Source organism: Jaculus jaculus, chromosome 13, assembly GCF_020740685.1.
Source record: "Jaculus jaculus isolate mJacJac1 chromosome 13, mJacJac1.mat.Y.cur, whole genome shotgun sequence".
Lineage (NCBI taxonomy): Eukaryota > Metazoa > Chordata > Mammalia > Rodentia > Dipodidae > Jaculus > Jaculus jaculus.
The window spans coordinates 66,508,526-66,652,704 of record NC_059114.1 but is presented as its reverse complement, the minus strand read 5'-3'; the positions used below and the strand labels follow the sequence as shown (position 1 = coordinate 66,652,704).

The following is a 144,179-nucleotide window of genomic DNA, read 5'->3' as shown; positions in this document are numbered from 1 at the left end:
GCTAGATAAGGATTTTCTTACACTCTTCTTCCTTCTATAGTCCCAACATGAAACCTTCCTTCCTTCCCCCACTGGAAGCACCAGCTAGTGATCTGAAAGGAGGGATTGGAGACCTCCAGGGCCTGAATGCAAGATAACACCAGTGTGGCCTGGGAGTAAGGGAGGTATGTGTGCTCCACACCCTAATTCAATGAATAAGCTTCTACTAATGTTCCTTGATTAAAAATCCTCAAGAGATATTAACCATGAGTTACTAATCTGAAACATGTGCAAACAGCACTTACATCTCCATGTGTCATTAGCATATACATTTTAAAATTAAGGACATGGTTTTTAAAGGTATCCCTTTAGGAATTCAGAAACAGCTTCAGAATTTAATCTCTAGGATTTGCAGCTGATTTTTCCAGAGGTCTCACTCTCAAGTGATAGATCAATCAAACCCAGATGGATGAAAACAAAATTTACTAGCAAAGTCATTTCTCAGAGCCTCTCAAAGTAGGCATATCTTTGTTACTGACAGGTCTGGAGAGAAGAACCCAGTCTGTCTTGCAATTTGAATTAACAGTGAGGTCTGAGGTCTGTGTGGCCTTTACCTCAAGAGTGGCCTGGCCTCATAGTAATTGGCTTATTGCTTCTTATGAGGGTCACTTGAACCAGACCAGAGCATTACCAGACTAAGTTTTTATTTTTTTGTTTACTTTTATTTATTTATTTAAGAGTGACAGACAGAAAGAGAAAGAGGGAGAGAGAGAGAGACAGAGAGAGAGAGAGAGAGAATGGGTGTGCCAGGGCCTCCAGCTACTGCAAATGAACTCCAGAGGCATGCGTCCCCTTGTACATCTGGCTAACGTGGGTCATGGGGAATCTTTCGAGCCTCAAACTGGGATCCTTAGGCTTCACAGGCAAGCGCTTAACCACTAAGCCATCTCTCCAGCCCAAGTTTTTATTTTTTCTGTCTTTGATATTTTCAATCATGTATATAATTTTTTTGATCTTATTCCCCATAATTGCCATCTTTTCCCCCTCCTCCTTCCACCAATAACACCCTTTTTCTTCCCTGTTAATCTCTATCTTACCTTCATGCTTCTTTTTTGAACCCACTGCTGTCACTCAGGCTTGCTTGCTTGATCACGGGTAGAAGGCTGTTTACTGTGGAGTAGGCAGCTTACCAGTGGCTCCCCCACTGATGAATGTGACTGTCCCTTTCTCAGCAACTGTTAGCTGCCATTAGCTACTCTGGGAGATGTGAGGGGGGGGGGGTCTCATGGGCCCTTCCCCCTTTGACTGTGCAGGAAAACACAGCTGCTGTGAATCACAAGTGCACAGGCCACATCCTATCCAGAAGAAATGGACTGGTTTACTTCATTTATCTCTTGACCTCGCAGGTCATGCTGGTGTGAAATGAAACATCTTTCGATTGGAGAGCTTATTCACTCTGCCATTACCCTCTCTTCCTTCTATTTCCACTGTTACTTCTTCCCAACTAATTCCCTTCCTACTTTCATGCCCCCCTTTTTTTTTCTCCTGGTGATCCATTGAATTAAATTAGGGTTGCTTGTATGAGCATGGGTGGGAGGTTATTTATTGGAATATGTGCAAATTACCAGTGGCTACACCACTGAAATTCATGGACCCCTCTCCCAGCTACTATTAGCTGCCAATAGCTACTCTGAAGGGAATGTGATTTTTGGGAGCCCTTCCCCCATCATGATGAACTATTGGCAGGTTTAGTTTTATGCAGGAAGTCACAGCTCCAGTGAGTTCATGAGTGTCATGACTATGTTTTATGCAGAAAACAGCTGCCTGCAGAACTTGTCCCCTTCCTCTGGCTCTCATATTCTGTCAACTCTACTATGAGGTTCCCCGAGTCTTGGAGAAGAAGCTCAGATGTCTCATTTAGGGATGAGCACACAATGTCACTTATTCTCAGCAATTTTGCCAGCTGTGCATCTCTGCATCCACCTGTGCCCATTGCAGAAAGAAACGTCTGTGATTGGGGCTCAGGGCCCCACTAATCAATGTATACACACAAATACTGAGCAGGTAGCTTCACAACCTGTCCACTTAGCAGACCAACAGTAGTAGGTTCCCCCAAAGGACCCGTGTCTCCAGTCATGAGCTTTTGGCCAGGTTTATAGTACAAGACATGAATTAACTCCTGTGTAGTGGGCCTGGAATCCAGTTAGAAACTAGTTGGTCATTTCTATAACAGTCATGCCACTATGACTATATTTCATCAGCGGGACACATTAAAGGACAATTACACTGCCTTTCAGTGATTATCTTACATTTATAAAGAAACATCTTAGCCGGGCGTGGTGGCACACGCCTTTAATTCTAGCACTAGGGAGGCAGAGGTAGGAGGATCGCTGAGAGTTCGAGGCCACCCTGAGACTCCATAGTGAATTCCAGGTTAGCCTGAGCCAGAGTGAGACCCTACCTTGAAAAACAAAACAAAAACAAAACAAAACAAAAAAAAAAACAAAAAAAGAAAGAAAGAAAGAAAGAAACATCTCTCTCTCTTTTTTTTAAATTTAATTTATTAGTTTTCTTTTCAGTGAATACAGGCAGTTTGGTACCATTATTTAGGCTCATCTGTGATCTACCCCCTCCCATTAGACCCTCCTTGTTAATGAAAATGGGTCGTGCATTGTGGAGTTAGCCCCCAGTTATTAGTATGATAAATGTCTCTGCAAATCATGACCCAACATGTAACTCTGACATTCTTTCCGCCCCCTCTTCCGCAAGATTGCCCTGAGCCATGTTAGGTTCATTTTTGGTCTGCTTCAGTGCTGAGGTGTTTGGGGCCTCTGAGGCTTTGGCTCTCTGATTTCCACTCTACAATATCAAGCTACCATCAATCACGGGGTATAAGAGGGCCTACACCTATCAAACTGTCTATCAAAAAAGTAAGTGTTATCTCAATTTTCCGGGTGCTAACTTACTCTCCGTTGGAGAATCTGCTTCTCTTTTCCAGATAGATGCAGATCCTAAGAAGAGAGCTGCCCCAACATACCTCAAGAGGGGCCCAACTGAAACTAAGGACAACTGGCAAAATAAGTAAGGGTGATGTTTTCCTGTGAACCGGATACCAGCACAAAGGGGAAGGAGATCAACGCAGAGAAAAATCAACTCCTACCAAATCTCTCTCTTTTTTTTGGTAAGATAAAAACATGTCTGTTTTGTCTTTTGATTAGTTTTATATGACTGAAAATACTCTTGCCCTAGAATTGAAAGCAGCATGGTGCTGGCATAAGAACAGACACATAAAACAATGGAATACAGAAAATATTTATTGATCTTGTATCTTGAACCCTTGGCAAATTCATCCACATTTTGTTATTGTTGTTGTTGTTATTCATTGCAGTACAAGGATCCTATATGTAGCTTAGGCTGACCAGGAATTTGAGGCCCAAGCTGGCCTTAAACTCAAGATCCTAATATCTCACACTTCTGAGTTCTAGGATTATAGGTGTATGCTACCATATCTAGCTTTGCTAATAATTTTATATAAAAATAAACATTTTCTACCTTTTTACTTTTAAAACTGGGGTTTTTTTTTCTTTTACTTAACTTTTCCACTAGGTAGAATTTGAGTACAATGTTGAATAGAAATGCCAACAGGTGGGCTGGAGAGAGGGCTTAGAGGTTAAGAAATGCCAACAGGTATTTTGTGTTAATCAATTCTCAGTACTGAGGTAAAAATCAAGAGAGAATTAACAAATAAAAGGTTTATTTATTTTATGGTTTCAGAGCTATAAGCCCATAGCATTATACAATTTCATCATGAATATCTTAGAACCTTTCTAAAAGTTAAGGGTTCGGGGCAGAAGAGATAGCTTAGCAGTTAATGTGCTTGCCTGCAAAGCCTAAGGACCCAGGTTTGATTCCTCAGTACCTACATAAGCCAGATGCACAAAGTGGAGCACAAGACTGGAGTTTGTTTATGGTGACTAGAGGCCCTGGCATGCCCATTTGCTCTATCTGCCTCTTTCTCTCTAGCTCATAAATCAACAATAACAAATATATATATATATATATGCATTTTTTTAAAGTTAAGGCTTCAAAGGCCCTTTGTGTAGAGCAAGCAAGTATAATGCCATTATTATACTTTTAAGCAATAATAATTTTTGCCATTATACAATATTACTTCCACAATCATTGAAGGGCATCTTCTAGAACAGCAACTTTGTAATTATTTTCAAGTATAGACTTAAGAAATCTGGTGTGAGGATATTGCTCTGTGGTTAAAGGCATTTTCTAGCAAAGACTGCTATCCTGGGTTTGATTCCCAGTGCCCATATAAAGCCCAACATATAAAGTGGCACATGCATCTGGAATTTCCTTGCAGTGGCAAGGGGCCCTAGTACCCATTCTGTCTCTCACTCACCTTTCCCCAACTCTCTCTCTGCTTGAAAATAAATAAAATGCTTTTTTTAAAAAAAAGTCTGATTATAATGACTCAGAAAAATGGTGTCACTGCTATTGACATCGGTAGAAAAGGTCTCTGACCAGGTGGTACTAACATCAGGGAAACTTCCAAAATCAGTTGCTGCTTGCCACTGGTGAAAGATTCTATATTTGCAGGGGATGCCAGCATGGGTGCACTCATAATTAGTATGTTTTGCAACAATTCAACAAGGAACAAGGTAGTTCATATATACAGAAAATATGATTTGTGAATCATAATTCATAGGCTGTTCTCCATGTTGCAGCATTATTTGATCATATGTAAACTTCACAAAAGCATCATATTTTTCTGCTACTTTTATTTTCAGTATTTACTCATATTCTTCTCAAACATCTTCTTCATGCTTTTATTTTAAGTAAATTAATTATTTGTTTTTGTTTTTTTAAATTTTTTTTGTTATTTTTATTTATTTATTTGAAAGCGACAGACAGAGAGAGAAAGAGGCAGATAGAGAGAGGGAGAGAGGGATTGGGCGCACCCGGGCCTCCAGCCACTGCAAACGAATTCCAGACGCTTGTGCCCCCTTGTGCATCTGGCTAACGTGGGTCCTGGGGAGTTGAGCCTCAAACCGGGGTCCTTAGGCTTCACAGGCAAGTGCTTAAATGCTAAGCCATCTCTCCATCCCTGTTTTTGTTTTTGAGGCAAGGTATTATTTTAGCTCAGGCTGACCTGGAACTCACTCTATAGTCCAGACTGGCCTTGTACTCATTATGATTCTCTTACTTCTGCCTCCCAAGTGCTGAGATTAAAGGCATGAGTTGCCATACCCACCACTTCACGGTTTGTGACACATGTTCACAAACCAAGCTACTGAAGAGTAAATAAGGATTGTTCTTTCTGTAATGGCGAGGATGTTGCAGATCCAATCCCTGATGATTCTGGTCCACTGAGAAGAAACATATGTGACTCTGTATCAGAACCACAACCTGGATCTATCTAAGTATCTTCTAATTTCTAAGTGTCTTCTCTTCTACATGCATTGATACTCTTATGCCATACAGAATTCGTTCATAATTGTGTGGTGGCGTCACCTCCTTCCTATACTTGGTGACATCTGCTGAGGTCACCTCACCTTCTTTCCCCTCCCCATTCCTATTTGTTGGAGGGAAGAAGGGAACGACAGAGAGAAGTCCAGAAACATGTGCCTCCTGTGCATCCCACTTACATTGGTATTGAGGACTCGATCCTCAGTCCTTAGGATTCACAGACAAACACCATAGCTGTTAAGATATCTCTCTAGCCCTCCCATAGTATTCTTAATTCCATTAAATACCAAGTCCAAACTCAACATTCTCATTGTATCATTATACTTTTCAGAGGTTGAATAAGACCCAGTTATGCTTCCCCTGTTGAAATTGGTTGATATAGCCATTAAATCTATAGTGTTAGAGATTTTAATTTGATTTTTCTGTAATGAATGGAGGGAATCTACTACTAAGCAGTCGAAATTTAAGGAATTTATTTGTGCCATTTGAAGCATAGTAGAACATTTTAGTGTAATGAAACAATGCAGAAGGAAAAAGCAGTGTTAAGGCAAGTAATAGAAAATAAAGGTGAAGACATCAGCACTGTACAATTCACATCTTCCTTAGAAAAAGTTAAACGCATAAATTCTAAGAGAAAAGGCTTTAAAAAGTATGTCTGTACACCAGATTTGCAATATAAATTGGCAAAGTCTCTCATTCATAAGTTATAATATTTAGACAGATTTTTGGTGAAATTGACACTTAAACATTTTCCTTGCCACTTTTAAACTGCATTAAGACGAATGCCATATGCACAGCTAAACATAGAGAGTTTTGCTTAAACCATGGTACTAACAATTCTCATGAGGGCCACTTTGCTCCACTGTGCACTGTGTTGCTGGGTGAAGTTTTCTCCACCTATATGGGAAGATCATCAGGCTTGACTTTCTTTTCTCTTCTCTTCTTTTTTTCTCTTCTCTTTTTTCCTGTCCCCTTTTTCTCTTCCCTTCTCTTCTCCTTCCTTCATCTGTCTCTATTTTTTATTTCTTTCTTTGTTTTTCCTGTGTGTGTGTGTGTGTGTGTGTGTATTAGTGTGTGTGTACACATGCGTGTGCATGTAGAGAGAGAATGCGTGGTATGGTGTATGCAGATGTGTGTACTGTGTATGCCTGTGGGGACCACAGGAGAACTTCAAGTGCTCTCTTGATGGTTCATCTGCATTCTTTGAGATGGGGGTCTCTCACTCAGAGGTGTCGTTTTCAGCTGATGAGACCCAGAAATTTTCCATCCCCTCCATGCAACAGCAGACTGGGGCTACAGTGTATGGCCATACTTAGATTTTTACATGGGTTCTTAGGGAGTTAAGCTTGGATAGTCTCAGGCCCTGCAATATGCTTGTGTTTAAGCAGAAGCACTCTTAACCATTGGTTGGATCTTTCTAATGACTTGGGAAGATTTTGACAGGATCCAGGGGTACAGAGAGGCAGTGGCAGCCATGGAGTTGGATAAGCTACTGTACAGTAAGTCCAAGCACCTTGCGGCATCATCTGGGAACAAAGTTAGTTGCCAGTCAGAGTTGTGTGCAAGCGAGAGCATTGCTCTCAATGGCAGGACCATTGTCATCAACCAGCTATATCATCTAGGAAATCTGGTAAATGTAAGAGTTGAGCACCATTGTGTTGTGAAGAGTCGTAATGTCATAAGGCCACATTCAAGAAATTCAGCAAAGATGTTGCAATTTTTCTTTTATGTATTGTGGACCAAGTCATTATTGATGAAGGCTTGTGGTCAGTACAGCTCAAATTTGTCCTTACATTCATGTTGGTAATAACTGCGTGATAGGGTGCCGGTATGTATTGAAAGACTGCTGCAGAATTCTTGACAACACAGTATGACCTCCAGAAACTGATCCCGCCACTTCCTGTCTTCTTAGTCTGCCCAGGACTCTTCTCAAACGAGCTCCCCAAATGACACCAGAGCTGAAGGTCGGTGTCAACAACAGCTGCTACCAGAAGTGTTCTCTCCTGACCTAAGTCTAGTATCTCTGCCTCACATCTTGACTTGTCTTGAGCTGAGATGAACGTGGGGACAAAGCAAGCAGCCAGTGCATAGAAGAGCAGCTATGTCTTCATACAGCCCATCATGGCCTAGAAGGCGTGTCAGTAGGGGTGTGAGGAGGCTGGTCACATTTTGTGCATGGTCAGGAAGTAGAGAGAAAAGAATGCTGATGCTCACGTGGCTGCTGCCTTCTTTCTCATTTTATTCAGTCTGGGAACCTGCTCCTTTGGATGATGCCACTTACCTTCAGGGTCAGTCTTCCCTCCTCAGTTAATCCTCTCTGAAAAATGTCCTCACAAACATGCCCAAAGGTGTGTCTCTTAAGTGATTCTAGATCTAGTCAAGTAGGTCATGAAGATTATCCATCACAAGTTCACATGTTAACATGACATCCAAATACTACTTTAAAACCATACCATTGCACTCCTTGCCCTTAAAGACTTATGTTCATTTCATTATGAAAAATGCATTTATTTGATCCCTACAAGTCCTCAAAGTCCAACACTGTTCAAAAGTTCAAGTTCAGAGTCTATATTGAGACTTAGACATTCTTTTAACTGTGAGTACCTATAAGACCAAAAACAAATTAAATATTTTGTCTGTACAGTGACTGAGAGCCATTTGCCCATCTCAAGGTAGTCATCTTAATTTTGCTAATAATGTAGCATTGTTAGCTCTTGAGGAATCTGCATTGAGTGTCCAGTTCAGCTTTGATCAAGGTGGTAATGGGATATCAGTATATCCACTGGTTTGGACTGGACACACATGAGTCTAAGAGGGGTCTTCCTGGTGTGTGCAGCCTTCAAGAAATTCTGGGTAAGACCTTGAGAGACCTGGCAACCAAGCAGGGTCCTTCTCTCCCAGAGCTACTCGCTGCCTGGGCCTTGGTGATGGGATTGGCTATAGCTGCTGGAGGCCGGCACACCAGGAAGGGAGATCCATCCATCGGAGCTGGACCTTAATCGGCATAGTGGCTGTGGGACCCACCCATCACGTGATTGTTGGGGCCGCCTGAAGGCACTGTGGGTAGTCGATCTGTGGCTGCTTTGAGCATAGATTGTGGGATTGACCTGGGCACTCTGCAGCAGGGAGACCACCTCTTGTGGGCCCACCCCACCATACCAGTTGTGGAAGGGATGCAGGTGCTTTGCCTGCAGAGATCCCCGCTTGTGGGCCTGAACCACCATGCGCACTGTGGGGATGGCCTGAGTGTTCTGCCAGCAGGAAGACTGTGGACTCGCTGTCACTGTCCAGTGACTGTGCAGCTGGCCGCATGCATGGAGGGGAGCTCACTTGGGCCTGGAGGCTGCAAGCTCTTGCTACTCACTACCTGGAGCTTTGAATTAGGATCTGCTCCAGGATCCTCCTCTGGGCTGTGGCAGTGCCTCTACTTTGCGTTGAGCTCCATTCCTGGTTCCACCTGGAGGCTAGAGCCATTTCCTCCTTCCTTCTGATTTGTGCCGTCGTTTTGATTTAACACTTTGTAAGCCTGCTGTGGTGGGAGAATACCTTCCTGGTCATAACACGTCCCCGCTGCGGGTGCCAACAGTAGCTGAACCTTGCTGGTTGTGATTGCTGGAAGCTCTTGCTTCATACAGCGTCCCTTTTGCAAAGCTCCTTGGTTGATAACTCCTTGCACACTTTCATTTTCTTGATAGAAGAGTGCGTGTGTGATCTTGCCTCCTTCTCCTCCAGGTTTCTTTGGTATGGTTCCTATTCCACCATTTAACTGGAGGGCTGTTTGCTTATTTAAAGAAAAAAACAAAACAAAACAGGGTCTCACTCTGTAGCTCAGGCTGCCTTTCTCATACACCAGCGTCCTTAGTGTTGAGATTTTTAGACTTGAGCAACTATGCCCAGCTTCATCCCATTTTATTATGTCTGACATTTCAATGTTTCAAGAACTTTCTGTGAACATTTTTAGGATTGTCTAAAAATTTCTCCTTCATGAGATTATATATATGTATATATGGAGAGATAATATATATATATGTGTGTATATATATATATATATATATATCATGATATATAATGTATATAGATACAGACATATATATCATGATATATATACATATACACATATATATATATAGAGAGAGAGAGAGAATATATGTAGAGAATATACTTTTTCTCTGTTTCATAGGTCTTAAAATACAGAAGACTAAAAATAAAAACATGCTCTGGAGTCTAATTCCACATTGGGAATGGTATGAATATGTTAGTCATCTATTGTTGGGAAATTGTTATTTTTTTTTTTTTTTATATAGCAAAGACTCTCAACACTTGGTGGCTTAAAATAGTAGCATTTATTTTTGCAGATCTGTGGGACAGGGATGGCCAAATGATAGCTGCATGGTACTGGCTCTCTTGCCTACATTTCCTTATTCCTTGTTGGGCTCACCAGATCCAGGCTGGTGGGTTTATTTCATGGGTTTCTCATTCTTCCCTGTGGTTCAGTTAATCTTTGTGATAGCTGGTGAAAGTGCAGAAGGTCAAGCCTGCTCCTGTGAGTGCTGTTCAAGTGTCTGCTCACACTATACATACTAATATTCCATTGGCCACATTGGCCTAGGCTAGAGTGGAGATATTACTATTACTCTGTTCTCCAGTAGAAGGCCTTGTAACATTATGTGGTAAAGGGTGTGGGTATGAGAGGAAGTAAAGACTTGGTAACATCAATGCAATCTACCACTAAGAGCTCAATCACACCCTTATTTAGCACTATAGCACATAAGGGCTGAAAGTTAATTGTTTAGGGGATTAAATAATCTATGTGTCACACATAATTTGTTTATTTTTATCAACTCTGAAATGGTATAGTAATGATAACTACTCTTTTGATCACAGAAGTGCTTGGAACCTGGGAAGAACTTAATGTATGCATGCTCTGTTCCTCTGTAAATGTTTTCTTTCACATATCTTTTCATCCTGCTTTGTAGGGCTGTTGTTTATATTTCATACCCATAATTTCTGTTTCCAAAGAACTACTCATCTGCTATTGTTTGGTGACATAAATCAAATGCCTACAAGGATCCTTTTAATTTTACAAGATATACAGATGAACATATTCTATTGCTGTCATCCCTTCCCAGGAATAGTTCTGTCAATTATTTTCAAAATATGCTCATTGAAATTCTCCTGGCAAGAATATTTTTTGACAGAACAGAAACCTAAACTAGGTTAAGATAGATTTGTGATTACTAATGAAAGTCATATAACTCTAAAAATAAACATGAATTACAGACACACCACTGTGATTTCTGAGCTTCCAGCCAGCTGCTTTCTAAAATAACAGGGATACTTCACGCTGGCAATGCACGAGGTGATGTGTTTGAAGCCAAATTGACATAATAGAGCTGCACGGAAACAAATTTGTTGTCATGGCAGAATTGCCAAATTAAAAACATTAGTTTTTTAAAAAGAGTATTTTTAATGTTAAAGAATATAGACATCGATTATATTGAAAGGATGCCAATTTGTGCCATGATCCAGAATGGTAGGATGAGACCAAATACAAATTACACCTGAAGTGAAAAAAAGCAAATTTAGGAGATATATTGCATGTATATTCTGTCTACTGCAATAATTAGAACAGGTTATCATGTTTCTTTCACAGAACACCTCAATTCTTGTTTATTTTCTGTAAGCTTAGTAGAAGTGACAAAATGACTCTTATTGTTATGGAAATGAAAATGATCTGACATTCTGTCATTAGCAATTAATGTGTATTTGTGCACATGGAATGGAGGTCACCTAACTTTGAGTGTAATATGGCCGTAAAATTAGGGCTAGCTGTCAGTGCTAAGCATAAGAATGAGAATAAGCTTTCAAAACATTCTGTTGAACAGGGTCAGATGTGATCCATGTGCCCATGCACCTTCTATGAAATCAAAGGTTCTGGCATACAGAGAAAGCATGTGGGTCCACTTGCTCACTGTAGTAATGGACATTCTTAATTGATTAGTTTTGGCAAGCTACTAATAATATTTGTCTTACCACTTCTACAGAATTCTATTGCATATAAGATGAAGTCAAACGTAGTGGGAAAATTCTTTTTAAAGCATTATAGTAAACTGTGCATGATGGCCCATGCTTTTAATCCCAGCACTCAGGAGGCAGAGGTAGGAGGATTGCCATGAGTTTGAGGCCACCTGAGACTCCATAGTGAATTTCAGGTCAGCCTGAGCTAGAGTGAGACCCTATCTCGAAAAACCAAATATATGTACATATTTCCTTTAGCTGTCATGAAAACTTTCATCTAGAGGATTCAAATTTTCATGCCTTCTTGTGCTGGAAGATGCTTTGTTTTACAGGGTTTTATTCAGTCAAATGTCATATTGATTTTTTATGTATGTGTGTGGGTGTGAGTAATGTGGTGTGCACAGTGCTTGCACATACATGTGCTCACGTGGCATCCCATGCACTCATCTGCCTCAGGGCATGCTCACCATTTGTTGCCAGACAAGAGCATTGGCTGTCTGCTTTCAGTCTCTTACTGGTCTGGGGGCTTGATGATTTCTTTTCTTCTGCTCCCCTGTGATGCTACAGACATGAGTGGCCATGCCCAGTTATTTATGTGGGTCCTGGGGATTCAACTTGAGCGGTCTCTCGGGACCCCTCAAGCTCTCATGCTTGCTTAGGAAGTGCTCTCACTGAGGAATCTTTCCATCCCCAAATGCCATATTTTGAAGCAATATGAAAATTTGTAAAGATTCTATGAAGGCAATAAATCCCAAGTTATTTTTAAGCAAGTCTTTTTGACTTAGTAATGATTTTGGAAATAAGCAATGAAGCAAGAGACTCATGTAAGTGATATTTTGAAAATAAAAGTATCTTTTAAATAAGAAATGAATAATTGAATAAATCATGGCATAGCCACTACAGGGCCATCATGATCATTTAAAATAGCTTACATTAGCATAGAGGAAATATTTAGTAACTTGCATAGCATAGGTACTAATTTGTCAGATTGGATGCTGGCCATTTTCTTGAAGCGGAGCTCTGAAATTCTCTGATGGTACCAGACACAATCACCTAGTTGCCAAAACATGAGAAAGTCCAGGGATTAAAGCCAAGGCAAGTTTGCTAGGGGCAAATGGGAAGACTTGGCATAGCAGTCATTTCCAAACACTGCGGAAATATTTCAATATGTTATTAATTGAAATGGGTTATTGTGTCTTTTGGTTGAACATCAGCTTGCAAGTGAGCTGAATGACAAGATATGAAACTATATGTAATGTTATCGCATTAACTTATATTTGTGCATAGGAAAAATATTGAGGTTGCCATTATGTTTTCTTTTCTTTGGCAGAGTGTATGCTTGGTTCTTTCAGTATGAAAGTATTCATCCTATTTATTTCCAAAGAAATTACAATTATTATTTTATCATTATTATTTATATAATTTATTTAATTAGTATTATTTCCTAGATATCTCCTCACTAAGTTCCTTGCTTCTGAAAATTCTGTTGCCATCTTCTGTTATCCAGATATCAACACTGATAATTCTATGTTTCATATCTGTTCATCTTTCTTTTTATTGTTTTGTTTCTTATTTTCCATTTGATCAGGAAAATTTCTAGAATTCACATTTTTGTGCAAATGTATTTATCTTTTTGTGCATTTTGAAATTTAGATTATTTTTTAACATAATAGTTCAAATGTTATTTTAATTATAAATTTTAAACATTTTTTGTTAATTTTTATTGATTTATTTGAGAGTGATAGAGAGAGAGGGAGAGGGAGAGAGAGAGAGGCAGATAGAGAATGGGTGTGCCAGGGCTTCCAGCCACTGCAAAGGAACTCCAGACATGTGCGCCCCCTTGTGCATCTGGCTAACATGGGTCCTGGGGAATCGAGCCTCCAACCAGGGTCCTTAGGCTTCACAGGCAAGCACTTAACCGCTAAGCCATCTCTCCAGCCCTACAATTATAAATTTTAAATGATAATTTTTTTTTTTTAGTTTTGCTTGTACTAATTGTTTCCTTTACTTCCTTATATGTTTATCGTTCTTATTGCAGATGTTGGGCTCTTTGATCTAATGATTTATTTTCAGTAGCATTTGTTATCCATTTTTATGGGAGGTGATAGCCCTAAATCTCTCATTATATTGGGGTGTAAGTAAAGAATCCTCTAGGGTTTAGTGACTTTTTGACAATGTGGATTTTTAAAAATTTTTTTTTGTTTATTATTTTTATTTATTTATTTGAGAGTGACAGGCAGAGAAAGAGGCAGGTAGAGAGAGAGAGAGACAATGGGCATCTCAGGGCCTCCAGCCACTGCAGACAAACTCCAGATGTGTCCGCCCCCTTATGCATCTGGCTAACGTGGGTCCTGGGGAGTTGAGCCTTGAACCGGGGTCCTTAGGCTTCACAGGCAAGCGCTTAACCACTAAGCCATCTCTCCAGTCCAACAACGTGGATTTTTGACAATGTGGCTTTGTGTAGGGAAAAGTAGGGGAGGGAATTAACGTGATTTATTGAGTTTAATATAGAAGCTATCAATAAGAATAAAATAAAATATAAAAAAGAAAGAGAGTGGTGAAGCACAGGCTATAATTTGGACACGCCTTTGCCTCTTACTTGGGAATCCTTTTGCCTTTCTGTTTTTGTAAGATTATGATTTGTTTTGAGAACATTTTACATACTTTTTAATACAAGGTGTCACTGTCTTCATAATTTCATTAATTTTCTGCTTATGAAGGACTTGTCACCCTTAGGTAATTCCCAATATCTTCTATAACTGAAATGTAAAACATTTTTAATTATTTCATTCTCCTGGAGTTTGTGGACAGTGTTTGCTATTGCCAGCGTGAGTTAGCTTTGGTACAGGCAGTGATTGAGGTTCCTCCTCACTGTTGCTTTTCCCAGCAGAATCAGTTACATGTATTGCTCTCTTATAACACACAATTAGAAAGAGGAAAGTTAACATGTAACCAGACTATGAACATTAGAGGTTCTTATGAAAAAAGAATATAGACAGTCAATGGCTTTTAGCACTTCATGGCTTTGTGCTTCGAAAATGACAAAGATGAGAAAAGTTTAGCTCAAACTATTGTGTGCAAGAGTATACTGGACATTCATAAACTCTCATTTGGCTATAAATTAAAACTATTTATTAAATAAAAAATACTGGAAGTATCAATAAAAAAACAGCATATATATTTCTCTTCAAAAGGTTATTTAAGAAAAGTTTTATATGTACATATGAGTTACAGAGTTCTCTTGTGTCCATTCTCTCCTTCTAATTTCCAGCATTATGATCTTCTTGATGAAGGTGGCAGCTTTTCCACGTGAGGAGAGCAAATGATGGTATGCTTTTGTCAGCTAAAGTACAAAGTTCACATTAGGGCTCACTTTTTGTGTTGTGCCATTGCCGGAGACAGCAAGCATGCCATTTCAGGATCACAAGGAATCGAGTGCTGAAGAGCTGCATGACACGGTTCCAGCCCAGCTGTCTCTTCCTTGAAGTCCAATGTGGCCCCTTTATAGAAACATCTTTGGCTCTCTACGCTACAGATATGTATGGCTTTCTGTATGTTTGTCTTTCTCTGTCTTTCACTTGGTGTCTCAATCTTTAAGTTTACTTTTCCAGTAAAAATTGGTGTTAGTGAAGTATTGGTCAATGTATCTGAAAGAGGCTGTGGCATAGAATTAGAAAAACAAGAAAATGAGTCAGTGATAATTGTTTTCCTTAAAGGCCTTAATTAAAGTCAGGCATGGAGTACAGGACACTTAGGAGGAAACAATGAACCTTCTGAAACAATGTAAAAATTGTTCTATCACTAATTTTTCTAAATGGTGGCAATTTGCAGCAAACTATAATTCTTTACCAAGAATCCTTACAGAAAAACAACCAAAGTCAGAAAGAGTTAATCGGGGGACCAAAGTCTAAGTATTAGAGGGACATGAAAAGGAAAATTCAAAATAAATGATTGAAGGATAAATGGATCTACTGGGTCAGTGATTAATGATGTGAAGCTCCATTTGTGGTTGCTTTGCCTCTCACCTTTAATATAAAAATTGAAAGTAGAAGTTCAGGAAATCACAAGTGCTTGACTGCACATACATGGGGAAAATGTGAAAACAGTTAATCATTATAGGGGCCTGATGACTTTATTTGAGGTGCATAATTATGGGATTGTTTGATGATAAGGAATAACAAAAAGTTTCTATGAATCCTGTGAAATTGTACCTTTCTTGAAGTTTGTTCTTGCATGACGTGATCAGAAAATAAAAGACTGAGGCTAAGAGCTGTGGCAACAGAAAGAGAAAGACGGAAAAACTCAGCTGCTTTCAGCATGAGCCTGTCAGCTTGCACCAGAACTTGACTTCGAGTCGTTATTGTGCCCCTCCCTTTCACATCTCTCTTTGGGGACTCTTCTTCAAGCCAGGGCTGGACCCCAGCATGCCATACTATGTGCTTTGGCAAATGTTAAAGATCTGCCATTATAACAGTACAGAGTGGATTTATTGCTGTCAAGTTCCCCTATATTACATTTACTGATTCATCCCTTCCTTTTGTCTCTCAATATCTAGCAACCTCTTTTTATTTTCTCTATCTCTTTCCCACAATGCCATGTAAGTGCATTCCTACACTGTATCACCCTTCCAGATTGGTTTATATCATTTAGTAAAATAAATTTAAGAACATTCCATGCTTCTTCACGGTCTGACCTTATTGCTCTCTCTCTCTCTCTCTCTCTCTCTCTCTCTCTCTCTCTCTCTCTCTCTTTCTCTCTCTCTCTCTGTGTGTGTGTGTGTGTGTGTGTGTAGTGTGGTGTTCATACTTCTCTGTACAGATAGATGCCAATGCATGTAAAGGTCAGAGAAGAGTTGGTTCCTTGTTTTATCCCTCATGTGCATATTTTCTTGAGATGTGTTCTCTCTGTCAATGTTGAGCTTCTGTCAATCAGATAACCCCTCACCACACACCCACTGGTGTTTCAGAAGTCCATGGTCACGCCTACCATTTTTGAATTGAGAGCTTTAATATGTGAAGACACAGTGATCTGATCAGATTCCCATCCCATTATCCTCTTTTCTCCTCTCTCCTTCACCTCTATTTCACCTAGGACCCCTCCTCCATCTAGGTAGTCATTCCTGTGCTTTGCTGTCTCATTCCTTTTGCCCTCCTCCATCCTTCATGGCAAAACGTTGATGGACCGAGAACAGCGCAGGTTTTGTGGGGTAATGACAACCACTGTTGCTAATGAATGCCCCAGTTAGTTCATGTCAGGAGGACAGTGCCCCAAAGTACTCCTTCCTGTCCTGTGGCTCTTGAATTCTTTCCATCCTTTGTTCCACAGTGTTCCTCAGTTTTTAAATATGGGTTCTGGGGAGTTTCAATTGGCAGTCTCCAGCCTCAGAGGCCTATATGCTTAAACATCAAGCACTCTTTTTCCAACTTATTTTATTTATGAGAGAGAGAGAGAGAGAGAGAGAGAGAGAGGGAGGGAGGGAGAGGCAGATAGAGAGAGAATGGGAGCGCCGGGGCTTCAGCCATTGCAAATGAACACTTGATGCATGTACTACCTTGTACATAAGGCTTATGTGGGTCCTGGGGAATTGAACTTTGCTTTGGTTTTGCAGGCAGATGACTTAACTGCTAAGCCATCTCTTCAGCCCTCAAACACTCTTAACCACTAAATCATTTCCCTAGCTCAGCTGATTTGTTCTGTTTGGTGACTAATAATCAATATACGGACATATTAGTTTGCTAAACCATTTACCTATTGAAGGGCATCTTCAATGCTTACAAATTTTGGCAAAAATAAGTAAAAATCCCATAGCAATTTGTTTAAAAGTTTTTGTGTAGACATAAGCTTTTACCTCTTTCGGGTAAAATACCAAGGAACATGATTCCTGGGTGATATGATGATATTAGCACTATATTGCCTTGTGTTTATAAGCAACTGCTAATTTGTCTCCCCAAGTGGCTGGGTCATTTTGCCTCCCATAAGCTATGAGGGAGAGTTCTTATTGCTTTATGTTTTTGTCAATATTTGGTGTTTCCATGCTTTGGTTTTTTCACTGCCCTCATGGGTGTTTAGTGGCATCTTTGTTTCTAGTTGCAAATCCCTAATGACACACCACATTGAACATCTTTTTATAGGGTTTTTGCCAGCTGTATCGCATTGTACTTTTAACCATCAAGCCCCAGCTCAAGGAACCTAATGGTTAAATATACTTTTACATGTGGGTAAGAGTCTATGTTCAATAGTTTACAAAACTGCATTGTGTATGTGCTTTATGCTCCTTTACTTTAAAAAGTATTTTTTATTTTATTAACATACAATTAGGTTTCACTACATTGTCTTTCATCAAAATTCATTTTGGTTTCCCTTCCCCTTTTCTTCTCTCCCATCCCTCTTCTCTCTATATGCCCTCCCCATAGCATAGCCTCTTTTCTGCATTCATGTCACATGACCATTTTTGCCCCTCCTTTCTTCAGTAGCTTTTCTTCCCATCTTATGGTGTCTTAGCTAGCTAACATTGAATGATTTGTAAGAACTAAAGATTGAGTCTTAACCTCTAATAATGTGGCAACTTATATAGAGTAAAAATATGGATACTCTGAATATTCCATTATGAAAGCTAGAAAACTCATTAATTAAAAATATAAAGTTGAAGGACATTGGCCAATGTGTATTCAAAAGTATATCAATTAAAATGAAAATATCCATGCCAAACATTATGACAAAATAACATATCTGTGCCAAACAGCAAAATAAAATAATTTAGATATCTGTAGTCTATAAGGATGAGTTCCTTTAAAAATGATCGAATGTTATTCAGGTTTGACATTTAGTCCTGTATGATTCTTATGCGGTTTCTGAAGGATCAGTTAAGAGACCAACCAGGAACTTAACACAGCTATTTCATGACAATGGGAATATTACTCCTTATCTGCCATTGTTATTTTGGTAGGGAAAATAAAAAGCATGCATTTTTTTCTACAATTTTACATGAAGCCCACCTGAGTCCGAAGACATTGTTGAAATATTTTAGAATTGTTAATTTAATTTGGATCATGAGCTAAAGAGAAGCATCTACTGGGCATATAGATCATATTCAAGCGAAAATCTAGAAAGAATATCCGGCTAGTTTCCAATGGCTGACATAGCAAAGTCCTAGAAAATGGGTTGCTTGAAACAATACAAATTCTTTCCTTCATGGTTCTGGATTCAATGTCTGGAGTCTAGGTCTGGGAGAGCCATGCTGCCACTGAAACCTTTGCAGAAGCTGTCCTTGCCTGAGACTCTGGCACTTGGCAATTGCTGGTTGGTCTTGGCTTGCAGTTGCAGAGCTTGGGTGTCTGCCTATTGTATCAGAGAGTGATCTCTCCTCTGTGTCTGCATGCCCGTGACTGGTATCTATCACAGTACCATCAGTTACACTCACCTGTCCAATTGTAAGACATAATCTTAATCTTGTTGTATCTTTAAAGACTCTATGTCCAAATATGTCATATTTACCAGGAACACAGCTTAGAAATTAACATGTCTTCTGGAGGCAGATTAAGCCAGTGACATTCATATTGTAGAAAATGGCAAAGTACTGCTACATGCCCTGATAGGACAGGACTCTTAAGATCTAGTGCTGATGGTAGATGGGGAGTGCCAACTAACACATAAGCTATGATTCCATGTATGTCAATAACTATCTGCTTTTATTATCAACATCTATATACATACCTCATTTTAATCTGTACATCTTTTTATATCTGCACATATATCACTTCTCTGTGATACAAATTACCTAAGGAGAAAAGTATGGGTATATGGAAGATGAATGAAGATAAATTCTTTCATAATTTTCAAAATCAAATCTTTTATATGATGAATGATGATGAATGAATGCTATAGTTTTTCAACCATTAAGGACAGTGAAAAAGTTCACTAAAGAAGCACCAAGACATAATTAAAACAACAACAAAAGTACCAAGGGACAATAAAAGGCCAAGAAAAACTTTTCTTGTGTATTTGCTTTAGATCAGCTTCATATTAGCTGAGCAATGCAGACAAATTATTTGTCACTTCTGACACTTCCATTCTTTTTTTTTTTTTTTAGTAACTATCTTTATTCTCAAGTTGATAAAAGCATTTAACATATACTTTACAGTATAAACAAATTAAGTGCTATGCATCTTGTTATAAAGTGACTTTAAGGTATTCAAGCATTATATAATTCATTTTGTACAAAAGTAAATTTTTAAATAAAGCTTTGGTTAGCAGAATTGATTACTGTCAAATCCATTTCCAACGTTGCTCACAAATGAAGGAAAATCCTCAACAATGATCCATTCTTTTTTAAAAATCTTTTTAAAATTTTTATTTATTTATTTGAGGAAGAGCAAGAAAGAGGCAGATAGACTGGCCACTCCAGAGTCTCCAGCCACTGCAAACAAACTCCAGACACATGTGCCACCTTATGCATCTTGGCTTATGAGGGTCCTGGGGAATTGAACCTGGGTCCTTTGGCTTTGCAGGCAAATACCTCAACTGCTAAGCCATCTCTCCAGCCCTTCCATTCCTTTTTAACCTTATGAAAGTTATTTGGTACATTTTCCCTCTCAGTCATATTACTCAGTCTATCTAGATAATAATTAGAAGAAATGCCTAAAGTATCTCAAAGGATGATGTGAATATAATGCTGACAGCACTTGAGTTTTGTGTGTGGAAATGGTGCATGTGGGTAGACAGGCAGGAAATGTCTGACAGGTGGCATTTAAGCTCCATTTAATCATGGGTCTCTGCCATTTTCCCTTATTCTCAAGGCTTCTTTCCTCTGCCTTGGCTTTCTCCTTCTCTTTCATATTTTTGAACTTCATTAAATTTGATTGTTAGTTCATATCTACTATTAAAAAATAAAAATTTTTCCCCTTTAATATCATTTTATTTTTTATATTACAACATTTTCAAATGTCTAGACAAACCAGAAAATATACAATAATGACGAACTACTTCCATGTGCTTTTCGTCAGCATCAACCCAGTAACATTTTGGAATTTTAACTTTATCTAGCAGCCTTTGTGCACACATATCTTGTTTACTTTTTTTGTTAATACAGATTTTTAAAAATGGATTTATTTAAAAGTATTTAAAGAAAATCACAGATGTGTACTTTAGTTGCAAGTAGTAGTTTGCATATAAACCTTTTTATTTATTTTAGAGAAGGGGTTGGTGAGAAATGGGTGCACCAGGGCCTTCAGCCACTGCAAACTAACTCCAGATCCATGTGCCACCTTGTGCATCTGGCTTATGTGGGTCCTGGGGAATAGAGCCTGGGTCCTTTGGCATTGCAGGCAAGTGCCTTAACCACTTAGCAAGCTCTCCAGCCCCTCTAAATCTTTTTATAAGTTCTTAAATGTTTCCCCTTAGGGTATTTAATCTAGATGGGTGGAATATAAGAAAGCATAAACAAGAATTCAGGGACTGTTGCAGTCAGGTTTGCATTGCTGGTAGAAATCATCCAATAAAGAGCATCTTGTGGGAAATAGAGGTTTGTTTTGGCCAACAGGCTCGAGGGGAAGCTCCAGGATGGCAGAGGGAAATGATGGCATGAGCAGAGGGTGTACATCACCCCCTGGCCCACATAAGGTGGACAATAGGGACAAGAGAATGTGCCAAATGTCGGCTTGGGGAAACTGGTTATAACACCCATAAGCCCACCCCCAACAATACACTCCCTCCAGGAGGCATTAATTCCTAAACCTCCATTAGCTGGGAACCTAGCATTCAGAACACCTAAGTTGATGGGGTCACCTGAATCAAACCACCACAGGGACTTTGTTGCTCTTTCTCAAGTATGCAATTTAACACCTTGGCTGGGATCTCAGGGTGATGTGAAAAGGTAACTGCCAGGATGGCTCCTGGAAGCCTGTAGAGAGCAATATCCTTTGATAAGGGCTTTGAAAGTGCCTGAGTGGCTGAGGCAGATTGTGAGGGAAGCAAACTTGTTGAGGGATGTGAGCATGCTGGCACACATATATTGTGAAGTCAGGAGACTCACCAAGGAAATGCTTTACATGAGATTACTTATAAGACACTTACTTCAATCATGATGGCCAACTGGCATGGCTCACAAGACCAGTGAATGGGGAGTAGTCACAGAAAGTGCTGTTTGCATTTACAACAGAAGAAGGGGCTGGGGCAGTTGCCTAGGGAAATGTCATGAGGTAATTGTTGGCTAATTTTCTCCAAAGGGACCTATGGGCATTTGCTTGGATGATGTTACACTATAAGCTGGAGAAATGAGAATGTTCAAGGAGACTATTGGACACAAGTTCTGGTTTGAGTCATAAATGTTAAGACCTGGAGGCTTAAAGCATCATGGTGGCTTCCCTGGTGGAGATACATGGGAACCAGGTATTCAGGTGGTCCTGGCTAAAGACTGCCTTTCAGTGGACACATTCCTTGCCACTGAGGGTGACATATCGATATTCACATACTTGGAAGTTGGAATAATATGATAGGAATAGGACAAAAAATAAGATTATGAAACTATCTCACATCCCAGGTCATAAATTAAGTATAAAATAACCCTTGGGAAGCTATAGAAATTAATGTCAAACCTAGAAAATGTATGAGGTGGATTTTATCAGCTCACCAATCTAGCCCCTATAAAATTAGATAGCTACTAAAAATCACAGAAAATTACTTCACTTTGGTCTGAGTTGTAGGTTTAATTGCAGCTGCCATGCCAGACATGATACGATTGATGGAGCTAAGCAGTCATATCTCAACTCCACAGACAATGTGGCTCTTTATTCAGCAAATGTGTTCTTTTCTATTTTCCCTAGAATAGAAATAGCATCCACCCATGTGAACACCAATTCATTTTACAGTTTTGCCTCTGGTCTTTGTGAATTCTACCTTGTTCTGTTGTAACACTGGACCATCTGGATATTCTGGGCAAAATGCTCATCTATCACACCAGTGGTGAAGTACTGCTGGGTATGAAAAGAAGAGGTAACTGGTACATGGTAGCTCATGGATCTGTAGACGCTGAGGCACAATATTTCATGGAAATTTGGAGTCTTGATACTTCCCTAAAGTTTTTAGTGCTTGTCAATAGATCTGTGTCAGTATAACCCCTTGAAGTTCAAGACAAGCTGCTGTACCATGAGTACTGACATACACATTAGGTTCTGTAAGCAACACAGTGTACATCTAAGATTTGAGCTCTTGCCCATACACAGTAACACAAAGGCTTCCAGTTCCAACATAGGCAATTTTGCCCCTTGTACCATATGTACTTTCTAAAACTGTGCTGTTGGACAAGCCTGCAGCAAATAAAAGTTTAATTATGGCGTTAAAGGAAAACTCCAGTGACAGAAATTTTAATAGTGTCTGGTGTTATCTACAGTAGAGAATTATTTACCATCTTAGAAATAGACCCTACAGTGTTATTGAGCTCTGTTAGAATAACTTGATCAGAGGTAGTAAGAGGCAAATATATCAAGTGACCATGCATCAATAATTTTCTTATAATCTGTGTTCAGTAAAACCTGCTGAATTATAATATAGCAGCAGTCTAATAAGATGAAAGTATTACATCCAGAATTAAACTATAGAGATAAAGCTGATATAATGGCCTAGATATCCATGATTTCACAGTTCCTGACACTACCTATGCACACAAGACCATCATAATAGGAGGAAAAGATGATGACATCAAAATGAAAGAGAGATTGATTGAGAGGGGGACTTGTGAAGGGGAAAGTGTGTTGGGAGAGGGAATTACCATGGTTTATTGTCTGCAATTATCAAAGTTATAAAAAAAAAACACCCAAAACTGATATATCCAGGATCAAGCCTACAGGGCTATCATTACACAGGGAAGAGGGAGATTCCAAGTGATCCAACTGTGTTCATTTTGTTACTCCCTAACCCATATCATTTAATAAAGAATAGATCATTTAATAAAGCTAGGATAGATAATTCAATATAAACATTTATGGCATTAAACATCTAGTCACCTCTGGGTTTATGTTACAAAACTGGCCCTCCTTGGTTATCTAAAGAGTGTGACATTATAATTTCTAACTAACCACCTAGAAATTGATCACCTAGAAAGTTGTGATTCATCTTAATTTGTTTTAAGGTCATAATGATCTCCTTTATACTACTTTAAAGCACAAATAAAACCTTAAAACTATTTATGCAAGCAATGTACTTATAATAAATCATGGGAAGCCTTACAGTTCTACTTTGGCTAGATTAGCATTACTGCTATTATCAGTGGCAAGAGTAGTGTCAGTAGGAGTAATGATGGGAATGATTACAGTATAGGTTCACTCTAAGCTTATGATCATATAAAAGAGTGCCCTGCCCCAGGAAATGTTGTGAAACCACTACTTGATTTTCAACATATGCAGCAATATTTTTCTTTTTGAAATTTAATTTATTAGTTTTCTTTTCAGTGAATACAGGCAGTTTGGTACCATTATTTAGGCTCATCTGTGATCTACCCCCTCCCATTAGACCCTCCTTCTTAATGAAAATGGGTCGTGCATTGTGGAGTTAGCCCCCAGTTATTGGTGTGATAAATGTCTCTGCAAATCATGACCCAACATGTAACTCTGACATTCTTTCCGCCCCCTCTTCCGCAAGATTTCCCTGAGCCATGTTGGGTTCATTTTTGGTCTGCTTCAGTGCTGAGGTGTTGGGGGCCTCTGAGGCTTTGGCTCTCTGATTTGGTAGGAGTTGATTTTTCTCTGCGTCGATCTCCTTCCCCTTTGTGAGGGTATCCGGTTCACAGGAAAACATCACCCTTGCTTATTTCGCCAGTTGTCCTTAGTTTCAGTTGGGCCCCTTTTGAGGTATGTTGGGGCAGCTCTCTTCTTAGGATCTGCATCTGTCTGGAAAAGAGAAGCAGATTCTCCAACGGAGAGTAAGTTAGCACCCGGAAAATTGAGATAACACTTACTTTTTTGATAGACAGTTTGATAGGTGTAGGCCCTCTTATACCCCGAGATTGATGGTAGCTTGATATTGTAGAGTGGGCTTGTGTTTGGATATGGTTCTGACTTGTTTCCCAGCTCCAGCTAAGGGTCTAGTACCACTGAGTGGATCAGTTAGCCAAATCAAGAGCAATTGATTCCTCACCATGGCTGTGTACCACTATTGCACTTGTGTGGGCATCACATCCGGTTATTTGTTGCTAATTAGGTTAAACAATGTGTTGCTTGGACAGATCTTGGTCATTTCCCCCAGTCGCCTATGTAGCGCCTTCTGGCACTAGACACGCCGACTGTCCGGGGACTGACTCTCTCCTGGCTTCCAGCCATGTCATTCCATTTTCGCGTCAGCTGCTATGGAGTCTTCAGCAATAGGGTCTTACCACTGGCCTTTGGTGGGTCATCAAGTACTCTGACAGAAGTCTGTCATTGTTTTGGGAAACCCTGTAGGTTTCTCTGATCAAAAGCTCATTGTGGATGGTAGGCCCAAGCTAGAAGTGGGGGTTACAGGTCAGTGTCCACTAAGAAATTGAGGAAAAAGATAACTAATATACAAGAGTTAGAGAGGAGAGAGATAGAGGGGAGAGGGGGAGAGGGAGGGAGGGAGGATGTAGGAGATTTAGGTCAGTCTTGATCCTACCCTCTCCAGTGTCTTGTGGTTCAGGTGTTTCCTGTAAGGGTCTAGTGAAGGTTCAGCCATTTGGTCTGTCTTTTAGGAAGTAGAATTTTATGGTACCATTGCCGTTTGGGTCCGGATTACTGTTTTCCACCCTTTGATTCCCTCCCCGCCCTCCCATCCATCTTATTGTCTAGTCCATGAGGTGCTTGATGGGTATGTAAGGCATCTTGGGCAGATTCAGGTTAGGTGTAGCAGATGAGTGAGACTATGTGTCGATTTTTTTTCTGTGACTGGGTAAGTTTGCTGAGAATGATCTGTTCCAGGTTCAACCATTTTTCCTCAAATTTCTTTATGTCGTTTTTTCTTACTGCTGTATAGAATTCCATTGTGTAGATATACCACATCTTTGTTATCCATTCTTCTAATGATGGACATCTGGGTTGATTCCAGCTTTTAGCTATTACGAATTGAGCTGCTACAAACATGGTTGAGCAAATCTCTCTGGCTTTTGGTTTGAAGGTTTTAGGGTACATGCCCAGTAATGGTATAACTGGGTCTGTTGGTATTTCTATAGTCAGCTTTTTCAGGAGTCTCCATATTGCTTTCCAAAGTGGTTGTACCATCCTGCATTTCCCACCAACAGTGAATGAGTGTCCCTGCTTCTCCACATCCTCGCCAGCATTTATTTTCATTTGACCTTTTGATGTTGGCTATCCTTATTGGGGTAAGGTGGAATCTCATAGTTGTTTTAATTTGCATTTCTCTGATGATTAGGGATGATGAACATTTTCTTAGGTGTGTGTTTGCCATTTGTATCTCTTCCTCTGTGAATTGCCTGCTTAACTCTGTGCCCCATTTTGTGAGTGGGGTATTTGTCTTCTTATTGTTTAGACTTTTGAGTTGTTTGTAAATTCTAGAGATAAGGCCTCGATCAGTTGGATAACCTGCAAATATTTTCTCCCACTCTGCGGGTATTCTATTGGCTTTGCTTATTATATGCTTGTCTGTAAAGAAACTCTTCAGCTTCATATGATCCCAATGGTTGAGTGACTGTTTTAGAACTTGAGCCACTGGGGTTTTATTCAGGAAGTCTTTTTCCATTCCTATATCATGGAAAGTACTTCCTAAATTTTCTTCCAGTAGTTTTCGAGTTTCTGGTCTTATGTTGAGGTCTTTGATCAATTTGGATTTGAGTGTTGTGCATGGTGAAATGTGTGGATCAAGTTTTAGTTTCCTGCATGTGGTTATCCAGTTTGTCCAGCACCATTTGTTGAAGATGCTATCTTTTTTTCCAGTCTATATTGTTTGGGCCTTTGTCGAATATCAAGTAGCTATAGTTGCTTGGCCCAAAATCCGGGTCCTCAAGTCTATTCCATTGGTCTATACTCCTGTTTTTATGCCAGTACCATGCTGTTTTTATTACTATGGCTTTGTAGTATAACTTTATATCGGGTATGGTGATGCCACCAGAGGTATTTCTTTTGCTGAGGATATGTTTGGATATGCGAGGCCTTCTGCCTTTCCATATGAAATTTGAGATCATTTTTTCTATGTCTGTGAAGAACATTGTAGGGATTTTAATTGGAATTGCGTTAAATCTATATATTGCCTTTGGTAGGATTGTCATCTTCACAATGTTAATTCTGCCTATCCAGGAGCATGGGAGGTCTTTCCATCGTTTCAAGTCCTCCTCAATTTCTTTTTTGAGAGTTTTTATATTTTCGTTTTATAGATCTTTTACTTCCTTGGTTAACGTTATTCCAAGGTATTTTATTTTATTTTTTGCTATTGAAAATGTGACTATGTCCTTTATTTCTTTTTCTGTGTCTTTGTCATTTGCATATAGAAATGCTTCCGATTTTGTATTGATTTTGTATCCTGCTACTTTGCTATAGGAGTTAATCACCTTCAGGAGTTTTGGGATGGAGTCTCTCGGGTCTCTTACATATACAATCATGTCATCAGCGAATAGAGCTAACTTAACTTCTTCCTTTCCAAATTGTATCCCTTTTATTTCCTTCTCCTGCCTTATTGCTTGGGCTAGGACTTCCAGAACTATATTGAAAAGCAGAGGTGAGAGAGGACATCCCTGTCTTGTTCCTGATCTCAATGGGAATTCCTCCAGTCTCTCTCCATTAAGAATTATTTGGGCCTTTGGAGCTTTGTATATTGCCTTTATTATATTAAGATGTGAACCGGCCATGCCGATTCTCTCCAATGTTTTGATCATGAAGTGATGTTGTATCTTGTCAAAGGCCTTCTCTGCATCTATTGAAATGATCATGTGATTTTTATGTTTAAGCTTGTTTATGTGGTGTATTACATTGACAGATTTTCATATGTTGAACCACCCTTGTGTTCCTGGGATAAATCCCACTTGGTCAAGGTGGATAATGCTTTTGATGTGTTGTTGGATTCGGTTTGCGAGAATTTTGTTGAGGATCTTTGCGTCTATGTTCATTAGGGAAATAGGCCGATAGTTTTCTTTTCTTGTGGCGTCTCTGCCTGGTTTTGGGATTAGGGTGATACTAGCTTCATAGAAGGAGTTGGGTAGTTTTCCCTGTTCTTCAATTGTGTGGCACAGTTTTAGGAAGATTGGTTTGAGTTCTTCCATGAAGGTTTGATAAAATTCGGCTGGGAATCCATCTGGTCCTGGACTCTTCTTTTTTGGGAGGTTTTTATTACTTTTTCAATCTCCATGAGTGTGATGGGTTCATTGAAGTGGTTGATCTGCTCTGAGTTTAGCTTTGGTAGATGATATGCATCCAGGAATTTATCCATCTCCTCCACATTTTCCAGTTTTGTGGAGTAGAGGTTTTTGAAATAAGTCCTGATGATTCTGCCGATTTCACTGATGTCTGTTGTAATCTCTTCTTTTTCATTTTGAATTTTGTTAATTTGGAGTCTCTCCTTTTTTTGCTTGATCAAATTGGCCAGAGGTTTGTCAATCTTGTTTATTTTTTCAAAGAACCAGCTCTTTGTTTTGTCAATTGCCTTAATTGTTTCCTTGGTTTCCAATTCATTAATTTCTGCTCTGATTTTAATTATTTCCTTCCTTCTGGAGCTCTTTGGGTTGGAGTTTTCTTGTTTTTCCAATGCCTTTAGGTGGATGGTTAAGCTATTGATTTGGGATTTTTCTGTCGTTTTTATGAAGGCATTGAGTGCTATGAATTTTCCCCTGAGGACTGCCTTCATTGTGTCCCACAAGTTTTGGTATGATGTGTTCTCATTGTCATTCAATTCCAGGAATTTTGCAATTTCATTTTTTATTTCATCCATTATCCATTTATTGTTTAAGAGTGTGCTATTCAGTTTCCAGTTGCCGTTGGGGCTCTTGTTGGTTTTTTTGTTGTTGATTTCTAGGACTATAGCATTATGATCTGATATCATGCAGGGAATTATGTCGATTTTCCTAAATATGTGGAGGCTATCTTTGTGACTCAGTATATGGTCTATTTTAGAGAATGTTCCATGGGCTTCTGAGAAGAATGTGTAGTCTGTGGATTTGGGATGGAAAGTTCTGTAGATATCTGTTATCTCTAAATGCTCTATGGTTTTGTTGAGCTCTCTTACTTCCCTGTTGAGCTTCTGTTTGGATGATCTGTCTATTACTGATAATGGTGTGTTAAAGTCCCCAGCTATGATGGTGTTGGTGGTTATTTCTGTTTTATTGTCAAGTAGGTTTTGTTTTATGAACTGCAGTGCCCCTGTGTTTGGTGCATACAGATTTATGATTGTAATATCCTCTTGATGGATTGTTCCCTTTACAAGTAGGAAGTAGCCTTCTTTGTCTTTTTTGATTGTTTTTGGTTTGAAGTCAACTTTATCTGATATTAATATAGCTACACCTGCTTGTTTCTTATTCCCATTCACTTGGAATATTGTTTTCCATCCTTTCACCCTGAGGAGGTTTCTGTCTTTAGTGGTAAGGTGGGTTTCTTGAAGGCAGCAGATTGAGGGGTATAATTTTTTGATCCACCCTGTTAACCTGTGTCTCTTGATGGGTGAATTAAGGCCATTAATGTTTAGGGTGATGACTGTGAGATTTGATTTGATCCCTGTCATGTTGTGGTGGTAGAGGTGTGTTGGCATTTTCATGGAATTTAATTTTTTTTTTTTTTCTATCTACTCTGGGTTTGGTTGCTGTGATCTACTTCTTGTAGGCATTTGTGTTTGGTTATTTGTTTCTTCTCTGTGGAGAATTTCCTGGAGTACTTTCTGTAGGTTTGGTTTTGTGTTCATATAATTGTAAAGCTGAGTTTTGTCATGGAAAGTTTTCCTTTTGCCATCTATTATAAGGGAGACTTTTGCTGGGTACAGTAGTTTGGGTTGGAAGCCATAGTTTCTTAGAGTTTGGAGAGTATCATTCCAGGTGTAAGGGGATAGCCCGGGGAGTCCTAACCCAATCCTTAGGGCCATGGAGAAGACCCGTTGCCTACCTATCAAAGAAACTTGACCCCGTGGCTAGTGGATGGCCTATATGTCTAAAAGCCATAGTGGTGGTGTCCACGTTGATCAAAGATGCCGATAAACTAACTCTAGGGCAGAGGATAACTGTCATTGCCCCCCATGCCCTGGAGAGCATTATCCGGCAGCCCCCAGACCGATGGATGACTAACGCCCATATGACTCACTACCTGAGCCTGCTCCTCACCGACAGGATAACGTTTGCCCCTCCTGCCACCCTCAACCCCGATACTCTTCTGCCTGAAGAAACTGATGAGACAGTGATTCATGACTGTCATCAGCTGCTGGTTGAGGAAACTGGGATCTGAAAGGATCTCACAGATGTCCCACTGACTGGAGGAACGTTAACCTGGTTCACAGATGGAAGCAGTTACATTGTAGAAGGTAAGAGGATGGCTGGGGCAGCAATAGTAGATGGAACACGAACAGTCTGGGCCAGCAGTCTGCCAGAAGGAACTTCAGCACAAAAGGCTGAACTCATAGCCCTCACACAAGCCTTACGACTAGCTGAAGGAAAGTCTGTGAATATTTACACGGACAGCAGGTACGCTTTTGCTACTGCACATGTACACGGGGCCATCTACAAACAGAGAGGGCTACTTACCTAAGCAGGGAAAGAAATTAAAAACGAAGAAATTCTAAGTTTGCTAGAAGCCCTACATCTACCCAAAAGACTGGCCATTATGCATTGCCCTGGCCACCAAAAAGCCAAAGATTTTACCTCAAAAGGACACCAGATGGCTGACCAAGTGGCCAAGCAGGCTGCCCAGGGGGTCAGCCTTCTGCCCATAATTGAGGAGCCAAAGAACCAAAAAAGTGAGCAACGGTATACCCCAAGTGACTGGCAAGAAGTTAGAAAGTTAGGCCAGTTCTCTGAAACTCCAGAAGGGGCCTGTTTTACCTCAGAGGGAAAAGAGATTCTACCTCAAGCAAAGGGACTACAGTATGTTCAACAAATACACCGCCTAACCCATCTGGGAGCCAAACATCTACAAAAACTGCTGCAGACGTCTCCTTACCATATTCTGAGGTTGCCAGAGATAGCTGGCTTAGTAGTCAAGCATTGTGTACCTTGCCAGATGGTCAATGCTAATCCCTCAAGAATGCCTCCTGGGAAGAGGCTAAGGGGAGACAGCCCACGTGCTCACTGGGAAGTGGACTTCACCGAGGTAAAACCGGCTAAGTATGGTAATAAGTATTTACTAGTTTTTGTAGACACTTTTTCAGGATGAGTAGAGGCTTATCCTACCAAGAAAGAAACCTCAACCATGGTGGCTAAGAAAATACTGGAAGAAATTTTCCCAAGATTTGGGATACCCAAGGTAATAGGATCAGACAATGGTCCAGCCTTTGTTGCCCAGGTAAGTCAGGGACTGGCCAAAGTATTGGGGATTGATTGAAAATTACATTGTGCATACAGACCCCAAAGCTCAGGACAGATAGAAAGGATGAATAGAACCATTAAAGAGACCCTCACCAAATTGACCGCAGAGACTGGCGCTAATGATTGGATAGCTCTCCTACCCTTTGTGCTCTTTAGGGTCAGAAACACACCTGGACAATTTGGACTGACCCCCTATGAATTGCTATACAGGGGGCCTCCTCCACTGGTAGAAATAACCTCTATACATAGTACTGATGTGCCGCTTTCCCAGCCTCTGTTCTCTAGGCTCAAGGCGCTCGAGTGGGTGAGACAACGAGCGTGGAAGCGACTCCGGGAGGCTTACGCAGGAGAAGGAGACTTACAGGTCCCACATTGCTTCCAGGTGGGAGATTCGGTCTATGTCAGACACCACCGCGCAGGAAACCTTGAGACTCGGTGGAAGGGCCCCTACCTCGTCCTACTGACCACTCCAACGGCCATGAAAGTTGAAGAAATACCCGCCTGGATCCATGCATCTCACGTCAAGCCTGCTCCGCAACCGGGCCCCGAATGGCAAGCCGAGAGGACAGACAATCCCCTTAAACTCAGGCTTCGCCGTATGGCTTCTCCTTCTCCAGCTAGGTGATGCCTCCAATCCCCATGCCCCCCAAAAGTTGACTTGGCAAGTGCTTTCTCAAACGGGGGATATAATATGGACTACAACTAGGGAAGCGCCCCCCTGGACTTGGTGGCCTGTCCTGACCCCAGACATCTGTGCCCTGGTAGCCGGGATAGAATTTTGGGATATCCCAGAGCTCACCCCAGAGGAAGTCTCTAGAGAAGTCCACTCTCATGTGGCAAAGCGGGCTCTCACACAAGGGGTCATCTCCCAAGGCCAATACATGGCAGACAACCCGGGGTGCAGCTCTGGGCCAGCCCAACGTAAGATGCAGCATACCCCATTTTATGTCTGCCCCTGAACTTCTAAACGAAGTTGTGGAGGGACAAAAGAGTTCTACTGTAAACACTGGGGTTGTGAAACTACAGGTAATACCTACTGGCACCCAGCTTCCTCCTGGGACCTGATTACTGTGCAGGAAGGATTAGATGGAAAAAAAGCAGTTCCTCTCAGCATCTCTTTCACCCCCCAAGGTCGAGAGTCCCAAGACTGGATAAAAGGAAAAACTTGGGACTCAGGTTTTATATGACAGGATGGGATAAGGGCCTAACCTTTACTATATGACTTAAGATAGAGCCTCCCACCCCAAGACCAGTGGGACCTAATAAAGTTCTAGTAGAACAGGGACCCCCTAAAGTGGCATTACCCAAGCTCCCACCCACTGTGGTAGCCAAGATCCATCACATAATGACTGCTAGAACCCCTCTGACTAGCCCACTCTCAGAAGCCCCACATGGGACAGGACAGAGGCTCTTTAACCTAATCCAAGGGGCCTTCCTTGCCATAAATGCCACCAACCCCAACATTACCTCTGCCTACTGGCTTTGTTTATCCTCAGAACCACCCTACTATGAGGGGATGGCAACTATGGGAGAGTTTCATATGACTAAAGAACATAATAGCCAGTGTTCATGGGGGACCAAAAACAAGTTGACTATCCCTGAGGTCTCAGGAAGGGGGGCATGTATAGCAAAGGCCCCCCCATCCCACCAACATCTTTGTATGTAATGTTACTCTGACCTATAGTCAGATTTCAGACAACCAATATCTAGTGCCAGGGTATAACAGGTGGTGGGCATGTGATACTGGGCTGACTCCCTGTGTTTCTACTTCAGTTTTTAACCCATCCAAAAATTTCTGTATTATGGTCCAGCTTGTCCCCCGGGTTTACTACCATCCCGAGGAAGTAGTCATCGATGAATATGACTATCATCCCACCCGATCCAAAAGGGAGCCTATAACCCTTACCCTAGCAGTTATACTTGGCTTAGGGATAGCCGCTGGTGTGGGGACGGGGACCACAGCCCTGGTCACGGGACCGCAACAATTAGAAAGAGGGCTTGGTGAACTACATGCTGTCATAAATGAGGATCTCCAAGCTTTAGAAAAATCTGTTAGTAATCTAGAGGAGTCCCTGACCTCCTTATCTGAAGTGGTCTTACAAAACCGGAGGGGTTAGACTTACTGTTCCTAAAAGAAGGCGGATTATGTGCAGCCTTAAAGGAAGAATGTTGCTTTTATGTAGATCACTCAGGAGCTATCAGAGACTCCATGAGCAAACTCAGGGAAAGACTAGAAAAGCGTCAAAGGGAGAGGGAAGCTAACCAAGGGTGGTTTGAGGGATGGTTTAACAAGTCCTCCTGGATGACTACTCTGCTTTCCACCCTGATGGGACCCCTATTGGTTTTGCTCCTGATGCTTTCAGTTGGGCCTTGCATACTTAATAAGATTTTTACTTTTGTTAGAGAACGAGTGAGTGCGGTCCAGATCATGATGCTTAGACAACAATATAAGGGCCTTCAGGGCAGAGAGGAAGATTGCATTTAGTCCTTCCAAGTTCTAGGATTAGAACTATTAACAAGAGAAAAAGTGGGAAATGAAAGGCCCAAGAATTCAGAAGTTAAGAAATACTATCATGCTCCAAGGGGAGCTTAAGTGGGCTCCCTGCATACTTCAAACTCCAGGCTTTATTCTCTGTTGAAAGCAAGTGAAGAATCCCTCTTCTCACTATAACAGAGCCCACTCCTAATATAAAACTAGGTAAAAGGGCATGAGATAGCCCTCAAGGATGGGAAATGAGTAATGAAGTGAACCGCTTATTTGGTTTCTGTTAATAGCCTGCACTATAAGCCTTACACTATAAGCCTTAATAGCCCACACTGTAAGCCTTAGTAGCTCGCACCATAAGCTGTAACAGCCTGCCTCAGACCACCAAGGTCATAGGAGGCTGATACCATACTCTGCTACCCCCACCTAAGGAACTGCGCAAAGGCTGACCTCCAAGGTCATAGGAGACTGGTACCACACTCTGCTACTCCCACCCAAGGACCTGCGCAAATGCCGACCACCAAGGTCATAAGAAAATGATTGGCCCACGAGGGGCTTGAACAAATTAAACTAATTGGCTTAGAAATTATGGGGTGGCACAAACTGACTGGCCAACACCTTGAGGGCCTCATTAGAAAATGATTGGTCTAATGCACAGGCTTTGTTAGAAACCCTATAAAAACTGTTCTGTTCCTGCATTCGGGGCTCTGCAGTCCTCTACCCCTGTGAGGTGTACGACTGTGGGCCCCAGCGCACTTGGAATAAAATCCTCTTGCAGTTTGCATCAAGACCGCTTCTCGTGAGTGATTTGGGGTGTCGCCTTATCCGGGCAGAGCGTGGAGGGCCCCCTGCGGGGGTTTTTTCCCACACAATATTTTGATATACAATTAGTATATTTTCTAAGCAGGAGAAAATGAGGCAAATTTATACAGTCACACAAAATATACTAATTATAATAGCTAGTAAAATTTATCAAATTATCTACTTTTTCTATGCCACAAGGAAGGAAATAAATTAATGAAGTCACAATAGGTATCTTGAGAGCAAGTAAAAACCCCTCCATAGTTTTGAAAACACAGATGTTAAAGTATAATAAAACTAAAATGTCAGCTTTCGTTATGACACTTAGGTCATATGCTTTCAAAATATTTTATTTTCAATTATTTGGTTTTGTTAGTTAATTAATTCCATTGAATATAATTTAAACACCTAAACATATATAAGGCATTTAGGTATTTTGTCAAAGGTATAATCTATTATACTCTCCTAAATTTGATTCTATATTAACCCGATATTAATTATAAAACTGGAAAGAAATACAAAGCCAAATGGCATCCCATTGGAAACACACAAATTTCCTTTAAGCACTAAGCAATTTCACAAACTAGGTGTCAACTAGTGTCATATTACAATAGTTTCTTCCTGTCGGTTTCGTGGTGCACGCTCGCCTGCCACCTCTTATAGTCAGCTTCGTGTTGCTGGGCTGAACATCCAAATCAAACACCCTTTATGGAAGGAGAGGATTATTTCAGGCTTACAGATCCAGGGAAAATGTCCACCAGTGGTGGAAGATGCTAATTCCGTAATCCAAACAAACAGCCCATGAACAAGAAAAGAAACAACCACAAATCTGGCAGCAAACAGCAGGGACTCCACCATTGTGCAGACTTCTTTGTGCACCTTTGGGCTGGAATTTAGGTCTGCCCCCAAACACAACTTTGGGCTAGACCCCAGGATCTATACCTCAGTGACATCTCCTCCAGCCATACAGCTGGAGACCCAAGTTATAAACAGGCTTTAATACAACACCTGAGTATGTATATAAGGGAACATACATTCAAAGTTTCACACTACTGCATCACTGGCAGGTTCTAGGCCTGGTCACCGTTTTCTTCCTCTTCTGATGTATTTTCCTAGGTGATGAGGTTGAGGCTTCAACTGCAAGGGAGCAAGTGATGGATCATGCAAAGTAACCCAATCAATTTTTTTGAATTTTAGTTGTGGAAGATTTTATTAATCATTATTTTTGGGTCACAGTACATTCTGATTATTAGTTTAGTGACTACCTTCTGATGTTAGCTTTTTTAATGGGATCAAATCTGGACTCCTAAGTTGAATACAAATATTCAAATATTCATGCAATTTGAATTATACTGTGAGTTTTAATAAATAAACAAGAGGAGAGTTCTTAGAGAGGACTCAGTTATCTTTTGCTTATGTTCAAAGTAAATAATATGTTAAGAAAAATAGTTGTATCTAATTAACAGATGATTCATAAATACATATGTATATATAAACCTGGCAATCAATGAGGAAAGTGATTAAAATATTTTACTTTAGTTTTTATTTTTATTTTTTCTCAATTTTTATTAACATCTTCCATGATTATAAAAGATATACCATGGTAATACCCTCCCTCCCCCCACTTTCCCCTTTGAAATTCCATTCTCCATCATATCCCCTCCCCATCTCAACCAGTTTCTCTTTTATTTTGATATCATGTTCTTTCCCTCCTCTTATGATGGTGTTGTGTAGGTAGTGTCAGGCACTGTGAGGTCATAGATATCCAGGCCATTTTATGTCTGGAAGGAGCACGTTGTAAGGAGTCCTACCCTTCCTTTGGCTCTTACATTCTTTCTGCCACCTCTTCTGCATTAGACCCTGAGCCTTGTATGGTGTGATTGAGATGTTATTTAGTACTCCAGTCACTTCTTTCCATCACTATGATACCTTCTGAGTTGTCCCAAGGTTACTGCCATCTGAAAAGAGAAGATTGTCTACACCCAAAGTGAGAGTAGCATTAATATAAGAAGGGCGTGAATATTAAGAGAAGTGTTTACTGGACAGTTTGATAAGCATAGTATATACATTTATCCAGACATCAGAAGATGTTACATCCCTAGGGCTCATGACTACCCCTGTTATAAGTTTTCAGTATCAGGGATGTATTCCATCCCATGGAGTGGGCCTCCTGTCCAATTAGAGGGCAGTTGGTTTCCACCATGATAGACATGCCACTATTGCAACCATTGGCTCATTTGGCCTGGCTGGCCAATTATAAGGTTTGCAGTGTTCACTGTTGAGTATCTTCACTAGTGGTATCTCTTTCTCCCATTGAACTGCATGTAGAATGGCTTCTTCCAGCTTTCTGTCCACTGGTCTACATGGAGGAGGTTATTAGCTCGGTTCCAGCAGGAGTTCTCAGTGGCCTTGCAGCCCAGGTATGTGGAGTCTTCAGCAATAGTGTCTTACCATTGATTCCTGGTGGGAAACCAAGGGCCTCTGCAATGGTCTATAATGTTTTGGGGGCATCAGGGACTTCCCTGGCCAACAACACATTGGAAGGTATCCCATCCCTGGCACTGAAAATTTTCTAGCAACAATCTACAGCTCCTGAGTGTTCCATTTTCCAAAACTGGAGGATTCCATATGATTTATTTATATCCTCTTAGATTTTGATTAGCCCTCCTTCCACCTTTCCTTTTCTCAATCTCTTCCCCTGACCTCATTTTGGGCCTTTTCACCCCTGTTAACCTATTCTTCTACTTACATATATACAATACCAACCTAGTAAGTGCCCTCCCCTCCTCCGTTCCTTTCTCTTCCCTTTATATTTCTTTTTTAGCTCACTGGCCTCTGTTACCGAGTTTTTTCCTTCTCACACAGAAGCCCAATCATCTGTAGCTAGGATCCTCATATGAGAGAGAACATGTGGCATTTGGCTTTCTGGGCCTGGGTTACCTCACTTAGTATGATCCTTCCCAGATCCATCCATTTTCCTGCAAATTTTGCAACTTCATATTTCTTTACTGCTGAGTAGAACTCCATTGTATAAATGTTCATTATCCACTCATCAGTTGAGGAACATCTAGGCTGGTTCCATTTCCCAGCTATTATGAATTGAGTGACAATAAACATGGTTGAATCTGCATAACAAGATCCCTGTGGGTCCTCTGTCTCCTAGCTGTAACACTGCCTGTGCTTAGCACCTTATTGGTAGCTTCAAGCCCATGTCCAGACTTTTCATGTGGCCAAGGTCAATGAAAAAACTTCAACTCCTTTCTCAAAAGTTCTTTTTTTTTTCTCTTTCAGTTCTTAATGCTTTTCAAGCCTTCTTATATCATAAATACAAGTATTTTTAAATATGTCTGGATTTTTTGTTTCCAGCACCACATTGGTCTCTCACCTATGTGACAACAGAAGCCAAATTAGCATCAATTCTTGGAAGGATCTCAGAATTTTTCTCACCCTATGTTCTTACATGTGCTCTCTCATACTGTTTGCCTCCCTGACTTCTGGCATCTGGCTTCTTCCAGATCTTTGCTTCTCAGCTTAAGTGTCTCCTTCTCCAAGCTATTTCCTGACTACTACTTAAATTAGGGTTCCTCTTAGCATTCCCCATCATTATTTTCTATCATGGCCTTCTGTTTTCTTTCATAAAATGCTTTGTTGTTGCAATGCCTTGTTAATAATCAATAATTTATTTTTCACCTTCTGCAATAAAGATGATCTTATGCTTTATGAGGAGAATGAAAATTATGTGTTATCAATGTTATTTTAGTAAACTTTTATTATTATCATTATTATTTTTGTTTGTTTTTTTTTGAGGTAGGGTCTCACCCTAGCCCAGGTTGACCTGTAACACATTCTGTATTCCCAGGCTGGCTTTGAACTCACAGGGATACTCCTATCTCTGTCTCCCGACTGCTGCAATCAAAAGCGTGCACCACGCCACCATGCCATTTAGTGAAAAATCAATTGACCAAATGTAAGGATTGCAGTATCCACTATAGAGTATCTTCACTGGTGATTTCTCTCTCCCATTGAGCTGCATGGAGCATGGCTTTTTCCACCTTTCTGTCAGCTGGTCTACATGGAGGAGGTTTTCAACTCAGTTCCAGTAGGCTTTCTCAGTGACCTTGCAAGTCATGGATATCCTGGCTATTTTGTGTCTGGAGGAGCACATTGTAAGGATTACTACCCTTCCTTTGGTTCTTACATACTTTCCACCACCTCTTCCGCAATGGACCTTGAACCCTGGAAGCTGTGATAGAGATATTTCAGTGCTGAGCATGCCTCTGTCACTTCTTCTCAGCACTGTGATGCCCTCGGAGTCATTCCGAGGTCCCCGCCATCTGAAAAAAGAAAGTTCTCTAACAAAAAAGTGAAAGTAGCATTAATATATGGGTATGGATATTAAGAGAAGTGCTTACTGGGCAATTTGATGAACATAGTATATATATTTAGTGAGACACCAGCAGAAGTTACAACCTAGGGCTCATGACTACTCTTGTTGTAGGATTTCAGTTTCAGGGATGTATTCCCTCCCATGGAGTGGGCCTCTAGTCAAATTAGAGGGCAGTTCATTTCCCCCATAACAGATGTGCCACTATTGCCTGACACTACCTACACAAGACCATCACAATGGGAGGAAAAGATGATGACATCAAAAATAAAAGAGAGACTTACTGAGAGGGGGAGGGGATATGATAGAGTGGAGGTTCAAAGGGGAAAGTGGGGGGAGGGAAGGAATCACCATAGGATATTGTTTACAATCATGAAAGTTGTTAATTATAACAAATTAAAAAAATTAATTGATCATAGATTTGATTTTCTTCTGTGTATGTACTCAAAACTTCGTCATTGTCATAGATACTGAATTAAGACACTGCAATACCATTCTCAGCTCTTCTCACTCTTAATGTATAAAAGAACTACTTTATTGCTTATTTCTAGTTTAATTTTGAGCATTCATTATATGCAATCATTTTACTGTGATGTATAGAGAGTTTCCTAAAGTATATGCGGTCCATTGAGCATGTGTCAGAAAACCCTCAGTTTTCTCTTTTCCTCTCTTTCCTCCCCTCTCCTTAGTCTCCTTTGTTCTCCTATGCAATGTTGCGTCTACTTTCATGTCACATGTGCATAAATGGCTTTATGCATCTATATTCAGTCTAGAAACTACAAGTGAGAGAGAACATGATTTTTGTCTGTGAGACTAGCTTCTTTCACTTCATATGATTATTTCCACTTGTATCCATTTTCCTGCAAGTGACATAGCTTCACTTTTTATGTACCTTATGGCTAGAAACTATTCCATTGTATACATATATCACATTGTGTATCCATTCCTCTATTGTTGGATCTGTAACTGAGCTATAGGCACAGTGCTGCAGTCTACAGAGATGCACAAGTATCTCTGTGATATGTTGATCTGGCATCCTTTGGGTAAGTTTCCAGTAGTGCTATAGTGTCTGTGGCAGATCAGCTATTTTTGGTGTTGTTGTTTTTGAGAAACTTCCACATTGATTTTAGTCGTGGCCAGACTTTTAAATTTCCCATCAGTGTATAAGGGTTCTCTTTTGTCTACTTGCTCACTAGAATTTATTTATTTTATTTTATTTTTTAAAAAAATATATCTTATTTATTTATTTGAGAGAGAGAGAGAGAGAGAGAGAGAGAGAGAGAGAGAGAGAGAGAGAGAGAATGGGCATGCCAGGGCCTCCAGCCACTGCCAACGTAATCCAGGTGCATGTGTCCCCTTGAGCATCTACATGGGTCCTGGAGAATCTAACCGGGATCCTTTGGCTTTGCAGGCAAGCGCCTTAACTGCTAAGACATCTCTCCAGCCCCCTTTATTTATTTTCTTAATGACTTCCATTTTCCCTGGGATTAGATAGAATTTTAATGTAGTTTAAGTTCCATTTCTCTGATGACTAGTGAAGTTGACTTTTTTTCGTATTTGTATTGACCATTTGTATTTCATCTTTTAAAATATATATTTCTTATTGACAACTTCTATACTTACAGACAACAAACCATGGTATTTTTCCCCCCTCCCCTGATTTCCCCTTAATAACTCTGCTCTCTGTCATATCCCCTCCCTCTCTCCATTAGTCTTTCTTTTAATTTGATGTCATCATCTTTTTCTCCTATTATGAGGGACTTGTGTAGGTATTGCTAGGCACTGTGATGTCATGGATATCAAGGACAATTTCTGTCTGGACAGTTGTATGTAAGGAGTGGTACACTTCCTTTAGCTCTCCTATTTGGCCTGTTCTAAAGACAAATGGATTCTGAAGAACGACAATGCATTATTGGAAACTTAATCAGGTGATGACTCCAATTGCAGCTGCTGTACCAGATGTGGTTTCTTTGCTTGAGCAGATTAACACATCTCCTGGTTTTCATGGGTTATGGGGTCCATGCCAGAGTGTGTATAAACTTTATCACTAATTATACTTTTTTGTTTGTCTGCCATTTTTGTTATTGCAGAAAGACTTTGTGGATAATTGTGGCAGTTTATTGGTTTACATTGTGGAGCTAGCTCTTAATTTGTTGGTGATCAAAGAGAATTAAGTATAGAGTTTATTTGGAGGAGGACTACTTAAGGTTATTTTGGTATAGATGATCTTGGTTCTGTCTATGGTGAGGTATTGACCTGCATTATAAGTTTCATACCTTTAGCCTAATTCTTCTGTGTATCATCACATTCTCATTCTCTTCACTATCATTTTATTATTTTATATGTTTTTAAATTAATTATGTACACAGTGTTCATACAGCCAGGTTGATAACATCCTGTCCTCCCCCTCCAAAGGGACCCTCCTCGTTGGGGAATGTGGGTCACGCTTTGTGGGGTTAGCCATCAGTTATGGATAAGAGGCAATGTCTTTGTGCATAATGTCCCAACTTGTGGCTCTAACAATTTTTCCATCCCATCTTCCACAAATTTCCCTGAGCCATGTTAGGTCTACTTCAGTGATGAGGTCTTGGGAGCCTCTGTGTCCCTGGATATCTGGTTTGGTAGGAGTTGAGTGTTCTTTGTGTCTGTCCCCTTCACCCTTGTGCTTGTACCAGGTTCACCAAGAAAGAGCACTCTTGCTTATTTCCCCAATTATTCTTGGTTTCAGCTGAGGATCTGGTGAGGTGCTATGTTCACTGTCATTTTCTATTCTCATTTTCTTTCTATTTTTCAGTTTTATTTTTAAACAATCAACAATGTAGAGATATTGAATAGGAATGAAACAGGTCGCTTAACGTGTGTATATGAATTTCTGAGTTTGAGTCTAAAGTTAGAGTTGGCCATACTAGGAAAAGTGGACATAAAATTTAAAGGCTGATTTTTTTTAGAAAAAAAATATCATTAGTCATATCTCATTATCCTAACTTGGGAAGAGGTTAGAGGCTGTAAAGTGGACCAATGTTTAAGGATTCAGAGTAGGCAGACAGAATGATTCCTAGCACAAATTACCTGCCTCAGTTTTCTTAATTTGGATTTTAGCAAGTATATGTCTTACTGAGTTCTAGTGACTCTGTTTTAGCAGGTCTGTGGTAGAACTTGGGAAGCAATATACTTTAAAATCTTTCCAAATGATTTTGATGAACAGCAAGTTTGGCAATTACAATAGCTTGTATAAATGTCCTCCAGAGATCCATATATTAAAGATTTGGTCCCAAGGTTTTGGTGTGATTGGGGAGTGGCAGAATCTTTAAGAGATGTGTTTAGTGGTATCTCTTTAGGTCTTTGGGAACATCCTCTAAAGTATATTTCAGCCTGGTACTTTTCTTTTTGCTCTTGCAGTTTGTGGTTGTGAAGTAAGTAATTTTGCTCCACCATGTGATTAGGTCTTGATAGATTACCTACTATAGGCTCAAAAGCAATGAGCCAACAGATCATAGACTGAAATCTTCAAGAAATCCAACATAAACCTTTTCTCCCTTTTCTCTTTTTACATTGATCACCTCTGCTATTTGCTTTAATGATGGGAAGCCTTTTTTAACATAGGAACTATTACTGTTATAATAAAGTCTCATTTTTCTAAAGCATCATTATACAAATTCAAAACCTTTCATTTTCTGATAGGTTAGTGGAAAATTTAAAGCTTGGCTGTGGCACTGCACTATAGCACTCAGTCTCACAGGAGCTAAATACTGTTCTATCCCATGTTACCCACACGCATACTTCTGGAGTTAGAAGGTGGAGCTACTTGGCTCTTACATGGACTTTCCCTTTGATCACAGTTGATTGGTCTAGGGAATAAATATCTCTCTGAAGATGAACTAAGAAAATATTTCCTGAGATTTTAACTTGAGATTCAGAGAACCAAGGTTCATTTTTAATCTCCCCCCAACATCTGGCTACTCTTTTTTTAGTATGAATTAAAGAGTAAAGAAAATGTGTAAGAATATTGACATATTAAAGAGGAAGGTGGTTTGTATTCATTTTGGAGAAGTATTGCAGCTCTTATCTCACCTGATGGGATCAGAAACCAAGAGAATGGTAACTCTTAGTTGAAAAATGTAGGGGTGGTTTTGGTCTTCTAATTCTGAAACAATGTACAATTAATTTACAAAATTCCAAGTTCATGGAGATCCTAAATCTATCATGACTGATATTTGAATTATACTAAGTGTAGTAGACAAAATCATGGTTTTCAAAAGACATCCTAATATCCAGAATTTTTGACTATATTAACTTTCATGCCAGGGGCTTTGCAGAGGTAACTGCTTAAGGACTTGAAATAAGGAGATTATTTTGGGTTTTCTAGGTGGGCCCAATATAACCACAGAGGTCATTATGATGCAAAGTAAGAAAAGAGCATTAAAGGAGAGAGATTCAACTGAAGCAGAGGTTAGAGCAATGTGCCAAGAGGCAAGAATGCAGGTAGTGTTTAAATGTGCCAGGGAAAGAGATTGTCTTCTGGAGAATTCAAAAGGAATGCAATCTTCCTGACAGATTGCTTGTAGCCCAAGAAAATCCATTTCTGACTCATGAGCTACCTGAAACCTAAAAATAACAAATATGCATTGTGTTTTGACCAAGTTGCTATAGCAACAACAGAAAGCTAGTGTACCAGGTAAAAACAGAAGTATAATTATAAATTTCTTTATTGTTCTTTTTTTATTAAGTGAAATCTTTGTATGGACATATCATATGTGGGTATTATCATTTCCCTCCTCCCTTCCCCCTAATTATAAATTTCTTAGTACTAGTTAGTGGTCTCTCTTATGCTAAATGTATGCTGTCCAGGAGGTAAAACCCCAGAAGCCACTCTCCTTAGTTAATTCTGCTCAGTCACCCATAGTTGCATGACAGCATATCTTATGGTCATTGATTCTGGTGGCCTTGAGTTGACAAAAGTCCTCCAGTTCAGACTCAGCTTTAAAAAAATACTTTTATTGACCATTTTCATACATGCACAAAAGTTATTTTAGTCACAGTCCCCTTCCATTGCCATCTTTCCCACTTTTCCCCTTCCTTCTTCCACTGAACCCTCTCCCTCCTCCTCCTTCTTCTGCCCTTCTTCATTATCCATGACAAAATGTTGTGAGGTTATCTCTCTCTCTCTCTCTCTCTCTCTCTCTCTCTCTCACACACACACACACACACACACACACACACACACATACACGTGATCCCTGACTTACTTAAAACAGTTAGGGATTCAGTTTTTGCATTTAAAGTGGATATTAAGTCTGGCCGCTCTTTAAACACTGACTTTTCAGAAGGAGATGGGCAGAATTTTTGGAAGGACAGGGAACTAAATACTCATTGCTACTATAAGTGGATTATATTTTAAGCTATACCAAAGCATTAGAAATGGGAATAAAGACTCCATTTTTGCATGATTAATAAATGAGTTCTGGAGTTCTCTAGAGTACAGTTTTAACAAGCAATTGGCATGAAATATACTTAGGGAATGATTTGGTGATAAACTATATAAAACAGGTTCAATTAATTTTGAGATGCTTTTAAAACAAAAACATCACTAAGATTCAATAAAATTGAAAATAAAAAATAATAGAATTTCACAAGAATGTCTCCAACATTTTTGTATTTATGTTTCTTTTTAGTCCTATGAGGCCAATTCTATATAAAAAGATTTATTTCATCATTGCACCTTCCGTTTCCCCTAATCAGTTTCTCTGTGAAGTAATGGGTGCAGAATGTATTTGTAAACTAAATACAATTATTCATGTATTCTAATTTAAATTTGTCTCTCCAGTTTACCCCAAGAATGGTAGAGATTGTAGCCTACATTCAAAATTCTTTTAAAAAATATTTTTATTTATTTACAAGTAGAGAGATACAGGAAGAAGAGAGAGAGAGAATATGCATGCCAGGGCCTCTAATCACTGTGTACAAAATACCGATGCCTGCACCACTTTGTGCATCTGGCATTTACATGGGAACTAGGGAATTGAATTCGGGTCATTAGGCTTTGTAGGCAAGCACCTTAAGTGCTAGGCCATCTCTCAGCCCAGAAATAACAATTCTTATGCCCAAAGAAAAGTAAAGGTGTTCTGAAAAGTAATTTAGTGAAGTAAAAGATATCATCTTATGTCATCATGCCATTTTTTATATTCATTGTTAATGTCAGACAGGTAGGCTCAGTAATGGTGTAACACATAAAATCACTGTAACTAAAATCAGATCAGCATCTTAAAACAAGAAAGGGCTATTTTTCACTCATTTCACACACCCATAGAATCCAAATGGAGTGTTGAGGGTTCCGCCCACGTTACTGACCTAAGGAATCATTCCGATGGAACCCTGGGTGAACCTTCATGCCAATTCTATCCAGAGACATCAATATTTCATCTTTCATTGATCCAAATCAATGGTAAGGCATAATGAGCTATGGAAGCCAAGAAATATGAGGACCTGGAGAGTCGCCAGCACTGGTGATGAATGTCTTTGATAACTGCAGAGTGCCAGGGGCCACCACAGCATTGCAACAGAGCAGGGAACGTGCTTTGCCAAGCAGTCAGATTTTACTCATGATAAACACAATGGAAGCTGTGAGGTTTGATTCCGGTGTCCCCCATAAACTTAGGTGTTCTCAATGCTAGGTCTCCAGCTGATGGCAATTTGGGAATTAATACCTCCTGGAGGCAGTGTATTGTTGGGGGCGGGCTTATGGGTATTATAGCCAGTTTGCCCTTGCCTATGTTTGGCTCACACTCTCCGGTTGCTGTTATCCATCTGATGCTTGCCAGGAGGAGATGTCCACCCTTTGCTCAGGATATTATTTTCCCCTGCCATCATGGAGTTAGCCCTTGATTCTGTTAGCCAAAATAAACCTTTTTTCCAACAAGCTACTCTTGGTCAGTTATTTTCTGCCAGCAACGTGAACCTGGCTGCAACAGACATATTCCATTTATAATGCTGATCTTCTGGTACTTTTATAATTTTACTTTCTTAGTTTTATGGCTTTAAAGTGTGGTGTGGCTTTACTATTGTGACAAGGGTTATAGTTTAGTAAAACATAGCCTTTCCTGAATCTACTCGGTCCCTGGCAGCAGAGTCTGGGTTGATGTTAATATCAAGCAAGCAGTCCTTGGGGAAGGGGCGTTACTGACAACTCTACCTAACTTCCTCCTTACTTTCTACTAGTGGGTCTTATGTCCTTGTTGACATCTTAAATTGCCTTTTTTCCTAAACTCTTTAATTGACATCTTCCATAATTATAGACAATAATTTGTGATAATTCCTCCTTCCCTCACTTTGTCCCTTCACAAATCCAGTCTATATCATATCCCCTTTTCCTCTCAATTAGTCTCTCTTTTATTTTGATGCCATCACTTTTCCTCCTTTTCTGAGGGTCTTGATAGATTGCTTTGTAAAAATTCCATTCCAAGCATCTGGTTTCCTTTACATTTGCATGACTGAGGTCTTTGTTTGAAGAGAAGATAAGGTCATGACTGCTGTTGGTCACAGTGGTGCTGTCTTCATGCGCATGTTGAGCAAGTGTACATCTTCACTTAGTTTTACATGGATGCTGAATCTTCCAGTGATTTCTCTCTTCTGAACACTCTAAGTGAGGGCATAGGCTCCTTAACAAACCAGGCTTCAAGGGCAAGGTTAATAATAGTATACTGTGTGATAGAAAATATATGAAGTCTAGTCCCTTTCATTGATTTTAAAAGCAATACCACTGTAGACTCTCTAATCATAGTAAAAATATATTTGTTTTAGTAGACTTGTATTTTTATGTAAACATACATGTTATGTATATTTACTGCAGCCAAATTTCAGATCAAATAGAGTGAGCTAGCACTTTATTCCTCTTTCTTACCTAAGGAAATTTGATTTTAAAGAGGTTTATCTATTTTTAAACATCTCCAACTTTTGTCAGACTGAGGATTTAGGCTTATTTTTTGTATTCATATTTATATTTATTTATTTATTCGTTATGTACACAGTGTATACAGTCATGTTTGTACCATCGTTAGCCTCCTCCCTGCCCTCCCCACTCTGCTGGGACCCTCCTTTTTGGGCAATATGCATGGTGCATCATGGGGTTAGTCATCAGTTATGGGTAAGAGGCAATGTCTCTGTGCATAATGACCCAATGTGTGGCTCTAACATTCTTTCTGCCCCCCTCTTCTGCAAATTTCCCTGAGCCATGTTGGGTTCATTTTAGGCCTGATAATTTTTTTTTAAATTATTTTTGGTTTATTTTTATTTATTTATTTGAGAGTGACAGACAGAGAAAGAGGGAGAGAGCGAGAGCGAGAGCGAGAGCGAGAGAGAGAGAGAGAGAGAGAGAGAGGGAGGGAGAGAATGGATGCGCCAGGGCTTCCAGACACTGCAGATGAATTCCAGATGCGTGCACCCCCTTGTACATCTGGCTAACGTGGGTCCTGGGGAATCGAGCCTCGAACTGGAGTTCTTAGGCGTCACAGGCAAGCACTTAACTGCTAAGCCATCTCTCCAGCCCAAGGCCTGCTAATTTTTTAAGTTAACTGTCTAGTTTTAAAAGTGTGTTCCTTTGGGATATTATCTACTATTCACTCAACACTTTCTACTTTAAGTAATACTGGTTAAGATCAATTGATAAAATCTCTCAATTATAATCTAAACCCATCCCTAATACCCACCAACACCTACCAACAACCTATCAGTGACTTAACAGCTATTTAGTAAGTGCATGTGAATTAATGAATGAATCATGTATACAAGTCTCACAAATTTGGTTGCAAACAGACAGACCTCCCTTGTGTGGGCAAATCTGTACCAGGGAGGGCGGTGTACATAGATCTGTTTAACCAAGCAGAATTAGCTCTCTGTTCTCACATGCATACAAGATGCACATGTTAAAATGACTTTTCATGTCCAATTTTCAAAAATATTGTATGACAATTAGATATAATGTAGAATGCACTGAAAAAACTAAGAAGAATAGTTACTGCGAATTATAGCAATACCTAGATCACCCAATCATTATTTGAAAAGCTTTGGGTGTCTTCCCCATCTTGTGTTTTTTGATATGGTCTAACATTAAACCTAAAGCTAGCCAATTTGGCTAGACTAGCTAGGCAGCCAGCCTGGAGTCTCTTCCTGTCTCTGCTTCACAAGCACTAGGAAGGTGCATGAGAGCTGAGGATGTGAACTCAAGGCCTCATGCTTTTGTGTTGCATACTGACCCTCATATGACATTTCACCATAACCAACTGTTTGGCTATTTGAGACAGGGTCTCACATAGCCTGAGCTGTCCTGAAACTTGTTAGATTGCTGACGATGACCCTGACCCCTGATCTTCCAGTTCTTGTCTGCCAAATGCTCAGATCACAGGTCTACCTCACCATGCCTGTTATAAAGGCACTTTTATACACACATACTTTTCGTAGCTGTAACCATGTATAGTTTCACAGCTTGATTTGAAACTTTTTATTATGTTCCTTAAAATATTTTAAACTGATGTTTATTGATAATCTCATACTTTGCCACCATATGGAGGGTCCCTAATTTATTATTGGATATCTAAGGTCTGTCATTGTTTGCTATGATAAATGATATTGCGACAAATACCTTTCTATATAAATCTTGGTATGATTCTCAGTACACCATCTGTCCCCTGGAGTCCCCCGATTGGTTTACACACACCTCCACTCACTGGTTTTGGACATGTGGAGCTGAAACTGTGCAGCCAGAATCTGTCAAGAAGACAAATAGGATAGCAGTGGCCTGTCTCACATTCATAAAACAGGCTGGATGCAACTATAATTTTGCAGGTCATTTGTTTGATTAGAAGTAGGATGCCTCATTGATTCTACCTGTGCTGTATTCTAAAAGAATGAAGGTCACCTTAGAGAAAGCCAGCCATTTGGAATCCAATTAATCAAACTTCAGGGCAGTCTGGCACCCAACACTAACCAGAAACACCTCAACCCATCAGATTCTTGTCATTGAGAATTAGGACAGAGGAAGGGAAGTAGATGAGGCATTTCTCGTGGAAACAATAGAAGAAGTCCAACATTAAGAAACATATTTTATTTATTTATTTGAGAGAGAGAAAGAGGGAGAGAAAGTGTGCCGGGGCCTCTAGCCTCTGCAAACGAACTCCAGATACATGTGCCCCCCCCCCCCCCCCCCCCCCCCGCGCATCTGGATTATGTGGCTTCTGGAGAATCAAACTGGGATCCTTTGGCTTTGCAGGCAAACAGTCCACAAGCCCAATTTTTTATACCAATCAGTGCTGATTGCGGCAATTGAAGGCTTTTGATAGAAGAGTAAATCAAAAATTTGCCTAAGAGGGGAATCCTTTAGTTAAGCTTGAATGCCACTTCACTAGAGTACTGAGCTTTTAAGATCTAGTTCTGGAATCATACTATGTCTCTGCTTTAAGGATGTCTGAAACATGTAACATGTGTATTCATAAATTTACTTAAACTAAATGATTCACTTATTTTGTCAGTATATTGAATAATCAACACAAATTAATATCTATATTTTAAAAAATGACCTGAATTGATTTTCAACTCATTATTCAAGAAGCACGAAGGTTCAACAGTCATCTCTATTAGTCTAGGAGGGTAAAGCTTTTATCTTTATCTAGAATTTATTTAATCTTCCAGGGCAGAGTTGGTGATCTTATGTACAAATTCTAGGATTTAAGGTGTTCCAGTTTTGTTCTCTGCTACATGATGATAATTTTATTACTAGCTTTTAACACCTTTTATACTAAATTGATGTATTAATATTAATATGAGTGTGAAAAATTCAACTGATAAATGTTATGCAAATTAGACTAATGCAAACTTTAATGGATTGGCATACTCAAAATTTTTTTTGAGAAAATAATAATTGAGGTAATAAAAGTCCAAATAATTACCATTAAAAGGGAAGATTGCTAGGCGTGGTGGTGCACACTTTTAATCCCAGAACTCGGGCGGCAGAGGTAGGAGGATTGCCGTGAGTTCGAGGCCATCCTGAGAGTCCATAGTGAATTCCAGGTCAGCCTGGGCTACAGTGAGACCCTACCTCAATAAACCAAAAAAAAAAAAAAAAAAAAAAGGGAAGATTGCTACAAGTATAAGAAAATAATAATTCACAGCAAGTGTGACTGATTTCAATCAAACAAAAGAATGTAATTGCTGGTATAACCCTTTGATTATGCTTTGGACTAAAAACAGCAAATACATTTTTGTCCAATCATAGTTTTGTGGCCTGAATTACATCTGCCAAAAAAGATATGTTGAAGTGCTAACCCTTGGTACTTGCAAATGTTATTTTGCATTAAATATTTTCAAGATGTAATTGTTATATAAAGTTTACTATGGTTTGCTTAATTGAACACAATCAATGTCCCTAGATCACAATGGAATTTGGTGGGACTACTGTGGAAAAAAGGAGGTGCATACAAAAACCTAATAATGTCAAGAATTGCTTGCAATTACTGGGACCTAGAAGAGTAAAGGAGGGATTGCCTAACAGTTTGGGAGGGAATTGGTGTTGATGAAATCTTCATTTCAGATGTCTAGCTTCCAGAACTAAAAGAGAACATGTCTCTGCCTTTCTTTTTAAAAGCCAACCAGTTTGTGATATTTTGTTATGCTAGCTCCAGCTTTCATTGTGCTCTATCAAATTGATTTTCTTCTCCCATTAATTACTTCTGACAATAGAACATATAGATTTCTGGTCAGTTTCTATTTCTTTGCTCCTTTTTTAAAAAAATTGTTTTTTTTAATTAATATGGGCATATTTAGTATGTAAACAGCACATGCTGGTATCATCCTTTCCCTCTTCCCTGCCTGTTTTCTGAAGAGGCCTTCCTCCTTGGGGATGCAGAGCAACCCCTTAGGGATTATGGGTCATGTATTACTGGGGCAGCATTCAGTTACTGGGGAGAGGCAACCTCTCTGTGCAAAATGTCCCAACTTGTGGCTCTAACAATCTTTCCACACTCTCTTCCACAAAATTCCCTGAGCCATGTTGGGTGCATTTTAAGTCTACTTTAGTGGTGAGCACTTAAGAGCCCCTGGATCTCTGGTTTGGTAGGTGTTCAGTGTTCTCAGTGTCTATCTCCTTTACCCTTGGGCTAATATCAGATCCACTGAGAAAGCATCACTCTTGCTCATTTCCCCAGTTCCTCTGTGGTTTCAGCTGATGCTGGGGTAGCGTGCACTGGTTTTCTTATCTCCTCTGGCCCAGCTTCCCTCTGAAAAACAGAAGCAGATTCTCCAACAGAGAGTGAACACTAGTTATATGGGATAACCATTGTTAATTAGAGAGAATTTAAAGGGTGTAGACCCTCTTATAGTGGGAGCTTGACAATGGAAAGCAGAATCATTACCTGGACATTATTCTGACTTGTTTCCCAGTTCCAGATATGGTTACCTTTCCACTGAATGGACCTCTTAGACAATCCAAGAGCAGTTGGTTACACACCATGGTTGTGTGCCACTATCACACTTGTGTGAGCATCATCTCAGGTGGTTTTCCTCTGAGTCACTTAGGCTTTGAGTTGCTTGGACAGATCTTGGCTATTTTCCCCTGGTAGTTCATGTAACATCTTCCAGAACTAGATAGGCTGTGTGTAGACTGGCTGTCTTATGGATTCCAACAAGGACTCTCTCCATGGTCTGGGCCAACAGCATATGATGTCTTCAACAGTAGGGTTTTGCCACAATTTGATTTTTTTAATGTTTGCTATCCTTACTGGGGTAAGGTGAAATCTCATAGTTGTTTCAGTTTGCATTATGGTTAGGGATGTTGAACATTTTCTTAAGTGTGTGTTAGCCATTTGTAATTCTTCCTCTGAGAGCTCCCTATTTAGTTCTCTGCCCCACTTTTAGAGTGGGTTGTTTGATTTTTTATTTTTATTTATTTATTTATTTTAGTTCTTTGTACATTCTAGATATTAGGCTTCTTCCTGTGGTATAGCTGGTGAAGATTTTCTCCCACACAGTGGGTAATCTATTGGCTCTGCCTATGGTGTGTTTGTGCAAAAGCTTTTTAGCTTCATGAGATCCCGTTGGTTGAGTGCTTGTTTAATTTCCTGGGCTACTGGAGTTCAGGAAGTCTTTCCAAACTCCTGTATCATGGAGAGTGCCTCCTATATTTTCTTCCAGTAGGAGAATAATTTCAGGCCTTATATTGAAGGCTTTAACCCATTTTGATTTGTGTTTTGTGTATGGAGAAATGAATGGGTCTAATTTCATTTTTCTACATATGGTCATCTAATTTGTCCAACATCATTTGTTGAAGATGCTCTCTTCTCTCCAGTCTACATTATTGGCACCTTTGTCAAAGAGGAAGCAGCTGTAGTTACTTGACCTAAGGTCTGGGTCTTCAATTCTGGTCCATTGGTCTATGTTTCTGTTTTTATTCTAGTACCATGCTGTTTTTGTCACCATGGCTTTGTAATATAGCTTTAGATCGGGTATAATGATACCACCAGATGTTCTTTTTTCTGAGGATATGCTTGGTTATCTGAGGCCTTCTGTCATTCCATGTGAATTTTGAGATCAGTTTTTCAAACTCTGTGAATAATGATGCTGGAATTTTTATTGGTATTGCATTAAATCTGTATATTGCTTTTGGCAGAATTGCCATTTTCACAATATCAATTCTACCTATCTAAGAGCTTGATGAGTAAGAAGTGGTCTTCTTTGTTCTTTTTGATTACTTTTTGTTTGAAGTGTATATTGTCAGGTACTAATATTGCAACACCTGCTTATTTTTTAACTCTATTTGCTTAGAATATTGTTTTCCAACCTTTCACCCTGAAGCAATATCTATCTTTAGTGGTGAGGAGGGTTTCTTGAAGACAACATATAGAAGGGTCTAGTGTTTTGATCCACCCTGATTTCCTATGCCTTTTGATATGTGAGTTAAGTCCAGTAATAGTTAAGGTTATTACTGTGAAGTTTGAATTAATCCCTGCCATGATATGGTGTTTTATGGAGTTTGGAGCTTTTTTGTGTTTTGTACTATTTTAAGCCTGGTCTGTTTTCATTAGTATGATCTTCTTGTTGGCTCTTGAGATTGGTTGTTTGACTGTTCTGTGTGGAATATTCCAAGTATTCTCTGTAGGTTTGACTTTGTGTTCACGTAATCATAGATTTGACTCTTTTCATGGAAAGTTTTTCTTTCACCATCTATTCTGAGGGATACTTATACTGGGAAGAACAGCTTGGTTTGGAAGCCATAGTTTTTTAGACTTTCTAGTGTTCCATTCCAGGTCCTTCTGTCTTTCAGAGTTTCCATTGAGAAATCTAAATAATTCTCATGGGATTGCCTTTGTATGTTGTGAGTTATTTCTTTCTTCCTGCTTTTAATACTCTCTCTTCATTTTTGTTGTTGACAGTTTTAATTATGATGCACCTTGGAGAGTTTCTCCTTGTTTGGTGTTCTGTGGGCTTCTTGTATCTGGATGGGCCTTTCTTTTGAGAGATTCAGAAAAGATTTTTTTTTTCAATAATTTGTTGAATATGTTCTCTATGCCTCTGGCCTGGATTTTATCTCCTGGTATACTCATGATCCAGATATTTGGTCATTTTAGGCTATCTTACAGTTCCCTTGTATTCTGTTCACTTGTTCTTTTGAACTTAGCAAAGGTTTTTGCCTCCCAGTTCAGAGGTTCTCTTCCAATGAATAGCTCTCTTGGTGAGTGGTTCTAGAAAGGTTTTTATAATTTCTATTTTACTTTTCTTTTTTGTTGTGTTATTTCGCATCATGTCCATTTCTTTTTTGAGGTACAAATTCAGTCTGAGTTCTGATTTTCTTGATGCTTCCTGCTTCATTTCTTGCATTTGATCAAGTCTTCATTAAGTTTAATCAACTGGTTGTTGTGATCTTCCATTTCATGACTCACTTTCAGTTTATTCATATCTCTTTGGAGGGTTCTAATGTTTTCTTCCATCAAGTTAAGCCTATTATCAACAGATGAAAACTCTAGGAGACAATTCTGTTCAATTTCATTGATACCATAATTGGTTCTTTGATGGTTTGCTTCCAGTTCAGCGATTCTTTTGAATCTCATTGTGTTTTCATTTTGGGAATGAATTTCTGTTCATTTCTCTGTGATTTCATTGGAGGCGTCCATTGTAGGACTAGGCATTCTCAGTGGATTACCCCTAGTTTTCTGACTTTCATTGGCTTAAATCTCTTTATTTTATTGAGGAGGAAACAGGTTTTTCTTCTTTGACCCATGCACCCCCTGACTCGGGTGAACAGGAATGTTGGTACCTAGTGGCAAGTCAGGACACCAGAGCAAAAAGCCTGATTCCACAGCTCACTTAGGCCTCCCAAAGCAAAGCACAGTGGGACCTACAAGGAACAGGGGACTGGGAGGAGCTGGGAGGCCCTGAGAAGAGCTGGGAGACAGGGGCCTGGCCTACTCACTCCACACTGTTATGCCTGACCACACACTGTCTGCACTGGGAAACTAGACCTGGGAGCTCTGAGGAGCCATGAGACAGGTGTCTGGCCTACTTACTTTCCACTGCCCCATCCACCCGCACCCTGTGCTTTCTGTTTTTTTTTTTTTTTTTAATTAGCTATGTATGTAGTGTGTATACAGCCATGATGGTACCATCATTAGCCTTCTCCCTATCATCACCCCTGCAGATTGTAGGAGTTTCATTGTGGGGGTGGCCATCAGTTATGGGGGAGGCAATATCTCTGCATAATGACCCAACTTATGGCTCTAGCAATATTTCTGCTCCCCTCTTCCACAAGGTTGCCTGAGCCTAAAGTTGGTTCAGTTTCAGTTTTTAGCGACACAACTGTTGGTCATCTCACTTCCTTCCTTCACCTGCCACCGGTGTCAGCCTTTCCCCCTATTTGTGTCTCTTTATTCAGAACTATGGTAGGCACCTACTTCTCCACTCCTTCCCTGTGCCTTGGATCTTACTCCCAGTGCTGGCTCTCCCCTCTGGTTCTGAGTGGTGGAAGCCACTGTTGTAAGCACCTTGCTTCCAGCAATCAGCAGGAAGTGGTCTTAGCTTTTGGGAGGGAGAACTGCTTTTGTATTGATTAGCACTTCCAGGACCCTTTCAAAAACCTCTTTGCCATCATTCATCATCAGAACTTCACTATCGGAGCTTGCATTCCACAGCAGGCATCCAGGCACGCAGCACCTATGTATCCTTTCTATGGCTGCTCCACCACACAAATGACTCCTTTAAGGCTTTCATCATCTAGTTTCAGGGGATACTTTTAGTGTCCCCTTCCTTTTCACCCAGGAGGGAAAAGGGATATGGAATGGGACAACCACTATGAGCACTGCATGCACATGATCCCCCCAGCTTATTCCCTTCCCTCCCTGACATCTGTGTTTTAGAGTTGGTAGGGCTGGCAAGAAAACTGGGTAGAGCAGGCCATGTCAGTTTTGAGGATAGTCCCTTTAGCCAGCTATTAGTGGCTCTCTTTAGGGTGTGTGAGTGTTTCGCATCTCCTATCCCTTAATTGTCTTGGGCATACTAAAGGCATGAAGCTTGCAAGGGTAGCTGTTACCACTGTCATACTGAGAAAGGGGTGGATGGCATGATCGGGTAAAAAAGATGGGTTATTGAATGTAAAGGATAAGTGTCCTGCTCAACTCTTCCTACAGTAGGAAAATATGCCCCCCTAGTTTTTCCCCTTCCTCATTATTTTTCTTTGATAGTACACGATTTTTACACATTGCCAGTATTTTATGGTTGATGAAAGGAGAAGCTCCACTTACCATGCTAAGCCTCCTGACAGTGCTGCCAAGTGGCTGTGGCAGAAACCCACTCACCTGCTTGGAGTTAGGTGGGTTGGCTAAGGTTTGAAGTTCAACCCCAAAGTGAAGGTCAGCTGTGTGATATCTCTAAACTAGGCATTCTCAGAATATGACCCTCTGATGGGTACACAGAGAAATTCTCAGGACATGACACTCTACTTGGTACACCATAGACATTCAGAACTTGTCTATTGAATGAATATATGAAGGTTGGTATCTGAAATGGATTTTATGGATTCTGTAAATTTGCATATTTGATCCACTGAAGAATATTGTAGATTTTGTTATTTTTAACTTCCAGGATGATGCTTATCATAAGTTTCATTCAGAAGGTTCTATAAGCACCATTGCTTTCATGCAGTGTGAGCAAGAGAACTTCCCAGATTGGGGTGTAGAGTGTAACTTAGAAGTACCACAAAGCCACACTGGGATGGAACTGGATAGGAGAAGTTACAGTGGGAGAGCTGGGAGAAGAATGAGAGAGTGCAATCAATACAATAATTCTGGCTATGCTACTCTGCTTTTCATATAGCTAGCTTTTTACATTAAAATTTCAGGTTAGCAAATAAAGAAATGGGTTTTACCGTGGCATTTAAAATTTGAAGTTTTTTAGATCTTTGAAAATTTCACACACACATATTGCATTTTGATCATGTACACTTCATATGATCTGTCTATATTCCTTTCCCAGTCTTGCTGAATTCCTTCTCACTGCTTGCCAGTGGATATACCACAGAAGAAAATGACTCCACATTCCTCAGCAACCAATAACTTCCATTAACTGCTCAGGGAGAAGTGGGGCCTTGCAAGTTTCCCCACAGTCCATATCAAGGCATGTTATATTTATGTGTCACAAATTTGTTCTCATGGATTCCCCTCCCCCACTGCCCACTTTAAAGACATTGTTTTCTTTTCTTTTTTTATTATGTACACAGTGTGTATACAGCCATGTTGGTACCACTGTTAACCTGCTCCCTGTCCTCCCCGCTCTGCAGAGACTCTCCTTGTTGGAGAATGTGGATTTTGCATTGTGGGGTTTGCCGTCAGCTATGAGGAGGAGGCAATAAGACATTGTTTTTAAATTGTAAATACGTTTCTCAGTAACTGTGCTAGTCCAAACAGTTCCCAGGGTACAGGATTTCCATCTTCCAGTTTGCACATCTCACAGCTCCCACTACACACATATTTACTGCTTTCCTGTGTGTTGATCCCATTTTAACACAGTAGAGTTGGTGTCCGGATTTGGGGCACTGTGGTGGCAGCAGGCAGATACAACTGGAGGTGGAAGCTGCAATGACAGAAAGAGGTGGTGAGATTCATCCAAGCATTCTGGGGCTTGGCTCTGTCCAGCTCATTCCCATGTGGCGAGCTTCTTGGTGGCAATGAGTGAGAAAGCTGAAGCAATGCCAGTGGCCCAAGGGACCCTGCTGTGTTTGGATGGAGAAAAGAGAATGCAAGACAGCAGAATACACTTCTAAGCCAGCCAGATTCATGAGCTGGGCTGTCTTTGGTCACTTCTGTGGCTCTGCCTATATCCAATCAGGATTTGAGCTGTTGTATCCAGCACCTCCCTCTCAATTAATGTCCACATACATTACTAGCTGTGCTAAACCATTCAGACTGAATCTTTAACTTGTCCTGTCTGATCGTTGGTCACCAGAACTGATCAAGAACATTATGGTTCTTATTTAATAACTATAATAACTCTGAAATCACACATTATGCCAGCCACAAACTACTCTGAAATCATATGTTTTATGTTTCATTTCATTGAATCCTTACAATAAGCATATGTCATATCATACTAACTGTATAAATGAGCAAACTGAGCTCAAAGAGGGTTAGTAATTTGCCCATGGTCACATAGTCAGGAAAATGGTATAAAGGCAGATTTTGTAGTAAATGATCCAAAGATTTGATCTTTTTTTTTTTTTTTTGGAAAAAAACCACTTTAAACATTTATCTACTTCATTTCAGAATATTACTTGATTCTACATGAGATTTTAGAATCAGAAATTTGGGTGATTCTCCTATGAGGGTTGGTTTAGAAGAGATGTAATCACTTTATAATATAAATAATATTAATTTTTATAATATGTTTATGATATGAATATAAATCTTGTGTTCATGTAATATTTTGAAAATAATAATTTAGAGGTAAAGTTACCAAGAACAGGAATATAAAGTAACTTTAGAATAAAGAATATTATATCCCTTATATATGTATATGATTTAGTGAAAGTGTAAGGTACTCCACAGCTGTACCTCAACCTCCATTTCTAACGCTATTTTTGCTACTTTCTCCATTCTGAGAAGTTTAGCCCTTCCAAACAAAATCCTAAAGGTGTTTCCTCCAGTTTTTGTCTTTTCCCTCATGCCTTCTCTTTCTCTTTTGACATCCTAATGTTATCCTTTTCCCAAACACCATTCCATCATTGTCAACAAGTCTTACCTTATCCATGAAGTGTTCCTGAGCCACTCACCTTGCTCTGTGTGTGTGTGTGTGTGTGTGTGTGTGTGTAGCTATGCACATGCCATGTACATGTGCAGAGGTAAGAGGGCAGCCTTGAAATGTTTATCCTCCCCTTCCACCTTCTTTGAGATAGTCTTTTGCTATTTTTGAATTGAGAGCTTTCATATGTGAGCCTAATATAATGTCATACCATTCCTTCCCATTTCATTCATTTTTTCCACATTTCTCCTTGCACTAAATTCCTTCCTCTTTTTGACTAGTTTTTGTTCTATTTTGATGCCTGTTCTCCCCCTCCCCCAACAGTGTTTGCCAGTCTATCTGGCCCATGATCTTCTGGATTTACCTCTATTTCTATTGCCATAAGTGATCTGGGATTACAGATGCACATAACACTTTTTGTCTAGCATTACATGGGTTCTGGGGAAGTTCAAACTAGTGAACAGGTTTGTGAGTAAATGCATTTAATTGTTGACTCATCTCCCCAGTAAACTTTCTCTGACCTTTCAAGTAAACTGCAGTGGTATAAATTTTCAGGACCATATCTGACAGTTTTGTGTTTCCTTGTTAGGTTTTTAAGTCTTCTCTCTGAGGTACTAATTGCCTTAAGAACATTAACTATGCTCCTCCATCTGTGTGTCTTATGCAGCTCTGTATAAGACGCCCATTTATTTCCACTGCATAAATTGGTTTCAAATTATGAATTTTAAGTGCAGGTCTAAATTGATCTGGTATACTTAATGTTACCAGATTATGGGAGTCAGCCTGGGTATCACCAATGATGTTATTATCAACAGCTTCTATTAAGAAGATGACAGTTCTTTCCCATGGCTCAAGTTATGGGAGAAAGTGAGAAAGGGAAATGGCGGGGGTGGATGCTCATATGTAGCACATGTTTATACAGTTGTTCGTGGTAGAAAACATTTCATGAAAAATCAAGTTCTCTGTCAGCCAAAGAGAGAAGATAATACTTGTTCAAAGTCTTGTCTCTTGTCAGAAGAGGTGGAGTTGAGGGGTTAAGGGACTGTTTCACCTGTTGTAATGGGTATGTAGCTTTGAAAAGAGCCATTGTCACAGCTCCTTCAGTGTGATTGTGACTTAGGTACTCTTGGCCTATTTATTTTCAGACTATCAGCATCTTTTGACCCTTCAACACTCAGTTTTCACACTTATTCACACATGTTTTACACATGTTTATGAAGCCCAAGTCCGAAAATATTTCTCTCTCTTACAGCTCTTATTACAAGTGCCTTGTGTTATAGTGAGTCATGCAATTATTTAATGTAACACCTCCAACTACTGTGGACAATTTGAGGGGTACAAAAAGTCCTTAATATTGTCAGCCTCCTCACTATACCTGTAAAATTACTTCCACATGTTAGCTGATAACTGAATTTTTGATGAATGAATTTCCTCTTCCTGTTGGTTGGTAGTGGATATTTTTGCATTCAGACAGAACATTTAATATTTGTAAAAATAGACTCCCTAAGGGAGCCATTTCTTTTCCAAGTTTTTGAAAAGAACATCATGCTACTTTGAATTTCCACTTTAAACTCTTATTTCATTTTAGTCAGAGAAGGAAAAGAGTAACAAATAGCATAAAGTAATCAAGAACACAGCTTAATCAAGGTGTGTTCAATTCAATTCAACTTGAAATCACCAGTATCCCAAGCTGCTATGAGTGGGTTGGATATTAAATATATTTATAGCTTTCTCTTCTATAAATGCATTCTGACATTTTTCTATTGGGATACTTCAAACAGAGTTCACTGTGACAATGACATTTGATCAACACTTTAAAGGACTGGCTAAGGCCAACCATTTTCTCTTTAGGGAAAAAAAAGGCTTTGTGTTTCCTGATTATATGCAGGACCTAAAATATCTTATAAGAATATTAAAATAAATCTCTTAATAGATGCTCATAGTGGCCTGATTACACCCAAAACATTCTGCTAATTTGAGCAGCACTTGGTAGATATTCAAATCGTTCACTGTTTTTTATTTAAAGTTTATTTTTTTATTTTTTATTTATTTGAGAGAGAAGGAGAGAGAGAGAGAGAATAAGTGCACCAGAGACTTTAGCCAAAAACATTCTGTTAATTTGAGCAGTACTTGGTAGATATTCAAACAGTTTAGTGTTTTTTAATTTATTTTTAAAGTTTATTTTATTTTTATTTTTTATTTATTTGAGGGAGAAGGAGAGAGAGAGAGGGAGAGAGAATGGGTGCACCAGAGCCTTTAGCCACTGCAAATGACTCCCTTATTTATTTTTTTTTATGAGATTGTTTTCCTGGAGTTTGTGGGCCCCTTAGATATATGCATAGCAAAGGAGTAATAGTACAGTAATTAATTTTATGAGATTATATCCTGCCCATTTTTACTCAGACATATTTGAAAGGAATAATTGATGGAAAAATAGCTTTAAGTAAAAGTCTTTAATAGAGAGTTCCACGATGGCCTCTGACTAATAGGGAAGAATAGAAGTGACCCTTAAATGCGTCCCCAATCCTGATTTATCCTCTGTAATAGCATGAGGACCTGTCCCCCCCTTTTAAAGTATTCTTGATATACAAATTAGTTTTTATTTTCTGAATTTCTTTTCGGGAAGGAGATTTTTCACAATGCAGCACACACTGGCATGGGACTCATGTACTTAGCCTGCCTCTGTCCTGGGAGGGCTGGGATTACAGTTGTGGGCAGTCGTGCTGGGCTCTGTAAATAATTTGGGCAATAATAGCCTTGTACAACATTTTGCAGAGAAAAATACAAGCAATATTGCACAGTACTCATAGCTCTTTTCCACAAAGAATTATTATTTCTGAGAGAAATTTCAGATGGTTAATGGTGTTGACCAAACATTTAAAATATGAGTACTAGGGCTGGAGAGGTGGCATAGTGGTTAAGGTGTTTGCCTTCAAAGCCAAAGGACCAGGGTTTGATTCCTTAGGGTACATGTAAAGCCAGACACACGAGATGGCACATGCTTGTGGAGTTTGTTTGCAGCAGCTAGAGGGCCTGGCATGCCCATTCTCTCCCTTTCTATCTGTCTTTTTCTCTTTATGTCTCTCTCAAATAAATAAATAATAAAACTCTTAAAATTAAAAAAAATGAATACTAGGGTTTCTATTTACAAGAGAATTTTCATATTGATCAGAACTGGGCAAGGCAGCAGGCCTTGTTTTTCTGTATCTTACGCGTGTGACTTATTCACATGTGGCATGAATATTAAAGACCCAAGTATTTTATTTGTTTCCTGAAGCACTCCATCTAGTCATTTGCTCACAAGTCTACCATGTTTACTCTCTGTCATGGGAAAATCTGTAGCCTATCAAAGAAATGGATTTTGTTAGTCAGCTTTAGCTGAACAGAAAGGGTTTGAGTAAGCTGCCTCTTCTTCCCAGTGCTGTGTTGAAGAACTTTGAGCCACAGAGTGAAAGAGACCATAAAGACATAGGTCTTTGTCTCCCTCCAGTCCCTTTCTGGGCTCAGGATGTCTGTTTGCTGGGACAAGGTGGTTTTAAGCAAAAGTTAGATGGAACAATTTCACAAGTTGCCAGCATATGGTGTATGCTCAGTTTAAGATACATTTTGACAATATATCATGAGGAAAATATGCCTATTTTAGTTCTGATAAATCTCAGTTTCCAACCATCTGAATTCTACAGAACTTAGTTTTGATTATTTTAGGGGCAGACTTTATCTAATAGCAAATGTACTGCTGTGAAGTTCCTGCTCCTAGAAATTTACACAATTAATGCCAATAGCCATCTGCTTGAGGAAAATAGAGGTTCAACACCACATCTTAAGGATTCAGTTGGTTGAGGGATGAAGGGATGATGACGCAAAAGCTTGATGAGGATATGGGAGGTAGTCTCTATCATATAGTATGCAGTGGTGTATAATGGTAGATCCATTTCTAGAAAGCAAGTTAATGCATTTTATCCCTAAATAATTTATGCTCCACAACAACATTTGCCTAGAAATCCCATTGTGTAAGGCATAGCTTAAGAAAATGATATTCAATGAACAGATCCCCTTCTGATGAATTTATCTGTCATAGCACTGTCTATAATAACAGCACATCAGGGAACATTCAAGTACCAAAGACTAGACAGATAAATTATATTTAACATTTGTGCATAGACTTTTGCAAATATTGACGATTATATAGCCTAATGATACATGAAGACATGGAAATAATTTCATAGTTTAGCAAAAACATCAACTTATAAAATATTACATTGAATATGATCCTTTTTATCTTTTATAAATGTGCATTATATACACTCTGAGATGAGGGAGCCACAGGGGGAGAAATTTTAATGGATATGTCCATATTTATAACTAGTCACCTAAATAACTGTCTCAGCATTATACTGGCAGTCCCACATTGAGCAATGAGTTCTCTGGGATATTCTTGGGGAATGACAGTCTGTGAACCTCTGGACCAGAAATGGCATTATATGTATGGGCCACAGAGCTTTTGAAGGCATCTGGATGATCACATGCATAGCTGGGGAAAAGTAGTAAAGGATCAGAGATTGTTCCATAGGGGAGAAAGCGCCTGAACCCATGTGGCCCTTTCTGGGCTCAGGATGTCTGCTTGCTTGGATAATGTTGCCAACCCTGGCTGATGTCAGCTCATGGGAAAAGAATTAAAGAAACTTCAGCATGATGCTTCTGTCAATTTGTATCCATGTGAAGCTCAGTCCTCCTTATATGGCCTTATTTGGTCCCAACCAACTGGGGAAAAATTAATCAGTGTTGATGAAGACCCTCTGAACTTGAGAGTGAAAGGGGTACCTGAAGGAGGAGAGCACAGCAAATGCTTTTCTCACTGAGATCTAAGGATAACACTAAGTAAATATGCATAGAAGACTGAAAACATACACTCTCAATGTATTAATATAGTTATTTTTCAATTGTGGTTAGTTATACTTTGTTTTTTTTTTTCTGCTTAAATCATTAAAAAGCACATGTGTTATAGGGAAACCAACTGCACTCTAATTTGACTGGAGGCCCACTCCATGGGAGGAAATACATCCCTGATACTGAAAACCTACAACAGGGGTAGTCATGGGTATATATATACCTAGGGGTATAACGTCTGCTGCTGTCTGGCTAAATGCATGTACTATGCTCACCAAACTGCACAGTAAGCACTTCTCTTAATGTTCACACACCCATTTATTAATGATACTCTCACTATTGTTTAGAGAACCTTCTCTTTTCAGATGGCAGTGTCCTTGGGATGACTTACAAGGCATCATGGTTCTGAGAAGAAGTGACAGAGGAGTGCTCAGCACTGAAATATCTCAATCACACCTTTCATGGCTCAGGGTCCATTGTGGAAGAGGCGGGGGAAAGAATGTGAGAGCCATAGGAAGGACAGGACTCCTTATAACGTGCTCCTCCAGACACAAAATGGCCTGGATATCCATGACCTCACAGTGCCCGACACTACCTACGCAAGACCGTCATAAGAGGAGGAAAAGATGCTGACATCAAAACAAAAGGGAGACTAATTGAGAGGGGGAGGGGATATGATGGAGAGTGGAGCTTCAAAAGGGGAAGTGGGGGGAGAGAGGGAATTACCATGGGATATTGTTTACAATTACGGAAGTTGTCAATAAAACATAGAAAACAAAAAATTATAACAAATACAAACAATTTTCGATGAATGAAAGGTTACTTTGGAAGATGTGTAAACCTGAGATGAAATCTGAGTGCATGCCTTCCCAGTGCATGGTTACCTCTGAAACATACCTGAACACTTTTCCCAGTCATAGCAGGTGTCATAGCCACAGGATTCCTGCTTTGTGCTGTTCAATGCAAGTTTTATCCTTTCAAGACCCCATACTAACTGTGGACCGTCTTGGCAGGAACCAATATGTACAAAATGAAGGCTCTCATTATTTAAACATCTCTTAGCCAAAAATTTACAAGCAGATGAAGTAAAGTAGCGGCTGGATCCCATATCAAATACACAGAGATCTTCTGAATAACTGCTGCCCAAGAAAGGAAACCAAACATTACACATGAGCACCAGGAAAAAAAAAAAAATAGACATTAACTTAACACTCAGTTTTCTTCATTTCAATTTATCTTTTTTTTTTTTTTCATGGCCAATTTCTCCTCTTTCAGCCCCTCATTTTCATCTTGCATGGTGTTTGGGACTTACTTATTTATTTACTTGAAATCTGAGTTCATTCTCCACTGTCTGCTTTCAGAGAACTTAAGCTATGTGGCCTGCCACTCCCCTAAACACCTTCACCCTTTATAAAAGAGAACTGAGGTGTATAGGAAAAGGCTGGAGAGATGTCATAGACCTGCAGAGGTCAACGTGTATTCTCAAGATCTGGTGATGTGTGGGTAAAGAAAGAAGCTTCCTCTCTTAAGAGGACAATGTGAACTACAAGCAGTCTGCAGGAAGCCACCTACTGGTGAGGAGACTCCGACAACAAGAAGCCGCTTGGGAGATGCTGTGGTGAATACTGAGCAGAGCAGAGAGCGTCACCTTTGGGCTAGTTTGTGTCAGAGTTATACAGAAAGAGATCCCATTGTGCACTCTAAGAGATCAGGACTGAGGATCTACAAACGTTTGTTCATCTGTAGTGCAGAAGAACAAGAGAGTCAATGAGAGAAGTGACCCAGTCACAACTTTGCATTGCCTGTTGATTTCCTTTACAACATCTATTCTTCTTCCCCCCACCTCCCCTTACAACCTGAAATCTATTTTTTTAAATTAAAACTATTTTATTTTTATTTATTTATTAGAGAGGGGGGGAGAGAATGGGTGCACCAGGGCCTCTAGCACTGCAAACAAACTCCAGATGCTTGTGCCACTTTGTGCATCTGCCTTACATTGGTCCTGGGGAATAGAACTTGGGTCCTTTGGCTTTGTGGAAAAATACCTTAACTGCTAAGTCATTCCTCCAGCCCCAAACTCTAATTTTATTCAGAATGGTTATATATCCAGATAGTTGCATCCCTCAGTCTTGCTTACAGGTACATGTAGTTAGGTGAATAAGAGAAAGGTAGCATGGTGAAGCAAGTGGTGAGTCTTCAGAAAAATATACAAAACAATGTGTCTCACTTGTAGTCTTCCTTCTTGTATAGTACAGCAATCCTAGCACATGAAATAAGCTTACAGGTGACAAAATAGAGAAGAGTCCTCTTATTTGAAATGAGTGACTCACTGTGAGGCAAACAACACTTGGATTTGCCTTTAAGTTCATTTTAAATGAATCTTTAAAATCAATAAGAAATATTGATACTCTTGGATTGGTTCAAGAAAGACAATGCAGTTATACCAACAAGGAGAAGATAGCTGACAGCCTATTACTCATGGAAGTCATCTGAAAGCATATAATTTTCCTTCTCTATGCTCTCTGCCACAGCATGGAAGAATTAGCTGACAAAAGTGAGTGTATGTCTGTGTGTGTGTGTCTGTGTCTATGTGTCTATAAGCATGTGCATAGTCCATGCTTATCACTTCCTTTTCTCTAAGTTTTTGGCATTGCTAATGCCTCCTGTACTTAGCAGGGCAAAGGAAGATTGATATGATTAAGCCTAAAGGATTTAAGTGGATGGGTAAATCTTTAATACAAAAATGATTCTACTTAAAAAATAAAAGTAGTATAAAATAAAAAGCTTGCTACTCAGTAAAGAAAGAGGGATTCAATAGAAATAAGTGTATCAGTTATGTGAAAATTCATGTCTCATGCTTATGCTTCAAGTTCAGCTTTTCCACTAATTGATAATGAAGATTGCATTTCCCAACTGCAAGCATGGCCCATAGTGTGTTTCTTACCTACAGTCTTCTTCTGGAGACATGCAAACACATTTGGATCCTGACTGCTTTTGTCCTGGCTGACAAGGACCCTGCAATTTTGTCAACATATCTGAAACAAGAGAAAATATCAGTGTACTTTATCATTCTCAGTGGTGTGCCTGACTTCAGAAGGAAAGGGAGGTATGATGTGTTCTCATTTGTCTCCTAGAGCTAGGTCATTTACCTTGGCTTCTCCAAGTATGTTGTCATGAAATATTCCATCTGAAGTGTTCTTTTCAACTCACCTCTTTTATCATTTTTTAAGCCCAAATTACTGTTATGCTTAGAGAACTAAGAAAAGAAAATTAGGGGAAATTTTTGTCCATTTTTAAAAATGTTGTGGTACACTTATGGTGTCCCAGGCACTCTGCTAGGTTATTAGGAGAGTGGATTGAACAAAATCTGTCCTGGGTTCTTTGCCTTCAGAGTCAATAGTCTTGTAAGAGGGGAAAGACATTGATCACACAAACACACAAGTACATAGAGAACTGCTGTCAAAATTAGTGATATTAAGGAGAAAGCATATAATCAAGAAAAGAAAATAGATGTAGCTAGGAGGGTTAGCAATGGCAAATGGACACTGATTGAGGCAGAGGGAATATCAAGTTGTGTGTGCTCAAAAGGGAGACAGCATACGGCTTTCCTGGAACTGAGAGTAGAAAAATTAAAGCAACAAACTTATAAGGAACAAGGTGTGGCCTGAGAAGTAGGCACATGACAGATGGTGCAGGGCCTAGTAAAGCCTTCCGCCTTCATTTTCTAAGGGGCAGGAATATGGTGGGTTTCAAATGTGACACAAATCAGGCCTACATCTTGAATTTGAGAGGGTTCAAGCTTTGTGGAGACACTAGATTTGGAGAGACTTGGGGACACAGGAACCATGACACATAGTCAACAGGGTTATTGCAGCAAATCAGATGGAAGGAGATGGTAATTTGGAACAAGATCCAAATGTGAAAATAGAGAGAAGTAGATACACATAAGACATATGGCAGGTAAATCAATGATACTAAATGTCATGGGAAGTTATGAGAGCTGTTAAGCATAATTCTTAGGTTTAAGAGATGAGATGCTACACTCACCAAAGCTCAAGGAATTTTGCGGAAGAGGGGCCAGAAAAATTGTAAGAGCCACAGGTTGGGATGTCATGCCCAGAGGCATTATATGAACCCCAGTAACTGAGTACTGCTCCCACAGTGCATCACCCACAACCCCAAAGGGAATATCAGAAAGTCCACTGAGCTGGGCCCCTATGGGATGGGCGCAGGGAAGAGGGAAAAGATGGTATCATCACAGGATGAACACATACAAAGTATATTCTTAATAAAGTGAAGAATTTACTGGTGTGTATATGGAGGAAGGTGATAGAAGTGGAGGTTGACACTGGGACATGTTATATGTGATGGAAACACTTGGTTATCTATGCTTTCATAGAGGCCCTTCCAGAGAACCTTTAAGAGTGGCTGTGTTTGACCTGGAGCTGACTTCCAAAGCCTATTAAAAACAAACTTCCCTGGTCTGGACCGGATCAGATTCACCGGCATCTACAGTGTCAGCGTAGTCTTCGCAAACAAGTTAATTGTGAAGGGAGGAAATAAGCAACCCTATGGAGAGATTCATTCAATTATGTATCAGGACAGGAGGGTCAACCCCCAGTTTCTTAGGCTCCTGGGCACAAGATTTGATAAGGGAAGGGAGGAGATTTATGTGCATGTGTGCATATGTATTCACATACACACATAAACTAGCCATGTCCAGGCCATCATAACTTTCTGAAGGCTTGTGATTTCCAAACACACTCACTCTTTCCTCATTTGTATTACTCATCACAATTTTTATGATCAGGAACCCATAAACCCAGGACACACTATTAACTTGAAGTGCTCACCAATTCCCATGAGATCTTTTTATTAATAGTTCTATTAAGGGTTATTCAAAAGCCTATACGAGAATAAAAGACACAGGGTGGCAAGGAACCGAGGGAATTAGCAGGGCTAATGTGCAAAGGTTTTTGTTTGACCCAGATTAAGCTTGGGTTTAATTTACCTTCTATATGACTATCCTTTTCATAAGCAAAATGAACCAAATACCTGATCTCAGATGTATCCTCAAAGATTCTCTGATTAAAAATGAGACATTAGTCAAAATGACAAATGCTGCATACTTTCTTTCATATGAAGGGCTCATGAGGGGCAAGAGGATAAAATATGGCATTTTTTTCTATAACACATGTGATTAATATTTAACTACTGATACATGTGACATGAAGGGAGAAGTAGGAGTACTTGTGAGGAAAACAACCAGGAAGAGGTGGAAAGGAAGGAAGGGAGAGGGTAGGGAGGAGGCAGACCTGAATAAGAAAAAATGACATGTATGTATGAAGCTGTTGTAATGAAAACCATGATTTTGTATGGTGGAAAGTTGATATTTTATTTTATTCTAATATATATTTTATTTATTTATTTGAGAGAAAGAAAGAGGCAGTGGGGAGGGAGGGAGGGAGAGAATGGGCATATCCGGGCCTCCAGCCACTGCAGACAAACTCCAGACCCATGCACCCCCTTGTGCATCTGGCTTATGTGGGTCCTGGAGAGTCAAACTGGGATCCTTTGGCTTTGCAGGGAAACACCTTCACTGCTAAGTCATCTCCAGCCCAAAAGTTGGTTTTTTAAAATATGACATTAGGAGTGGGAAGACAGCTCAGTCAGTGACGTGAAGTGCTTACAAGCATGAGGACTGGAGACTTCTGGCCAAGATGGCTACCACCTAACTGCACCACAGATCCCCAGGAAAGAAAGGCAGGACATTAAGGGTTCACTGGGTCTTTTAGGGAAGAGCAATCTCCAATAGATTGCCAGTGGGAGGACACATAGGGGGAAAAACAGGGAATCGATGATTCCCTGGCAGGCGGGTAGTCCACCCCTCCCCCCAAGCAGCCGCAGTTCCCACTCCCAGCTTCAGGAAACTCCCCGCTTACTGTAGGAAAAGGGTCCCAGGCCAACATAGTTCCACTTGCCTCACTGCACAGTGGTGATCGCCCTGTTACCCCTGCCCAAGAGTGACCTTGGCCAGGCTATGCCTGCAGGCCCATTGGAGCTCAGCCTCCTTTGGTCAATTTGTGCACCAAACGGGGCACCATCAGGCCACTGGTCACTGCACCAATCGATCCCTGCGTGTGGAACCTTAGCCTGCTCTGCTCACTTGCTCACTTACAGCTCGGGCCACCACACATTCACTTGTGAGCCGAGGCCCAATGCAACTGCCACATGAGCTCAGACTGTCGCTTGCGCCAGCTTAGGTGCCATCCCCTCCCTGTCTGCCCTGCCAGCCATCCACCATTGTCCTGTCCTGGGGGGAGTGCAGACTGCTTCCAGGTCCTAGTGTTCCCAAGCCAGAGTTTGGGCTGCTTCAGTGGTTGGTACCTCAGTGCCCCTCCTAGCAGGCAGCTTTGGCACATTACCATGTAAGAGCTCAGGCAACTTTGGTGCCACCGCCAGGCAAAAGCTTAGGGGCCTTTGGCAAAAGACAGCCAAAGCCCAGGCTACTTGGCAGCTGCCTCAGGCTGCTTCAGATTCCCATTGTGCTTGAACCCAGGCTGATCCACCCACCTACGTGCTCATACACTGCCATGGGCAGACCACAGTGCAAAAGAAATGACATGCAAAATCAAATGCAAGAAAATCCAGTTAGATCACCCAGTCCTATAATGAGCATTTCTAATCAAAACATAGAAGAGTCAGTAGGATCAGAATAGCAAAATGAAGCTATGAGCAATGCAACCCTGACAAAGCTACTGGTAGAACTTGCAGAAAAGCAACAGAGGACTGATAATTGTGTGGATGCTGCCATCACTAGACTAGACCTAATAGATAAGAAAATGGAAGGAGTTCAAAGACAGTTAAGAGATTTGAGGGAGAGTAAAAAAAAAAAGAAGACCTCAAAAATCAGCTGGTGATGCTAACTGAAGACATAAATGCAAGAATGAATTCCAAGAAGCATCAAGAAAATCAGAAAATGTTGTGAAAAGGGACCTTGACAGAGGGATGGAACTATACATAGAAAAGTAGTAGAAAATGCAAACCTAATGGAACAAGTCCAAAACTCTATCTAGAAGCTCTCAAGAATAGAGTCAGTCATGTGGAGAATAGAAACTCTGATCTGGAAGACAAGATGGAAGAAACAGTTCAAGAGTTCAAAAATTTCAGTAAGTTCAAAAGTTTCTGTGAACAGAACATGAGGGAATTGTGGGATACACTTAAACGTCCTAATATCAGGGTCATTGGAATACCAGAAGGAGAAGAAGTTCAGACTAAAGGCATGGAGAACTTATTTAACCAAATAATTGAAGAAAACAAGCATGAGGACCTGAGTGTGAACTCAGTTTCTATGTAAAAAATCTGAAGCCAAGCGTGGTGGCATGGAGACTGGGATAAGGGAAGGTGAGAGGGGAGAAATACCGTGAATCAGTAACATAGAAACCTGCCTCCTGGTAAGCTAATTAAAAGATATAACTCCTAATAAGAAGGGCCTCATATAGTAAACTTCACAATCAATACACACATACACACACACACACACACACACTCCGCAAAATAAAAACATGGCTCTCCACTCTGAGTGCATAGGATTAGCCAGGAGATGTTTGTTTTATTTATTTTTTTTCATTTTAATTAAATATTTTTTAAATGGATCCACAAATTTGTCCTTATTTATGGGGTTCTCTGTGATATTTGGATACATGTACACATTATTTAGTACTTAAATCATGGTTAACAAATCTATCTCCTCTAACACTTGTCATTTCTTTGTGGTGAAACATTCAAAATTGTTCTTAGCCAGGATAAATACATAAAATATATTGAGTCCTTCCTAGTGGACCAACTTTAGCATTTGAAGGATGGGGCTTAGGTAGATTTGAAAAGGACACCGCCTAGAGTTAAAAATCTTTGTTTAAAGCAGCTGATATAGGGAAATATAGACTATGAATTGAAGGAGAATTGGGAAAATTTGATTTTAGGTAATAATAATAATAAAATGCCTGATTATGTTTTCTCTACATTTTATGTTTTCTACTTGGAAAAAAAACACTTAACTATCAGGTCTAATCTTTTTATATGAGCAATCTTTCATTCCTTAGATTCCTGGTAAAAATTAAAATCACTCTGCAAGACAAGAAAGGCTTCACTTGATTAGTAACTTGATATTTAACACTTAATCATCACCCACACGGGATAAAGTCCAACATCTCTTGCCCAGAGAGTCTGCTCTCTCCTACTAAAACACACTTAGATAACACTTATGTGGATACCACCCTATCAATCTTGGAGAGCTCAGCGTTTTGAGAATCTCAGCTTCCGTGTTGCTACTCACCTTTTTCACAGGTTAGTGAATCTGAAATGGGAGGTGTCCAGGAATCTCCCTTGCAGGTGTACCTTGTTGGCCCACTAACAGCAAAGCCTTTGGGGCAGGACAACTCAATGGATTCACCAATCTTATATACTCTCTGAAATGGTGAGAGTGTAAGGACTTCCTGTACAACTGGCTTGAAGCACTCTGTCCCTGCAGAGAGAGCAGTATTTCATGTTAGTGCAGCACAGTGTCTAACAAGCATGTGCAGGTTTTAAGTAACCAGAGAAAATCCTTGTGAGGTTTAGTGCATGTATTCAGCTTTGGTTCCTCATTTTCATTGATTATGAATTTTATTGTATGAATCTATGGAGTGTTGGTCATATTCCCATTGGGGTTACACTCATATCTTCTCTCCCCTGCCCACAATCCACTAAGACCCTCTACAGTGGGGTTATTTGTGCTCACTGTGGGGTGCCTCTTTTTGACCAATCTTGGTGATAAGGACCCCCAGCTTTTCTTCAGATCCTCCACCAGAAAACTCCCCTTAGTTATGATATCTTTGGTACTTGCCAAAGAATTATATCCAGGTACACTCAGTGTTTATGATATCTTTGGGACCTTTTTCTTTCAAGAAATAATGTCTTTTCCTCTTTTCTCTTCTGACCAAAGCAAGTTACCACATTGTGAGTGACACAAAAGTAGGACACTTTAATTGACACTTGTCTCAGCTCTGTTTTAAAACATAATAAATTTTGGGTATTCTCATAGAGATTTGTTTAAATCTCAGTTTTTACTTTACTACAACTTGGGTAGGCACAAAACATATGAGGTCATTCTTTCTCAGCAAAGGATGTGAACGTACTCCACAGAGCAGTGTCTGGGAGAAGGGCAACAGCATCTCTTATAAATTCTAGTTTTGATATATAAAATGGCATTTCACATAAACCCTGAAATGTGGCATGTAAAGAGTATAAGTATTATTTTCTTAGGATTCACTCATTTCTTTTGTAGAAATTATTTTATTTATTTGAGAGACAGAGATGAGAGAGAGAGAGATGTGTGTGCATGAGAGAGAGAGAGAGAGAGGGAGAGAGAGAGAGAGAGAGAGAGAGAGAGAGAGAGAGAGAGAGAGAGAGAGATGTGTGTGTGTGTGTGCATGTGTGTGTATGAGAGAGAGAGAGAGAGAGAGGGAGAGAGAGAGAGAGACTTTCAGTCACTGTAAATTAACTGCAGATGCATGCACCACCATGTACCTCTTGGCTTATGAAGGCACTAGGGAATCAAACCTGGGTCCTTAGGCTTCACATGCAAGTACCTAAACCACTAAGCCATCTTTCCAGGCCCATGCATTTCTCTATAAAAGCATGCTTCACAGTGCTGTGCATTCAAGGCTAATATGAAGGCGCAGGAGTACTGAAATAGGAAGCACTTTTCAAATCTGGTTTTAGTAAATGAGCTCCATCTAGTTTTATTAAACCTTTTTCCCATAGCTACCAAAAAAGTTTAAATACACTGTGCTGAGAGTGTGACTTTGGTCTATTTATATTGGGTACACTTTTCCCTCTCAGAGTCATCACACAAACGTCTGCCCGATTCTCACGTTGACATTCCACATCCCCTTGTCTCCAGGTCCTGTCTGGTAAGCATCTGAAGTACTGGTACCCAACAGCTCTGAATCCGGTAAGGCATGAAATTTCAACTTCTTCCCCAACAGAGTATACTTTCTTTTCATTCTAGAATCAAAGCAGAAACCAGCAAATCAGGAATGCTATCAATATTCATCTCTAAGCATCTCAGGATCATCTTGGATTCCGTCTGCTCGGTCCTCTGGGTGCCAGTCACAGTTCTCTGTTGACATGTCCCCAAATCCTCCCCTTTCCTACATCCTCATCGCTGGTGTTGTTAATGGAATTTACTTACCTGGACAACTTTCCAACTGAGCGTTTTCTGTATTCATTTGCCCTGTTTTTGCCCTAAGTTGATTCTAATTTTGGTACCTGCTCCTCAGTGTATACTGGATTGCCCACTATTCTAATTTGAATGTTAAGTGGGACCCTCACAGGCCCATGTGATTGACCACTTGGTCCCTAGATGGTGGTGGTGTGCTGAGCTGTTGTGGAACACCAGGGAAGTGGGGTCTAGGAGGAGAAAGTGGGTTACTGGCTACAGGCTTTGTGGGTTATATCCAGCTCTCACTTCATGTCTGAGCTCTCCATGCATTCTGGTCTGTAGAGAAGTGCATGCGCTGCCTCTGCTTCCTTCCACCGTAGTCTAGGGCCTCTGCTGTTGCCATGAATGCAGATATGCCCTCACCACCATGAAACTATGAGCCAAAACATAGCCTTCCTCTCCTCAGTCTCGTCTGTTAGATATTTTGTTGCAGTATTAAGAAAAGTGACTGATAGCTTTTTGGTTAGAGAAGCTTCTCTTTTCAGATGGCAGTGACCACTGGGATAACTCAAAAGGCACCATAGTGCTGAGAAGAAGCAACAGAAGAGTGTTCAGCACTGAAACATCTCTATCAGCCCTCCCAAGGCTTAGGGTCCAAAGTGGAAGGGGTGGAGGAAAGAATGTAAGAGCCAAGGGAAGGGTAGAACTGCTTACAATGCACTCACTCGTCCAGATTCAAAACTGCCTGGATATCCATGACCTCGCAGTGCCTGGCACCACCTACACAAGATCCTCGTAATAAGAGGAAAAGATGATGACATCAGAATAAAAGAGAGACTCATTGAGAGGGGAAGGGGATATGGTGGAGACTGTATTTGTACGGGGAAAGTAGTAGGGGAGGGGATCATCATGGCTGTCTATAATTATAGAAGTCATCAACAAAAAGTTTTTAAAAAATCTGAAGTGCTGACAGTGTTATGGCTATAAACTAGATACTGTTTCCTATCTTTAGAGCAATTATATGCAGCTGTTATTGTGACTGACAGTAACTTATGTAATGTTACTCATTTCCTATAACCCAGTACTCATTACATATTTTCAAAGCTAATGGATAATGTATTCCTTTTGTCATCTGTAGACTTATAAATTTTTTAAGGTAAAGTAGGTTTTTCCTTAAACTATTAGCTTTAAGCTACATTATTACCCTTCCAGTCTTTTATTTCTTTCTGTCAGATCTGAGCTCTAGAGACAAAACCACCTACCATCCATTGAGCCCAATATTCTCTTTTGTGCTGCCATGTTTCTAACTGGCTGTTCCATCAATCCTCCACGCCGTCTTCCTTTCTTTCCCTCAAGTCCCAGCTCAAATAGTAGCTCCTCTGGAAAAACAGCATTGGCTTCCTCAGCTCCATGGGCACCTTGCACAATGATCTACTTTAAAAGTGTTTGCCATAGTTATCAGCACAGGTTCTGATACCTAAGTGGCAACTCCACAGCCAAATAATAGAATCTCTCTCTCTCTCCACCTCTCTCTCTCTCTCTGTTTCTTTCTTCTCTCTCTCTCTCATACACACACACACATACAGATACACAAATATTTACCATGGATTTTGTAGCCCTTTGACACTATGCAAAGCACTGCCCTTACTAGGGTGGCTAGCAATTAAACACTCCTCTTTTTTTTTTTTTTTAATTTATTTGAGAGCGACAGACACAGAGAGAAAGTCAGATAGAGGGAGAGAGAGAGAATGGGCGCGCCAGGGCTTCCAGCCTCTGCAAACGAACTCCAGACGCGTGTGCCCCCTTGCGCATCTGGCTAACGTGGGACCTGGGGAACCGAGCCTCGAACCGGGGTCCTTAGGCTTCACAGGCAAGCGCTTAACCGCTAAGCCATCTCTCCAGCCCAACACTCCTCTTTTATCAAGAGGAAAAAGGGAACCAAGAATTGACTAGGAAGTTATTCTCAGAACTGAAGTTCAGAATTTTAGGCAAGAACTTTTATCATCATTTAGTCACATGATTAAATTTGTCTCCTAGAAGAGTAATAATTTCTTAGACACTATGACTATACTACCATTGGTTATTATTGATGTATCTTTGTTTCCAATAATTTTTTTATTTTATTCAATGGATGGACATTATTTCATACATTTCTTTATTTTATTTTATTTATTAGAGACAGAGAGAGAGAGAGAGAGAATAGGTGCACCAGGCCATTCAGCCACTGCAAACCAACTCCAGAAGCATGCGCCACCTTGTGCATCTGTTTTACATGGGGAATTGAACCTGGGTCCTTTGGCTTTGCAGGCAAGTGCCTTATCTGCTAAGCCATTCCTCAAGCCCTTATTTCATGCATTTCTACTGAAATAAGTTACTTCTTGGAGCTTCTACTTCCATTTATGAAACAATGACCCATAAGTATATGTTACAACTTTTAAGCTTAGACCAACACATTTGCTAGACTGACTAAGCAAGTGCACCTACCTAAGATTACTTCATTTGCCTTCATCATTGAGGATATTATCATGTGCAACAACATGGTTGCTCTGGCCTGGAGTTAGTCATGTCGCTTCTGTCTCTATATAGAAAAACTTAATGTTGTATTATTTTAGAATAACAACAATTGGTACATAGAGGCCAGGACTTAATAAAGAATGAAACATGAGAGCCGGGCGAGGTGGCGCACACCTTTAATCCCAGCACTTGGGAGGCAGAGGTAGGAGTATTGCCTTGATTTTGAGGCCACCCTGACACTCCTTAGGGAATTCCAGGTCAGGCTGGGCTACAGTGAGACTCTACCTCAAAACAGCCCCCCCAAAAAACCCAAACAACAAAAAAAGAATGAAACATGAATTGACCATGAAAACATACTGCTGTGGCTTAGACATCTTCTAAAAGCCTACATTGAAATTTAATTGCCATCCCAATTAACTCCTCAGAGCTTTGCCCTCATGAATAGGTGAGTGTCATTAGCCACTAAGCTGACAAAAGGAGCCCCCCCTCCCACCCTTACTCTCCCCGTTATTTTCTCTTCTGCCACATACTGACCCAACAAAGAGACCCTCCTCAGCCACCGACACCAAGCACTTTCACTTCCCAAACCTCCAGCACTGTAAGCTACAAGACTCTCTTTTCTTTGTAAATCACTCAAATCTGTGATACTGTTATAGCAGCATATGTAATCTTTTGAAAGGATCCATAAGACAGCCAGGCATGGCCATACATATCTGTAATCCGAGTCCTGTGGGGTGTGGAGACTAGAGAATTACTGGGGGCTCATGAGACAAAGAGAGATTCTGTCTCAAAGAAATACGCAGATGAGCCATAAAGGAAGAACACCCAATGCTCCCCTCTAGCCTCTGCATGCCCACAGACACACACATCTGGACATACATGTGCATGTGCCACATGCACACATACCCATACAACACCACACATACACATAGACAAAAAAAGAGTCATAGAAATAGTGAATTACTCTTTAAAGCCTAGGTGTGTTTTTAAAATTAGAGTGACTATAATTTTTAAGGTTTTATATGTAGCTAGTATAGGTTAAAAGTTATTCAGGCAGCTGGATCTGACAATATTGAAATTGTAAAAAAAATAATTTATTATGTGTGCATGGTGTTCACGTGTGTATGTGCACACATCACGGCCACCTTCCACTACAAACACCAGATGTTTGCAGCACTGTTTGTATCTGGCTTATGAGGATGGCTTGGGCATTGCACCTGGGCAGGCAAACTTTGCAAACAACAGTCTGGTGGGGTTTTTGTTTGGTTGTTTGTTTTGTTTTCAAGGTAGGGTCTCACTCTAGCCCAGACTGACCCTCTGTAGTTCCAGGCTGACTTCGAATTTACAGTGACACTCCTACCTCTGCCTCCTGAGTACTGGGATTAAAGGCGTATACCACCACACCTGGTTTAGCAATAGCCTTTGACAACAATCTTTCCAGCCTCTGACAATATCAAGGCATTTTAAAATAATTTTTATTGGGAACTTTAATCCATGAACATATTGTGAATTGGTAATAATAAGTTTTGAAGACATGATCTAAAATATGAACCAGCAATTTTTTTTTCTGTGATCTGCATAGTCAGGTGTAGGTCCTAATATGCAAATAAATGAATATATCTTTGTTCCAAACATTATTTTGTTTTTGAAAAAAAGTGTGACATGTTGGATTTGGCCTTTATACTAATACCTCCTATAAGAGATTGTTCCCCACTGTTTTACTCCCAAGCTGGTTGGACATTTCTGGGCTTCACTCAAGAAGACCTTTAAATCAGAAACTGTGGGAGTAGGGCTGGCTGATGCATGTTTTAACAAACCCCCATCCCACTGTATTTGTGAATCTGAGACCTCTGTTCTGGACTGAAGACTGAAACAATATCCTGTCAAATGTTCCCTCCTCTTAAAACCATTAGGCACAATATTTTATGCATGAGCAGAAGGCAAATAGAAAATACATTGTCACAGGTCATAGTCCATGCATATTTATGTGCTGGCCTTAAAGATTTGTGTCTTACTGGCTTTTGATCATGAATATACTATTAAAAGATATTAATTTAAAGGTTTTGCTGAGTTTTAAAACTTGTAAAAGGGACAGAGAGCATGCCTTCAGTGATCAATTTTAATTTTATGTCCCTGCTAGAAGAGCTATATAACAGAGTGTATTTGACTTTTATAAAAAGCATAGGAGGGCTGGAGAGATGGCTTAGAGGTTAAGCGCTTGCCTGTGAAGCCTAAGGACCCCGGTTCGAGGCTCGGTTCCCCAGGTCCCACGTTAGCCAGATGCACAAGGGGGCGCACATGTCTGGAGTTCGTTTGCAGTGGTTGGAAGCCCTGGCGCGCCCAACCTCTCTCTCTATCTCTATCTGCCTTTCTCTCTGTGTCTGTCACTCTCTCAAATAAATAAATAAAAAATGACCAAGAAAATATTAAAAAAAAAAAAAAAACAAAAACAAAAAGCATAGGAGCACATTGTGGAAGTAGGGGACCAAATAGAAATGAGAAAGGGTTCATGAACAGGACTTTAAAATCCACAGATTATTAAAATAGGAAAATAGAAACTTCAGTTAAAAGAAAATCCATTAATTTCAAGTTATTTTTTTTTAATCCCAAAGTAAAAGTTAAGGTGAGAACACGTACCCAGATGAAGGCATTTTCCGGAAGAACTGGCCTAGGACACCCTGAATCTGACTCTGTCTCAGGAAGATCAACCTCTTTCATTTCTTCACCATCACTGATACAAGGTCCACTTTAAAAAAAAAAAAAAGTGTGTCAATACTTATGCCTATGTATATGCATAATGTATATGAATCGATATTACATTGAAATTACAGATGAAATAGTGATAAATCTTCCTTAGCTGGTTAAGGACAACAGCAGACTTAGTACCTCCAAAGTATGCTGCATGGTCATGCATACAATTCTAAGTAGTTTTTACTTAGTAGTAGTTGATGTGACAAGTATCTGGACTCTTCCTGCTGGTGGGAGAAATGACACTTTCCTCCCTCTTACCCAACCTTACACATTTTCCATTATTGAAAATGTGCAGTCTTCCTCTTGCTGCTTCTCTCCCTCACAGCGTCTCCCTCCGTGTTGCGGGGCGGGGTGATTGCACTTTCGGCTTCTCGATCTCTTATAGGCAGCATTGCACGGGCTCCAGGGTGACCAGCAGCCCCAGCTCCCGTCCACTGCATCTGGAACAGAGGAAGACCCACTGCTGTGCAGGTGCACCTGAATGAACTTGGGCTTTAAACCTGGATCAGCTTAATTCCTTCACACTTTTTCCTGTGTAACATGCTTTGTGAGATATTTTAGGTTTATAGTGAGAATGAAAGAAATTTGTTATGGAAGGGATCTGATACATTGCCTGATAGCCTCATTTTATTCTCACAGGTGTAAATAATTTGGCAATAATTATGGCTCATTTTTAACTATCAGTAGATGCATCACTATGTACATACATGTACGTGAGTATGTGCATATGTGCATATGTATGATAAGTATGGACATCTCTGAATGGAAAATGGGTCAAATTATAGTTTTAAGGTAGTAGAACATATCCTCACTCCCAAGTCTCATTCTATAAGGAGAATTTGAGTTAACTATGAATATACTTACGTATGTACTTCTTTCATTATCAGTTTAATTTGTCCCTTATCACAAAACCATCCTGTGTGTGTGTGTGTGTTTATGACAGTATCCTACATTTACTATTTTTATGTTTATTTAATGTTAGAAGCATTATACTACATGTTCTTAAGTATATCATAAAACACAAATCAATATGCATTTTAATTTCCAGGTAGACACTAGATTATCCTTAATTTTATGGATGAGCAGATTATAACATGGACAGATGAAGTAACTTTCAAAGTTGTGTACCTCATGGATTACAGCTGAGATCAACACCAGACCTGTTTGTCATTGGAGTCTGACATTTGAAAGCTTGTTTTGTTTATGAGTTTGCACAAGATGAAGGTAGCTAATAAGTTTTGTTTTGTCTCAAATGATCACCCTTGACTATATCTTGAAGAGAAAAAGTGATACTTACCAGAGGTATAATCAGGAGACCGCCTCTCACAGTTGTCACCATAGGTGCCACTCTGGCATACACACATGCATTCAGTCCCCGAGAGCACAGGACGTCCATTGTTGGGACACGGGGCGCACTGGCAAGGGTCAAACTTGGCTGCATATTCTCTGAAAGCTTTCCTGAGGTTGTTCCGTTTTGTCACAGCACAGGGGATGTTTCTGACCAAGTCCATGATGGGAGCAAGCTACACGCAGAAGAGAAAGGGCAGGTCCAGTCCTGTCCCTTTGGGCCACAGGCTGCTGTCACTATCTAGTCCAGTAAGTAAGCTCTAGGGATCCCCATGTTTCCCAGGGTTGACAGTGGGATCTAGTGTAGTGTCTACTGAGCCAGGAGCGGAGAGTCTTGTACTTGAGGGTATTAGAAAAAGTGTGGGAAAAGACAAGAGGAACAATGTGGAGTAACATCAGACTTTATTCTAGGCATCCTCCCTTACCTTGTAGGGCAGTGGGGGTCATTGTAATTCTTTAGTTGCAGGTTGGCCTGCCTTGCCTCAGAGCCTGGGCCACTTCTGGGAAGTGATAATCAGACAGGTGGCTTAGGCCATTCCAGGAAAGTGACAATGGGGGCGGGTGGTCCAGGTTCCAGGAATGTGAAAAGTGAGAGGGGTGGCTGGGTCAACGTTCAAACAAGAGGTCATTCGTGTTCTAACAGAGGGCAGGTAAAAACTGTGTGGAGCTTACCTTCCCTGCAGTCCTGTAAAGGATGCCATATGTCTGATGTTGCTTACTTAAACTTGCATTATGTTATTATTAAGCAGCAAATGTAGGAGTCACAGTACTGAGATAGGTAACCAAGAGCTATTAATGATCTGGCACGACCTCATTAAGTTTGACACAAAAAATTTACAGAGGATGTTAAGTTTTCCTTCTTTTTTCTTCTAAGGATAATACCAGCTTATTTTGGAACCAGATGAAAAATTGAAAACTGGCAGAAGCGAATGGGGAAATTGCCATTTGTGTGAATGGAAGAATGAGAGTAACAAATAGTGGGCCTAACAATAAAAGAAGAGTGCATTTACTTTATAAACATTTAAAACCCTTAAGGAAATGAACACATAGTGTTCATAGTATGACATAAAGGAGCCTGTGGGGCTGGAGAAATGGCTTAGGGGTTAAGCACTTGCCTGTGAAGCCTAAGGACCTTGGTTCAAGGCTTGATTCCCCAGGACCCACGTTAGCCAGATGCACAAGGGGGTGCACGCGTCTGGAGTTCGTTTGCAGTGGCTGGAGGCCCTGGCGCACCCCTCTCTCTCATTTTCTTTCCCTCTCTCTCTCCCTCTCTCTGTGTCTGTCACTCAAATAAATAAAAAGTGAACAAAATTTTTTTTAAATAAATAAAATAAAGGAGCCTGTAAAGTACAGTCAACATTCCTGCTGTGTATAACTGATGCTGTCATCATGACAATTAAACTCCATCTTCACTTAAGTTAATAAACATAATAACTTCTTTTGAAGTCATTTTAAATGTAGTGATGTTATTTACAAAGCTGACTCTAAATGAGATATGACTGATAAGTGCACAACATATTCCATAAATAACAAAAATCACAGTTCATTTAATTACAACTACAAAACTGATAAATCAAATCAATGGTGACAGAAACTGGAATCCTATGGGTCTAAAATCCAAATCATCTCACAGCACTATAAATGAAGATCTGGGTGTGCTCATGAAGCACAGGCTACAAGAAAAACACAAAAACTAAATTTACTGTGTCCATAAGAAGCGAAAGAGTGCTACTACCAAGCAAGTCTGAGCAATTTTATTCACTAAATACCCTTTTTTGGTGTTTCATGCATGCTAAGAGTTCTAAATACTGTACTGAGAATGCTTGTTTGAATTGCAAAAGCAATATATGTGCAATTTAACCTGCATATTAAAGAAAGACTTTTCATTTATCACCAGAAAAAGAAAATGGAAAAGGAATTGTATGTTGTGCAATTTGGGCTGGCAGAGAACTTCTGTGCCTTTCTTACTCCTGATTTCTTTTAATCTTACCTCAAAGTCAACCACAGCAGGGTTCTCCTTCACAGATTCTAACCACTGAGAAAAGACTGTCTCCTCTGGACCAGAACTCCCTTTTTCCCAGGCCAAAGCAGCTGTGTATTGACTTTTCCCACCTCGGACCAGGGATATGGATTTCTCTGTTCCTTGCAAAAATGAACCTGCAAGATGTTTCAACAAATTTAATTTTATTGAGAATTCATACTCTAAAAAATGCCAGGCTGGAGAGATGGCTTAGTGGTTAAGCGCTTGCCTGTGAAGCCTAAGGACCCTGGTTCGAGGCTCAACTCCCCAGGACCCATGTTATCCAGATGCACAAGGGGGTGCACATGTCTGGGGTTCATTTGCAGTGGCTGGAAGCCGTCGTGTGCCCATTCTCTCTCTCTCTCCCTCTGCCTCTTTCTCTCTCTGTCTGACACTCTGAAATAAATAAAGAAAAAAAAATTTAAAAAATGCCTACTTTGAAGGGAGAAAAAGTAAGCTCAACGGAGAAAGTTAACATTCCTCATCCCTGCAGCAAGTTTAATAACAGGCATGGTAACAGTGCTGAGGACCATGTCTGGTAAACATCAGGTATATGTTGGGCTCTTTACACACAGACTTAAAAATCTTCATATTCATTTTTGTACATGATCTTACACTCTAAAACTGCCCTTCCTATCATAATTAAAACTGCTTCATGAGAAGACAGAAAGAAAGAACAATCAAACTTTGTTCTCTGAGCTCTCAAGTACACTTAAAAAAAAAAAAAAAATCGAACAGAAATCACAGATTTGGAGGCCATGATTTTCAGTGTGTGTTCCAGGGTGGCTGCTCATGTGGTTATAGGGATTTCCTGTCTCTGCCTCCCATTTCACTGGTGTGCAGGGATCTCAACTCTGGTCTTCATGCTGGTGTGACAAGTGCTTTATTTGCTGGGCCATCTCCTTATCTCTGTTCAGTTCACTTTCTAAAATATCTTTTCTTTTTCTTTTTTTCCCTAATATTTATTTATTTATTGGAGATAGAGAGAGGCAGATGTAGAGAGAAAATGGGCACACCAGGGCCTCCAAACGTTGTAAGTGAATTCCAGACATATGCACCACCATGTGTATCTGGCTTACATGCATATGGGGTTATCAAACCTATGTCCTTAGGCTTCACAGGAAAGTGCCTTAACTGTTAAGCAATCTTTAGAGCCCTCTGTTCAGGTCCTTATGCTTAAATTTAAATATTCAGAACCAAGACTTCTATGATCCAGGATGTGGCATGTATAATATGAATCATAGATTGATAAAGTGTTTAAGGACATGAACTAATTTCCTTCTCAAAAGCAGATTTTTTTGTTTGAGAAGCAGGGCCAATGAAAAGTACTGAGCATATGATAATTAAGATTTAGATTTGGCGAAATCTTCCCTTAAGACATGATTCTGCTTCTTTGAGTTGTCTTGGAAGGGACAGTGGTATAACAGGATTCTGCCAGAAACTCATGTTCGCTTGTACCCAAGTCTCTCACGGCTGTGTGAATTAGAATGAGTATGATTACAATGGACATTTTATCTTAAATATGACACCCAACATAGTGGCTCCATAGGTGGCTATAAAGACTGTAACACTGCATGGCCACTGTGCAGAAAACAGTCAGAGAGTCTGTAAACCCCGAGAAAGATGAGAAAGTGTTTGAGAGGATCAGAGATGCAGGCAAATGACATATTGGCTAAGGCCAGAAAAGACAAGGACACTGTGGTGGTTTGATTTAAGTGTCCCCTATAAACTTACTCGTCCTGAATGCTAGATTCCCAGTTGGAGATTTGGGAATTATCGCCTCCTGGGGGGAGTGTATTGTTTGGGGTGGGCTTATGGGTGTTATAGCCAGTTTCCCCTTGCCAGTGTTTGGCACACCCTCCTGTTGCTGTTGTCCACCTTATGTTGGCCAGGGGGTGATGTCCACCCTCTGCTCATGCCATTGTTTCCCCTGCCATCGTGGAGCTTCCCCTCGAGCCTGTAAGCCAAAATAAACCTCCTTTATCCCCACAAGCTGCTCTTGGTTGGGTGATTTCTACCAGCAATGATCACCTGACTGCAACAGTAAAGTGGTACCGAGGAGTGGGGTTGCTACTAGACACTTGACTGTGTGGCTTTGGCCTTTTGGAGCTGATTTTCAAGAGGAATGTGGAAGGATTTGAAATCTTGGCCTAAGAGACACCCTGTAGTGCTGTAAGTGTAGCTTGATGGACTATTCTGGTCAGAGTTGAAAGGCCTGAATGCAGTAACAACTATGGACTGTGAGGTCTTGCTTGTGAGGCTGAGAAAGAGCTTTGCCTGGACTGGGCTAGCAGTTTGTGTGGGAAGCTTGCTGTTATGCCTGTGTCCTGAGAAGTTGTGCAGGGCTGCTTTGCGTAGAAATGAACTGGTGTGAGCAGAGGGAGATGGCATAGAAAAAATGAAATCTTTGGGCATAAATTATTGTCCATTCATCTGCAAATTGTTTGAGAGATTACAAACTTTGAGATTGGGTCAGCTGACCTGCACTGGGGCAACAAGAAGAATGTAGACTCTTTTGGAGGGGTGTGAGTGCTCAAGAAGTGTCCTGTTCTTCAAAGTCTGCTTTATTCCCTCCTAGATTAACAAATTGACACCCTACCTGGTATTGTGGAGTGTAAGAAATGCAGGAAAGATGGTCATTGAGTTTGCAACATGGTCTTGTGTTTTGGAAAGGTCATGGGCAGGGTGAAGCATGTTTGCTGGTTGCCTGCATGGAGACCCAATGGAGCCACGAGGATGAACTGTGGATTTCAGTGGAGATGCCAGGACCATGGGATGTCTGCCAAGGAGAGCTGCTGGCCCCAGATGAAGTTTTCCAGGACTGTGAGTATCCTAGCTGGAGGGGTGGAATTGGAATGCCAAAGTCTTGTTGCTGGTCAGAATTATTGGACTTGAAGATTTGTCACTGGTTAGAGTTGTTGGACTTGAAGCTACAGTTTGATGTTTGCCCTGGTTGTTTTAAATCTTGTATTGGTTGAATATTTCTTTGCTATGCCCAATGCCATTTTTTGCAGTGTGAATATTTATTGTGTGCTATTATGTTTGTTTTATTTCTTTTTTTTTTTTATTATGGCTCAGTTAAAAAAAACCTTGGACTATGGGGATATTTGAACATCACTGGGATTGATAAAACCTTAAAGTTGGACTGAATGCATTGCATTTTACATCATGTATTTTATTCAGTTTATGGAGGCCAGGGGTGGAATGTGGTGGTTTGATTCAGGTGACCTCATCAACTTACCTGTTCTGAATGCTAGATTGCCAGCTGATGGAGATTTGGGAATTAACACCTCCTGGAGGGAGTGTATTGTTGGGGGTGGGCTTATGGGTGTTATAGCCAGTTTCCCCATGCCAATGTTTGGCACACCCTCCTGTTGCTGTGGTCCACCTTATGTTGGCTGGGAGGTGTTGTCCACCCTCTGCTCATGCCATCCTTTTCCTCTGCCCTTGTGGAGCTTCCCCTTGAGTCTGTAAGCCAGAATAAACCTCTTTTTTTTCCAGAAGCTGCTCTTGGTTGGGTGATTTCTAGCAGCAATGTGAACGTGAATGCAACAGTTACTATATTAACAGTAGTCCCATTCTTTCTCTGATGTCAGGATGTGCATGACCCCTACAACATGTGTGTGTACAGGCATACACATAACCTCACATAGATTATCCTTGGGAAACAGCAAAGAAGAAACATGAAAGAACACTGTATTTGACTGAAAATTAAATAAATAAAACTCAGAATGGCAAGATGGCATCCTCCTAACCATGCTTCAGTTCCTAGGGTAATACCAGCTAAGGTCTGTGGGGCTCCAGTGTGAGTTGGTCATAGCAGACCCCAAGTAGGTGGGCATGGAGGGGCACTGTAGGGAACCTCCTTATTCCCATACTCTCTAGTAACCCACCTGACCCTCGGGTTCCACCAACCACGGCCCCAAGCCCCTGACCAGATTCTCTGCTGTGCTATCTGCAGCCTCCACTGACTGGCTCCCATGGACTGTCCCCCACCTCGAGACCCTCCCATTGTATCTCTTGGGGACCCAGTGCCTTGCCACTCTCCAGGAGTTCCTATATGCCTTCCTCGTTTCCCAGAGGTCGCTGTAGGCTGCTCCCCTACCTACAGCCAAATGCAGCCTGCATGCCTTTCCCAGAGGGCTGTCATCTTTCAGTTGCCTTTGCTACTTCCCCAGTCTCCTGAAGGCCCTGATCCACTGCCTCTGGCCTAAGCCTGGCTACTTCCAGCTGCTCCAACTGATCCCACAGCCCACCTGAGCTCCTGCCCCTTGTCTTGCACCCTTACTGGGCTGAACTGAAGGCTGCTTCATCTCCCGCACACTTAAAATTTTATTTATTTATTTATTTGATAGAGAGAGAGAGAGAATATGGGTGTGCCAGGGCCTTTAGCCACTATAAATGAACTCCAGAGGCATGTGCCACCTTGTGCATCTGGCTTACATGGGTCCTGGGTAATCAAACCTGGATCCTTTAGTGTTGCAGGCAAATGCCTTAACCATTAAGCCAGTTCTCCAGACCCTCCACCACACTTTTAGAGAATAAATGGGAAGTGGAAAAAATAAAAAAAGAAATTTTAAAATTTCTAAAATTGAATGACAATGGGAACACAAGTAACCAAAACTTATGGGACACAAGGAAGGGGATTATGAATTCCTTCATAATCAAGTCAGAAAGATCCCAAATAAATAACCTAACTATCTGCCTAAAGGCATTGGAAAAATAAGAAGAATCCAACCCAAACAACTCCAAATGGAAATAAATAATATCAGAGCAAAAATTAATGAATTAGAAGCTGAGAAAACAAGAAAATTGATGAAACAAAGAGCTGGTTCTTCGAAAAATAAACAAGGTTGATAAACCCCTGGCCAATTTTTTCAAATGAAAACCAGAAATGTTTCAAATTAACAAAATTAGAAATGAAAAAGGTTAGGTCACAACAGACATAAATGAAATTAGAAGTATCATCAGAACTTACTTCCAAAACCTCTACCCCACAAAAATTGCATAATTTGGAAGAAATGGATGAATTCCTAAACAAAGACCACCTACAAAATTAAACTCAGAGCAGATTAATCACCTAAACACACCTATCACATCCTTCAAGATTGAAATGGTAATCAAAAACCTCCATAAGAAGAAAAGTCCAGGACCAGATGGCTTCTCAGCCGAATTCTATCAAACCTTCATCCAAGAATTGAAACCAATTTTTCTCAAACTCTTTCATATAATTGGAGAACAGGGAATGCTCCCCAACTCCTTTTAGGAGACTAACATTACCCTAATACCAAAACCAGAAAGAGATGCAACATAAAAAGAAAACTATAGGCCTGTATCACTGATGAACTTAGATGGAACGATCTTTAACCAAATCCTCACAAACCAAATTCAATAACACATCAAAAGCATTATCCACCTTGATTAAGTAGGCTTCATCCCAGGGAGACAGGAATGGTTTAACATATGGATATCATCAACATAATACACCACATTAAAAAAAAAACTTAATTACGAGAACTACATGATCATTTTAATAGACACAGGCAAGGCCTTTGACAAAAATATAACATCATTTCATGATCAAAATGCTGGAGAGAATAAGCATGGAGGATTTATATCTCAACAGAATAAAGGTTATATATAAAGCACCTAAAGCCCAAATAATACTTAGTAAGGAAAGACTCAAGGAGTTCCCATTGAGACTGGGAATAAGACAGGGGTGACCACTCTCACCACTGCTCTTCAACATAGTACTAGAACTCCTAGCCCAAGCAATAAGACAAGAGAAAGACATAAAAGGAATTGAAATTTGAAAGGAAGAAGTCAAGTTAGCCCTGTTTGTAGATGACATGATCCTATATATAAGCAACCCAAAAGTCTCCATCTCAAAACTTCTAAAGGTGATTTATTCCTTCAGTAAAGTGGCAGGATACAAAATTAACACACAAAAATCAGCCATTCTATATGCAAAGGACATACATCCAGAGAAACAAATTAACAAGACTGTCCAATTTTCAATAGCAAAATGAATAAATAATTAAATACCTTGGAATACTGCTAACCAGGGATATGAAAGGCCTATATAATGAAAACACAAGAACACTCAAGGAAGACATTGAGGAGTACTTGTGAAGATGGAAGACCTCCCATGCTCCTAGATAGGTAGATTTAACATTGTGTAAATGGCAATTCTACCAAAAGGAGTATACAGATTTAATGCTATATCAATAAAAATTCCAGCATCATTCTTCACAGAGATAGAAAAAGTGATCTCAAAATTCATATGAGGGCTTGAGAGATGGCTTAGTGGTTAAGTGCTTGCCTGTGAAGCCTAAGGACCCCGGTTCAAGGCTCAATTCCCCAGGACCCATGTTAGCCAGATGCAAAAGAGGGCACATGCATCTGGAGTTCATTTGCAGTGGCTAGAGGCCCTGGTGTGCCCATTCTCTCTCCCCCTCTCTCGCACCCTCTCCCTCTTCTCTCTCTGTAACTCTCAAATAAATAAATAAATAAAAATAATTTAAAAAAATTCATATGAAATTGCAGCAGGCCTCAGATATCCAAACATATCCTCAGCAAAAGAAACACCTCTAGTGTATCACCATACCTGATATAAGTCTACAATACAGAGCCATAGTAACAAAATCAGCATGTTACTGCCACAAAAAACAAAAATATAGACCAATGGAAAAGAATTGAAGACCAAGGCTTCAGGTCAAGTTACTACAGCTACTTGGTCTTTGACAGCAGTGACAATAATGTAGACTGGAGCAAAGACAGCATCTTCAACAAATTATGCCAGACAAATTGGATGACCATATGTAGATAAGTGAAACTAGACCCACACAGCTAACGAGACACACACAAAAAAAATCAAGTCCTGATGGATTAATGACTTCAATCTAAGACTAGAAACTCTTCTTCTGGAAGGAGGAACTCTCCACGATATAGGAGTGGGGGAAGACTACCTGAACAAAACCACAGTAGCCCAGGAAATTAAACAATCATTCAACCAAGGGGATCTCATGAAGCTAAAAAGCTTTTGCACAGACAAAAATTCCATAATAAGAGCCAATATATTACTTCCAGAATGGGAGAAAATGTTTGCCAGCTATACCACTGATAGAGGTCTGATATCTAGAATCTACAAAGAACTCAAAAAAAAAAAAAAAAAAAGGCTAAACAATAAAAAAAAATCAAAGAAAAAAAATGCCCTCCCCCCAAAAAACAAATAAGAATCCAACAAATATAAAAAAACAACCCACTCAAAAAATGGGGCACAGAATGAATAGGAGGCTCTCAGAAGAAGAAATTCAAATGGCTAACACACACTTAAGAGAAAGTTAAACATTTCTAACCATCAGGGAAATGCAAATTAAAATAATTATGAGGTTCCACCATACTCCAGTAAGGATGGCAATTATCAAAGAATCAAATGATAATAAATGTTGTCTAGGATGTGGAGAAAAAGGAACTTTTATTCTCTGATGGTGGGATTATGAGCTTATACAACCCATATGGAAATCAATATAGAGATGTAAAAGGTGAATATAGAATGGCCCACACTTCACTACAGAGCTATTTGCTCAAACATATTTGTACCTGCTCAATTCATAATACCTTACAACTGGAATCAACCCAGGTGCCCATCATTGGATGAATGGGTAAATGAAGTTGTAGTACATTTGTACAATGGCATTCTACTCAAAAGTAAGGAAAAAAATGACACAATGAAATTTGTAGAAAAATGAATGGACTTAGAACAGGTCATACTCAGTGAACTCACACAGTCACAGAAAGACAATCGCCACATGGTCTCACTCATCCATTGTCCCTAAGCTGGATTAGCTTGAGTTGCTGACATGCCTGATAGGGAACTTGAGGCCCAGACAATGGTGATGGAAAGACTTGGGAACAGGGAAGAACTTGGGAGGGTGGAAAAAACACAAAACTTAATCCAAAATGAGCTGGTACCATGAAAACCTTTATCCCTTAAGATAAACTAGAAAGACTTGGGAACAGGGAAGAACTTGGGAGGGTGGAAAAAACACAAAACTTAATCCAAAATGAGCTGGTACCATGAAAACCTTTATCCCTTAAGATAAACTAAAAGAAGAAGAAAAGCCTGGTGGAAGCACCTGAAAAGAAGGAACCTGGAGAGAATGGGATGAAGCTAACTTTAATTAATTTTCCTTTTTAGCTGTGGCCTGTAACACCCAGTAACTGAATATGGTTGCTACCCACAATGAGCTGTTGATTGGAGAGACCTACGAGGTCCCCCAAACAAGACAGGGTTCTGTCAAAGCACTTGATTACCCTCCTGAGGTAAAAGGTAAGACCCTATTGCTGAAGACACCATATGCTGCTGGCACAGAACAGGGAATGACCTTGCTTAGACAGCCTGTCTATTGCCAGAAAGTGCTACATGAGCTATTGGGGGAAAGTGGACAATGACTATCTGAATAATCAGGGGGTCTAAGCTACTCATAAGCAAACCTCCTGACAAGTGTACACACAAGGGAAATAGTGGCACACAGCCTTGGTGGGTAACCAATAGCTTTCTGATTGGCTAAGAGATCCACTAAGTGGAAAGGAACCCATATCTGGAATTGGGAACTAGATCAGAATCTCATGGAGACAAAGATCATGCTCTCCAATGTCAAATTCTCATCAATCTTTGGCTGAAAGAGGGACTACATCCATTATGTTCTGCTTAAATTAATAAGGCTTATCCCAGTTAACCTGTGTTGGCTTCACTCTCCATTAGAGAAACTGTTTTTTCTCTTTCAGAAGGTTGCAAGACCTGAAGAGATAAACTACCCCTTGAACTTCAGCTAAGCCCCAGCTGAAACCACAGAGGAACTGGGGAGATGAGCAAGAATGCAGCTTCCATGGTGAACCTGACAATCAGCACCAGGGTGTAGGAGGATAATTACCCTGAGGATAATCAACCCCTATCAAAGCAGAGATCCAGAGGCTCCTAAGAACTCATCACTGAAGCAGACTTAAAACACACCCAGCATGGCTCAAGGAACTTTGTGGAAGAGAGGGCAGAAAGATTATAAGAGTCACAGGGTGGGAATTCATGCCCAGGGGCATTGCCTTCCCCCAACAACTGACTGCTGCTCCTGTAACATGTAACCTACAAACCCATGGAGAATACCTACAACCCTACTGAAGAGGGCCTTCAGCAGAAGGGGGTCAGGAAGGAGGGAAAGAATGGTACCAACTCATGATGTATTCATACTAAGTATGCACATAAATAATAAATAACAAATGGAAAAAATTCTCAGAATAACCGTGTTGCATTACATTGGCAATTTATATTTTTCTGTCATTATTTGTGAATTATTCTAATTATGTTTTTCTTTCATTACTTTGCTATATGGATTTTGTAGTTGAGGGTTTAAAAATATTTTTATTATTTGTTTTCAGGGGGATGTGCACACCAAGAGTCCTTGTCACTGCAAACTCCAGATGTATGTGCCACTGTATGCATTTGGTTTCACATGGGTATTGGAAATTCAAACCCAAGCCTTCAGGCTTTGCAAACAAGCACCTTTAAATGCTGACCCATCTCTCCAGTTTAGGAGTTTTCTTTCAGTTAAATACTTAAGGATAAGCTGGGTGTGGTGGTGCACACCTTTAATCCCAGCACTCTGGAGGCAGTGGTCAGAGGATCGCTGTGAGTTAGAGGCCACCCTGTGACTCATGAATTCCATGTCAGCCTGAGCTAGAGTGAGACCCTACCTTGAAAAACAAACAAACAACAACAAAAAAAAAAATCAAGGATATATACTCCCAAAATTCTGGCATATTTTGAGAACATCTTCCTGTTGTTTTCCCATTGAAGGTCATTTTTTAAATTCATTTTTCAGAAATTTGTGGACATTTCTTTATTGTTTTAAATATGGAATTTGGTTAGGGGGAAGTCTGAAACTAGCCACATATTGTTGTTGTTATGTTTTAGTAGGCTTGTTTTATTCAATTAAAATACTTGTGGTATTTATTTTTTAAATCTCTGGATTTAATAAGTTGACCAGAATTTATCTTAAAGTTATATACATACATGGCATTTCCAGTACAAATAATCAAGAAAAATTCCTTAACTTTATTTTAGGAACATGTTCTTCTGTAGTATTTTTTTAAGAATAGTGTTTTGTATCATGTAGTAATTTTCACATATTAAGTTATTTGTCATTTCAGTCTGATTAAATTTCCTTTAATAATGTCTAAACTTTCTTCTGTACTTTATTTTAGATTTTCCTTGTATGTGACTAGCTTTATACATTTTACTTTAGAATATTATAGTTTTTCTTTGCAGTGTCTAATTTATTTATAATTATGATGATGCTTCTTAATGTTTGATTTTACATGTCAGCTTTGAAATCTTTTTTCTTGTACTTCTTATATTTAATCTTTCCATGTCTGAGCCCTTGACTTATTGAATTCATGTCCTTATTAAATATTTTATTTCATTATAAACTAGATTATAATCTACATTCATTCTTTGATTTATGTTAATTGCTTATTGCATGATTCATTCATTTTTGTTCTCTTTTTGGGGGAACAGCTATGGTATAAATGCATTTGTCAAGCCTGTTCTTATTTAGATGAACACAGATATATATAAATCATCTATATATTCTTATTCTATACTTAAATGATCTATTTATTATTTAACCAATATTATATTTTTATTGTACCTCATGTCTTCATCATGAGAGTGAAAGCTTCAAGTTCAGGAGTTTCTGTAATTCTGCTTCTGTTTGTTCTAAGAATGTGTAACAATCAATCACTTTACCAGTGAGGTTTTAGTACCAGTGTAATGGGGTGTTAGGGGTCCAGGAAAGTCCTTGAACCCCAAACCCTAGGTTTGTTTTTTAATTTTAATCAAAGAATTAAATAAAAGAAGACTGAGAAGGATAGTTATCAAATTACTATATTTATTAAGGGAGTACAAGCCAAGGACTAGAGATCACATGTGGAGGATCTGGAAAAAGACATGGAAAGGAAAGAGAGAAAAGAAAATTCAAGGAGTTCCTGGCATGTGGGGAGCTGGAGGGGATATGAACCCATGTGGAGAGAAAGGGCTACGGAGCCCTCATGGCTGGGTCTGGACCTGGGCAGAGCCAGCCCTGGACGAGTGCAGCCACAGCTGTAAGTTCCCAAGTGGTGAGTGAGCCTGCCTGCCCCTTGAAAGGTATTCATAACCTTATAGTGGTGAGCTTCTTCCAGCTCTGGTGAACCAGAGGGACAGCTGGTTGGTTAGGGCTAAGGGCTGTCTCAGGAAGAGGCTAGCCCTGACACCAAGCTTGGAGGCCGATTTTGATTAATCACAATGTTTAAATACTACAAAAGACCTCCCTCCCAGGAGGTAGATAAACAGGTCTAGGGAACCATGCAAGAGATAAGAAGTCAGATCATCTTTGATTTCTAACAAGTGCACACTTTCTTATTTCTGTCAGTCCCCTAAATGCACCTCCCCTACCACCTCACCAGGAATAATTTTTAATGATAAGGCATAGCAGAGAACATGATTTGCTTAGAAGACTAGAAAATGTTTAACTCTTCAGAGAAAAAGACGGGAGCTTATCTTTCCATGTTGGAAACATGTAACACTTAAAGAACAACAGTTTCATGGATAAGATTTGTCATGAAGAAAATTTTCTATCACAGAAATGTGCAGAATAGATTGGAAGAAGGCAAGACTAGTAGAAAGGATTTTGGTGGAGAGGGTTTTGTGATAGTCCAGGTCGGGAATAATGAAGGAAGAGTGTGCCCATGGGCATAAATAGATGGAGACAAAATCCAGCATGGTGTAATTCTAGCACTCAGGAATTGAGATAGAAGTATCAAGAGCTCAAGGCCAAGAGAGAAAGGGGAAAGGGAGAAGAGGAGGAGGCGAGAGAGGGCAGGAGAAGGCTTCCTGTGATGTTCCCTTTCCCTGCTGCTCCCAGCATTCTTCATCTTGTTCACATATCAAGTTGCTGTGTTTTCTTGTTTGATTGTGTGGTTACAGTTTGCTTGGTTTCTGAATTAAAAGCATCTTCTATTCCTTTTTGATCTCCTTGCTGTGTGATAGTCTGTGTGGCTTCTGGTTTAGTGTTTCTGTTCCGTGTGTAGTTGTTTTCAGAGCCTCCATGAATGGCACAGCCTCCATTTCTAGTAACAGCCCCTTGGGCATGCTCTGACTAGGTTTACATCTCTACGAAAAAAGGGAGTTGTTTTCTGTCTCCTCCAGTTTTATTGGGGTCAGATGCCCTTTCTATCACAAATTGCAATTAGAGTTAACAGATAAAGATTTTTGGTTTTCTGTGTATTTTCTATCCTTCCTTGCTTACACAGACTAGTTCATTGATCACGGTCATTGAAGTTCTGTTATTTTGTCCAGTTCTTATTTGAATATAGCATTCTATATAACCCCCAGAATTTGGGAGATAAGGAAAATATATTAAAAAGCCTTTTAAAAAATTGAAGTGTCAATAATATATGACTAAGTCCTACAGTAGACAAAACCTTTATCATTTAACAATATGTGGACAGGTAATCTTGTTATGTCATGAATACAATTTGGATCCCCTAATGTGGGGCCAGATCAGACCAACTAGGATAGATCTCAACTTGGCATAAAGGACAACTGAGATCAAAACAACTAGATGGTTAATGAATACTACCTTCATACAAAATTGTTTAGAGTCACAAATGGGGAATTTCCACAATTAAAGTCAAGTCACTGGCATGGTAGCACTTGCCTGTAATTGAAGTAAGAAGATGAAAAGTTTGATATCAACCCAGACGTCATAGTATAACTGCCTCAAAACCAACAACAAAAACAGTCATTTTACTCAAAAAGTTACTAAAGTATCAGCAGACACTAACTAAACTCAGTTTACCAAGAAGTGCTTAACCCCAGACATTGAGGGAGGAATGTAAGGGATGATAAGTAAAGAGTCATCCCAAGTCTCAGAAATATGACTGGCCACCTGACCACGGGGGCAGGACTGAACTAGGGAATGATTGACTGCCTTTTTCATTGCCCCATTCCCATATCTATGAAATTTGCATGCAAGAGATAAGATGTAAGGCACCTTTTGTTTTTGTTGTTTTTAAGATGTAAATCTGCTAACTTCTCAAATTCTTGGCTTTGAATAAAGAACAACTTAAAGGCGCAGTTCCTGTCATTTGCCTTTGCGGGGATAAATAGCATGAGCTCAAGTGTTGTGGTTATAATTATTTTTAATTTTTTTGTTTATTTTATTTATTTATTTGAGAGCTGCAGACAGAGAAAGAGAGAGAGAGAGAGAGAAAGAGAGCGAGGGAGAGGGAGAAATTGGGCATGCCAGGGCTTCTAGCCACTACAAATGAACTCCAGATGCATGTGCATCTGGCTAACGTGGGTCCTGGGGAATCGAGCCTCAAACCAGGGTCCTAAGACTTCACAGGCACGTGTTTAACCACTAAGCCATCTCTCCACTATAATTATTATTATTTTTTTTTAAATTTTATTTATTTATTTATTTATTTGAGAGCGACAGACACAGAGAGAAAGACAGGTAGAGGGAGAGAGAGAGAGAATGGGCGCGCCAGGGCTTCCAGCCTCTGCAAACGAACTCCAGACGCGTGCGCCCCCTTGTGCATCTGGCTAACGTGGGACCTGGGGAACCGAGCCTCGAACCGGGGTCCTTAGGCTTCACAGGCAAGCGCTTAACCACTACGCCATCTCTCCAGCCCTATAATTATTTTTTTAATGGTTGGTTTACATATGTATTTTCACTTTGCAAGTTTCTTTTTTTTTAAGTTTTTAAAAACTTATTTGAGAGTGACAGATTGACAGAGAGAGAATGGGCATGCCAGGGCCTCCAGCCACTATAAACAAACTCCAGAAGCATGTGCCCGCTTGTGCATCTGGCTAACATGGGTCCTGGGAAATCAAGCCTCGAAACGGGGTCCTTAGGCTTCACAGGCAAGTGATTAACTGCTAAGCCATCTCTCCAGCCCTGTAAGTTTCTTAATAGAGATGTCTAGTTTACACTCATATTTACTTTGCAATGCTTGATACTGAGTTTTGCCCCTAAGGAAATTCAATAAATCTTACTAAATTGTACAAGTTATGAATAAGACAAGGAACACTTTAGTCTTTTCTACTTTTATGTAGTTCTAATGACATGTGTACCTTCCCCTTCCCACATGTAGAGTTCTGAGACAGAAATGAAATATTGAAAAGGTTAGACTTCACAGTCACATCTAGCGACAGGCAGACACAGGACACTGGACAAGCTGGTAAGGGAACGTGCTTACCTTCATATTTTTCAGACAATTTGTTGGTTGTGCACCGGTGTTCCACTTTTGTTTTCTTAACAAAACCAAAACGTTTCTTTGTTTCATATCGAACACAGTTTTGGATTTCTTCTTTTGTTAAACCTAGGAAATGGGATACAAACAAAACCCATTGAGTATGCGCTGCTGAGAGTCTGTGGAAGCAGAGTTGTCTTCAGGCATTCAACTTCAGGCGTTGTATAGGATGCACCAGCCTCTGTCCTGCTCAGTTTCTGTAGATAATGCTACTTCGAGATTCAGTCCTAATATGACCAGACCCTGAGATAATTCTAAGTGGAAGCGATTGGAGGAGCGTCTCCTTTCAGTGTTGACCCCGAGAAGCCCCTGTGAGACCACTGTGTCCCATCTCACGGGGATCTTGTTACCTCTCCCTGCCTGACTTCTGGACACTGCACACAAAGGACTCTTTAAATTTGTCCTTCTACTGAGTATTGCCATTGGGTAACCCTGTGAATCATGTGATGAGCGCATGCTCTGTTCTATTCTGTTCCCCATGGGAGGCTGAAATTCTGGAGAGAGCTCTGAGCCCTTCTCAACTATCACCTCCAGTGTGACTCTTGACCATCTCTCCATCCCTCAGCCCTCATTTTCATACTTGTCTGTGCTTCCTTTCCTATAACTCAGAAGCTCACCTTGCCCCTACCTTCCAGACATTTTCTTCCTTGATTTGAGAAACTAACTTGTTGTCTGATGAGTTCTTCGGTTTCCTTGCCTGTTTGCTGCATCATCTGAATTCAAGCCTGTGCTTGATGGGGTTTCCCTGTTGTCTCAGAGGAGGTGGACATCATTACCTCATTCCCACTCTTCAGGTTGGGAGTTGGGATTAACATCATTCCAGTTTTCCAGCACTGCTTCCACTGAATGATTTCCCCTACAGTTGCATAAGTTATGTAAAAGTCCCAATGATCTGAAGCTCAGACCATCCAGGTAAAGACCTTTGGCTCTCATCATCACTCTTGCTTTTTATCTGGTTCTAAATTGTCAATGACTGAAGCTTTTGACCTGAGTCACTCTGGCTATGACATCTATAATCAAGCTCACTGACCTCACAGTCTATCTGTGAGCAGAACCCTATATGGCAAGACAGACATAACTTACTTTAAGATGGTTGGCAGTACTTATTGGAGATAATTTGAGAGGAATGATATTTCCTTTTTCTGTTTTATTTTTTTTTCTTTTGACATTTCATTTTTCATTACAGCTCGAAGAGTCACCCAACCAACTACCAGCAGCATAAAAATTAAAGTATAGACCTTTTATTACTTTCTTAAAAGTTTCCTTGAAAAGTATAAGCACATGAGACACAGGGCTATAATATTGGCTCTTAAGCACCTTAAAACAAGCACCTTATCAAACAGAGCAGTATGGTTGCAGGTTATAACATACAGGGACAAGTTGTCTGAGAGCTTGTGGTATGGAGTGTGCTGTGATGGTGAATACCTGGATGCACAGGTGTCTGAGTGTGAGGATGGTAGATATAAAGTAGGTCTTTCATTTTAAGTTTCTCTTCTTTTTTTCTTTTCTTCCTTCCTTTCTATTATTTCTTTGTCTTTCTTTCTCTCTTTATTTGTGTCTTTCTTCCATGTTTGCTTGTTGACGGTTTGACATATTGAAAGAGATGTGTTAATAGTTGGGAGTAAAAGAATCATTGATTTGAAGTCCTCAAATTTATTTGGCATCTCCAACTTTAACAAAAAGATGGCTATCTCAGTATGGTTGAATAAAAATGGTATATTTTCTTCTGTTTTATAAGTAGTTCAGTCAAATCTTGGGGCCAGACTAAGACCACTGATTCCAGGGCTCTTCTATTACTACATTTTGAATTCTTTTTTTTTTTCTGAAAATTTAATGATGATTAATTTTTATTTATTTGGGAGAATTTATAATTGGTTTTGGTTATTATTATTTCTCAGTTTATGATCTCAAGAGACACATGACAGATCATCCCAATGACCCTGTGTCATTTTACACTATTGACTAAACAACAAATTTATCCAAAGATGTTTAAATTATAATGATAATTAATATTGGAACTTTTAGATAATACTGAATAAACCAAGATGTTTTTTAATTTTATAGAAAAGCAAAAATTCTGTTCTGTACCTTAAGGTATACTATTTAACCTTTCCTCAAATAGATGTGCTTTCCACTTGATTTCAAGTTTCTCTAGTAATCCATGGTTGGCCCACATTAACTTTGTTCCTTGTCAAGTCTTTAATTGTGCTTCACCTGACACCCTTGCCCTTTAATTAAAGTTATTAGAAGGAAATAATGGCTATGGAATTGGCTATAAATTTTTTCCTATAAAAATGTTATAAGTGAATTATCTAAAAGTCTCACCCAGACAACCTCTGTCTTCCTGAGGTGTTGGTTGGCAAGACTCTCCCTTCTCAAGTTATGTTTGGAAACTCAAAGTCAAGCAAGTTACCTAACCACAGAAACCAGCATATTTATTTATTTATTATTTTATTGGTTTTACTGTGTGCTAATTTTTGATTGTTCTTCATCTCACTTTGGCAACAAAACAGGCCTAAATCAACTCAGAGGAGAGTAGTAATTAAAATGAAAGCATAGGAAAAAAAGATGTGTTGCATGCTTTTGTACCAGTTGCAAAAAGCTGAGGAAAACGTACCTGAGTTATTTAGCTCCTCCCGGCTAAATTGGTACAGAAGGTCATACGCCCCACCCAGGGAGCCTGAAGTGAAGTAGTGAGTTCCAAAGTCATCAAATATGCGGCTGTACAGAGCGAAGTTGTACTCTAAAGGCAGATGGTTAAGTGTTTTCAGAAAGACATCAGACAGCTGCAGATCTTTCGCTTTCATTGTGAAGTTTAAGACTTTTATCACTTTATAGATCCTAATAAAACTAGAATCCTAAAGGAAAGGAGCAAAAAAGCCAAAGAAAAGAAAAGGAAGCACACATGAGACAGCGAAAGGTACTGAAAATTTGAGGCATTCGTCCTTTGAATGCCATGTCCTTCTTACTACAGTATGAACAGTTTCAACTCTGTTGCATGTTCATTTATTCGAAGCTGTAGTGTTCGTTTTACATTACAGTATCTTTTCCTGAGACGTCCAAAGTGCCAGACAGATGAGATTAGCTCAGTACCTTAAACTGTGGTGGAAGCAGATGTTCTCAACCCAGGAAGAGATCAGCCATCAGAAGAGTCAATTCTGATTGCCAATCATGGATGCACTCCTACTGAGATTTTATTTACAGTATCTTGTAAAAAGCAAATAATCAAGGTGAATGAAGAATGTGTAAATATTCAATCTGAAATTTTGTAAGTGCTATTCAATATTTGGCTTTGTCCATAGTTGGAGAAGGCATTTAAATTCTCCTAATTTCAGTTATTCACTGATCAGGTGAAGGCTGTGTGTCAAATGACATTTTATACTTATATACATTATATACATATATATGAACATATTCCTATACGCCTATATACCTATATACAGAAATATGATTTTTTTTGCTTTTTTCTTTTTTACAAACCTACATGTTTGTTTCATCATTTCTTGTTACATCAGGCTAATTTGTAGTTATATGCCAGACATAATGCTTAATGTCTCATTCCTTCAGATTCTTTGCACAGCATGAATATGAACATGAAGTTTATCCACAAAGACTAATGTTTAAAATATGCGTTTTAGCACGTCTCCCAATTTTAATAAATTGTAGTGTATACATAATAATAAAAGAATACATGCATTATTTTTAGCAATCTGATTTTGTTATAGTCATTATTGACTAAACAGCCATCTTCCTTCATGTTATAATTATGATACCAAATGACTGCATCACAAAAACAAATAAAATTGCAAGGATCAAACAAAAGTTTCCTTTATTCTCTTTTTTATTTTTTCCATTTCCTTCCCTTTCTTATTGTTCCAAATTCATTTTTTTTTCCTAAGATATTTCAGATGTTCTGGTTATAAAAGTGAACAAGGCAGAGAATATTTGTGGTTTTGTGGGACTTACATTTTAATAAATGCCCATTAATTGTACATTGCAACATTTGAAACTTTTGTCATAGAATAATCAAAATGGATCTTTCTCTGTTTAGTTAGAAATACTTGCTTTTTGCTGTTATTTGTAATGTCTGCTCTGAGAGGTTTAATATTCCCAGTTTTCTTTAGATTCAAGAAATACAAGTTCCACTTTGGTAGCTCACCGTAGCAGAAGGACAGGCATGGTACACTATTTACTGCTGCATGAGGTCTGGAAATGGCTAGCTTAGACTAAGATATTATTTACAGTAGGCTGATCAAATACACATGCTCTACTTCATCAGTGTTAATCACATTTTATGGTTTCAACTTTGTAAAGTATATCAGAAAATCACTGAGTATTACATATTGATTAGTATTTTGTCTTGTACAGCCCAACAAATGTCTGGACATGTAGTCATGTCTGGAACTGACAAAACAGTTAAGCTCAACCAAAGAGCTAGGCTTAATCTGCAAGTTTGTGGTGTGTTGTTTCTTGGTAACTGAAGATTAATGGCTGTAGTAGCATTGTCTACTTAGAGTAAGAGTCCCCTATTCTGTTCAGATTTGCTCTACATTAGTCATGTATTGGAGGCTAACAGTTTTGTAAGACAAAAATGAATAAGAAGAGTTTCATCTGTTCCAACCTATGAAAAGCCCTAAATAGCAAACAATTAGGTATCCAGATACCCATTTAACTAAAGATAAAGGTTTTTATACATGTTCTTTACTAAGTTTAAAACACTTATGATCTAATTCTGTGAAGTATGCCCCTCCCTCCACCCACCTTCTTCATTTTTTACTTTCTTTTTTGAGACAGGTTTTCACGTAGCAGAGGTTGGTCTCATTGTGTAGCTGAGGATGATCTTGAACTTCAGATTTTTCTGCCTCTACTTGCTGAGAGTTTAGATTACAAGCTAGTGTCACCATGCTCATTTTTTTCTTGAGGTAGGGAGTCACTCTAACCCAGGCTGACCTAGAATTCACTCTGTATTCTTAGGGTGGCCTCTAACTCACAGCAGTCCTCCTACCTCTGCTTCCCGAGTGCTGATATTAAAAGCATGTGCCACCACACCCAGCTTCACTGTGCTCAGTTTTATGAGGTAGTTGGGATTGGATCCAGGGACCTTGATCATGCTAGGTAAGTACTACACTGGCTATACTATATTTCCAACCCATAATACCTGTCTTAATGCCAAGACTGATAATCATACTTATATCTCTTCAACTTCTCTCTTTTCCTGCGACCTTTGACTATATCTTTAAGTAGTTATTTCTAGTCATAGATATTGTATCAGAGTGAGTGGGGATTTATAAAAAGGACCATATTCACATGCCCAGCCTTAGATGTTCTGAGTCAAAAGATTAGCAGAAAGTCATACATAGTTGCATTCTTACTTTCTAATAATATTAACTTCTTACAAATATAACTTGCTAAATTTGGGGAGCTTATGATGCATAGCCCATCCCAAACTGAGTAACAACATATTTTTTTATTAGAATTTAAGATAATCTTTTATTTTCTATTAGCATAAGCTAAAATTACAAGGATTTTGCCTGCCATGGCCTCAATGTTTTGGTCCTACTTGGTACTCAAATTGCACGTTTGTATATAAAAACATGGTAACAGGGCTGGAGAGATGGCATAGTGGTTAAGCGCTTGCCTGTAAAGCCTAAGGACCCCAGTTCGAGGCTCGGTTCCCTAGGTCCCACGTTAGCCAGATGCACAAGGGGGCGCACGCGTCTGGAGTTCGTTTGCAGAGGCTGGAAGCCCTGGCGCGCCCATTCTCTTTCTCTCCCTCTATCTGTCCTTCTCTCTGTGTCTATCGCTCTCAAATAAATAAATAAAAATTTAAAAAAAATAAAAAAAATAAAAAAAACATGGTAACAATATATTTTTAAAAGAAATTTATACTGTTCCATTTTCATATGTTCATGTCATCAGTACTATATTCTTTCAATAAGTTTGTTGAAATTATGAATAACAAAATGCTGATTAATATCATGAAAGGTAGTATAGTGGATAAAAATAGTGGACAAAAATCAGACCGCCTTATTTCAGTTCCCAACTCTGGCATTTATCATTATAAGACCTCTAAAAGTTGTTTAGCTTGTCTGGGGGAAGTGGGTGCTAGGGAATAAATATAAGATTTAATGCATGCTAAACATAGATTATGCCACGATTTCCTCTCCCAGCCAACCTTAGCCTCCTGGACTTCAGTGTAAAGCCTTTCATGATTAGCTACTTGATGAATGTTTATTGAATTAATGATGAACACATACATGTACTCCAATTTATTCACTTACAAAATGGGGCTAAAATATCTATTCTGATAATCTCATAGGGTTCTTTTGTATAAATGACAATGCAAAATTATCAAGGAAGGATACCAGGCTTCATTTTTCTCCTCTCTGCCCTGTCCTCAAGGCTTCATTTCTATATTAGTATGTAAGTATAAACAAATAAGAAAAGAAAGACAATATGTCAAAGGCAGAAGGAACTATACAAGGATGCCCTCCAGTTGCTGGTCCCATTGCCTCCATTGTTGGTACCTGTGTTCTTTTGTCTTCCTCCCATGACTCAGAGGTCATCCTTTCCATCCATCTCTTGGATAAAAACAACTACACTTTGGTGGTTATAGTGAAGAACAAATACCATTTTTAAAAGGCCTTTGCAAATGTCAATAACTTCCTATTAGAAATCTACTGTCTTGGTACTTCCAGCCAAGATGGTGACCACCTACCTGCGCAGCACATCCCCAGGAAAGAAAGGCAAGACATTAAGGGCTCACTGGGCCTTTTAGGGGAGAGCAATCTCCAATAGGTTGCCAGTGGGAGGGCCCAGGGGGGAAAAAACAGGGAATCACTGATTCCCTTGTGAGGGTAGCACACCCCTCCCCCCAAGAAGCCTCCATACCCACAGTCCCAGCTTCAGAAAACTCCCACACTTACTGTAGGAAAAGGATCTCAGGCCAAGACAGTTCCACTTGCCTCACTGCACAGGGTCGATCGTCCTGCCACCCCTGCCCATGAGTGACCTTGCCCAGGCTACGCCTGCTGGCCCATTGGAGCTCAGGCTCCCTTGATCAATTTAACTGGTGCCCTCTGCTGCTCATATCCACTTGTGGAAGTTTAGTCCACTTCACCCACTTTCCAACTTACTGTTCCGGCCACCACACATTCCAGAGCATGAGCCCAGGCCAATTTATAACTCCACACCTGAGCTCAAACTGTGTCAGTCGTTTATGCTAACTCAGGTGCCATCCCCTCCCTGTCTCCCACACTGGCTGACTGCTATTGTCCTGTTGCATTCTGGGTTCCAGTGTTCCGCCACACCAGGGTTTGGGCTGCTTCAGTGCTTGGTGCTCTGTGTCCCTTCTAGTGTGAGCACAAGCAGCTTTGGCACATAACTGCGTGAGAGCTCAGGCAACTTTGGCGCCCCAAACAGGGAGGAGCTCAGGCAGCTTTGGCAAGAAAGAGCCAAAGCCCAGGCTGCTTGGCTACAGCCTCAGGCTGCTTCACATTCCCATTGTGCTTGAGCCCAGGCTGGTCCATCCACCTATATGCCGATACAGTGTGATGGGCAGACCACAGCACAAAAGAAATAACATGAGAAATCAAATGCAAGAAAATCCAGTTAGATCACCCAGTCCTACAATGAACATCTCTAATCAAAACATAAAAGAGTTACTAGGATCAGAACACCAAAATGAAGCTATGAGCAATACAACCCTGACCAAGGTACTGGTAGAACTTGCAGAAAAGCAACAAAGGACAGATAATCATGTGGAGGCTGCCATCACTAGACTAGACCTAATATATAAGAAAATGGAAAGAGTTCAAAGACAGTTAAGAGATATGAGGGAGAGTAAAAAAAAAAGGCCCTCAAAAATCAGCTGGTGATACTAAATGAAGACATAAAGAAATGCAAGGATGAATTCCAAGAAACATCAGGAAAATCAGAAAATGACATGAAAAGGAATCTTGACAGAGATATGGAAATAATACATAGAAAAGGAGTAGAAAATGCAAACTTAATTGAAAAAGTCCAAAACTCTAGAAGCTCTCAAGAACAGAGTCAGCCATGTGGAAGATAGAAACTCTGATCTGGAAGACAGGATGGAAGAAGCAGTTCTAGAGTTCACACATTTCAGTAAGTTCAAAAGTTCCTGTGAACAGAACATGAAGAAATTGTGGGATAAACGTCCACATATTAGGATCATTGGAATATCAGAAGGAGAAGAAATTCAGACGAAAGGCATAGAGAACTTATTTAACAAAATAAATGAAGAAAACCTCCAGTCTCTTAAAAGAAAGGCCCATCAAGATACAGGAAGACAACAGAACTCCAAACAGACTAGACCAAAGGAGAAACTCTCCAAGACATATTGTCATTAAGACTCAAAACATTGACACCAAAGAGAAAATCCTAAAAGCAGCTAGGGAAAAACAGCACACCACTTTTAAAGGTAACCCCATCAGAATTACTCCAGACTTCTCAATGGAAACCCTGAAATCCAGAAGGGCCTGGGTTGAAACACTACAAAGTCTAAGAACCTATGGCTTCCAACCCAAACTACTCTACCAATCAAAAGTATCCCTCATAGATGGTGAAAGAAAAACTTTCCATGACAAAACTCAGATTTACAATTATATGAACACAAAACCAAACCTACAGAGAGTATTTCAGGAAATTCTGCACAGAGAAGAAACAAATAATCAACTTCAAATGCCTACAAGAAGCAGAACAGAATAACCAAACCCAGAGTAGGCACAAAAACCTTCAAAGTCCATAAAAACAACAACCCACATATACCATCACAATATGGCAGGGATCAAATCAAATCTCACAGTCATTACCCTAAATATTAATGGCCTTAATTCATCCATCAAGAGATACAAGCTAACAGGATGGATCAAAAAATTAGACCCCTCAATCCGTTGTCTTCAAGAAACCCACCTCACCACTAAAGACAGATACCTCCTCAGCAAATGGTAATAAGAAACAAGCAGGTGTGCTATATTAATATCAGATAAAATAGACTTCAAACCAAAAATAATCAAAAAAGACAAAGAAGACCACTTCCTTCTTATCAAGGGAACAATCCATCGAGAGGATATTACAATCATATATCTGTATGCACCAAACACAGGGGCACCGCAGTTCATAAACTAAAACCTACTTGATAATAAAACAGAAATAAGCACAAGCACCATCATAGTTGGGGACTTCAATACACCATTATCAGTAATAGACAAATCATCCAAACAGAAACTCAACAGGGAAGTAAGAGAACTCAACAAAACCATAGATCACTTAGACCTAATGGACATCTATAGAACTTTCCATCCCAAATCCACAGACTACACATTCTTCTCAGCATCCCATGGAACATTCTCTAAAATAGACCATACATTGGGTCACAAAGACTGCCTCCAAATATTCAGGAAGATTGAAATAATTCCTTGCATGATATCAGATCACAATGCTATATTGCTAGAAATCAACAACAAAAGACCCATCAAGAATCCCAATGGCATCTGGAAACTGAACAGTATACTTTTAAATAATAAATGGATAGTGGATGAAATTAAAAATGAGATTGCAAAATTTCTAGAATTGAATGATGATCAGAACACATTGTACCAATACTTATGGGACATAATGAAGGCAGTCCTCAGGGGAAAGTTCATAGCACTCAATGCCTTCATAAAAACGACAGAGCGATTCCAAATCAATAACCTAACCATCTACCTAAAGGCAGTGCAAAAACAAGAAAAATACAACACAAAGAGCTGCAGAAGGAAAGAAATAATTAAAATCAGAGCATAAATTAATGAATTGGAAAATAAGAAAAAAATTAAGGCTATTGACAAAACAAAGAGCTGGTTCTTTGAAAAAGTAAACAAGATTGACAAATCCCTGGCTAAGTTGATCAAGCAAAAAAAGAGAGATATTTCAAATTAACAAAATTCAAAATGAAAAAGGAGAGATCACAACAGATATAAGTGAAATTGGGAGAATCAGGACTTATTTCAAAAAAACCTCTACTCCACAAAACTGGATAATGTGGAGGAGATGGATAAATTCCTGGATGCATACCATCTATCAAAGCTAAATTCAGAGCAGATTAATCTCCTAAATGAACCTATCACACTCATAGAGATTGAAAAAGTAATAAAAAACCTCCCCAAAAAGAAGAGTCCAGGACCAGATGGCTTCTCAGCTGAATTCTATCAAACCTTCATGGAAGAACTCAAACTGATCTTCCTCAAACTGTGCCATACAATTGGAGAACAGGGAAAGCTACCCAACTCCTTTTATGAAGCTAGTATCACCCTAATTCCAAAACCAGGCAGAGACGCCACAAGAAAAGAAAACTACTGGCCTATTTCCCTGATGAACTTAGATGCAAAGATCCTGAACAAAATCCTCACAAACCAAATCCAACAACACATCAAAAGCATTATCCACCTCGACCAAATGGGATTCATCCCAGGAACACAGGGGTGGTTCAACATATGGAAATCTATCAATGTAATACACCAGATAAACAAAATTAAACACAAAAACCACATGATCATTTCAATAGATGCAGAAAAGGCCTTCGACAAGATACAACATCACTTCATGATCAAAACATTGGAGAGAAATGGCATGGTTGGTTCATATCTTAACATAATAAAGGCAATGTACAAAGCTCCTATGGCCCGAATAATACTTAATAGAGAGAGACTGGAGGAATTCCCATTAAGATCAGGCATAAGATAGGGTTGTCCACTCTCACCTCTGCTCTTCAATAGAGTACTGGACGTCGTAGCTCAAGCAATAAGACAGGAGAAGGCTTTAGACAATCAGATTACATAAAATGACAAAGTTCTATTGTATGTGGTTTAGAAGAAACACATCTATGACAATATGACAATGAAAATTAAAACTACAGAGAATACAACAGTCAAATGTAGAAAGGACACACACACTTAATTTCTAGAACTTTTAGAGTGAGGTTTAATGTAAAGAAAGTAAATTTATTTAATTATGTGTGAGAAATTCTACTGGTATGACATTAAAACTCCCTCTGCTTGATGGCTTCAATTTTTTTTGATTCTCATATAATTAAAAGTTCATGAAACATTGTTATTACCTTTTTGTGGGAGGCATGAATGGCTTGTTGGAAGGCTGAGTTATGTTTGGAGATTTTTTTTTTCTTTGAGGAGTAAAATATTGGCACATGGAAAGAGCTCTTATCTGCATCCAACAGAAGGGCTTGTTCATCTTTATCTTTTTCCAGAGTAACTAAATCTTTGTAAAAATCTGTTTCCAAATCATCTTCTAGAGTTTGTACCTGCCAAAGTCATATGAAGCAAAATATAACCTAGTAAATGCCAGAACTACTTGTGTTTTATGCAATAGTCATCCATTCATTTATGCCCTCAACACGAATATATGGAAGATTGATAATCCTGGATAACAAGGAAAACATTCATTGTTACACTCACAGAGCTAATAGTTTAGTTATGGAGAGAATCCAGCGTGCTAAGTGTCATAGTGCTAACGGGATTCTACAGATACACATGAAACCCAGAGAGGCAATGTCAAGAGACTTCCTTAAAGAAATGATCCCTAAATTGAGACTTGAGGGGATGATAAGCAAAAGGGTCTATTTCTTTCAGCAACTTTTAAATTCTCAGACATACCTTAACTTGTAAGTATGATATAAATATTTGTTGTAAATTTCAGGAAAGAGGAAACAAAGTAAAAGGAAAATACTCCTGCATATATATTTTTTTTTCTGTGCAGCAATGGAAATAGAAGGCAAAGGGATTTTGTCATAATGGTGCTGTTTTGTAGACATTGCAATTTTAATGTAGTAAGAGACCTAAAGATATATTTCATAAATCTACTACCTAAAAAAAGGGGTGGGAGAAGATATTCTGTCTGATCCCACTTGTACCCTCACTGCAATTTTGGGGTTCAACACTCTACTAGCCATGTCTTTGAGATGGAGAACAAAGAATAAATTGGTTCTGCCTGGTGGATGATGAATAGTCTTCATTGGGCTGGATCTGAGCAAATCAAAAGAGCAGCTGGTGGGGCCCACTGAACTTAGAGGAAGGCAAAGTTATGTTTCACATAATTAAACCTCTGTTATGATTATGCTGTTAAGAAAAGAACAACAGATTCTTTCTTCAAATTCAAAATTAATGAGTACTTCTTTCTCTTCATCGGTTTGCAATAGGAAAATATTTTCTTGTTTTGAAACACTTAATATAAAATTGCCCAAGAGACAAACCACATGTCACCATTACAAAATTTTCTAAGGAAAGAAAGCAAAATATCCCAGCTGCTAAGGATGATTGCTTAGCAGTAAAATATAGTCAAAAGTTCAGAGTTACTTTCAGATATTGCAGTTTTCACTGGCTAGCATGTAAAATGTCCACAAAATAAACCTCTCAGTATCAAAGTAAAAAAAGTTATGCTGTGTATGTGTGTGTGTGTGTGTGTGTGTGTGTGTGTGTGTGTGTGTGTGTGTATGTTGTGTGTGTGTAAAATATTCTTTCATTTCCTTAGTTTCCTTTAAAACTCAGACTACAAACATGTTGTTTTGTGAATTAGTTATTACACCAGAAAAATGTGTTATCTCAAAGAATAAGATGTTTGAATGGATTAAAGTTAGGATAAAATTCTTACTATATATTAGTGATGTGAGAACAGATTTAGGGGAGAGCAGTGATGAAATGCTATGTTCACTGGAAAACTGGAGCCACTAATTGTAACATGTTATATTAAAGTATTTGTATTTACTTATAAAGACAATAATTTACAAGTAACAAATTAATAAATATTAAGTAGATGAATGAAATAGTGTCTGCCACATTTTTGCAAAGATTGTCTTTCAAAGGTGTTTAGAAGGTAAAATAATAAAAGTTGTTGATAAAGAGATGTAGGGAACAGAAGAAGGAAGAGATTGTGATTGGTGTGTGTAACTTTTGGCCTATGGGCCACATGTCCCTGGGAATAGTTACACATGAAGCCCAACATATTTGTAGATGACAATGTCATGTTCCAATGTTTAAAAGTTGGACACTCCTGGCTATGGAGGATGGTGGGGGTGCTACCCTGTAAAGGAAATACATATATCCAAGGCAGCTTTAAAAAATATTTTATTGCTGGGCATGGTGGTGCACACCTTTAATCCCAGCCCTCACGAGGCAGAAGTAAAAGGATTGCTGTGAGTTCAAGGCCACCCTGAGACCACATAGTTAATTCCAGGTCAGCATGGGCCAGAGTGAGACCCTACCTCAAAAAGAAATATTTTATTTGGTTGAGAGAGAGAGACAAAAAGGGAGAAACAAGCAGATAGAAAGAAAATGGACACATGAGGGCCTCTAGCCACTGCAAATGAACTCAAGATACATGCACCATCTAGTGCATCTGGCTTTCTGTGGGTCCTTGGGAATTGATACTGGGTCTTTTGGCTTTGCTGGCAAGGGCCTCAACCACCAAGATATCTCTTTAGTCCCCAAAGCAACCTTTGAAAGGAGGAAAGTAGCTTTATAAGTAATGTGAAAAGAATAGCAGGTGGTGCTGAGGTGCTGATTCATCCCGTGTCTCCACATTTTCCTGGCAAGATATATCAACCAGAAATAGTATTGCTTCTTATTCTACATGGTTCTGTTCACAGTCTAGCTGAGCACATCTGGACTATCTGTGTCTCTGGTGAGCTCAACACCTTATATTAAACGTCTAGTGTACATGAGTTTGTAATAAGGCAGAAAAAAAAATGTGAGCAATGGAGGGAACTGATTATATCCACATCCCTTTGATGTAAGGGTTGGTGTTGCGGAGAACCTGAATCTGTGAATATCTTAAGGGATTTAGGGAAGGTTTTGAGTGATTGCAGAACTTCTAAGATACCTCAAAGCATTAGGCAACAGACAGTTGGTATGTTGATAAAAAGTGGTGGCAACTGCACTCTGCAGTCTTCTGGTGACCCCAAATGCTTACCAAATAGTCAATAGCAAAGTGGTGGCACCAAGAAAGAGACAGAACTTTTGAGTAAGTGATACACCACTGGAAACTGGTTCCGGGATCTCATAATTACTGAGCTATACAATTAGCAGATAGGAATCTGTATGTGTCTTCATTAGAAATCCCTCATACAAAATAAAAACATGGAGGTTAAAACAGACAGAGAGAGAGAGAGAAAGGGGGGGGGGCTGATTATAGACACTACTCTTATTTAAAATATTGATAACAGAGATTAAATAATGGCTGAAGGTTTAACTTAATGGATTTCATCATCTATTTCACAGGTCTCATCATTGCTATAAACAGCTTCAAATCAGGTTCTTGACTCCCTTATGATCCTTGGTTGTGGGCAGGATATAGCTCCAATACATTCTCATGCTTGGGGCCTTCATTCTCCTGACAAACTGCTGTTCTCATTGTTTTGTTCTGAGGTTGTTTGGCAAGAGATAGAGGATGCGCTCAGCACTGCAGGTGCTGAGATTTGGTTCTCATTGTTTGCTGCCAAAGCTCCAATGCGGTCTACCTCCTGACTGACCCAAGCATTAGTAGTTAAATCTGCATACACTTTTTTTTAAGGACATGGAAATCTGGCGGTTTCTTTCTCCCTTTCACTAGTAAAGTATGTGTATAAGTAATATCAGTCATTGTCAGAGCCGATAAGAAATGTTGCTTTCTCTTTAAGAAATTGATCATAGAAATACATGTCAGCAAGAAACCTTATAAGTTCTTGGGCTTCTGAATAAGTACTGCATGCAAGCAGAGTCCTTGTTTACTCTCATTGAATGTGTAGTACGGAAGACTCTGCTTTAACAAACAGATATCTTGGAATTATCATTGCACGCCATCACCTATCCTGACGGATAAAGTACTCCACCACCTGCCCTGTGGCTTTCCTACTCTCTGCAGACTTCCTGTCTAGTTGACTTCCATTAGCCTCTGCAATCTTCATGTAGCAGCCAGCCCATTACTTATCTACCTCAACAAGCTCAAATACTACAGAAGGGAAGTCAGATGCCTTATGAATCTCCCCTTCTCTATTATTTTCAAGAATGAATAGCTCAATTTATACAGGTGCCTGCTAAAGGCAGGTAGAAAGTAATACAATCAGGAAAGATAGGCCAATAGATTGCGACTTTGGGTGTGGTAATTTTAAAATCATTAGAAAAAATCAGGTTCTTCCTCAAAAGACACACATTCCTTAAAACATAATGAACACTTCATAAGGTTGAGCAACTCTTAGAGCTACGCTGGTCATGTAACGAATGTGCACTGACTCAAATGAGGAAGTGCAGGCTGAGCTTCCTATGGAACTTGGCATCCAAGACTGTGTAATCAAATTATATGAGTGGGACATGGGTGTGTTGATAAATATTTTACAACTATCTCTCTAGAGGGGGTACAAAAGCTTTGATTTATGCTAGTATTTGCTTTTTCAATAGTGTGTATATGTTATCATGACTGATTTCAAGAGACTATGAATGCCCATAATTCTAAATTGAGAGGAGTTTCACAGTAGCCAATTACCAAGTATTTTTATGAAACAGATGATAGAAGGGCATAACTTCATTGGTACAGTTAGGGGGAAATAAGTAATTGTAATATTTGTTTTTAATATGCTGTATTTAGCTACAAGACTATGTATGCAAAGTTCAATATTTAGTAGTGTCTATACTTGATAATCAGCTTACCAACTTCTGAAATATTACAGTTGGCTTTTGTCAGCTGGGGAGCTGACTCCCATGTAGCTATGTGAGATTCTCAGGATGTCCACATTTCTCACTATACTTCTTGATTAGTATAGGCAGCCCTGGACTATAGTTTACAGGACCAAAGAGTTCCAACTCTTCCATACCAATAAATAACTAAATAACTGAGACAGATTAGAGAAAATTACCACTAAACATTTTTCTACTTTTTATGTAGGTTGTTATAGGAAATCAAGTAAAGCAATATATGGAAGTACTTTGAAAACTCTTTTGTGTTATATAAAAGTTTATCTATACTAAGTATGTCCATATCCCATCTACTACATTTCAGTTGTTACTTGCAAACTACATGAAAGAAATTTTTGCTAAGAACTTGACACTATGGCTTTTACTGTAAATTGTTGGATGTCTAAAGTATGCTTGTAGGCTTGTTGTTTGAAACTAGAATACACCTTCCAAAAGAATATTATATGTAAATACTTCTATCTGTTCAATTCTGTATATCTTTTTTAAAATTATTTTATTTTATTTATGTGAGAGAGAGAGAAAGAGGGAAAGAGAGAGAGAGATATACATAGATAGCATAGATAGATAGATAGATAGATAGATAGATAGATAGATAGATAGATAGATAGATAGATGATAGATACATAGAGAGAATGGGCATGCCAGATCCTTTAGCCACTGTAAATGAACTCCAGATGGATGTGTTACCTTGTGAATCTGGCTTTACATGGGTCCTGGGAAATCCAACCTGGGTCCTTTGGCTTTGCAGACAAATACCTTAACTGCTAAGCCATCTCTCCAGCCCAATACTATATATTTTAATGATAGTGTCATAAATCTTACCAGAGATATTAGAATATGTGATTGATCCCCACATTCTTCAAACAACTAGTGTATATTGCATGTGTTTAAATGATATGTATCAGATAGACACGTATCCATATTTTACAAATGCAAAAAGGTCTTTTTAAAGACAGCGTCAAATGACTTCTTGCTGAATACATACTAACTATAAAGTGGTTCTTACAAACCATTAGACTCAAATTCTCTCCAGCATGTCAAATTTGTATGCATGAATGTCACCATGAAAATTAGGTATTTCACATTTCTCTTCTCACCAAGTAAAAGAAATAGATTGGTTTAGTACATCAAGGACACAGTACGTAGATGTAAGTCACTGGGGTAGTTTCAGAATGTATCTAGCATGTCGTGCTGTTTACTACTCAGGAACACAAACAAAAACAAGCCAATGAAATAGGAAGGAAGGAAGGCAGAGGCACTTTAATATATTTTCACTCATCATGGTTTTTTTAGGAAGCTGACACCTTTTTATGTCTCAGTCTCATGGTAATGTAAGAAAACTAGTTCTGGTAGGAGCATATTATAAATTAATTCAAGCATTTTTTTTGTGTGTGTGGATATATGTTAGCACCATCTATTCATGGAGAAAAGATGAACTTAAGTGAGAATAATCTGAATTTCAATTTCCAATTTACTACTTATGGGCTTATTTGACTTTGGTTAAATCATTGACTTTCCATCTGTAAAGTGGTGAAAATAACCCTGCCCTCATTGGGTGATGGAAGGATTAAATAAAAGCACATATGATTAAAATACATTATTATATTTTAATGCTGCTCATTCATTCATCCAAAAAATATTTCACTAGGAGTTTAGCCTATAATCTCCCTCAGTGTTGGAGCTATCACCACCACAGACTGTCATACCTCAAAGTTGACGTTCTCCAGGTTGGCTGGGACTCGGTATGGATTACTTGCTCGGCTACTTTTGACAGTTTTACATATTCCTCCCATGAAGGAGTTATCAAGGACATTTCCTCTGGGCTCTCCTGCCAGAAAATGAAACCTGAAAGCAAGCAATTTTCAAAAATCCAATAGATGCTGGAGCAATCTTTAAAATTTACCTTATTTATATGAAAGAAATTCCCTTTCCTAGACATTTTTGACTCTTGACGAATGACTTAAAGGGGAGGGGAACTTTCTATAATTCTTTCCTTCATAGTAGGGCATCTAAGGTGACTGTAGGCCAACATGGTCAGGGGTTGTCTTCTCTCATTTGTGCAGTTGTTCTGGGCTTGCAACATGAAATAAAATTTTAAATTATACTCTTTATGAGTTTCAGGGCTGGTGAAGTCTTTGGAACTGGATTATGGTCCAGTAAGTGAGACTAGATACAAAGCTAATTGTGAGACAGTAATAAAAATATGTAAATGGTATTGTAATTATATTGTTTTTATAGTAATTACAATACATAAAATATATCTTACTTAGCAAATCCTTACATATCATTTACTATATGCTAAGTAATAGTACATGTCTTAAAGATATTAACTTCAAGTGCTTTATAGATATTAACTGATTCAACACATCTAACAAAACATATTATGAAGACAGAATTTTTATGTCCATTCTACAGATGAGGAAGCTGAGTTACACAATGAATTAATTTAGGAAACATCATGTGTTTAAGGAATTATTCACATCTTAGGAAGTTTTCTTTCTATTATAAGTCTTCCAGCTGCTTAGAGATTGTAATGTATATTCTGTGACAAAGGAAATCATAGAATACTAAGAGTTTCAAACCTGGAGGTAATAATTACCACCTTACAGTAGTATAATAGTGATTAGTACAAGCAAATCTGCTAGCCTGCCCTTTAAGATGAAATAGGACATCATAGTTTCCTAGCTTGTCCATGAAGAAATTGTATTTTAATTTTATTAAATCAGCATGTTAAAGGAACATAGGTTTGCACTGACTGCAACACTCTTCATAATAGCCAAGACATAGAATCAACCTTGATGTCCACTGACAGATGGGAGGATAGAGAAAATATTTAGATGTACAGAATGAACTATTATTTAGCCATAGGAAGAATGAAATCTGAATGTCTGTAGAAACATAGGTAGTAGTGAAGGATACTATGCTAAGAGAAGTAAGTGATCACAGAAAGACAAATACTGCATGTTCTCCCTCATATGTGGAAGCTAATATTGAGTGCAAAGCAATAAAGAACAGGATCCTTGTTCCCTAAGAATGGCATAGAAGACAGAGAATGGGAAAAGGATGATGAAATTGTTTAGCAGTTATAAATATGATTACTATTGCTGGAAGTAATTAATGAATATTTCAAATTTACTAGTAGAGGATATTTTGAGTGTTTCTGTCACAATGAAATGACATACATCTGGAATGATCTAATAATTACACATGAGTATGTGTGTGGGTGCAAGCACCCTCCGCCACACACACTCCTTTAGTTGTTCCTGTCAGATGTGTCACAACCATGAAAAGCCTACTATACAATCTAAGCTGCCTTTTTCCTTACAATAATTGTCACACTGAGGTTTAAAATTCATATGGAAATACCAGAGACTCAGAATAGCCAAACCAGTCTTGGGAAAGAAGGACAAAGTTGGAAGAAGGGCATTTCCTGATCCAATGCTTATTTAAAGCCAAAATGATCAAGATAGCATGGAACTAGCACAAGGGAAACATATAAATCAAGGAGACAGAATTAAGAGTACAAAAAATAAATACATACCTCTGCGGCCAGCTGATTTTGGACAAAGGTACCAAACCAATTAAAAAATGGGATTTTTTTCAACAAATAGGGCAATTTGATAGTCATATGAAAATGAATGAAATTGGAACCTTTCCTCATGTAATGCAAAATGCAAAAATTAAATCACAGGCTTATATGTAATATCTAAAACAATAGAATCTGTAGAATAAAATATAAAGAAATCTTTGTGATCTTAGATGAGGTAAGACTTTCTTAGATGTGGCAGAAAATGCACATATCAAGACATGAAGAAACAAATATACTGGATTTTGTCAGAATTAGCATCCAACATTTCCAAGGACACAATGAATGTGAAAGCCCAAGTCACATAGTGGGAAAAATATCTGCACACTAATCAAGTATGTGCTGAGGAGCCTTTATGCAGAATATTCAGAGAACTCATGAATCAATAATAACATGTTAACCCAAATTACTTGATAAATCAGCAAGGGGTTTAAATATCTACATGACTATTCTTTAGCGAATATATGGAAATGACTATTAAGCTCATGAAAAGCTACTCAACATTATCAATCATTCAGGAAGTAGAAATCAAACTCATAATGAGATGCCATTGCACATTCACCAGGACAACTTGATAAAAAAGATAGGTAAACACAAATGTTGGTGAAGATGTGGAACAATTTATTTTTCAACCAAACATGAATATAAAAGGCTATAGTCACCTTGAAATATAGGTTCAAAAATGTTCTGGAATTATATTGTGATGCTTATATAAGTCCGTGAATTTATAAATACTATAAATTGTGAATTATACTTTTTTAAAGAGAAGGTCTTGCTTTGCTTTGTAGTCCAGGCTGGACTGGAACTCATGATCTTCATGGTTCAACCTCTAGAGTATAAACTTTAAATAGCTCAATTATATGGTGAATGAAAATTATCAGTCAATAAAGTTGATCTTTAAAAAGGAATGAGGGAGGGCATTACCATGGGATATTTTTTATAATCATGGAAAATGTTAATAAAAATTGTGAAAAGAAAAAAAAGATTAAAATAAAATTAAAATTAAAAAAATAATAATAAAAAAGGAATGATTCCTGGGGCTGGAAAGATGGCTTAGTGGACAAAATGCTTGCCACTCACTCTGGAGAACCTGAAACCCCACAAAATTAGCTGGGAGCCCTGGTGAGCTTCTGTAACCATGGTACGTGGATGTTGATGGCCACATGGGAGATGGAGAATAGCTTGAAAGTTCTTGACAAGCACAGAAACAGCAGTAGCGGAGTACTAATCCAGAGAGGAAACCCTGACTCCAATGAGGTCAAGAGACAGAAAAACGATCCACAAGTCGTCTCCTGATCTCCACACATTTGCTGTGGCACGTGCATGCCCACAGTCTCACACATGCTAACACACCTGAACATGCACACATACAAATTAATTACAGTGCTAAAAAAGGAATGATTTCGTGGGTTCTCTAAGATGCACAGTATGCTCAAATAGCTGCCAGCATAAGTTGAGAGTTATTTTCATTTATATTTGAACTTAAGTCAATAGATACTTGAAGGAGGAATTATGAGAAGTTGATCTTAGAAGAACTTTATAAACTACTTGACATGACAGATGTTCGAGGTTATTCATTTGCATTTTCCAAGTTTACGGGGATAGAATTCTTGATCTAGGCATCCTTTCGCAAATGAGAAGGGGCTTGAGAGAGATATTACCACATATGAGAAATCTATGAAGGAAGCAGTTGCTTGCTGAACTTAGGGATGGTTTCTGTGGCAGTGGCAGGCCTGATGGATCTTACTTGAGCTAAGCCAATTATTCAGCAACTTTCATTTCTATGACAGATTTACTTTCAATATTTTCATGTATTTTAAACTTTTTACTTATGTTTTGCAAGTAGAGCAAGTCAAAGAGAAGAGAGAGAAAGGGGAGAGAGAGAGAAAGAGATATGGGCACACCATGGCCTCAAGTGGCTATAAAGAAATTCTACATGCATGCACCACTTTGTGCATCTCACTTTACTTGAGTACTGGGGAATCACACCTGTGTCCTTAGGCTTTACAGGCAAGCACAATAACTGCCAAGCCATCTCTCCAGCCCAATGTGTTAATGTTTTAAGTATAGTTTTAAGTATAGTTTTCCAATGTGTTTTACTTCATTGGCTTTAGGTTTCATGCTGTGTAGCTGTTTTTTTGTGTGTGTGTTGTAGGGTGTTGACTGTGACTTCATGCATGCTAAGTCGTTGGCCACTAATTCAAGCATATTACCTAAAAATATGCATATGCTTATGTCTGCATAGGGAAGATGCAATTTATACAAACAGCCACCCAGGGAGACATCTTTTGTGGGTGGAAATGTTTTGGAGGGCCAAGGGAAGGGGAGGCAGAGATCCTAAGGCTAGCTGATGAGAAGGAAATTACAGTAAGCAACACTTGATCCTCAGTCCCTGGGAAGGCAAGGGGAGGACTCGCAGTCCAACAGCCAACAGCTTTGCTCATTTCTGAGAATCCTTGGGACAACAGCACTCATTGGCAGAGAGCCACCCAGTTTGCCTGCCAAAGTACACATAGCATGTGGTCCTCTCCATCTGCACCTCTAGAATCTAGACGCATGGAACAAAAGGTGAGTTGTAATGTCACACTTCATCAATCAGAGAGCACATGAAACAGTGGAAAACTGAACATAAAAAATATTTGTGATTACCAGTGGAGGTTTTTGGCTGAGATTTCTTCTGGGGGCAGGGTAACAGGGAAAACATTTCTCTGATAAAAATGAGATGTTGTATTCAGAGTCAGCAGTAACCAGAAACTCAGGACTGAACCTTAGGGCAGTTTATAGTTATGTAAAAATAGATGAGGAAATGGAGGTCCGGGATGTTAAATAGTAAGATAATACATAACTAGGTTTAGAAGCTCTTCCAGCTTCCAGTCTAATGTCCTTTCTATTTTACATGGGGTTCTTGAGTTTGGTTCTCCAGCCACTGGCTTTATTCTGAATCAAATGAGATTTTATTGGAGTTGTGGCTGTTTGTCTCTTAGGCCTCAAGACTTCATGCTATGCAACTGACAAAGTAAGCAACTTTGGCAACGTCAGTGAAGACTTAAGCTTTTAAAACTTCCAACATAAGGACTAGAGAGATGAGTCAGTGGTCACGCGCCTTTCCCACACAGACATGAGGGCCAGAGGGTCCTGACCGATCTCTCGATCTCACATAAAGACATGATCATACGTGCCTATGACCCCAGTGCCACAAAGGGAAGAAGAGATCCGGGAATTACCCCGGCCTGCAGAAAAACAACAAGCTCTCGGGGGACATCAGGCATTCTGCTCTGGCCACTGCAGGGGAGCACATGGGGCACAGCGAGGGCACATGCTCCAATCACCCCAGCCACGTTCGCACAAACAAAAAGAGTTCAGCATGAGCAATAGAACCTGAGCACACTGTTTGCCTATGGCCAAAAGTTTAAGCGTCATTTCTTCAACGTGGTACGGGAGGGCGCAGGAGATGGTCTTTACTGATTACTCCTATCCTTCAAAACGGGGGCCCAGTTTTTCTATTTATCTTGACTTCTCTCATGCTTCCTAAACTATTTCAACACACTGCTGCAGTCTAAGGATTCAAAACTTCTTCGTACGTGCCTAGTGCCCTCTTTTTTTATTATTATTATTATTTATTTATTTATTTGAGAGCGACAGACACAGAGAGAAAGACAGATAGAGGGAGAGAGAGAGAGTGGGCGCGCCAGGGCTTCCACCCTCTGCAAACGAACTCCAGACGCGTGCGCCCCCTTGTGCATCTGGCTAACGTGGGACCTGGAGAACCAAGCCTCGAACCGGGGTCCTTAGGCTTCACAGGCAAGCGCTTAACCGCTAAGCCATCTCTCCAGCCCCCTAGTGCCCTCTTGAAATAGCAGGACTAGAATTTGTGAATACTGGTTCACAAGGGCTGCATGTTCCTTTGAGGTTTCTTTCATCTCTATAATGAGGGTTTCCTCTAAATCAGCTCGGAAAGGTGAAACTAACCTGAGCTTTGAAGTCTGGCTTTGAGACCTGGTTCCTCCATTTAGCATGTAGTAAAGTTGACGAGCTTATTTAAACTTTACAAGGTTTAGTTAGTCAGTTTTTACAGTGACACTATAGACAGTAATGTCAGGCTGACTTTCTGCCTTTAAACTATATGGACGCACCCATACATCCCATGGTCCATGGGAGAGGATCCGTAACGGTATTCGCTTACATTTATTTTTAATTTCATTATAATTACCTCTAGTTTCTTTCTGCCTAACTCCTCTCCCATTCCCCTCCCCCGCCCTTCTTCCTATGGGATTTAACTTTGAACACACTCATAAACATATTTTCATTCTGTATTTTTGCGGATTCATTCTTTCTCAATCAGCTCCTGCCATTTCTGAGTAGTTGAAGACTCACCCGCCGCCCCCCTCCCAGGAATGCATGCAGTCACCTTTCAGCTCCGCTGGCCTCCTGCTAATCTGCGCTGATCCAGCTGAGCTTTCAGAGGGATGGACGGGCGTTGAAACTATGGCACTGCCGGGCGCAATGTAAAGTAGTCCCAAGACTGAGGAGGACATGCTGCCTGAACCCTAAAACTTGATGTGAGGATATGAGCAAGGACGAGCTGGTGGGAGTGACGAGAAAGAGGGGTAAGGTGGCTCGGATGTGGCTCCCTGCTGCGCCCGCCTCTAGTACCTCTCCCCCAGAGGGTGGAAGGATGGCACGTACCCAGCGCCCATCAGCTGCGCTCCGGGAACGGGAGCGTGCTTCCGGGGGCACACCGCCCTGGTTCTCCCGCAGTGCCTTTCATCTGAGTTGTCCCCGCAGTCATTTTCTCCGTTGCATTCTAACTTGCTGAGAAGGCAGCGCCCTGGCGAGGAAAGCACAAGCAGCAATGAGCACGTTCTCCATGCCGAAAGAGTTTGTTCAACTGAAATACAAATACTTTAAATTTCAAGGGGTAGTTGAGGCCAACGTTCCTTTCTTTGCAGTAAAATTTTAGGAATGCATGGAAATGGAGCGATAAGCTAATATTTTCCGTTAGGTTTTTAAATTATGGTTTTGACCCTACCATGTATACAGCGGAGTTTGATCATATCCACCCTAGTAGCTTCTTTTATCTCCTCCCATCACTCACACTAAACAATCAATTGCTTTTAAACATTTTTTTTCTTTCTTTCTTTATTTGAAAGGGGGGGCGGTGGGAAGAGGCAGGGAGAACGACAGAATGGGCGCACCAGGGCCTCCAGCCACTGCAAACAAACACCAGTCGCATGCGCCACCTTGTGCATCTGGCTTATGTGGGTCCTGGGGAATCGAACCAGAGTCCTTAGGCTTCGCAGGCAAATGCCTTAACTGCTAAGCCATTTTCCTAGCCCTCAATCGCCATTTTATTGGGTGACTCACTGAATAAAACTAGGGTTGCTTGCATGGGTACGAATGGGGGGGGGCGAGTGGTCATTTACTGAATGGAACATGGTGACCTCTACTGTTCAACATAGTGCTTGAAGTCTTAGAAGTCTTAGCTATAGCAATAGGACAAGAGACAGGAAATAGAAGGGATACAAACAGAACTTAAAGTATTTTTCATGTTTTAAGATTGTTAAAGGCTGGTGTCTTTTTTTCCTTTAAGAAGTAGCTTTGGGGCTGGAGAGATGGCTTAGCGGTTAAGGCAGTTGCCTGCAAAACCAAAGGACCTCTGTTGATTCCACAGTGCCCAAGTAAGCCAGATGCACAAGGTGGCGCATGCATCTGGAGTTCTTTTGCAGTGGCTGAAAACACTGGTGTGCCTGTTCTCTATCTCTTTCTGTTTCTCTCACTTGGCCTCTTTCCCTCTCTCAAATAAATCAATAAAAATAAAATTTAAAAAAGAAGTAACTTTCAAATCATATCAGAAGCTTGCTGTAGAGATCATGTTCTGTAGAAGAAAGTTGGTAGATTCAGAATTTTTTTATTCAAATGGCAGAGCCTAGGTATTGTTTATATTGGAAAAATATATGATTTTATGCATATAAACAATCTGCTGGAGTAAATAGTATGATTTCTGTATCTCTAAAGTTTTATATTCAGTGAAAGAAGCACAACAGGCCTATAGCAATTATGTCATATTGCCCAAGATTATCAGGTTGACAGGTTCAAGTTGTAGTTGGCATCTAATTTACAGCTTGTATGTTATTTTCCCATGTGTGTGTATGTATTGTATACATGTATGTATATATGTATGTAAGTATGCTTATATGTTTGTGTGCATGTGTGTGCAGAGGCCAGAGATTGATGGAAGGTATCTTTCTTTATAACCCTCCAAATTCTTTTTTTAAGAGGAAGTTATGGAGGATTTATTGAGGGAGAATAGAAACAGGAGAAAACAAAAAACAAAAACCAAGAAAGCTCCCAAGCCAAGCTGGTGGTGTGGGGGGATGGAGTGGGGGGAGAGTAAACTGGGAAAAATCCTTCACATGTGGAGACTTGGCTTAGGTCCATTTAAACACTTTTTTTGTTTTAAGACAGGTTCTCACTGTTTCAGAAAAAATAAAAAATGCTCCCCTGATGGCCAGGAGGCCACTGGTCCTTTCTTGCAACGCCAAAGGTTTTGGAAGCTCCAAAAAATGAAAACAGATGCAGAAATACAGTGAAAAGCAAGAGAAGTAAGCTTTGTCTCTATTGCAGGCAAAAGCTCCCTTTGAGAAAGGAGGGGTCCCAGAGCTGGGAGCTGGTTTGAGTGGCCCCTGGGACTGGAATGTATAGGGCTAGGTCTCCTGTCAGGGTAATGAGGCATGGGTCTAGCTCCCCCTCTCCCCAAGATACCTAATGCAGTGGCATTTGAAACAGCTGGCCTTCAGCTGGCCATTTAAATATTTTATTCTTTCTTTGGTTTTCTGTTCTGGTGGTCAATTACTAACACAGATTGTCTAGACTCTGCATTTTCACTCCCCTGTGTCAACAGCCCCCTACAACCATCCCTACCTGCCTATCTGCCTGTGCCTAAACTCCCCTCACCACTCAGTCTGGAGCTCACCAATTGCCTAGACAAGTTAGCTAGTTGCTAGCTAGGGAACTTCCTATCCCTACCCCTTCCCCAGTGCAGGAACTGCACATGCTGCCTCCATGTCCAGCATTTCCAAACTCAGGTCCTCATGAAAACTCATCACCCACTGAGCCATTTCCCCAGCCTCATTTTATGGTCTTGACTAAAATGCTTGGGGAAATTGGGCATGTGCTGGGTTAAAATTAATACAAAATGCCCCTCTCCCAAGCACTTACTTTCAAGTTTTTTCTTAGTAATTTTCACTTAGAAGGTAGAGTATAATCACAATAATTATCTTCTTTTGCTTATTGAAGGTCTTCTATTATGTCCAGACCATTATTAAAATTATGCCCATGAACATCATAAACATACAAAAATAGAGATGGAAGTGAATTTCTGTCAATCTCAGGATATAATTTGGAAGATGCTTTTTTTTTTTAAAAAAAATAACATGTCTTCAATTTCTTTTTGTAAAGGACAGAATAGAATGGGTAATTTAATTTAAAATACAGTAAAATTTCATTTTGACTTATGTGATTCAAAAAAGTTCTGCAGTTGACACTTACAGATTTAGGAAAGATTATAGGATTCTTTTATAAGGGCATGCTATTTTATTAGCTAGCACTATGTCTACCCAGGTAGGGTGCAGTTCTTATTAACTGAACACTATATCAAATATATAAACACTATAACTCATTTTATCCCTTTGGTGAATCTAGATATTGAAGGGGGTCTTGCAGCAAGTTCTTGAGTGTAAGAACACATCTTGAGTGATGTTTAGGACAGTAATTACATAGGCCATAGAAGCAGAATGGAGTAGAAGGCAGAAATATATATATATATATATGCATATTTTTATATATGGAGATATATATACATATATCCATATATATATACATTATATGGAGATATATATATATATATATACATATATATATATATATATATATATATATATATATCTATATATATATATATATCTCTCCATATATGAAGAGAGAGAGTCAGCCCTTGGAGCCATATAATTATTAAGAAATTATACCTACATTTTTTCTTTTTTCTCTTTTCTTTTTAAATATTATTAACAAGTTCCATAATTATAAAAAATAAACCACAATAACTCCTCCCCACAGTCACTTTCGTCTTTTCAACTCCACTTTCTTATCATATCCCCTCCCCCTCTCAATCAGTCTGTCTTGTATTTTGATGTCATCATCTTTTCCTCCTATTATGACGATCTTGTGTAGGTAGTACCAGGCACTGCAAGGTCATGGATATCCAGGCCATTTTGTGTCTGGAAGAGTGCGTTGTAAGCAGTCCTATCCTTCCTTTGGCTCTTACATTCTTTCTGTTACTTCTTCCACAATGGACACTGAGCCTTGGAAGGTGTGATAGAGATATTGCAGTGCTGAGCACTCTCTGTCACTTCTCATCACAAATTGTACTTGTTTCCTTCTACTTGAACTGAATTGTGCTATTACAATCACATATTGCTTTTATAACTAGTTGCAGATCCTTTCATCCTCTGTCCTTCAAATTAGGCTTTTGAGAGATAAATTGTTACAGTACATTAAAAGTAACCCTATGAGTAATTCTAAAAAAATTTCCATGCATATGTTAAAATAATACAATTAGACTTGGAAACTCCAGAGAGACTTAATGGCACTTATGAAGGAAGAAATAAAATACGAATCTTTAAATGACAGACCATTAGTGCTAATTCTTTGATAAGTAAGGCCTAAATATCACCCCAAGTCAGGCAAAGAGTCAGTCATCCATCTGACTTCTCATTCCCATTGACAGTCAGTGTTATTTGGAGAGAGAAGTAGCATATCATCTTCAAGGGACTATTTAACAACCCAAAGGTCATGGAATAACCCAGTCAGAAAGGACGCCAGCCACACTGGTGTCAGCTGAATTATGAGGATACTTTGGGGTTCAGGGTAAAGTTTCTGGGACAGCTTAAAATTTGGCATCACAGCTGATTATCTACCATTACAGACTTATAAAACATTATTTTTTTTTACAATCAATGGTAATGGATATATTGCAAGTGAACTAGAAACCAGCTGCACTTACACTACTACTTTCTCTGAAACCAGTTACTAAATAGTAAAAGCCTTTGGCATCTTGTGACTAGTTCTGACTTACACTAGGCTATTTTATGTAATTAATTTCACAGGTTTATCTTCTGTGGAATAGAACGTTTCTGCTTATTTGTTATAATAGCCACCTCTGAAGACTCAAACAGTTGCACTTCGGGTTTATGTCTTGACTTCAGCATGTTAGTTGTAGTGTTCAAGTCTGGATTGCAGATAGCCATTTTCATCAAGAGCTTACTCATCTTCCCTCTCATATCAATTTGAGATATGACCTTATGATGTAGCGCAATGGACATCGCTCTACTCTCTATGAATTTCTACCCTCATTTCTCAGGAAACCCTGACCCCAGCATTCCCGAAAGTTGAAGGCCAGAAACAGAGTATGAGAAGGAAAGGATTTTAGTTTTCAAAGTCTTGAGTCAATTTTCTATGGAGTTTGATAATTACTAGGTATATATATTCTTTTCTGTATACCCAGACTAGACAGAAATGATGTGGGATTTATTCATGTTAAATTTAATTTTTGTGTGTATGTATGTATATATGGTGTGTGTGTGGGGGGGTGCATGTTTGTATGTGTGTGGGTACACGTGTGTGCAGGCATGTGTGCACATGCATTTGGAGACCAGAGGTATATGTCAGATGTCTCCACCTTACTCACTGAGAATGAGTTTTTGGCTGAACCTAGAGCTTACTGATTTGGTCATACTAGCTAGAAAGTGATCTCTATGAATTCCCTATCTCCTCAGGGTTGGGATTATAGGCACATGCTAGAACACTCAGCATCAGGATTTTACGTGGGCACTAGGGGTAAAGATTCAGATGTTCATGCTTGTGTGTCAAGCACTTTATTCACTGCACCATCTCCCCAACCTGAAATATATATTGTAACTTCAAATTGGCTATTTAGATAGGACCTTACTGAACTAAGGTTGATGTACTGAAACTGACCTCCATGACTTTTTTGTCAGTATAGTTTTACTGGAATACATCCATGCTCAAGCGATTACACACAGTCAGGAGCAGCCTTGGAGCTACAGTGTTTGATTTGAGTGGCAGCAAGATAGGCTGAGAACCTAGTAAAGCTAATAGAGTGACCGTACTGAAAAATGTGTAGAAATCAGATCTACACTGTTGAAAATGCAGGGAGTTAGACTATTAATCAACAAAAGAATACATATAATTAATGCACTCAAGATTTGGTTATCTCCTAATGTAATTTAAATGTCAGATTCTACACATCTAAGTAGGTATTGGATTTGAACATTGCTAGCATTTACATCATTTTATGTTGTCTTTTGGAATTTCCTGTGGAACCAATCAAGAAAATTTGCCATATTATATCTAGTCATTTCTTGGCATAATATCACAATAGTATTGGACTAATAAATAATGTTGAATGTAGCTTTATAAAAATATTTTTATAAGTTTCTCTCATTTTATTTATTTATTTGAAAGAGTGGAAAAATAGGCAGAGACAGAGAGAAAGAGAGGCAGAGATATCACTTCTTGACCTTTTGGCTAAGATCAAGTTAAAAAAAAAAAGAGAGAGAGAGAGAGACAGAGAGGGAGAATAGGCATGCCAGGGCCCCCAGCCACTGCAAATGAACTGTAGACACATGTGCCACCCTGGACATCTGGCTTTACTTGGGTACTGGTAATTGAACCTGGGTCTTTAGCTTTGTAAGCAAGCACTTTAACTGCTCAGCCATCTCTCCAGCCCCCTGAAAATAGTTTTTAATCTGTCATTTCTTTTCAGTTATCTTTGTTATAGATTTGTGCTAATTAATAGGCAATTGTTATCTGCCTACATTTCTTCCCTTCTCTTTCTTCTTTTCTTTCCTTCTCATGCTTTGTAACAAAGTAAGGCTCTAAATACCATTAGTTAATGAATGAATGAATCAGGGCAGTGATCAAGATGATTATATCCTTTTGTGTGTGTGTGTGTTGTGTGTCTGTGTGCATGTGTGTGCATGTGTGTTTGTGTGCATGTGTGTGCATGTGCGTGTGCATGTGTTGTGCAGTGGTAAGAGGAGAACTTCAGGTGTTTACTGCTTGTGGCAAGCTTTCTTGAGATGGGGTCTGTTTTTTAACTCGAGCAGCCCCAGTGAGTCTCCTGTTTCCAACCCTAGGTCCCCATTACCACCCTGAGCTATGCATGTCTATGCATGTGAACTACATGGGTCCTAGGGAAATCACACTCTAGCAGATCTCAGTCCTTCTCAGTTCTTCATGCAAAACTGACAAATACTCTTAAACAATGAAGCATCCCCCTATCCCAAGATTTCAAAAGCTGCTGTTTCACATTATGTGCCGTGGTAATTTGTAGTGTAACCGCTTGTCCTTTTTAATGCTTAGAATATGGTAGGAGCTCTCTCTCATAGACTTTCCTGGTGCTCAGTGTGGATATTGTTGACTTTGGCACTTTTAGCAGAGACCAAACACTCTACAGAAGTACATTACCACTGTCACAGCGAAACTTATTCTTGCAGTCAGCCTCTTCTATGTTGCAGAGCTTAGATGGAATGCATGGTTGAAAGGTCACCAGGGGCTCAGTACATGGCTGTCCCCCAAACTGACTGGGGCGTAAGACAGATCTAGCTTTAGACTGGAAGAAAAAGAAAAAAAAGGTGAGCCATTTTAAGGTGGGATCAAGATAAAAGTGCATCTAAGAATAGGTCTCTCAGTCATTGTGATATTTTTTTTCCCCTGTGATGATATTTCCTGAATTGTAGTAACAAATTTTCCAATTTCATTATTTTGTACATCTGAGGAAGCTACCACTTCCCAAACCTGTTTTCCAACCTGTGAAATGAGGAAGTATAGCAAAAAAGTTTCTATGGCTTCGAAGTCTGAAATCATACAGTTCTAAATCTCACCAACATCAAGGGCAAACATGTTTACTGAAGGTCTTCTGGGTGAGGGCAGTAACAGCCGTCCTTCTGCACCCTGGAGCAAAGTGATAAACGGGAAAGAATCTGTGGTTGTTTTACATAAGGTCTCCATGGAAACAGGTTGATATATTCTTCACACTTTGAAAGATTTGATGAGCAGTAAAATGGAGAGTAGGGGAAGGATAGACATACGACAGAAGTGACAAGTACTGACTTAGATACCAAAAAAAAAAAAGAAAGAAAAAATCAAGTTCAAAATGTAGTTGCATTATTAATTGGTGGTATAAGTCAGGGAGGACGTCAAGAGTCCCAGGATGGAGTCAGCTGAAGGAGGGGAGCGACAGCAGCCTGACTGACGCAACTTCAGATGTTTACATTGCTTAATCTTTACACCCCTGACCTAACAATGCCCTCGGCTGCAGCTGTCCTACCATTCACCCTGGCTCCTCTCGTGATGACAATCCATTCTCTGATTGAGTTTCTCCTCAGTTCCTGCTCTCCCCTGAGTTCCTCAGGCCTTTTGTCCTCTGTATCCCTCTCCCCAAAAGAAAACCTCTATAAAAACCCAAAACTATCCAGCCCTATGCTGGCTATTCTCTCTCTCTTTCCTCCCATGAGATAGACTGGCAGCTTGGGCCCCAATGAACAGCTCTTTTCCTGCCTCAGAGTGGTCCTGTGTGGTCTTTGGTCGTTCATGAACATTACAGCATATTCTTGGGTAAACTTCCTGGTCCTTAAGGAACTCATCTATAAAACGGTAAGAGAAATACAATAGAATGTGCAGTCTGAACAAAATGATGCATGCAAAGCGCACAGCACAGTCCTCAGAATTAGTGTCCCACACAGACTTTCAGTTTCATTTCTAATGTGTGACTGAAATGTTTGACATATACCCCAGTTGTGGTTCGAGGCAGGTCAATGCCTTTACAGGAATGAGCATGTACTGGGTAAATATTGCAGCTGGGAACAATAAACAAATAAAGGGACCTTCCCATAGGGAGAGGGAATTAGGAGGAAGAGCAAGGAGCCAGGCTTTTGATTTATTTCTCTCATTTTTGTTTAGTTTTAAGCATTGGACTAAAATCTCCATTTCCTCATATTTGCCCTTTTTTTTTTTTTTCTCTAGAATTCTCAGAAGACACAAATAGTGGGTTTTAGATGTGAAGCATAATAATGCCAGAGATGGAACTTCTTTTGGTGTTCATATTCCAGTACAGCATGTAAAATGAATGCATCCCTTCCCCAAATGCTGATTAATCACTTGCTTGTGATTCAGACTTCCTGGGTGTGCCCACGGCTCACCTACCCGTTTTGCAAGACAAGGGTCACAGTCTGACCAGGGCCCATAGTCTCCCAGAACACAGTTGATGGGACATATCTGTGAGTTGCACTCTCTTGTCTCCTGCTTGGTGCAAAGCTGATCACATGAGTTAACCCGGTAGTAGCCATCCACCTTTATTTGTCTGTAATAGTGAGTAAATAGTTGTATTTTAATATACCAATTTTAAGGGTCTTCACAGCTATAACAAAATATCATAGAGAATTAACTACAGAGAATAAAAGAAAATAATGTTTTATGGGGAAATCAGGCAGATTGGCATATGTACATTTCATGAAACTTAACGGAACTCAAATCTATCTTCATAATTCATGAAGACAATCTCAAAACGAAAATGGAGTTTCCAAATGGAGAATCTCAAGACAGCGATAGAAAACCATGTCAACCATGAAGCCCTTCTAAGAACAGGGGCCTGTGTGACTACACAGGTTAGAGTCACAAAGCTGTCACTGTGCTTAAAATAACAACACAACTGTCACACAATAATTGATTGAGTTGGGTTAGGATGATGTGAGACCAGAGACTCAAGGACAGAGTGACAGGAGACATCTTGAAAAATTCATGTGGATTTCTTGGGTAGAAAAGAGGTTGGCACATAGAGGGAATAGCAAAAGTTAGATGTGGAAGAAAGCACAATGCGTTTACGGAGAAGCTTGTTGCTGAGAAGGACCAGGTGCATTTATTGTACACTCTTTGGCAGGCAGTAGAAGCTATGGAAGGTCTTTTGAGTGTTATAAACAAATCTGTTTTTCACATTTTGTAGGTGATTTTTTTTTAAATCAGAAGTCAGTTGGCAATTTTAATGAGATTCATACTACATATGTAAGTATAGTCTTCTACAATAAGTTTACAAAAAACGTATCATCACCTACATATTAACTACATTCATTTCTTAAGTCATGTGAGCATGATAAGGAAAATTCTAACACATGTGAAGAAAGTAGGGGGGAGAATGGTCTGAATTAGTGAAAAGACTGGACTATTAAATGCTATTAAGTAAATGAAGTTTTCTTGCCTTCTTGTGTAGCCAACAATGAAGCTAATAGCCAGCTGTGCTGTTCATCTGACATCCTGTTGGACTCAGTTTAATGACTAGAAAATTCTCTATAATTAACTAAGTAGGTAAGCAGGGTTATATACGATTGGAAAAGATCTTGAGTAGCAATTCTCAGTAGACAGAAAATATTGCACAATTCTTAACTAAATTTCCTTGAGACCCTTTGTTTTTAAATAGAGAATGAAAATAGACCTCATTTAAATTTTACATTAAAAAGATCTAATATCCTGTACAAATTCATAAAATCTCATTTGAGATCTAGTTTCCTTTTCTTAAAAACTATTTTATTTATTTGAGAGAGAGGAAGAGACAGATAAACAGAATGGGCACACTAAGACCTCCAGCCACTATGAACAAACTCCAGACACATGCACCACCTTGTGCATCTGGCTTACATGGGTTTGGGGAATCGAACCTGGTTCCTTAGGCTTTACAGGCAAGTGTCTTAACTTCTAAGCCATGCCTCCAGCCCTGAGCTCTAGTCTCTACCATTTCTTACTGTGGCATTTTTGATATCACCCACTCATCCTTGTGGTTTCTCGAGACACACATAAAATCCTCCTAGCTTGCACCCACCTTTGTCTGCTCTGGGTTCCAGAATTACAGGTTTTGGAACAGCTGGACCACTGAGTCCATGGGTAGTGATCACAGAAACAGGCCTCACTCCTATTAATCACTGTACTCAGCAGAATGAGGCAGAACAGCAGAATCAGTGCAGCCATGCCTTGACAGCCTCTGGGGTCCTGAAATGGAATGGCATGGTGGATATTCAGTGCTTCCTGAGGATAAAATTTTACAAGTCATTCTGAGTCACAGACTAAGTGTGAGTTTAGTAAACATCTGCAATTCCCTGCCTTCTATATGTAGATTCACGTGTTCATGCACACCACTCTGAGTTTTAAAGCCATTTAGGTTTGAGACAGTTTAACCCCCAGTATACCACAATGAGTTCCTTTGGTCTGCAGTGATAATACACAGGACCAAATGTCTAATATAAACTTTTAAGCCATTTAACTCAGCAAAGTATTTAAACTTATATGATCATGTCTTCTCAAAATAACCACTCATTTTATGTGGACAATACCCTTGAGTACTTTTAGGGTTTCAATCATTTCTGGGACTGGGGAAGGGGTTGGGCTACTACTCTAAGCCAATAAACACTAGGTTCTAGTTCACATTCCATGGCATCAGAGAAGCCTGCAAAAGAGCTCACTTTCCCCTTCCTCATAGAAATAATGAGTCACAGGAGTTTGAGCTGGGGGAGATCAAATTGTTTCACATTGTTGCTGACATAAGTCAAGGAGGTCCATGGAGGCACGGCAAGCTTAAAGCTATTCATTCTTAGATAAGGCACATACCTTTGTTCAGTTAGCTTGTGTTACTGGAACGTTGGGATTTTCTGGAGTCCAACTCCTGACACAGAAGGGTTTTATCTATATCAAAAGGACAGATTAAACCTTGACCAGGACATCCCACCTGTGTGCTTTGGGGTCTTGAGTGTCAAGGAGTTATTTTCACAGTACATCACTGCCCTCTGGTATTGACAATTTGAATTTTCTAATTCAAATGGCACATGCAACATATATATAAAATGTTTTGCTACAATTAACATAGTAACCTCCATTTTAAAAAGTTACATTCTGTGCATTTCTCTTAGTTTCTTTATTTATAAAATAAAAATAAGTTTTACTTTCCTCAAGGAAAACAATTTTTTTTTTTTTTTTTAGGAGTCAGTGAAAATGTTCATGGAAAATGCTTAGAATGTTTCTAAGTATAGAATATCACTAATAAATATTAGACTTTCAAATTAATAACTTGAAGAGTATAAACTTGATAGTAATTGTTAGTCACTCATATTTTTCAAAATTAGTCTCTACTAATTATGCCAAATAAAGACTAAAGATATGTCTAGCATTACATTGTCTGCAAACTATTACTATACTAACTATATACTAAACTATATACTATATTAAACTATAGTATAAATAAATAAATAAATAGTTTAATATATACTATATTATATTATATTATATATACTATATTAAACTATATTTAGTATATATAACTATATATTAAACTATTAGTATATGGTGTGAGTCACTTTTCATCCTGACCATATTTGAAACTGCAATTTTCTTTTAGTGTTTCCTACCCTTTTTCACTGCTCTATTTTCTCTCATTCCCATCACATTTTAATACATGCATTGTTATTTAAGTTTAAGTAAATAAATGTCCTCATTCCCTTTATCCTGGTTCACAAGAATGTCCTGTGGAGGCGGGTCTTTTGTCGTCCCTCTTTACTCCAGCTTTTAGGATAATGAGAACAAGCATCATATGCATTAAATAAACATTTTCTCAATTTATTGAACCTGTGATGTGTTTTTTTTTTCAAAATAGGTTATAATGAGATTTGAATAATGTACTTTGGACTCATCCTTACTGCCTTTCTCTGAGTGACTGTGCTTAGCATTTTCCTCCAGTGGTGTGTACCTCATAGACTGCAGTGCCAGCATTGCTGGTCCTGGCCACTGCTCCGCAAGAGTCACAGTGGGCAGCCCAGCAGGTTTGTTTCTAGGCTGCTGTAATCATCAACTGAAATGACAACCCAGGTCTCTGAAGATCCAGGGTCATATTTAAAACATTTATAATTTATTTAGGTCACTTTTTATTTTTTTGATAATGTTCATTTTATTCTAAAATATGAAAACTCATAAAGAAAACCTATGGCTTATAATGAGACCAACTAGAAAATCTTTGTTGACATTAAAACAAATAAATATGCTCATATTCAAAGATTTTATACAAAATAAGAAAAATATAAAGCTTGTGTTCCTTTCACCTGTCCCAGAAACTTTCTCCACTTACTGTCACTTCTCTTTCTGTTTTATAGGGTTCAATGGAGCATACATTCTTTCATATGTCAGCTTATACATATCAGCTTATGTTTAGGCATTAAATGTTCATACCAAAATAGAGCATATGATGCTTATAATTCTCTGCCTTTAGTATTTTTCAAGACAGGATGTACCTTGAAGTCTATCCTATTAAAAAAGCCTTATCTACTTCATTGTTGTAGTTCTGTGGGTTGAACCTAGGATAGAGACAAGCACTTTACCACAGTACTGTTCCCTGGACCTCTTCACTTGTTATCTAGAGACAGGGAGTCACAAATTTGTCCAGGGTGGCATTGAAGTCACTCTGTATCCCAGTATGGTCTTGAACCTATGGTCCTCCCTTCCTCAGGTTCCTAAGCTTGGGTTACAATCTTGTACCATCAGGCCTGGCTTCTCTGCTTGTTTCGATGGTTGCGTCGTTTTATACCATACAGATACACTGTATAGGTTTTAACCATTCTATAAGCTTCAATAAATATCCCTTCCTCCATAACTGTGTCTGGTCTGAAAGTTCATCTCAGTGAACCTGAAGCTGTCTGCTACAGAACTTGGTAGCGAGGAGTGGGCTGAGATGTACCTGGTCATGTGGATGTTGATCTTTTGGAACCTTTGTTTTGGAGGAATGGGCATGGACATAGTGATTGCAACTGAAGATGCCTTCTGGAGTGGTAAGCCAAGTTTTATGGACTATTCTGATCAGAGTTTGAGAATGCTAAGTGCAGACAGCATTGAACTTTGAGGCTTGGCTTATGAGCTTTCTAAGGGGAAGGAAAGACTGCAGAGGACTTTGTTGGAACTGGGCTGCTGGCATAAGGGCTGGCTGCGTCCTGCTGCCCAGGCCCAGAGACTTTGATTAAGGTTAAATTTGTAATGGACTGATGTGCTTGGCTAGAGTTATTGGACTGAGAGACTTAAGATTTTAAGCTGGAAAACGTTAAGCAAGTTAAATTTACTGGCACAGAGGCTGCCTTTAGATTACTAAAGCTGCTATTTTCAAACACATTAGCAATCTTAAAGGAAGATGGTCCAATTGCTTTACCATGGAAAGGATGCCTGAGGAAAGACTACCATAGAAATGCAAACACTTTTGGAAAGAGCTGACTGGAGAAGGAACCTGCTTTTCAAGGTTATGATTTATTTTGTCTGTGAATTAAGAATATGGCTGTGTCCTGCACACATGGTATTGGTTTCAGAAGCATGAAAAATGCAAGGAGTGGTCGTGAATTGCACATGCTTCCAAGAGCTGCTGCTGAGATGCAGCATGAGGCAGGGCATGATGCTCTGATAGGCTGAAAGAGCCTTTGGAAGATGGACCGTGGTTTGCATGAAGAAAGATGTTTTGTATATACCAGGACTATGCAAAGGCTACCATAGAGCACACTACTGGCCTGGGATGGAAGTGTTCCCTGGCTACTCTGCCCAGCTGGAGGGTTGGAATTGGAAAGTCTGGAGACTGTCTGTCTCTGGTTATATTGAACTTGAACTGCAGAAGTTTTATGTTTGTTTGATGGTGGTTGAGTTTGCATTGTTTTACTCTCTCCTTGCTATGCCTTATACCAGTTAAAAATGTTTACTCTGTACCTTTATATGTTAGAATTGTTTAACTTGTTTGATTTTACAGGTCTTAATATCTTAAATTGGTCAAGACTGTGGGGACCTTTGAAATTGAACTGAGTACAATTTACAATGTGTGATGGTTATAAATCTATTGGAGGCCAGGGGCGGAATATGGTGGTTTGAATAGAATAGATGGCCACCAATATATTCAGTTGTTTGTCTGTAGTTTGCATCTGCTGGCTACCTGGACAGAGGCAATGTCACTGGGTAGATCTTAAATTGTGGTGGTGGGTTTCAGGTATCAATCTAAAGATATGCAAAGTGTGCCTAGCAGGAGTTCCTGAAGTGTGCTGTGGCTTTTTAGCTTTTGGCTTTTGGCTTTTTAGCTTGTACTTCTCTCTGCTTGGGCCTGTGAAGGCAGGCCAGTTTCTTCTGCTATAATAGAATTTCCCCTGGATCTGTAAGCTTCAATAAACATCCCATCCTCCATAACTGTGCCTGTCTGGAAGTTCATCTCAGTGAACCTAAAGCTGTCTGCTACAACCATCATAGTTGTTGTTGACATTTACTGAACACATTGCAGTAACTTTGTTATTAAGTATCAGCATATTTTTGTAATGTATCCACGGAGTCAGCAGGTATACTCTTAGCAGATTCTACTAATTCTGCCAAATGATTTCTAAATTAAAACATTTCACATTTTGAGGGGCAGATTAGAGGGATGGAAGGGTAGTAGGGGCTGGGAAATTGGAGGGAGAGGGGAGATACACACAAACCCAAATCCAAAATTAAGTGGTCCCATAGAAGCCTTCTTCCTGGGTAGCAGACTAAAACACATAACCCTCAACAGAAGAATGGAGGGTGCGTCTGGTAAGATAGGCCCTGGATAGGGTGGGATGAAACCTAACCCTAAACATTTGGCTCTTACTTTCAACTCCTATTACCAGAAATTGTTACAATACATGTTGTGCTGTGGAATGGCGAGTCCTACAAGGTCCCCAACATAAGGTAGGCTTCTGTCAGAGTCCTTGATTAACCACCTGAGGTAAAAAGTAAGACCTTGATGAAGACAGCACATACTGCTGATGCAGAACATCAAGAGATCTGTCTGAATGTGGAAGGAAGCCAGTTTCCAGATGGCTAGCTCATTTTGTGCTGAAAAGTGTTACATGAGCTGCTGGGGAAAATGGGCAACATGTTGTAAGCAATCAGGGGACACTGATACATGAAAGCAACCCAGCCTGACAAGATGTACACACCTGTGCAATCGTGACATACAGGGTAGGTGGATAATCAATAGCTATGTGATTGACTATGAGATCCACCCATTGGAAAGGAGCCAAGTCAGAATGCTATGGAGACCAAGATTATGGACTCCAACAAGAAGCTCCCAAAATTTCTCTAAATTAACAATGCTTATTCCCTTTACCCTAATCTTACTGTCCATTGGAGAACCTAGTTTTCTTTTTCAGAGAGCAGTGAGAACCAAGGACGACCATAATCTACCAACAAGACAACAAAACAAGAATAGATAGCTGACTCCTGGACAGGAGATAAACCACACCTCACACAGCAGAGGAACTGGTGAGATGAGCAATGGTGCTGCTTGCATGACAAGCCTAAGAACCTGGGCCAAAGTGGTACAGACAGACAATGAGGATATTCAGTACACACCAAAGCAGAAGTCCAAAAGCTGATAAAAACTCAACACTGAAGTAGGATTAAAGCATGCCCACCAAGGCTCAGAGACATTTGCAAAAGAAAAGGTGGAAGGAATGTAAGAGCCACAGGGTGGGAAGCAATATCTAGAGACATAGCCCTCCCCACAATGACAGACTGCTGCTGTCACAACTCATAACTTACAACTCCATGGTGAGTACCAGCAATTCCATTGATGATGACCCTCAATGGAGTGGGGCAGGGAAGAGGGAAATTATAGTATGGTATCAACTGATATGTGTCCATACAAAGTTTCTACTTAATAAAAATTTTAATATTGTCTAATCACTCTTTAGATTACTTTGTTATATTATATTGTATTAATTATGTGTATTTCTTGTTATATTTTACTACATTTAACCTTACACCAAAGGCTAAGAAGTGATATGATAATATTTTAGGCTGGTGTCTTCACTGCTAAGCCATCTCTCCAGCCCTGATAATGTTTTAATGTGATGAGTTTATGTTTCTTAGTTGTGATGGAAGGCTATGTCAGTAAAAATAAAATGGATCTAGTTATTTAATAGATTTTAGTTTAAGCTAAGAGATTGAAAACCAATACAAGAATTGTTTCTCCAATATGCTCAAAAAAGGGCAAATTTCCTTTCAACAAATTAGTAAGCCCCTCAAACTCATGTACCTAGTCAAAGAAAAAGTCTGGAATACAAGAAACCAGATCTATCCACATCACTGAATATATTCTCCAACTAATAGAGAGAGGGAGGGGACATGATGGAATGCAGAGTTGTGAAGGAGAAAGTAGGGGAGGGGAGGGGAATATGGTTTATTGTCTGTAAGTATAGAAGTTGTCAATTAAAAAAATGATAATCTAGGACGGAAAGATGGCTTAGCAGTTATGGCAATTGCCTGCAAAACCTAAGGACCCATGTTCAATCTCTCTCCAGATCTCACCTATGGCAGACACACAAAGGTGAGGGAAGCTCAAGCTCACACATATGCACTAGGTGGCGCAAGCATCTGGTGTTTGATTTTAGTGGCTGAGGCCCTGGCATTCCAATTCTTTCTCTCTCTCTCTTGCTCTCTTGCTCACTCTGTCTTGCTCTTAGAAAAAAAGATAATATGTACATAACTAAAGAAACAGAAGCCATTATCACTGTCTGAGATGGGTAGGTACCTAGTGAAGATCATACCAAAGCTTTTTTATCCAATTCATAGATAAGCTGCTATTGCCCTACGCTATTTCAGTCATAAATATGATTGCCTCATTTAAAGATCACTCCATCTGCCTGCTCACTTAGTTCCCTGGTAAGCAATTTCTTTTATACTGTTTTCCTCAGCCTCACAGAACCACAGCCCACTGGGGAAAGGTACCACCATGAATCTAGGTGGTGGTGATCACAGCAAATGCTATGAGTTCTAAATATTCAGGACCCTTGGTGGACTGAGGCTTCTAGATGATAAGACGCTTCTATGTCAACCCCTGGACTCACCTTCCACTGGGAACGCTGAGTTCTTCTTCTCTAAGAACCTTGAGAACACAAAAGCCTGAAGGGTTGTTTGCTGCTGCTGCTTATTTGTTTGCTATTTTTTAAATTAAATACTGGAAGAGGCAGATATAAAATATTTCTCTCAATTAGAAATAAAACAGGCTCTTAAATCATCAATGTCACCAGTATGCAAATGACTGGGGAAAAGTGGAATTACAGGAGATGATTAGATTTCAGTTCTCAGCCAATCCTATCTGCTTTAATTTAGAAAAGCTTTTCACATGGACTTTAATCCAGTTATCAGAACATCAAGGACAAAACCTGTATAAAAATATTCTGATCTCTTCTTTGGTTATAACCCTCTGAGACAATTTGAAAGACAATGTAAATAAGATGATAATATCAAAATGTGTTTTGTGAGCAATAATAAAAGAGCTAGCTGGTATTCCTTCCAAAATATTGTGAAGAAAAATTATGGAGGTGAGGATAAAGCTCAGTGGTAAAGTACTTCCCTACTTGCTTACCATGTGTGAAGCTCTAGGTTGGGTCTCCATTACCAAAAAATAAATAAGTAGATAAGTAAACAATGAATGAATACAAGACTAAAAGGTCATTTTATGTTAAAAGGTCAATTTTCATTCAAATAAAGAGAACTATTTTATTTTAATTTTGGGATCTCATATCCCAACATATAATAACATATGATTTCTTATTTATTAATTGAATATCTATGAACACTTTAGATGTAGCTGACACTCCTTGCATACGTTTTGTTTATCACTATACAATTGCCATGCAAACATGAAACTAAAGAGCATTTGGTGACTAGTGAGATAGTTGGGAAGCGCCTTCCACTTCAAGGCTGAGGAAGAACAGCGGCGATTCTGCAGTTTTCTCATAACTGCGGTGCCCCGGTGAAGTCTCCACAAGTCAGAAACCTCACTGAGTCACTGAAGGTGGCCGTGTGGCATCAGGCAAAGAACTCTTGGGCCCCTTACTCACGTGAACAGTATGTCTGCCAGGCAGTGCCGTGCCTGCCCCAGAAGATTCCAGGAGAAGCTCCATTCTATCCTCAGCCACGGGTTCTTTCTTCCATCACCTTATAAACTTCTTGAACCCCTTATCTCACATATCTTCCTTTGTGTATGCCCCAGAGGCTTAAAAGCAGATGTTTACTACTGCTAGAGTAGACTAGGTAGTGTGGGCACATAGCCAACCTTGGTTCAAGAATATATTTGCTTTTGTTTTTTTAAATTGTAGTTTGATCCACTGAGAAACTTGATCTTAAATGTCTCCTGAAGGGACCTTTCTTCAAAAAACATGAGCATGTGTATCTTTTGAGATTTAAGCAAAGTAGCTACTTCTTAGTTTAAAAGAAAGACAAAGAGTTAGCAACAGCCTGAGTCATGTACTCTCACTCTTAAAAGGACAAGTTTGTTAGACAGATGATCGAAAGTTTTGAAATATTAAGACTAAAAATGAGCTCATCAGTCCACTCACCTTTAAACGGTGTGGTGTCCAGGGACCCAAGCTGCAAATGTTTGAGGAAAAATAGACGCACTGTGAAAGGGGGTTTATGTGATGACTCAAATAAGGCTTCCTTCTCTACTGCTGCCCAATGCAAGTCAGCGAAGTCCCAGAGACCTCACCGTAACCTAGAGTGTTGTCAGAATAAACATTATGTGGAAACTTGGACTTTGCAAATGATGATGTCAATCAGCAGTAACCTGGAAACTCCAAGCCTGGGACATCCTCAAGGTCTCAAATTGTCAGGGTTATTATGATAGCTGTTACTACTGCAGAAAAACTTTGAGTTTGTTCTATAAAAACCTATAAGATGACTGTTTTATATTTCTTGATCCTGTGGGAATGTGTCCACTTAACTAAAGTGTATAGAATCTCTTTTTTTTTTTTCTGGTTATGGAATATATATTGAGAAAGATGTACAAAATAGTATTTTTAAAAGATGATTATATAGAGAGAAAACAGAAAAGCAGTGAAATTAATAAGTAAATTTATAAGCTTCAGTATAAAAGTTTATTATAGAAAAGTGTTTACAGAGTTTTGAAGCAGAGTAAAATAGCACCATAGGAAAAAGAAGGGGACAGGGAAGTGGAGACTTACATTGTTTTGACTCTGTTCTAACCAGCTATGAGATCTTTAACATGGCACTTTACTTCAACGAAATTGTTTCCAGGTTTGTAAAATATGTGCTTTCTAAACTTTTTTCAATGACGTGCAAATTTGTAAAACTACGCATTATGTCTTCATTATGGAAAACTGCTAAAATATTACCCCTTACACCATATAAGTTCCTTAATGGCATGAGAAGGATGATCTCAATGGGTATACGAGACTCTTATGGACCTCTGTGAAGTCACTACTCAAAAGGAACACTACAACATGCATGGTAGCAACTCTCCCAAGGGCAGAAAAAAATCAGGTGACCCAACCTACAGTCTGTTTTCTTAAATCCATATTATGAATGATGACTAAAGACTGAAATGAAATGTGAGTCGGAGGGAGAAAACAGTGTGGTGTGCTGCTACAGGCCAGGGATGAATATGTAGTGCTGAGCTTCTCTCTGGAATGACTGAGAAGACATAGGGATATTGGGGGGCAGGGCAAGGAAACAGATGTCATTTAATCATGTATACATTTCATTGTCCACTTGAGGTTTGGGGCTGTAAGATCAAATGCATTTTCCCCGACTTTGGGTTATTGGGCACTAATGTCAATTTTCAGAAGGTGTAACTATACTTCTGTAATTCTTTCCTATGCTCATATGTGATTGAATCTTCGGTCTCATTTGTTTCTTTGGAGATTTTATCGCTTCGGCGTATTCATTAATCACCTTTGTCTTGATTGCTTTCTAGTTCACCAGTCTCCAGTATCCTAATGTCCATTAATAATTTCAAAGTAAAACAAGGTGCCACAGTCATTGCTTTTTTCTACTACATTTTCACCTTGTAGTTTTTCTTTTGTAGTTGTCTCTTGTATTAGTTTCGCTGTGACAAAGCACTACATAAAAACAACATAAGGAAGGAACGGATTGTTGTGGACCACGGTTTGAGGGTGTAGCCCATTATTGCAGGGAATATATGGTAACAGGAGTGTGAGGCAGCTGGTATTAATTCTTCTATAGGCAGGAAACACAGAGAGATGTTTTCTGTTTCTCAGCTTTCTTTCTTTTTTATATTCAGTTTAGAAACCCAGCCAGTGTCATGGTACTACCCACCTACTGCTCATAGAGTGGGTCCTCTTATATCAACCCAATATAAAAAGTTCCTCACAGACATGCCCAAAGGTTTACATCCCAGTTGGTCCCAGGCTTCCCATCTGACAGTCAATTGATCATTATACATATTTACATACTCTCCATCTTTCCACCTCACCACCCTATCTATGAGTACAGTTACACTGACTCATACGGTGAAGTTTGCATCAATGGATTAACTGCTCTCTGGGTCTTAGGAATCTCTACTTCTAAACTATTTTGACAACAAGTTCATTTTACAGCCCCATGACATGGTTCTTTACAAAGCCTTGCTTGTGGAATTCACCTTGTATTTTCAGGTGTGAAGATAACTATATGCTTTTGTAGGACTGGATGTCTTTACTCACCAGATTGGGTCCAAAGTTACTTACTGACCCAGTTGAATGATATTCATCTTTATATTTAATTAACATATAAGTGGAAAATATTGATTACATTACACATAATAAGTAGTGAGAGAACTGGTGAATGTTACATTATGTAGATACACACTTGACCTTAGGTAAGTTCACTATGTAGGTTTTCATACATTTACTGTGAGAAGTGATAATCTGTTTTACAAGTAAAGTATTCGAAGAATGACTTTTATTTTGTGTTTGCTGACCTTTGAACTATGCGAAATTATATATTAGATATTAAAGAACACTTTGGAAATTCTTTGGAATGAAAAAAAGTATACTATTAGGGTCTGTGTTAGTCAATTTTTTTATTACTATAACAAAATCCTGGAAATCACTTATAAGAATAAGTAACTGAACTTGAGCCCATTCATGGCAGTTAATCCCTGTTGCTTTGTGAGTCTAAAAAAGAGAGTGCATATCACAACAGGAGCATGTGTGGTGGAACAAAATCACTTACATCATGAGCCAGGATAGTGGGGGAGAACATAAGGTCCTATTCTCTCAATAATGTCAGCCTTAGAACCAAGAACTTAACAAACAGGCCTTTGGGAATGTTCTATATTCAACTTATACAAGTTCAGTTTAAACCTGGTTTAATTTAAACAGTGACACAAATCTATAATGAAGTAAAAACAAATCAACCCTCATAAATTTTTATTCTTTTTGGGATCCTAGAGAAACCTCGATGACATTCTAACTCAGGACCTTATGGGAAGAGGCAATGAAGACACCGGTAGAGCTCAAATGGGTCTTGCCTGAGATCATGGGTGGGCTTCGGGGTTAGCTTTTGGACCTCTATTGTGTCATGCATCTTGATTCTTGTTAAGAAGGATATTTTTCTAAAGCTTTGCTATGAGTGATATAACAATCTGATATTTGGGTAGCATTTTATGGCTTTTATCTTGATTCATCCATTTCACTTAATACATAAACACCCGTCATGCACCAGGCATATGCTAGGATTAAATATTCCAAGACAAATAATGTTAGTTAGTTTTTTTTCAAAAACTTTATTTTCAAAATGATAGTTTTGGATAGAAAAGTAAATGAAAGTAAGAAGTTTTGAAAACCATAAGGAATTTCACAGAAATGACCCTCTTTGTGCATTCAGTCACTTACTTATTCTCCTGTCTTTAGATAATATTAATATATTTTCTAACATAATCATTATATAATGGCTTTATTGAATCGTCTTGTAAAAATTTACTGCCAGGAACTGTTTTAGGCCCTTGAGTAATCAACAAGATACTGCAATAAATAAAGAAAAAAGATAAAATCTTGCCTTCATAGAATTTAAAATGTGTTGATGTAGGAACATAGGAAATGGATAAAATAAGAAAATCATATGACTTCTGAAAGCATTTCTTTAATATTTATTTAAATATTATATGTTCAGAAAACTGACTATTTTATCTGCCTGTATTTTTTTTTAACCATATCTATGCTTTCTTAGAGAAAAATCTATCAGTCTGATCTCAGGAGATCTTATTCTAAACAATTCTCTCAGCTGGCTTCAAATCTCAAGATTTTGCCTGGACAAGGCTTATGGACCAAGACTGGGCCTAGGTTGATTGGTTTCCATGAGTGAAAGTCAGAGAATGTTGAACGTAACATCAAGCTTGCTTAAGCCACATGCTGGAAGAGAGAAGGCTGGTCTGCAGAAGAAGAATTAAGTGGGGATATGAAGAAATGTTCAGATGTGAGACCATGCAGCCCAAAAGACTGTGAATATTGCTTGTTGTGAGGCCCAGCAGCCCTGCCTATCAGATTTGAATTATTTTGGATATCTTTAATAATTCTTTACAAATAAGCATTCCCCAGCAAAATAGGTTGGTTTTTAAACATCTCTAAATAATTTGAACAGAAACATTCAAACACTTTCACAACTGTGTGATCTGGTCCCTCCTCCTTAGTAGTGGATGCCACTCAGTTCATGTGAGCCACCAATCCCACCTGATGTTAGCTCCTTGCCATGTGCACAATTAGATCAGCTATTCTCAGGGCCTCTATAAGTTATATAGACCACAAGCATTTGTAGACAATAGTTAATTAGTTAATTATTCAGTAATCTTCTCCCTGCAAGTTTAAAGAGGAAACAAGAAATATTACTTCCAAACCAGGATCACTTCTTTCAGGCAGGGACATCTAGGGGCAGTACACCGAATGAGAATGTTTTAAAGGAGGCCATTCTGGGTTCAGGCATGGCTTTTGAGAGTTTGCTGTGTGTTGTAATGAACACTTTATTCTCTCGGTTCTGAGTAGCTAATACTTGAAGCAATCAGAGCAATGAAAGGAAGGAAGGGAAGTGCTAAGTCCTCAAAGAAGCTTGCAAGAAAGTATTTCTTCAGAATTGCAGTCTATGGAAGACTGCTGAGAAAACCTCCTGATAACAAGTCATGTGATCTTCTGGAGAGAAGACAGTAATTGAAGCATGGAAGGAAGGGAGAAATCACTCCAGGCCAAGGTCACTGGAGTCTTGGCAAGGCTTGTGGCTAAAAGGCAAAGGAAGATGTTATTATGTTGGGCATGAAAACAGCTCTAAGTTAATTTATTTATTTTTGAGAGTGTGAGAGAGAGAAAGAGAGAGAGAGAAAGGGAGAAAATAGGCATACCAGGGCCTCTAGCCAGTGCTACCAGATGCATGCACAATCTTGTGCTTCTGGTTTTACATGGGTACTGGGGAATTGAACCTGGGTCCTTTGGTTTTGCAAGCAAGTGCCTTAACTGCTACACCATCTCTCCAGCCCAGCTCTAAATTTTAACAGCAGGCTATGGTTGCAAAGAGACAGAACTTTCTCTTTGAAACACAAATATTTCAAGGTCTTCAAAGAGGAAAATTGTCTTGGAAATCTGACAGGCCCATTACTGTCATGCCTTCAGCATGCCTAAGCTGGCAGTGAAAGACAAATTTCCCACTATCCTTCTGTGAATAGCCAGAACGGTGGCTAACCTGAAAGAGGCAAAACTGAAAGAAAAGGAAGAAAGTAAAAGTTGTTCGAGGAAGAGTTTTTAAAATAATGCAACTCAAATGAATAGTTGTAATTGTTTTTGTACAAATGATGACAAAAACAATATTTGACATGTGACCATGTATGCTATAGGAACTGAGTTTTCTGATTTCCTGTCTTGTTTGCTTACCCTTGAAAAATGAATCTGGCTGTTGAGTTCTTTTCATTCTTTTTACTAACTGATAAAATGTTCTTTTTGTTAAAAATTTGTCAATATATGATCTTTTAAAAATATT

At 39.4% G+C, this 144,179-nt stretch overlaps 1 protein-coding gene and 1 pseudogene across 1 annotated transcript; one reads left to right on the top strand and one right to left on the bottom strand.

Annotated features, from left to right (window-relative positions):
* Positions 1–6,931: 6,931 nt before the first annotated feature.
* On the top strand, positions 6,932–7,407 carry LOC101614939 (annotated as a pseudogene).
* A 48,982-nt stretch (positions 7,408–56,389) lies between these two features.
* Positions 56,390–130,361, bottom strand: C6 (complement C6). The gene is made up of 17 exons (XM_004652498.2): positions 130,216–130,361; positions 128,550–128,706; positions 126,813–126,957; positions 119,952–120,093; positions 113,386–113,524; positions 107,059–107,259; positions 98,557–98,797; positions 95,886–96,008; positions 81,555–81,721; positions 79,515–79,740; positions 78,486–78,657; positions 78,104–78,212; positions 72,663–72,795; positions 71,084–71,272; positions 65,693–65,783; positions 63,646–63,887; positions 56,390–56,697 (listed from the first exon to the last, which is right to left on the bottom strand). Exons 1-17 carry the CDS (start codon positions 130,359–130,361, stop codon positions 56,519–56,521), a joined length of 2,802 nt encoding a protein of 933 aa, XP_004652555.2. The 3' UTR covers positions 56,390–56,518.
* Between the last annotated feature and the right edge of the window lie 13,818 nt (positions 130,362–144,179).

Bases quoted from the DNA above. Each gene is read 5' to 3' on its own strand.
- C6 (XM_004652498.2), bottom strand. From the start codon at position 130,361: ATGGCTGCACTGATTCTGCTGTTCTGCCTCATTCTGCTGAGTACAGTG. The intron at 78,658-79,514 runs GTAAGTATCACT...CCTCTGTTCCAG, and splicing joins GTCTCCTGATTATACCTCTG to ATGCAGTGGACGGGAGCTGG. The intron at 56,698-63,645 runs GTATGTTTCAGA...CTGTCATTGCAG, and splicing joins TGACTGGGAAAAGTGTTCAG to CTTCCACCTCCAGTTGTATC.